The following is a 143,551-nucleotide window of genomic DNA, read 5'->3' on the forward strand; positions in this document are numbered from 1 at the left end:
ATTTTTAATATTTTGCATGACATTTTAATATTATGCAGGGCATATTTTACTGTTCTGTTTCTTTTGCATGGCAAAATGTAGTATTAACATTTGATTTCAGGGTGTGTTAAAGTAATCTCTATGACATTGAAGACTTGGGCTCTTAATGGGTACATCTTTGGTTGGAGACTTATAATGCCTCCCAAAACTGCCCTCTGCCCTCTGTTTGATAGCTCAGTGTGACAGATTTCAATGTCATTGCCACAGTGACATGGCAGCCCAGCTCCCCTCTTACTTTTTGGCTGCATTTGTGTCTTTATCTGCAGCAGATCTTTAAACACCTTGCTAGGTGCATTCAAAGACTTCCATGGATTCAAAGATCATTTTCATTTTGTACAGCTAAATTGTCTCTATTTCTTGGGTTATTTTTAAATAGTATTTTTTTTCAATTTTAAATAGTAATTTAGTAATTACAACAGTAATTTACTTAGAAATCTACTCAGCAAGTTCTTTGATTTTTTCTAGATTTTGGAAAACAAAAACTGATGGCTGTCTTTCCTCATTAACCTATCATTTACAGACACTTTGATATTAAGTTTCTCATGCTGAACATATGTTATAGTGATCCGAATACTTTAGTGCAAATAAAAGTGAAAAACCACTTAAGACATTTGATTTCCTCACTTTCCATACTCAGTCTAATTAATTTTCTGTTTTAAATGGCAAAGCCCGTGAGGTTCTGATCTTGAGATGTTGTACATTCACCCATCTACCCTATCTAAGTGAATTGGACAGGCCTTATCACCCCAAAAACGTGAAGCAAAGACAATGCCTTCATTTCAGTTGAGCAGAAATGGTCTAACAGTATAAAATGAAATAGCTCCTGAATGTCAAACTTCTTTCTCAATAAAGCTTCCCAGATAAATTTTATTAGAAATGCCTTACTGCAAACGTGATCTGAATATGAGAGTGGTTCACAATCAAAATCCGTGGTTCAAAACTGGAAAGTGTCTTGCTGGCACTGATTTCTACAGAAATCTGATCTTTACTATGAGTGGTACAGAAAAAGAGCTGTGTGCTTATGGAGATTGCAATGAAGTGGGCGTCCTGTGCAGAGACACCCCACTAAACTCAGTCTTAAACCCTTCTGAGTGCCTTGTAGGACTCACTCCAGTAATTCACCAATCTATTGAATTTTTGTTGTTGAATAGATTGTTGAAACCCATTGACCAAAACCACAGTGATATATTTTCTTCCTGGTTAAATATCCACGATGATAAACACAGGCCTGAAAATACTTAAGATGTTTGCCAGTTATATTCCAGGCTCTGCACACTAGTAAATGTGTTTCATGAAATGTCACTAAATTCATAAAATTTTCACAAAACCTACAAAGAATGCTACAAAGAATAATAAAATTATTTTGCTAGAATTTTAAAACAACATGCATAAAGTTCCCTTTCCAGATACTGAAAAGAAAATATCACAAGAGCTGTCTGGCTATAACTATGCCATTGCATAAGTGCATTAATATGATACAGTCACAGTATTTTGTTTGCTATTCCCAAGAGGCAAATTACACAGTGATAGGCTGCTAAAACTTTAGCAGCAGTAGCTGAGAAGACAAGAAGCACAAATGTCAAAACAGGAAAAATATACCAGACACAGTTCGGTTTTTCAGAGTCAAATTCTTACTCATTTGCATTATGAAAATGTGTAACACCATAAATATTCCCAAATCAATCAAGTAATTCCAAATTTATATCACTGTAAATGACAGCACAATTCGACCTCCAGAAATTGTGCATTTTACTGAAGGAAAAGGATTAAGTATTTATTATGAGCTGTCTTCTGATGTTTATAATAAGTCACAGTTTGTCATCGCTGCAAGATGAAACTACATACTTCTCAAAGCTCAGTTTATGGCTCTGTAAGGGAACAGGATTTTTAGAATGTTTTTTCTAGAATATGCAAAATCTGAACAATTCTCTTATAACTATCTGCTGGCTCTACAAGAATAATATCTTGAGGCAGTAAGGAAAACTGAGCTTTATTAAAAATTTCATCAAAGAGATGAGTAGTAGGCTTGAAAAAAAAAAAAAGAGGGGCTTAAGACACAATATGGCACTGCATTATGCTTTGGAACCTACAAAGATATAAACTTTTGTAAGGGGTTTTGACTTCATAAGTGCTGAATGCTTCAATGCAAAGTCAAATGCTGCTGAATGTTTTCGGAAATATGATCATATTTTGTTCTTCAAAGAGCATTTTATGAAACAGATCTAAGCTTATACTCCTGTTACTCCATCTACTTTTTTGAAATATGTGTGAAGTTGGGGAACATGGAGGAAAACAAAAACGCTGGTTGAAATACTGATCCCTGAAAGACCTGAGATACCTGAATTGAATTGCTCAAAAGAGATTTGAAATGGGATCTGTTACCTTCAATGTCTTTGACAAGGAGGAGGCTAATCCTTAGGCAAAGAAGCTGCCGTTAATAATGGTTAAAAATAATTCCATTACTTAATCCCCAACTGTGAAATGAATGGGTATTTCTAGTCGAGTTATTAAGGGGTGTAACTGAACCTCACAAGAAAACTTCTATCCCCAAAAACATTCTTGTTTGTGTCAAACTAGTCCTTTGCCCAAAGGGCTTTTCCTGAGGAACAGGGATTGGCCTACATAAGTGAACAAATTTCAGCTGCTGTTTTTGCCATATTCATGGTAAGCAAATAGTTCTCTTTCTCCAGAGCTGTTGGTTTTGAGAAAAATATCCTTCATGATTTCATTAAAAAAACCTCTATGTAAATGTTATTTGAAACATTAACCTTTCTACTGTAAACAGTGTAGAAAGTTGCTCCTTATAAAAAACTCTTCCCTTCTTAGACATCTTTCCATTCTTCATCAGAATGTAGATTTGACTGAGAAATTGTAATGCTAATTTAGTTCTTCATAATTATGACTATTAGGTTTTAAATAATTCATGTTTCCTCCCCACTGGATTACATACTTCAAAAAGTAAGCCTTGCTAAAATTACATGCTCTTGGATCTGGTAGCTTACAGAACTTGCTCATAATGCATATGAGACTATGGTCCACTTTCTTGAGAACGATTTTTAAAGTATTCTATAAAATTCACTGCTGTGATTCAGATCCTTGAGGGAGCAAGAGGCATAATTGGTTCTCATTTCAGCTTTTCACTTGCATAATTTAACTGACTCCTTTGTCCCCCAAGTAAAATGAAGGTGCTCTTCTAGCTGAGCTGGGGTATAGCTCAGCACTGGAAGCAACTGCTAGAAAACTAATGCAGTAGGATACAAATGAAAATGTTACAAAGGGACAATGGCAGCTGACAAACGGCACAAACAGAGGATTGTAAGGTAAGTCCACACATCAGACTTTGACAGACTTTGATAGTGTGTGGCATAGCAGCACTGAACTCTATAACCATGCTAAATGAAGGATAAGTCCAAGGATACAGTCAAAATTATGCTTGTCTGCCTTTTCTCCAGACATCCCTTAAATGTATTCTTTCAGCAGTTACAACAGCATTCTCCCACACAAGATTTGTGTCTCATGTGTCCATACAAGTGTCTCAATGCTGCCAGGAATGCCTCACATTAGGGATTCACAGGCTCTCCTAAGTAGTTTGTGAAACACCAAGCGAAGAGGAGCGTGAAGACTGCAAATCACTCAGACATGTCAAGTGTCACACATTGCACTCACTGCCAAATCATGCTGGTAGCAGAGCACCATGGCCTCTCTTCTCTTCTCTTGCATCCCAACTGATGGGCATCATTGGTCCCCCAAAGTTTGGCTTCTCATACACTGGATCATAAAAAAAATAAAAGCAAGTCATACTTATGATTACTTTGGAAACTGCTCTTGTGGAACAACAGAAACACAGCCCAGTTTAACACATACATTTTAATTAGATTTTACAAGCATTTAAGATAATTTTGTTCCCTAAAGAACAGAGTCTATGTCCTCCTTAAGGTAAAGCTGCAGATCCATTCCTGGCTATCTGTGAGACATGAGTGGGTCTCCTTTATTACCTGTACTCCACATTTAATTATTGTTAACTTTTCATGGAAGTTTAAAGAGCTCTGTGAGCACTGAGAATGCAAAAATATACATAAGGATATCTGTTAACAATGCTAATTAATATTAAATATGATCATTAAAATTAACTAGTCATTTGTGATATGTTCTCACAAAATGACAGTCCTCAAAATTTGGCTCTCATTTACTATTTCATGTTTGTGTCAGAGCATGATGATACTGATTATTTTGGGTTACTTCAATTACCTCATTCTGGATCTGCAGATCTTACACCCTCACACATCTTCAGTTCAAAGTGTGCTTGTGTATCTGCACACAGCCATTAAATAGGTTGTCTTTTGCATCTCTTCTAAAGCCTACTTCCAGTGAAAGTCTGGGAACATTCATTATAAAAATGCAGACTGCATTTCTCTTAATTCAATTAAAGGTAACATCATTATAGATTGTCTCGGATAAACAGAATTTACTCATCAGCTGGCTTCACAAAAGGCTCATAATTTTTGTATTACTTTTGAAATTAACTCCTTGCATGCTCAAAGAATACAGAGACCCATTTATCTTCAAAAAGCACTTCCCTTTGATCTGAGCTTCTGTCATTCCTACCTTCATGGATAAAAAAAGATGATAGATCTTAGTATGAAGCTCACAAGTACTTTAGAAATCTAGTACTCAAAATGAAAAATGCAGAGATATTATTCTGTAACATTCAGGAGTGGAGGAATGCTCCTAATACGGGTTCAGTATTTGCCCAGGGTGGCGAATCCTGTCTGAACACCTCTGGAAGTGTCAGCTTCTCTCCAGCAAAGCTCTCCCTAGGCCAGCTGGCTACTTACCTTGTGAAATGTACTAGCTCAGCAGAGCTGAGGCTGATCTGCTCTAATTCCCTCTCTCTGGAGCTCTTCTTTCCCACCAGAGGGCATACACTGTGAGCACACAACTGCCTTCAGAGGAATTTAAAATATATATTGTGTACTAGATAAATGAACTGACTTGAATGCCAAGTTTTTGTACTCAATTCCATTCAATGGGGCTGTTAATTCATCCTGTTGCTCACTGGATAAATTATACCATTTGCTACAAAAGCAGTTGGTTTAGCATACTTTTGTTTGACTTTGCAGAGTGCTGGATGCGTAGCGCTTTTGAATAAGGCCATTCATTTATTTAGCTACTGAGCTAACTGGTAGTACTGTGCTGGTATTCACCCACATCTCTGGATACCATGGAAATAGTTGCTGCCTGGGTTCTAGGCATGCCTAAAATTTTAATGTAAATAGGAGTCATTAAAACTATTTTTAAAAATGTGCCCACAGTGGTAATTTAAGTGGATTGTATGGGACTAGGTGCGGGTATGAGGATGGCTGTGAGGAGGGGAGGCAGCAGCACAGCAAGCTGTAAGGTGGCAGATGTCCTGAAGATAACTGCGGCCCGTAAAACAGCCCGATTATGGCACGTTTTGAAATTTTCATTTTCCTGAATTGTAGCAATACAAGCAGGGCAGAGAGAGGGTAGGAAGAGGAAGCAGAGGGAAAGAAACTACGTTTCCCGGCGTGCCGCTGCGGCCTCGGGGCGGTGCGGGAGGAGGGAAGGGCAGGGAGCAGCTGTGGGAGACATAACATGGGCGCCTGAGGCCGGGGCGGAGGCCGGGGTGGGCTGAGCGCGGGGCCGGCCGGGGGTGCGGGGCGAGGCCGGTCCGAAGGGCTGGGCGGGCTGTCCTGGCCCCGCCGGAGGGGAGGGTGCAGGGGCGGGGGCCGAGGCCGAGAACGGGGCTGGAGCTGAGTACGGCCCGGCACCTCCCGGCACTGCTCCTGGGCAGGCGGCGGAGGCGGAGGCGCTCAGCTGAGCCTGCCTCGCCGGACGCGGCTCGGCAGCCGAGCAGGAGGCTGTGAGGGGCCGGAGCCATGGCCGAGACCGGCTCTCTGCACGCCACCAGGTTCGAGGCGGCCGTGAAGGTGATCCAGAGCCTGCCCAAAAATGGTGAGTGTGGCGGGGGGGTTCCGGCGGCAGCCGCGCCATCGGGGCCGGGCGGGCACCGGGAGCCGGCAGGGCCCGGCGAGCGGCGCGGCGAGGCCGAGGCCGAGGGGGAATCAGGGCAGCGGGGCCGCCCCGGCAGCGGCTGGAGAACCGCTGGAAAGCTCGGCATTAGTGCTGTTCCCCGCCTCTCGGGGGAAGCGCCGGCTCGGGGGCCTTTCGAGCCCTGCCAGGAGCTCCTCAGTGGGGCGCCTGGACCAGGGGATCTGTCAGCTCCCCGCGATTTCAGCCTCCCTGAAATCCTGAAGTTACTTTAACAAAGCTGTTACCGTGAGTTCCCCTCTGCTGAAAGAGTTAATAAAATGAAAAAAAAAAAAAAAGAACGTATCTTTTTGATAAGAGTTATGATAATAATTTTTTTAAAAAAAATTTAATTACATACATCACTAATTCAGATGTAAAGTAAAATCGGATATTTTTGAGGTTCTGAGGTAAAGGTCACTGTAAGCTTCTAATGATTAGAACTCAACCTCAAGCTACTTGATTTAGTGGACTGGTTATGAATCTTCCCTGCCAGCTGTTAGAGTTTCATATTTACATTTTTTTACCTCTACAAAAGTGTGTTCCACGAAGAAGAAAACACCGAATCAGGAGGTACGGTGAAACTGTTAATGAAAGTGTTGTCAAATACCTAAAGTAAACAAAAACACTGCAGAAGGCTGTGTTTTGGATTAATTGTGCTTGTTTGGTTATTCTTTTGAGTTCTGGAGACTCTCAGTAAGTTATTATTTGTTAACAGTAAAGTGACTTGCATGATACTTTGTTTATTGAGAGCTAAACCTGTCCCTTTAAACTGAGTGAAAGGACATTGACTTTATGTTACTTATTAGCTTTTTTTTATTCTAATTGTGGAGTCTGACCTTAGCAGCAGTAAAGGTTATAATCCATTAAACTCTATCTGAAACTTGCTGTTTGTACAGTAAATATTTTCAGTGGCGCTGGTTCTCGGTAGATGAGATGAAGATGGTCTCTGTTCTCTGTTGACTTACATTGTACTGCTGTGAATGAGGCTGTAACAGGCTGCAGGCTTTTTTCTCACAGAATCATTAAACTTGTAAAATATTCTTGATGACAATTTAATTGTATTTTAAAATGCTTTCACTAGGTTCATTCCAGCCAACGAATGAAATGATGCTCAAGTTCTATAGCTTTTATAAGCAAGCAACCCAAGGACCCTGTAACATTCCTCGACCTGGATTTTGGGATCCAATCGGTAGATACAAATGGTAACTTTTCATGAGTTGTTGTTTTGGGGATTTTTTTTTTTTTTGCTTGGAGTGGAGATGTTTAGAAGAGTAGCACTTTGAGAAAGAAACTCTGTGAACTCTTTCTTTTTTAAATAAAAATAACATTTACAACCTTTGTTACTTGAATTAGTTTTCTGTTGTATTCCAACTTTCTAACTCAGATAATTTATAACTTCTCAGATTGCAGGTGGAAATGTTCCCTTGGATTATGCAGGTGGGCAGGTTTTTCTTGGTCATGGTACCTTATGGTACCTCTGTAGTGTTTATCCCATGTTGTAAAATTAAGTTTTAGGTGCTCTGAAGAATGAGTGATGTGGATGAGTGTCTGGAGTTTTTCCTTCTTGAGTTTTCATGTGTGATGTGAGCCTGAAGTAAATAAGTGCTCAGTGGCAACCACTGATACAGCTTTGAGCTCTTGGGGAGGTTGGGTTTATGTCTTTCTGGTTTGTCTGCTCAGTGGCAGGGCTTCCCACTATCTGTGTTTGCCTTGGCCTGGGATTCTGATTCACCAAATTGCTAAGTTCTCCTTGAAAAGCCAATGTGAATGTTTTGCTTATAATATTTTAACGATGATTTGTCCTGAAGAAAAAATATTATTGCTGTCTTTGGGGCCATGGTGGTCTTGGGAATTTGTGAAATGATTCCTAGGACTTTTTCTTTCCTTCCTTGCTTCCTTCCTTGCTTCCTTCCTTGCTTCCTTCCTTGCTTCCTTCCTTGCTTCCTTCCTTGCTTCCTTCCTTGCTTCCTTCCTTGCTTCCTTCCTTGCTTCCTTCCTTGCTTCCTTCCTTGCTTCCTTCCTTGCTTCCTTCCTTGCTTCCTTCCTTGCTTCCTTCCTTGCTTCCTTCCTTGCTTCCTTCCGCTTCCTTCCTCCCTGGCTGTAACTGGAATGTGAGCCACTAACCTTGGTGGTTTTCTGTGAGTGGGACAAATACTCTGGAATGTCAAATCATGTGCAAGACTGAGGAAATGTTTTATTGCAGTCCATGTTCTGACAGCTTCCTTGTGCAATACTGATAAATTTGGTTAGAGTTTTCTGTTTGAAGCATTGGAGAGGGGAAGATTTTATTTAGGTCATAAGTAGCTGCTGTGGTAACTATTTGCCTGCTAGACTGATGTGTCTTTCCCCAGTCGCTAAACTCAAAAAGGACAGATTTTTCTTGTAGCTTTTTTTACCTCAGTGACAGCTGAGGTGTCTGGGCCTGTTTGTTTTATGCAGCAGAGGATCTCAAACTCAATTTAGTCAAAAGGGTAATGTGTGTGTCTTGTATCTGGGCTTATTTTCAACTTACTGGTACAAAGTCATAGGTAGTCAGTGAGGAACTCTTCAGTCCCCAGTCTGTTAAGTTTGTTGCTTCTTCTTCCACTGTGTGATTATTCTAGCAAATTATATATTTATACTTAAAGAATAATGTGAATCATTCTTGCGTTTTACTTGTATCAGAGAAACTTCGGACATTACATAACTGACCTACTTAGGGCCAAGTTGAAAAAAATCCAGTACGCCCTGAAGATACTGAAGGTATATGCGACTTTCTTTCCTAGGGATGCTTGGAGTGCCTTGGGAAACATGTCCAAAGAAGAAGCCATGATAGCCTATGTTGATGAAATGAAAAAGGTATGTTTACTAATGAAGGAATTTTCTAGAACTAATGTTCCAGAAATAGAGGAATGTGAGGTGGGTCTTGCTGACTACTCCTGCTGAAGCTCCAAATGACTTATCCCCTAAGTGAACTGTTACATTTCAGTACTGTGCTGTTTGCCCTGTTGGGAGAAGAAAATGACAAAGTTCCTTTAAAAGCTACAGAATTTGTGTTGTTTTCAGAGAAACATGAGAGCTCTAGATGATATGAAGCTTAAATGACAGAGATAAAGAAAGTGAAATATTGAAATCATGGTAAAGGGGACATTAAGGAAAAAAAAACATACCACACTGCCTCAGTTCTTAGAGCCAAGAGAGGTAAGTGATCCCTATCCTTGAAAAGAAACTAAAACAACTTTCCAGAAGGACTAGGGGAAAAGGTCTCACTCATGACTAGAGACACGAATATAATCAAATACATAAACTTAATAATTTTTGATTTTTCAGGAAGAACTCAGCAAACTGAATTTTCTGTACTTGTTACAAAAATATTCCATTAATATTATAGTTTCAGTGAAACTATTTAGCATTGAGTCATGTGCTCTGTTTTCAAATAGATGTGTAACTTGTAGACAGTCACAGCTACCATATTAAGCAGGAATTGCAGCATTAACTAAAGTAAACAGAGTTAAAAGTTTCATGTCTTAACTAACCCTTTTCACTGCAAATTTAGAGAACTTTTTCAGTTTAAAGATTACTTGCTGTCAATCTGAATAAAAGTATAATTGTAATCTATTATTATATTGAGGTTTGAGTCAAGGGGAAATGTTCTATTCCAAATACACTGGCTTTTTTATTAGGCCACTATCTTGGCATCAAACTCTGAATCTGTTTAATGTGTGATACAATAAAAATTTTTACTAGGCAAGGAGCTGGAGTCTGATTTATGGTTCTTTTTCCTGTCTGTAGTTTTGGTAGTTTAGTTCCTGCTGCTATTACTGTATCTCCTCTAAAATGAAAAAAAAATAAGCAGCTCCGTAAACTACAGCAGGCCAAATACTGTTTGTTTGTTTGTTTGATTAAAAATCCCACTAAATTTTAATAATTCCTTTGAATGTGTGCCACAAGGTTTAGTGCTTGGATTCAATATTGTGTTGATATTTCAGTAGATTACCTTATGCTTTTTTTTAGTGCAGTAACTGGTTCAGTAAGGACACTAAAACCAAGTGAAATTGCAATGTTTGTTCTGAAACAACTCTAGTAAAGCCTCCTGTGAGGAAGTCTGGTTCATTGATCCTAATGAACCACAAATATTCTTGTTCTGTGAGGATTACGTGTAGGGATTGGAGAGCAAATGACTTCTGCCTTGCTCAGGTTTGAAACCAGGGAATCTGTTTACCCTGCTTTGGTGCTGTTTCAGCTCTCACATTTGGAATACTAGCTTCAGCTTTTCCATCCCAATTGATTCTACTTGCAGTGTCAATGGAAGTGCATTTCAGATGGATCCACTGGGTTGTTCTATCAGCACATACTGCACTAATCCTCATGGACTTAGTGGGCAGGCTGCTGCTGCTGTGTAGGTATCCATGTCTGAGGGGGCAAAAACCCACTTGTATGCTGATATCCCAGGACTGTGTTTAAGGGTGTGTAGGATTGCTATATTCCCCCAGCCCTTGGGCATTGCCTGGCATTTGCACATAGTATTTGGGCTATACATGCATCAGATGACCCTGTCACAAAATTACAAATTCGTTTCAGGTTTTTTTTCCCTCCTTAATGGGGTAATCTTGAAAATTACAGTTGAGGAATGTGAGGTTATGATATACTGGTGAGAGATGACTTATTTTTAGTTATGAATTATTTACACTGAACAGATCATAGAAGTGGCAATGAAACTGCAGGTTGATAGAATTGTTGTCTCTTGGTATCCTTGACTGGTTGTATCCTTGCAAGTGTTGACTTTCTAGGTGTTAGCCTGCCTGGAGCTCCCGCTCCATGAAATAACGCTGCAGCTTTTGCTCTTATTGCTTGCTGGCATGCTTGGTGCCTTTGAGCAGCATGTTCTGTGCCAGTGCGTACCTTCATCTGTTGCTTTCTTGGTGCCCTTCAGGAGGAGGAGTTGCACTGTAGCTGTTAGTTTGCTTTAGCCTGTGGTTTTTTTCTATAGCTATTGCCACTTTTAGATTATGGTAACTAAAAAAGTAGAGGATGAAAGAGGAACAAGGCTATTGGCAAAAAGCTTGTTTGAAAGGACTTAAACTAGAGTGAGACAATAATACCATGTGCTTTTAAAATAGCATCCAATTGTTGAATCTCTTCTTTTTAATTTATTTTAGATTTAAGATTTGCATTCCTATCATATATTCAAAAGTTTATTTTTTGTAACTTAAAATGAAGAAATGCTCCAAATGACTTCAAGAGCAGAACTTGATTCTAGTTTGTTCTTCTTCTAAGTTTTTGTGCTGTCTCAGTTTTGCTGTATTGTGTCCATTTTTTGTTTGGGCTTAGAAGGACCTAGTAGAGCACTTCTGATCTGCTCCTTATGTTCCATTGAAGTGGCAGGGTTTGACAATACAAGGAATCCTCCAAGACAAAAAAAGTATTTCCGTTTTATTTTCTCTGCAGAAAGACTTGTCTATAAAATAATTGGCTAACAACAGCCTGTTGAACTTTGAGATGGTTTAGTTCGTAATTGCAGAAAAAATGGGTTCCAAGGTCCACTAATAAATACTGTGACATGGCTGTGTTTTACTGTTGGCAAATGCATTAGCTCTCTCATCTTGTCTTCACCTGAAAAAAATATAAGATTTTTTGTTCAGTAATTTAGTTTTATGTTGTTTCCCTGTAATTAAAAAAAAGTAAAAAAAAATCAGAACAAGTTTAGTGACTTAGTGAAATGTTACTGAGTTTTACAATGGCCAGCAGTTTCTAAAATCAGTGGAAATGAATGAATGAATCATTGAAATGCTGTCTCATAAGATGCTTCATGTTTTGGACTTGTGCAGATTCTTGAGAGTATGCCAATGACGGACAAAGTTGAAGAGTTACTACAAGTAATAGGCCCATTCTATGAAATAGTAGAAGATAAAAAGAACAGAGGATCTGACCTAACATCAGGTTCGGACAAATAACTTTCTTTGTACTACTAATAATCATAACTCAGTGATTTTGTGGGCTTGTTTTCTGTAAATGATGTAAAAGCTAAATGTTGCATCTCTCTGTTCATTCTCTTTACCATATGGCAGTTCGAATGGAGAAAGTCTCTAAGTATTTGGAAGGTAGGAATAATTAATTATGTGTAAATCCATCATATCCATTGTTTTGGTGCTTTAAGAACTTCCTGCTAACACTTGTGACTCCTGGGCTTGCCACCTCATTAGGCTGGGTTTTGTTTTATTTGACTTTTGAGGTGATTAGGTCCAGCTGCATGTTTAGTCCTTGTCTACAAGCTTTTTGAGCTGCTGAAGGAAGCCTGAAGAAAGGAGGATATTTAAAACAAAACAGTTCTCCTAACCAAATATAGTTTGTACCTTTCCATTAAGAAAATGAACAACTGATGTATACTGATATATTCTGATGAAGGTGTGGATTGTCAAACTGAATACAGTTCTGGTAATCCAGCTCTGTCATCTAATCTAAAATTAAAAAAATCCAACCAAACAATAAACCTCATGATTTTTAAATCATGGCTTCTCTAATAAATACAAGTTTTCTGAGGCTTAAGTTCATGAAGGGAATATTTAAACATTTTAAATTACTGACAGGTGGCAAACCTAGTGGTGTCACAGCTGCATAAAAAGTGTGTTGATTTTTATTTAGCAGTGCCATTGTGAGAATGTTTTGATCATACCAGTTACTATGTTACAGGTAATGTGTTCATAAGGCTGTTGTGTAAGTCTTACAGTTGTTTAAATCTGGCTTAAAATGACATTTGAAAACTGAAATGCAACAGGGCAAAACTTGAAACTGTTTTTAAAAGCTAAATCCATTGCACAAATAAATTGGTTAATGTCTTTAAGAAGTATGAGTCAACTGGTGAAGTTGGCTTTTGTATGTGGCTTTTTTCCCTACCTTAAAGGAATGTGGTTTTATTATCAAGCCTCCGAGAAACAGAAATAATTTTTCATTGTTTTTGGGGAAAAGTAGTGGTAGAACTTTTTACATGACTGTCGCTAAAGGACATGAAATGATTCACACGAACGCCTCTCAGTGTTAGAACAGGAAAAGAAACACTTTATTCTCTGACTCCAATATTTATAGATTCTCAACAATGACCAGGGATTGGATAATTAAGTTAACACCTTCCCAAGCACACTGGTCATGCGAAACGTCCATCAAAAGATGTTTCTTAGAAGGACTATAAACTTATGTTTATAGAACTTTCATGGGAAAGTAACTAAAAATGTGAAAACATATCAGAAGGCTTTAGGTTTCAGGGCCATTTTGAAAGCGGGTGTGACTTTTTTCTCAACTGTAGTTGTGTATACTTCATGTGTGGGATGCAATAGGCTTGCCTGACAGCTGGATTTATGGGCAGGTAAGAGTATCAGTAGATTCAGGTCAGCGATCTGTATAATAAGGATTTACTTAGACTTGGTGTCTGTGGCACAGGGCCAGAAGCCACTGCATTAAAAAATGACTTGCATAGATACACAGAGAATCATGGAAGTTAAATTGTACCTGTTGCATAACAAATCTAGCATACTTGTTTTTTAAAGAGGCAGTTTAAACATAAGGCAGTGTAAGTTAAACAGAATAGCAGATTTCAGCTTTACCTTGTTCTGTTATTGTTGCAATAATTCTGGTGATATGTCATCATTCATACTGCTTACAGGTGCAACACCTGATTATGCCACAATAATTAGGACAGAATTTTCACAAAGTCCCTGGTATGTTACAACTTTACCATTGCATTTAAGGTTTTTAATCCCTTTCTGTGATGCTCTAACCACTTCCCTGATTAAAAGTGAAGCTGAAAATAATTATTGTTGTTTACAGTACAGATATAAAAATATTTCACAGAACTATAGAAGCATGATTACCTTCAGTCTTTCAGATACACACTAAAGAATAGAACCAACGTGCCTGTGTCTGAGGTGATGTAGACACTGGTGACAACTCTGCTAAAAATTGACACATCGTTATGTTTTGATTGTGTGAGTTTATCCAGTCTTGTTTATTTCCTCACCCCCAAACCCCTACAGTCTGTAAGTTCTGTTGTGGAAAGTATGTTTTTCAGGGACAGGCAGTGTGTACATGCTGAAAATTGGGACCCTTCTCTTGACTACCTTGCTTCATATTGTACCTCCATCTTCTGGTCCATACTGTTTTGAGTTTGCCTTACATTCTTCCATCAAACTTTAATCTGCATGCAGATCATTATCTAATTGTTTAAGAATTGTATGCCACTGCCTCAAAATCAAGTTTCTTGAATTAGTGGAAGAGAATTATCTGTAAGCGAAGTGAACATCAGTTATGGCTTATGTATTGTCTTTAGCAAATTGGCCTCGACAGAAAAGTACAGCCTTTTATGATTGCATTTTTAGTCTGTGGTTTCTTTGAAAATGTTGAATACAAACCATTGAAATAGTACCTTTCTGAATCAATAGAGCCTGTGGCTCCTTAATAAAGAACACAGAAGTCTGACATGCCAGCATTGAAATAAATGACTCGTAACATCTACTCAAAAACGAGGACAAACTTACTGGATCTGTGGGTTACAAATATCCAGACATTAATGTGTTGGTAAAGAAAGAAAAATAGAGAATTCACTCATATAGGCTGAGGAAATCTAAGAGTTTTTTTAAAAGCATGTAACCTGGTGGTTTGGAAAAGGTCACCTTGCAGCTGTGTGAGAAGCCTGACTTCTCTGGAAAGCTATGTCAGTAGTCTCTTTCTGACAGGTATGAAGTGCTTCTTTACAGACAAAGTCATTGACAAATTATTTTTGAGTACATGAAATACTTGACATCAAAGAAGAAAGTGGGCTCTTAGCTGATACAGCACTGCAGAAGGGAAGGCTCTTGTTTGTAGCTGCTGGAAGAGTAGAGGGACACATAAAGTGGGTGGGTGCCTTAGAAGAGCATCATTTTAACTTTTTTTGCACTTGCTAGTAAATGCACAAGAAATCTGATGTCTAAGTCAATGTTAAAAAGGCAAGGAAGCTTCCAAACACCATTGCTCAGTAAATGTGAATTTTTTAAAATGGGCATTCAAAGTTTTCTTGTTGTGTAATAGCTGAAGAAGCCAAAGGTAAACTAGGATTGGCACCCTAATGATCTGATACAGGGTGGAAAATATTGAGACTTTCAGAACCAATTCATGCTTCAGAATGTTTCCCTGAGAATGTTTGTGGATGTTTTCTTTTTTTAGAATGAGGGTAAATCCAAAGGGAGGTAAGGAAACCCCTCTTTGATGGGCTCCCACACTAAGTTAAGGTATTTGAACAAATAAGCAAAGTGTCTGGAAATTGTTTGCAAGTTGTTCAGTAGAATATTTCTGCATAGTCTTTCTGCTTTGTGATAAGGCATTTAATCTGTTCTAAAATCTTACCAAATAAAGATGACCCTTTGCCTGCATGCTGAGTAGTAGTGGTGTTAGTAAACCTTTGTGAAAACTAAGTGTTGCCTCCAGGAACAAGAAGTTAGGTACTGCAGAGGCTGTAGGAAGTTTCAGCATTATAATACTCTTAAACCTTGGCTTCCTAAGGGGCATTTCTCTCCCAAAAGCTTTTCTCCCAGCTGTGTTGCAGTTGCACCAGATGAAGGTCTGTTAAAGCAAGATGCTGTGTAGTGCTAGGGGCAGTGCTGATGGCAGCACAGGCAGACACAGCTGTTTAACAATTTACTTGGTGTCTTCTTGCTTTGGATATGGGAGCTAGGTTTAAAAGACAATACTCACTGAGGTCTGTGTGCTTTCAGAACAGGCAAATACATGTAGACATTAGGATTTCAAAGGCAGTAGTTAGTACAGGACATAGATCAGCTTTGAAAAAAGTGAGCCTGTTCCTAATTACTATTTTTCAGGTAGAAATACTTTTCTTACTCTTAAAATACAATATATTTTCCAACTGTGTTTCTTTAGGCTGCATATGACTAATTTATCTTTTCAAATAGTTTTGTTTTCTCAAAGATCTTCTCAGGTTGTTTTCAACATCTTTGGTTTCTAATGGGTTATTTGGTGGCTTTTTCTGATCGTGTGTGAGCCTTTGCTCTGAAACACCCTCTGTTTGCTTCACAAGCTCACTTTTTCAAGGCTGTTTGACTTCAAAGATACTTCCTTAACAGATTTCCTTCCACCTTTCTTCACTAGGAATTTTACAGAACTCAATGTTGGTGAATCTTCTTACCATCTTATGAATCTTCATTCATAAGAAGGGGGAAAAGAGCTAAAATTTGTGTTGCTCTAAAATGAAATGCATTATTAGGTTCTATCAGTGGCCGCACCACAATGAGGAGTAGTATTGAGGTAGGAGGAGCTGCTGGGTGTGTGGGTGAGTGAGATTTTTGAAATCACATCCTTTAAACTTTTCTCCCCTTCTAGTTTCCAATTATAAATTAACAGGTATAATCAAGGTTACAAATGATATTCAGAAAGGCGAGTGTGAAACTATACAAATATTTTTTGTTAAAATCTTAGTAGTTTAGCCTTCAAAAGGGTCTAGAACATTCTCTCCAGCATTTGCTGCAGGATGGGATTATCATAGAAGATTAAGGGCTGGGCCAGCAAGTGCCAATCAGTGGAGAGTCTCAGTGAGATATGGAATCAGTGTCTCAACAAGCCATGGCTTGTCCTGTTGCAATCTATACCTGCTTCAGGCTTTACACACCAAATCTCAGCCTCCTTTGTGACTTGAGTTCAAGCTGATGGCTTTATGTCAGTGATATCTAACAGTGCTGGAAATCAGGGCAGAGCATCAGTGTAGCTCTAAGCCTGAGTATTTCAACAGCTCCCCTCTCATACAGAATGATCAGAAAATATATTGCCACAGGGTGAGCAGCAAAGTATCCAAATATGAAATGTAAGATTGAAAATTGTTTCTTTCTAAGTGGAGGGAGCTATGAGAAGTTTTCGTCCATGGAAAGAAAAGCCTGTCAGTATTGTGATTCATGCTGGGTTGAGTCAACAGTAACAGTTTTGGTGCATAATTGTTTGTTGAACTTGTCTGGCTGGAGGAAAAAAATCCAAGATTTCCCTGCAAAAGGGAAAGTAAATGTCAAAAACTCTTCAGGTTTCATAATTTTTAAGTTGTACCCACTTGCTATAAAATTCTGGTGTCATATTTTAGCTGTCTTACTGTAGTTAAGATCTTGTGATTAAAGAACTGGAATCTGTATTTCTCAGAGCTCTGTTCTATGAAGACAAGCTACAAAGAAGCAGTGGATAGATGTGTGGGGGACTGGAAAAGGACAGATGTAGGTAGTCATATCTTGATTGCTTGTCAAAAAAGTGCCCAGTGGACACAGACTGGTATATCATGTTTAACTTTTTATGGAAAATATAATTAATTATAGCCTTTAAGATGCATTGGAAAAGCCATTTGTTTTACCTCTAGGGCTGTGTTTGATATGGGCTTTGTAAAAGGCAGTTCAGATGGTAGGCTTGGAGCAGATGGGAGGAGAATATGGCCTTAACATTTTTTCATTTTTGTTTTTTTCTGGTACAGGGCAAAACAGTTTTTGATTCAGGCTACAATGTGCAACTCAGCTATGTGGCCCTGTGTTGTTTTCAAACATAATTCAGTTTTCTTTATAGGGTTCTGAGCTCACTATACTCACATTTTGTATTTTCTGGGACAAAACTCAAGAGTGTAATAATGCTCCTTCCTAGTTGCCATGCAAACTGAAAGTTCCAATGATGACTTTATTTGTTCTGCACAGAAAAGAGCTTAGCAAGTTTTGCTCCTCCCAAAGGGAAGTAGTACCAAGCTTGGGGACATCCTGGATCCTGGAATGACATTACTATGCTTTCAAGTTACAACATCTAAGAAGCAGCTGTTCTTCATGTTCATTCTCACATGTTGGCTGAGGTGCTGACAAAAAGCTGGCAAAGCCTGGATCCATTGGTCTTGCTGCACACACACCTGTAACCAAGCTGTGTGTGCTTGGTGGCCCTGGACATCTGGGGGCCTTTGTGGAACTACCTGCCAGTGTTGGGAATGCCTGGGGAGCAGCTGCTGTTCTGCCTGGGCTCCTCTGTGCCAGGAAATCCCAGGCACGTTGTCTCTACTGCAGAAGGCTGAGGAGCATCAGGGAAGAGGGAAATGTATCCAAGTCAACCCCAAAACTTGATATCCTTATTTATATGGCACATATTCTGAAAATCCTTGGGAAAAGGTACTGGTGATATGGATGGAGATAAGAAACTCCTTAGATGCTGAAAAGTGTAAAAGTCTGGGATGACTAGCCAGTAATCCTAAATACTGTACTTGCAAGTGTTTATAAATGCCTGAGAAGTTGCTGTTTTCTGTGTTTGTTCTTATCCACAGACTATTGTTTTAATGTTTTTAATGGTAAATAAAGATGTGAGTATTGTTGATTAAATTATTTTATTAAATACAGAGGCATCTCTTGGAGTGTAACAACTTGAAAAGCACATAAATAGAGAGAGGAATGCTGACAAAACAAGGCTGTAGTCTTTTGGAGTATATTAAAAAAAAATAAAAATGAGGAGAGGCTTTTTCTGTTATAGTAAAGTTTAGGAAGACTAAACCACAAAAAAAAAGGAAAACTATATAGAGGAAGATATGTCTGCTCCAATATGTGTGCTTAGGGTGTACATTTTTCAGAGAACTTGCACTTAATGCACTTAAATTTAAAAGAAATAAAACCATGGTAGTTAAAGTAATGATTTTTAATTTTTCAGTCTGTATTTCTGCCAGACTTCTAAAATCTCTTTTTATTTATGATGACTGCTTGTTTGAGTAGTGTAGAACAGATGTTACAGAGCAGGCTGGGCCCTCAGAAATTTTCATTTTTTGTAGTCCTATATTAAAAAGAATGCAAGGAAGGGAGGGAATAGAAACTCTTATTCTAGCTGAAGAGCTTATTGCTCCCAGATGCTTGCATGTACCCCTCGTGTCTCGTGCAGTCACTCCTTGCAGTATTTTGGGACATCAATTTCAAAATGAGGTGGGGATTTGTGTAACCAAGTGTATTGGAAACAGCAGAACAGGGTTGCACAAACTTGGAATTGAAGCAGGGAGCCTACTTGGATCAGTAACAAGCATGAAACATCAAGGGGTGATGGCTAGAAAATAATTACAGTTACCTGATGATGACAACAATTTTGTATAGCATATAGACTCCTTGATACTTAACATAAACACAGGTGTGTAGGGAGATCCCTACACAAGGTGATACAAGTATAGGTCATGGAAATAATCTAGTGATTAAGATGTTGAGCAGATAATAAAGTTATGGTATTACATGAAATGTTTTCCTGATCATTGGTATTTTCAAAGCAGGTGAGAGGCTGTAGAACTTGTGTGAGAATGATACTGTGGTGTACTGGGCTAACCATCAGTACAGCTCCAGCAGTGCATGTTAATTTTGTATAAGAATTACATGCCTGTTCATAAAACACAAATACAAGGCATTTGAGAAAAACCTGCTAGGTAAGGTTCTCTTTGTAAAATGACCTTCAAGCTGGGGCAGATCTACAGAGGCATTTATTTAAGCTCTGTACTTTCATCTGGGTGAGAAAAAAAGCCTCGAAATATGGAGAGTTAAAAATCACATACTTCTGAGAAACTTAGCCCCATTATACAGGTCATTGAGGAGAATTGTAGTGCTGCCTTTAAAGAAATATATTTAGAATGGCTTTTAAGAAATCCCTTAACGGAACTGATACTAGAAAATAAATATCCAGTGAAAGCTTGTAGAGAAGCTGCATGTCTGTTCTTCACATCCTTCCCATCTTGCTTTTTTTTTTTTTGTCTTTTTTATTTTAAAAATTGTCACAAATCTCAGTTTGATGTTGTATGTAGTGAGATGAAAATAATAAAGATAAATTAATAAAATTTTAAAAATAAAGATAAATTAATAATAAATAATAATAAGAGTAATTCTGTAGTATCTAATGTAGGGCAACAGTGAAAGCTACTAACATTTTGCATGAAATAAAGGGGTGAGGGGTGGCTGGGTGGGATTAGCACAAACCAAGTAAGATTTTAAAAGCTTCCTTAACTTGTGTCATTCACATTGAGAATATACAGTCCTCAGGGAGCAGCCATTAACCTACTAGAAGGGGATGTAGAAGTCACTGCTAGTTGGCTTTGCTTAGTCTTTAAACCTGTCATCCCCAGGATTAAAGTGATGATTGACCATTATGTCTGGTTCCTTAGCAGATACTCAGAGCAATGAGAATGGCAGCCAGCCTTGGATTTACCATGGAGTAAAAGCAATTGGGGATGGACCTGATAAGAATAGAAGTGTAAGGGTTCTGAGGAAAAGCACACAATTAGGCCTGGAATTTTGGGTACAAACTCTGTACGGGGTTATGTTCATAGAGTCTGCATCAAAGCAATGCCTCTTTATGGTCTTTGGGAGCACTGTTGCTAAGAATGACATTGTGGAAGAAATACGATCCTGATGGATTTCAGTTATTCAGGTGTCTTATGATGTGATACCATGAATCTGTAACTGTTGACACGTTCTCTCAGTTCCTCCTCTTAATTTAAATGTATGTGATATATCACTTAGAAGTTTCCCCAAATGAATAATCTCCTTACTGCAAATACGTGAAGAAAGAACATACTTGAATGTTCAAAAACATTCCTGTCAAAAAGAAAAGAAGTAAATCTTGGGAAAAACCTTATGGCATAGCTGGGGCTTTTTGCAGTATCTTTGGTAGGGTGAGGAACGTTACAGTTCTAATTCACCTTCACAGCTCAATGGTCTTGTCCTGGTCTTGTTTTTCCTGTTTACTCCCACGGCTGGGTAGGACACATGGATGATTGTGTCCCCACCTCCTTGTTGTTAGAGGGAAGGGTTATGTGTGCCTTACAGTGCCGATGGGGCTGTGTCTGTGCCTGATGCTTATGCTGTGAGGACATAGCTGCTGCCTTATCCTTCTTATGCTGCTGCTTCTCAGAAAAATATCTTGAGAACTGGGATTCACAATGCATGAAACACACTTGTGAGAAAAAGAATGGGACTATGTTGGGATTTCTCTTTTGTGAAGCAAATTTCCATGCAAATAAGTAGCGTTCTTCTATGAGGAGAAAATGAGCAGGTGCTTATATTCTTGTAGTGTACAAGACAGACGATTGTTTTTCCAATTCTCATTTTACAAAAAAGTAGGGTTTTTTTTAATCTTCAGATAAGAGATGGATTAAATCAATCCAAAGCAGTGATGTAGGGTGCCCATAGAAACATTACCTTGCAGTAAAACTAAGGTGAACTTAGTATTTAGCATACTCATTGTTACTATACAATATTTTACCTTTTTTTATTTTTTTGAAGTGCTATGGATAAGCTTGGAAACTAGAGAAATGTGGGAAGGCTCTTCATTGGAAGGTTAAAGTAGAAAAAAGCCTTAGCTTTAAATTACCATGCAGCAGATAAAGTAGTGAAGCTGGTTTGGCAACTCCAGTATAACTGGATATTATTTTGCTGTTTAATGTTAAGCCTAAATGTGAGAATAAATCTTTCAGAGTTCTGACAAGGGAACGTAGAAATTATGCAAATGAAATGCTGTGGTGACAATTGAAAGTCAGATTTCAGCCTTGGAGCCAACATGTAAACTGTGCAAGTGTCTCAGAAACTGTCCCTTCTTTGTACCTTTGTACTCTGTCCTAACATAAGAGGCTTAAATGATCATCAAGATGTATTTGACCATAACTTTTTTTACAAAAGGTGGTAGAATTGTCCTTTATATACTTCATATTTTTAAAGAATCTTTATCTTTCAGTTTTTTGTACATTTACAGTAAATTGTGATCTTGGGAGTAATCCAAGGTGTGGAAAACAAGGTTTTGGTAGTTACTTTGTCTATTTCAGTATTTTATTTTATTTTTTAAATATTTATGACAAAAATGCTCAGTGTATATATTCATTTCATCAACTTTTTCACTGAAATCAGAGAATTTATTTCCATTTGTCATTTGTTAGGTAAAGATCTGTATAAACATGAGTCTTCTTACCATACTTTGCATCTGCCTAAATTACAGCAGATGTATGGAATATTGTATTTGCCTTATTCAGAGTTCTGCTGTTCACATAACTGAATATAATGTTTCAAGATTTGCTTTTGAACTGTGAGCAGGTTTAAAAGAACATGGCCACATCAGTCCCAGCTGCAGCTGTAACCTAGATACAGTGATAGGCTTGGTCTGAGACTCCTTCTGAAAGTGGCTGCAGTCTCTTCCCTGGGGGCTGCCTCAGAGTCATTGAGGATATCTGCACCAGCAGTCAGGCACTCAAGTGATGGGCCACAAAAGAGAAACATTAAACCAATTAATAAAGACCTTACAGAAGTAAGCTGTCATTATTTGGTACATCTTCTAATATGGACATACTTTTGTAGAACGGTGACTGATAGTTTTGGGGGTGGTAGTGGTGGTGTAGGTTTGTTTCCTTTAAAATACATCTTTTTTTTCTTTTCTTTTTTTCTTAGACCTTAGTAATGTTATGAATTCCACTCCAAATATGAAAGCTGTAAATGGAAAAGCTGAAAGCAGTGATAGTGGAGCAGAATCAGAAGAAGAAGGGCTTCGTGAAGAGGAAGAAAAAGAACTGCAGATAAATGGAAAGGGTAAATTGGACTGTTGTGTCTGCCACCTAAGTGACAGAAAATACCAAAGTATCATGAATGGTGTACTTTTTCAAGGGAAAAATTATGCAAATACATGTGAATGCATATGTGAAAAATGTCTGTACAAATTTGCAAGCTATGCCATGATTTTTGACTTGCCTAGCAAGTTCTGTCGAAAGGTTATCTAAATATTTATACCCTTCGTTGTTTTGGGTTTTGTTGCCAGTGATTTTTTTTTAGACGTATGAATGGCTACATGGCCTGTAAGAGTAGAATTGAAAACTACTTTTTTTTCTTCAGGGAAAATAAAACAGAACTTTTAGTGAGATTTATTTAGAGGGCCCATAAAGAACTTGATGCTGAAATAACAGCATCTAGTGAAAACCAAATGAAATTACATATTTAGAATTCTATACAGATGTCCTCCAAGGACATTAGGATTATTATTTCGTTTAGAAGAGACACCTATTTCAGATTTACTTACTTATGTTTTAAGTATCTGCTTTTTATGCTTTTTACAAGAACAGAACAATCCATGCAAATGGGAATACAGAGCATTTACATGTTTTGTTCTGCAGATACATTATATGCACAGTCCATTAGCAAGCTAGCTGCTTGAAGAAATATGGTTGGAGCTATTAGGTATAGAGCTTTCTCTTTGCAAAGTTTTCTTTTCTTTTACAGATTATAAGAATGTGAAACCCGAATCAGCAGCTGCTAAGGATTTGGAAGGTATTGTTAGTAATGGCTGTTGCAAGGACAGCTTTATCCCAGATATGCAGAATGGCATCCAGACCAAATCTGCATTGAATGGCTTGAACCCGGAGGAAGAAACAAATGAAATAGAGCCAAGCCTGGAAATAGCTCCTAACACTGCTCACCAAGGTATTGTTCTTCCAAAACTATGTTTTCATTTGCATATGTTTTTCATGGAAAATACTCTTTTCTTAAAAGCTTAGTTAGATTCAGCAGTGGTGTCTTTCAGTTGCAGAAATCTGAAGACAGAATAATAGAACAAATTAATTCCAGTTAAAAATAAGGTTTTCTTTTAGTATATCCTACAGAAAGAGAGATTAAGAGAGACAGAGAGGCCTAAACCCACAGAAATAGAAGAGTTTTCTTGTAATATCACTATGCTACCTATGCAAATACTACTTGCCTTTAAAAGTGAATTTGTAGTAAAACAAAAATCACTTATATCTGGTTTATCATTCTGAAAAGCTGAACATTTTATAAATACTAGTTTGTTGAAACTGGGATCTGAATATATACTTTTAATACTAACATAACTTCAGGCAAAACTGCTTTGTACTTAGGAAAGAGAGGGTAATGAAAAAGGCAAAATTTATAATGCAAGAATGGCAAGATGAAGTATAGTTTTCCCACTAGTCAAGGTTTTCTATAATTCCTAAATGAACATAACATCTTTATTCAGAATCTAAGTTTAGGATGACAGTTGTAGATAGAAGGGTCACAAATTGATGCTCACATATACATTTTAACTCATTGCTCTAGTCTTTGCCAGGGTTGGCTCAACTGGCTCACATTTACAAAGCATGTGTGCTATCCCTCTTTCCCTGCAGGTGCAAGTGAAGAGAATACTGAAGAGATCTCAGCAGCTCAGCACTTAACCAGTGATTCAGACAGTGAAGTTTATTGTGACTCTATGGAGCAACTTGGACTAGAAGAGGTAGGGGTTTAGTATTCCTGGGTGTATTTTGAAGCTGGTATGCTGCTTACTTTTTAATAGGTTCCTCTCAATCAAGTGAACATGGACATGCAGAGGTGAATGACATGGTTCATGCATGCTGTCCTTCTCTTTGAACTACAGGGGTTTGTTCCTTTCATTGTCAGCATTTTACAACTTGGTTACTGCTGGTCTAAAAGCCTTGAAGCCCTCGGAGAATTTATGTGATGAGAAGGCTTCAAAAACAACAGTACAAAGAAACAATTATCAGAAAAGGAAAAACAGTATAAAGAAACAAAGGTCTGTGTCCACAGATTAATGTAGGGTCTCATAACATGTAGGGACCAGAATTTAGCTATTTTTAAGAAATGTGAAGTATCTTTGTAACAATTCACTTTTTTCTTGCTTTTTTTCTGATCTGGTAACTTCTGCATTTGTTTTTTAGAATAAATAAAGAATGAGTGTTAGCAGGTAGCCTGTAGGCCAGTGCCTGCAAGTGGCCTAGGTCTAAAGAAGTGGGGGATTACAAGGATTTCTGTGTTCCTTTGTATTCTCTTCAGACATAATGTACACCTTTGACTTTCCTGTAAAAGGTGAGAACCAGCCGTGCTGCCATAGTTTTATCTGGATTTGCGCTCCTGCTGATTACTACCCATAAATGTAGTCTTTGTTGGCTTTCTGGCCTAGACCTCCTTCAGAGGCCCAGGTTAAGTGTGGGCTTTGTAGGTTGTACTCAGACACCTTGTTTCCTGATTCTGGAGAGAAATGTGTGAATGGTGCCTGGCATCAGAAAAGCCATTAAGCACTCGAATATTGCATCATTCTCTTGTCCACCTCTTTCCTGAGTATGTAGGGAATTCATTTTAACAAATCAAAATTCTCCCCAGTAATGAAGCATGTTGGGAAACGTAATTTGATAGAAGTGCTGCAAGCTGTCTTATCTAGCTGATTACCCAATCTTGTATATCATTCAAGCTTGTTTGAGATTCTCTGATTGAAGTGGGTGGATAATATGTCAGTTTCCCAACCTGCATGAGGAAAGTTCTAGTTTTGCACAAAGTAACAAACATTTAGGTATTTGTAAATAAATACACAAGTAGAACTACAAGTGAATCAGTTAAAGCTAGAAGAGGTTCACCTAAAGAAAGAAATACAGCTAATTCTTGGAAAAGATGTAGCCAGCACTCTTGCCCTTCAGTTCTGCTAATCCAGCACTACTATTTGACAAATTTGGGCAGCAGTTTCCATTTCTCTGCCCCTCATTTGGGTTTTTTGGGCTTGTCCATGAAGTTCTTTTTCAACTAACTGAGGTCCCCAGTCTGCTTCAGCATATCCTTGTGCAAGGGCATGTCCTTGCCCTGTGCCAGGGGCTGCTTGAACCATCCACCAAGGCAGTCCCAGTGCAGAACCTGAACAGCACTTGGATCATCCTTTTTTACTGTCTTCCTGCAGTACCACTAATTGAGTGAGAAGTTAATAGAATACTCTGCCTTTCCTTTGTTTAGTGTGAGGTGCAGGTGCAGCCAAGCTGTCTGGAGCAGGCTGATGCTAAGGTGTGTGCTCTTTGCTGAGTGCAAACACTGCTTACCCAAAGCTGCTGACAGCATGGGCCTTCTGACCGTGGCTCCCAAATTCAAGGGAAGAGGCCACTTCACTGTCTAGGAAGCAAAGGCAGTTTTAGAGGGGAAAACTGAATGGTTTTAGACCTTAATGTTCTATTTTAGTAATTATTGACTATTAGTGTATGCTGGAAATGTCTAAAGAAATTCCTGTGGTATCACTGTTGTGAGATTTGCCTGAAATGCCTTCTCAGTCTGGAAATGACATTTAGACAATAGTAAGTATATTCTACAGGGAAACAACTGCTTCCCTTAAAAGTCTTAATTCTGGGCAAAGTATTTCCTTAATGTGAAAGTAAAGATGATATTTTTTCCTTTTTAATTTTTAATTGTCATATTTTACAGAATTTAATTACTTGCTAATATTAATTTGTAGCCCTTGGAGATCATCACATCAGCTAAAGGATCTTTAAAGCATTCATCCCATTTCTTGGATGTAGATCACAGTCTTCTGTTAGAAAATACGGATTTTCCAAGGCACACATGCGTGACTTATGGGAATCTCCAGCCTGGAAATACTGGAGAGGGAGCAGCTGAAGAACAAGGTGAAGTCAAATGTGGAGGAGAAGATGGCAAAGCCAGTAATGGGGGTCCTCACAAGGAGAAAAAAGGTGGAGAAAAAGCAGATTTCTACAGTGTCAGAAGAGGGAGAGGTACTGTGACCCTGCATTTGTGTTCCACACTCTCCTCACTGCCATAAATTACTGGTGTCTGAGAAGCACCTGTCAGCACTGTCCAGTGGGACAGTCATGTGTGTAGTGCTTCTGCTCTTCACAATAAAAATACATAACAAAATGCCTTTTACAGTGGGTAACTTATACTCCAGCTGCTGCTTATTGCACTTGGGTTTTCAGAAATGTAATCCTCAAAACCAGTCTGTGCCTGAGAGGAGTTTCTTTAGAAGTTACATACTTTTTGTTAAATACATATGCATTTGTATCTCTGTGGTGGTTTATTTAAAACCATGGAATGCCATGGAAAGATATCAGTGACATATTGTTTTGTATATAATTATAATGTTAGCCACACCTTTGAGTGATTCTGATACTATCCATTATGATTCTTAAAACTTAATGAATCATGTAATAGCCCAGATGTTCAGTTTATGTTGGACCTCTGTGCTTTTTAATTCCATTATACTTCTAATACTGTCACCTATGAGCAACACCATATTCCAGTGGTATGATCTGTAAAGTCAAGGATAAAATCAGTTTTTCTTGTACAAACCAAAAAAAGGCAGAAAGTATTTTATTTATATATAGCATGCCTTTTATAGCACCTGTAAGTAATCAGATGGAAAAACTAAAAAGAAAATCCAAATAAAACATTTATGTTGAAAACTATTACAGAGAACATACTATAGTTAACTATTTTCTTCTCTCTCTTGTTTTATTGGTTTGCTACTTATGGGCAGAAACATGACAGGCTAGTGGTAGCTGTATCTAGTTTTCAACTAATTATCTTTTCTTATCACTGTATTCCAGTGGTCTTTGTTTTCCAGCTGGAGACTTTGCCAAACTTAAAGCACATACTAAGACAGATCTTAATTTTTACTAGGGCAGAATTTACTGCTGAACTTGACTGGTTGTGTATTGATAGCTTTTTCTAAATGTTCTTGCAGTTCTAGGAATCTGAATGATACTGTCGCACTAAGGCTGTAGGGAAACATCTCAGATGACATTTCAGTGACCCCCCAGTGCTGCTGAACTGTCTGAATATAGCCTGTGAGGAGTACCACACTCCTGGGTGAAAACTGAGGGAGAAAAGTGAACTATTTAACATTTTCAGTACAGCTGTAGCCCATTCTGTCTTTTGTGTTTCTGCTTTTCCTCCCTCACAACAGGGCATAGACTTCAGCCTTTAGGAGACGGTTCCCAGGGTGGCCAGATGGGCAGTGGAGGGGACGGCGAGCGCTGGGGCTCTGACAGAGGCCCCCGGGGAAGCCTCAATGAGCAGATTGCAGTGGTGCTGATGCGGCTACAGGAGGACATGCAGAATGTCCTGCAGAGGCTGCATATGCTGGAGGCTGTTGCAGCATCACAGGTAGTATTCTTTGGAATTATTTGATTACCTTTTATTAAATGTCCTTGGATATCTTTTTGCTTTGTCAGATGAAAATTTTTGACAATATTTTCTTAAACTGTAAAGACATTTCAGTTACATTCTGTCATTGAGTCCAACTTAATATTTCCTACTGGTACCTACTCTCAGGAGCACAATTCAGAGCTCTGTTACATGTAAGCAAAACCATGCATTTTTGACCTAGATATTAACTATATGTTATTTCACTGATTTCTGATCTTAGCCATAGTTATTGATACACATTACACGGGCTCTATATGGAGATTCCACAGTTAATGTTAGTAGTGCATGATCCCACATAATTCAAAGCATTTTTAAAGAAAGTGAGAAATTACCTTAAATCTTTCAGATGGTAAATGTTCACAGGCAGAACTTCAGATTCCATTTTTCAGTTATCAAAATACTTGATTGTTCATAGCTTTCTTTCCTCGTGAAGTAATCCAGCTTTATTGGAATTGTACATCGTGTCCTCACCCAGCCAGTAGAACTCTTAAGCAAGTGTAGATATTATTGATGCAGTGTTTCTTTGTCCTTCTGTTTCAATAGAACATGCTGTGAATATAGTTGAACCAGCAACCTGAAAATGTTTGGTTTTGTTTGACTTGCTGATATATTTTGATCTGCATGATAATGAGCAAGCAGTATCCTATGGGAAGCACATACTCCAAATCTAAGGCAGCCACAGAAAAGCATTTATTAAAACTGTAATTTTGCTGCATCACAGATATTCAAGAATATAATGTCTTGCTAAATACAGATTGATTTTTTATCTTTGCATGAGCAATATAAGAAGTAGTAGAAGATTCTTCCCCAACAGTTCACGCTGTGCTTGCTGTCCTTACCTAAGAAGAAACAGAAGTTTTTGTTTCGTGCTTACATAAATTAAGACCTAGAAAACCAGCTGCTTTGCTTTTGTGGAAGAATCACAGTAGTGTATGGGAATAGTCTTGAAAAGATTCTGGTATTTCCATTTTCAGGATTGCCTAGAAGATGTGGAACAGAGCCTTCTCTTTTCTTTGTGGTGTTAGACATGCCTGTAGCTGTAGCCCAGAGCAAACTAAAACAGTGGTTTTGACCTTAGTATAGACTGGTGCTGAGACATGCAAGCAGGCAAATTAAGCTGCTGCAATTTCTGCTCTGGGTTGAAACTGGGACTAGACCAGAGCTGAGAAAGTTGCAATGACAAGTTGATCAGGAGAGCCTTCAAAAACTATAAAGAGGTCCAGTAAGTGTCATTGATTCATTTTCTAAGACACAGAGAAGTGATAAAATTACTATAAAGAATAGTGGAAACATGAGAGGTAACTTAGCAGCTATGTGGGGTCACATGGGGGTGGTTCTGTGCAATAAATTGTGATATATACAGATTGCAAAGCCATCACAAGATGAGAAATCTCATATTCTTGTTTTGTGAAGAAGAAATATTTTAATTGCAGTTTCCTTTTTTATACTTACCAGCCTTTGTTTGTATTTAAAGGCAAAATCTGCAACATTACAGTCAAATTACCAGCCCGCCTCCTCTGTCAAGGTAAAATACTGCTTTTATAATGTGTAAAAAGTGTGAACTGTGAAAAAAGATGAATTTGAATATTTTATCTCTAGCTCTTGGTATGTGCTTTTTGTATTGTCTCTCCTTGACTAGGAGATAAAAAATAATCTGTCTGAGGAAATTACTTGATAGATTAATTTTTTTTTCTGGTCTTACTATCAGTTTCTTTGGTACTGTAGCATTTGAAGTGATGAGAAGTTGGTATTCAATATGTGCACACAGATTGGCTGACTGGAATTTTTTTCTGTTTTCCTTAGAAACCATCGTGGTGGCCCTTTGACATTTCTCCTGGTGTTTTAGCTTTTGCTATTGTATGGCCATTTATTGCCCAGTGGTTGGTACATGTGTATCACCAAAGAAAGCGAAGGTAAAGATATGCATTCAATAGAATACATACACTGTGTGTCACCTGTTTAAACCAAGAAGTAATATTATCATGTTATTTAGACAGGACAGAAAATTCTTTGCCTTAAAAGTTTGTCAGTATGAGAAGGCATTGGTTAATTTGACTTTATATGTAGTATACTTTATATGTGGCAATTTATGTTAAACCTATGAAATGTGATGCAGGATAAGTAATTTCCAGCATACACAAGTGGGTGAGGCTGGATAGCTTGGAAGCATCTCCATAACATTCTTTGATCCTCTCACTCCTTATATTCTCTTGAGTTATTTTCACTGCTTCTAGACTTCCTAGTCCCATTGTGCCATGAGAACTTTTTTTTCCTATCACATCCTTTGTAGAGTGCCATCTGTCACTTATATTTAACACCTCTAGCACCACTATATTTTTGTAACATCTACCTTGACTTCCTTCAGCTGAAGGACAGCTGTACTCTGATCTTCCATCTTCTCTGCTCTCTGTGCATCAGAAGATCAAATGAGTGTTCTCTAGTTACTGTCTTACTTCAGCCTCACACCTGATTATGTTAGCTTAGTATGCTCTTGGCTTTTATATTTTTTCCCTCTGTCAGACTGCAGAGAGTTTGCATGTGTATGGATCTTAGGAGAATTATCTGAATTTGCTCTAGCTTTTTAATGTTTGCTAGTTTTCACAGTATAGTTTTCTTTCTTCTGGTAAATCAAAGAAACACAGAGTGGTTAAGGTTGAAGGAAGGCTCTGCAGGTCATCTGGTCCAACATCCTTGCTCAGCCAGGGATGCTTAGAAGCCCAGGAGTATGTACAGGCAGCTTTTGATTATATCCCAGCAGGGAAGCTCCACCACCTCTCTGGGCAACCTGTGCCAGTGTTTCTCTGTCCTCAGAAATGCTCCAGTCCTTTAATCATTTTTGTGGCCCTTTGTTGGACTCTCTCTAGTTTGTCCGTGACTCTCATGTAGCCAGAAGCAGACAGAGCACTCCAGGTTTGGCCTCTCCAGTGCTGAACAGAGAGGATCACCTCATTCACCCTGTTTGAAGGGACAATGCAGAAAGGGATAATGTTGGAAGGGAAGCATGTAACACCACTGGCCTTTGTTGCAAAGGCACATTGCTGGCTCATGTTCAGCATGGAGTCCACCAGGATGCCCAGATCCTTTTCTGCCAAGCTGCCTCCCAGCTGGTACATACTGATGCCTGGAGTCTTTCTCCAAACAGTGCCAGACTAAGCACTTCGCCTTCCATAAAGTTCCTGTCAGCCCATTTTTCCAGCCACCTGTAGTCCCTCTGGATGGCAGCACCACCCTCTGGCATATCAGCCACTCCCAGTTTTGTGTAACCTGTACCTTTGCTGAGGCTGCATTCTGCCCTGCCATCCAGGCCATTGCTAAAGGTGTTAAACAGGATTGGCCCCAGTAGGGCCCCCTGGCATTCACTAATTACTGGCCTTCAGTTACACTCCTGTTACTGATCATCGTGTTTGGGCCCAGCCCATGGCTTTGTAAACAATACAGCATCCACAAAGGCTGCAAATCTGCCAGGGAGCTCACCTGGCTCAGAACTGTCAGCAGCAGCTTTGGTGTTGCTGCACTGTCTGATGAAACCAGAGATTGCAGTACTGAGACTTTCAGGCAGTTATGCACATTTTGCTCATTCTTTGCACTAGCAGATAGAAATTTCCCGTTGTCAGCAAGGACAAAGTTGGGGTGTTTTAAATCAAAACGATTTTTTTAGTATTTTACTTAAAGCTTCTATGAATTTCAGTGTTCTGCTAATTGTTCTTGCATGGTTATGTTCTCTTCCTCTCTCTGAACAGTGTGCTGTTCTTGAAAATCTTTTTGATCATCTATTCTGACCTCTGTAGCACCCTCAATCCAGCCACAGGTTCAGACAGAAATCAGTTTTTAGAAAAGCACCCTTTCCAGCAATTTTTCTAGTATATTGTCCTAGTGATTCAGTGCTTCAATGAATGAACACATGATACATTACTTTTAGTTTGGATTTGTCTAGCTTCAGTTTGCATCCACTGGATTTTCCTCTATGCAGTTGACAAAGAGCCTGTGATGTGTTTTCCATGGTTACTTTTTTGCTATCCCCAGGTCATCTCATAATCTCTTGCTTAAACAAAACAAATGGAACAACTGGAATCTCATTTTAAATTTGTTTTCCAGTCTTAGAATGATTCTTGTGGCTCACTGCCAAATGCTTCAGTTTTTCAACATTCTTTTTGAGTTTTGAACACCAGGATTTGTACCAGTGGTAATTACCAGTGTCAGTGTGAAACAGAGATAGCATAGCCGCATATTTTGTTTACTCATTCATGTATTGTTTTGAGATGAACTTAAATAACAGAAACAACTAAAGAATTTTCAGTGTTCTTGAGCTTTTCTGTTTCTGAGGAAGTCTACTCGTAGGCAGAATTTAAGGACTGTGTTTCTGCAGAATGTTTCTATCTGGAGTTCTTCTCCTTTAACAACATGTAGGAAGATGATCAAGTACACTTAGTGAGAAAATGGAATTGCAAAACGAGTCCTTTTCTCTTGTCCCATGGCCAGTCTCAGCTTGTCCTCTGTTAAGGTGTGTGAGCTCTTAGGCAATAGCTGTTCACAGCGCCTACATTGACCCTGTCTGTGTACTTTTAGTTTTAAGTTACATTAACTGTCCCTGCAGAAACTACACGTCTTTGCTACCACACAAAGTTCTCATGCTGCAGCTGTGGAGCCATGACTTCTAAACTCTTCTGCACAGTGTGGCAAATTCCATGTAACTGGTGGAGGGACAGTCTTCTGTAACCAAGAGCTTTGTGTTTTGTTCTTGTCCCTGGGCAGGGGTAGCTCAGCTCCATCCAGCACCTGTCCCCTGTACCTTTATGGGGAACTTAATGCTGAAATCCGGGTACTCATACTGAAGCCTTCACCGAGAAGGCTTGAAAACCTGAATCCTAAGGGCCCTAAACCCAGATAGAAATATATTTTCATAATAATAAAAATTTTCTAGATTCAGCTCATGATTTTAGAACCCTCTAATTTTATGTTTTATGGAAACATGGGGAAAACAGCTCTTGAACTGTTGCTCTGCTGAGCCAGCATACCACTGGCACAGAGTCAGGGATTTTCCTGAGGAATTCCATCTACAGTTCCAAATTCTTAGTGAATTTTTTACTCATTGGTGTAAGAGGGCAAATTTTCAAGTATCTTGAAGCCCTGTTGTGTTTTATTGGAATGGAAACCTTTCACATATAACCTTAACTGATATGTTTGTTTATATAAATGAAAAATCATCTCATAAGTGAATTAAACATTAAACTAATATATTTCTTTCCTCTTCTAGAAAACTGAACTGAGAACTCATTACTATGCTTAAGGACTCCTAGGAGAAGAAGACAGCCCTGGAAAGCAAAGGAAGTCTGAATTCTCATAGAATCTCAGAATTTGAGATGATCTTCCTTATGTTACAGTAATATTTTGTACTACCTTTGAGCTAAACGTTTAAGGACTAATATTATTGAAACTTGAATGAATCACAGCTCCTAGGTTACAAATAAATTTAATAATTCCATCCTCAAAACCATATGAACAATAATTATTTTGGAATGTGCTTGTGGATGGGCCTTCAGTAATTACTGGCCTTGCTGATGTCAGTTGATGAAGAGAATAACATCTCTGTAAAAGAGTAAGTGAAAAATATGTAAACCCTTCACTTTAACAGTGAAATAATTTTACAATCTCAAGATCCCTGCCTGTTTTTTCCACGGTGTTACATATTAGCAAGTGAAAGCTCAAAAAATGTATAAATTCAATACATTGTAAGCTGTTGGAAAGATACAATATAGCTCTGAGGAATTCAACTTGTTATTTTTGCTGCTAAACTAGTGTGGGGCAATTTCCATATAAATTGGTCAGAAATGAAGTTGAATCCTTCATTTATCCTGTAAAATTGTAAAGAAGATTTGGGAATTTGTATATAACCTGAAAGTTAGAGCCATTAATAACATGGGGCCTGTCAAATACAAATTTGGAAACAGTGTGTGGTACAAGGGATCCATGTGAAGAGGCTGCACCTTATCTTTTTAACTTTCATAACTGTATTCTTGTTGAAAACAGCTTATTTTAACTGAAATGCATAGTTTAGGCACAAGGTGCTTTAAAATGAGATGAAAACTAGCTCAGTAAGTCTAGCTCTAAGCTTTTAAAAAGCTCAGTGCACTGTAAGTTTTTTGTTGGCAGTTAATGTTAAATTAAGATTTAATCTGTTGTGGATTTTTCCCAAGTCACATCATGAAACATATCAATTCTGGTATGTCTCTCTTATCCTTCTACTTCCTCTCAGAAAAAAATCTTCTCAGCTAATTTTGGAGCTGATTATTTTTCTTTTCCCCACAGAATATTTATTAACCCATATACAGAGGTACAACCTCATGAAGTTTGCTTGACAAAACCATGCTTTAAACCTGATTTTAAAATAAATTAATATATAAGCTGTCTAAATCTATGGAAAATAATAAACTAAAATGAGATTTGACAGAAATCTTACAGTTTGCTATGAAGAATTATATCACAACATAATCCATGGTTAAGGTCTGAATCTTCAGAAATTTCACCATTATTGATGTGCTTTCATTTTCCACCAGGACTACATCCTACAAATAATTTTAAAGGAAAGTTTTTTTTGGTCCTTCCTGAAAATCTTTTATAGTTTGGAAAACATTTTTCATATAAGCTGTACAGTATAAAAATATAATCACAGAATTTAATGTTGGTTTTACCAGAGAAATTTTAATCTTGATTTTTAGTTACGTGCAGATTTTTTTTTAGTTACTTTTCCCCTCTTCTGATTTTCTTATTGTAAAGCTGAACTAAAAAATAAAATTGCTGTAACCTCTTTGAAGACTGCTATAACAAGCAGATGGTTTCATGTGCCAGCGATGAGTTTTGGCATGAGATGTACTGAAAACTCAGGTTTGAAAAAGCTTATCCTGGACGGGAAGTTCTGCTGGGACCTGAAGCCATTGTGCCCGAGTTTAAAATCCCTGAAGTGATTGATTTCTTATCAAAAGGGATAGAAATCATACAGGAAGGACACTCAAGCTTGAAGGTCACATGAAAACCCCAGCCTCCTGAAGCAGCATGTCTTCTGCCAGGACAAACCACCCTGGAGTGCCTCCCACAGCTCAGAACCGTGTCACCTGTAGGGGTTGAGCTCTTAGAGATGGGACAGACATTCCCAAAGGTTAATTGTTAACCTACCCCTGAAATAAATGTAGGCTTGTACTATCCTTGTTATTTATTCATATTTCAATAAATCAATCCCTTAATATTTTGTATTTTATCTTGAACTTAATATTTACTAAATGCTGTACATCAGAGGCTGTGACTGCCACAAGAGGCTGCTGGCTGTATCATGAAGAATCAGTCACAACCTGAAAACTGTAATACAAAACAACATCACTCAAGTAACAATTCACTTGTAACTCAGAACTGGGCCTATCTCAAACTCACCATAGTTTGAACAGGTTCCTAGTTGGCAGCTATTTCAGTTTAAAGGTAAAGAAAACTGGTTGTTTTAGTTTTTTTATCATTTGCCCAGGTGGAAAGAGATACAGCTTTGACGTGAGGCAGTAGCATAAGGTAGGTGGAACTCAGACCTGGAATACAGAGTTTGAGCCTGTGCTCTCTGCAGGAGGGCTGGGAGCCAAATCAGTTCTGCACAGCACTGGAAAGAGCCAGCCCCAGCCCCAAACTGCACTTTTGAAGCAAACATCAAGCTTGTTTCCTGCAGCGAATCAAGCTTCACCTGAAAGGCAGAAGCTTGCTCTGTATCAAACCAGATTAGACATTCCACCCCTCAGAGCTGCTCAGCTGAAAGCACGGAAGCAGAGCCAGGTCTAAGTGTGTGCATGGTGCAGCTGTTCCATCCTCAGGGCTGTTTCTTGTTCTGGTGCTGTGGCAGCACAGCAAGTGCTGAGGAGATGGAGCCACCATCCTTTCTTGCCTCATTCTAGTTATGCAGAGGAGGAGACTCACGCCTTACAGGAGTTACAGACCTGCTCAGGCCTTCGCTCTTCTGCCATTCAGTACACAAATGTACTACAGGTACTAAAGCTTACAGGCACAGGGCTCACAAGTTAAGAACTAACTGAAGGGCATACACACCTACACTGAAACTAGTAGGTATTTCCTTATTTAAAATCACTGCCTTTGCTGAGGTAGTGGGAAGCACTCAGGGTTTCTTCATGTAAAAATCAATCTGCCACACTCCCAGCCGGGCAAAAGTAACACAGTAAAAGAAAAACAATATGCAGAAGCAATAGCACAGCTGTACTATTTTATTTTATATATTTACACAAATGTAAAGTAAATTTTTGAAGTATGAATTTTAAAGTAAGTGCAAAGTGAACTTTTGGAGAATGGAGTAGAGATGAAAAGAATTTTATTGCCAGAGTAACCATGGGTAAACCTGACCATGCTGAAACTGGAACCTCTGAGCTCAACAACACATGGCAGCACTTCAGCACCTCAGCCCCCAGGCACCTAAGGGCTGGGAATAACTGTCCAAGATTGCTGCTTCTGTGCATCAAAGTGCAACACTGATCTCTCCAGTAGTTCTCAGATGGACTGTGCTAATGGCTGATCAACTGTCTCCCAAGACAACCTGGAAGCCTACAGAGTTTATATGTACTATGCACATAAAGAAAGTTTAGGCCTTCAGGAAGCCCCGTGTAACAGCTGGAGCACTTGCCAAGTGGTATTCCACAGCTTCTAAGGATCAGAAACTTTTGCCAGCCTACAAAATTTGTAGATCATTACTAATGAGAAGAAACACTAAATCTCTTCCAGCTACTACATTATACATTTTAAACTTTTACCTGTAGTATCTCTCACTTGTTCAAGCAACAAGTGGGACAAAACAAATGGGAATGAGTTGATAAGGAATTCCATCTTGAACAATAAAGCCACTATTCACCTTTTTACAAAAAAGCCCCACAAACCAAAAACACCCCACAACAAACAAAACTACATCACAAATCTCAACAATCAATATCTGACATTCAATTCCATGTTTGCTATGACCAGGATAAATGCAAGATAATAAAGAGAACAGGGTACTGAAGTATTTTCAGGGCTAATTGTGTGAAATTTAAATTTTGGACAGCAGTGTAGTGATAACTTTATATCAAACATTAAGATTTGTCAATTGGCCTATTTACTGTTCTACAGATTCTATGCTTTTGTACTGCATTAATCAACTGGTAGAAACCCCACAATTTTCTTTTAGGATAAGGTTTTTATAGAAGCTTACTTGACCCTTGTAGATGATTAAGAACTATTACAAGGGGTTAGAAAAGATTATACCATTGCAAGGATTTTCTTCCACCTTGATGGGAATGTGTTATACTGCCAAATGGGAACAGGTGTAACCATTTGTAAAGCACTGAAGACAAAAACCTGTTGTGTTCAGTTTATATTATTTCTTCAACATGTAATCATAGTTAATTCTTGTAAGACTTGCTTTCTTAAACTAAAGTACTAGAAATGGAAGAATAAATTGCATAAACTACCAGTGATTAAGGTATCTTCTTACCCCAGTTTATATATTTTAACATGAAAACCACTGTAGAACTTTTCATGACTTTCAGAGAATGTTGTCTATGAATACTGCTTCAGTAGTGCTTTAATTTGTTTTCCATCATGCAACAATTCCAGTGAGACTGAACAATTTTAGAAGTTTTCTGAAACTGCGGTCCTTAGCAAAGGGAGTGAGATTCACTGTATGCTTTGCAACTTGCCAAGATTCTGTTTCACAAATTTGAGTTATCACACCAAGAGCTGGAATTGGTCATTCTGAGCTCTTCAGGCCTTTCTAGGAAACTTCCTTTTTCTTCACCATTCCCATTCCTTTCTCAGCAACCTGAGAGGACAGCCTGGCAGACACTATTTGCTCAGAATTCCATCAATAAATCTTGTCTTCCGAGAAGCAGGGTAATGAAGGGACAACTCACTACCGCTACAGAAAGAATCACTTCATGAAACCAAAAGGCACTTGGCAAAAATCACTGGCAAAATGCTTGGCTTCTGGCACATGGCCCTTGGCTGACAACACCATCTAGCACAAATGATCTTTATCTAACATGTATTAACCTAAAAAATTAAAATCTTTAAGTTAGCGATACCTATGCAAGAAAAATACTGAAGATTATTTAAACAGGATTATCTACCAATAAACCTCTAAAACGCAGCAGACACAAGTTTTGTATTGGATTTAAAGATAAATTTAAATATACTTCCCCCTAATTCAGGTTTATACAGAATATACATTTCTATCTTATATTCTAGTCAAAATCTAAGCTCTGGCTGTGGGTTTACAGTCTGTTAGCCTACAATATATTATGGTCTTTAATATTTGTCAGCTTCAGTATGAATAGTACGTGTTAGAAAACAAAAAAATCACCTGTCACTTTTCATCTGACACAAGTGAGTACACACACACTGGCCATTTTCTTTATAAAGCCAGTAACTGCTAAAATGTATGTTCAGTCCAGCTTCCTACAGCCCAAGTGGTTACAACTCAGCAACTTGAGCAGAGCATTAACAGACTTGCCCCAAGTATCCTCTCCTTGTCCCGTTTCTCTAAGACACGATAATAACCAGAGGAACTCCTGCCAATCTCATGTGCCACTTCTAGCTGAATTAACTTGGAACACCATTGTCTCTTCTCATCCCTTCTTGGCAATAAGACAAACAGGAGACAAGACATTTCAATGCTGCATTAATATTTCAATTTTCCACCTTGAATAGAAATGACCAGTTTTACACAGTAGATATATATTCACAATGGTCAGAAAGGCCTGCTCTCAAACCAGTTTGCCGCCACACTGAACCACCAATATGTAAGTTATTAATTAGATACAATTACAATTCCTTTATATCCTTTCCCCATTATGTTTAGCTGGGAAATAACTCCACACTTCCTAAATGGAATAATTCATTGCTATTAAAAAGCCCCAAGAGTTATTAGCTCCAAGAAATGCAATGCTCTGGCCTCTTAGTAAGGTGCAGCGAGATAAAAAGTAGCACAAAGGCACTTGATACCAGTTTCATACAGTAGTTTCACTTTAGCATAAAGGAACCTATAATAAAAATAGACTGGTAACTTGAAACACACTAAATTCAGCAAGGAAACTTAGTCAAGATCAAACCAGGGTTACAAGACAATCTGTAAGTGTGCAAAACTATGGAGAATGTTCACTTATCTTGATGCTATAAGCTAAATCCAGACACAGTCAGGTGCTGAGCATTGTTTCTAGCTTCAAAGTAAGAGGTGTCAGTCTCATCATCCGGCTGAGGTATAAATGGCATGGTTTGATTTTGGAGATTATCCCAGTCCACCCCGTGAAAGAGTGGGTGATGCTTGAGTTCTGAAACAGAAGTTCACATAAGCATTATCAACTTCCTTATGTCCAAGCCCCACAGTCACTTTGTTCCACCATCTACGACTGCCAGTAGATTTGCTCTATGTTCCTTTTTAGAAGTTCATGAAAGTGCAAACTGAAATTGGGCTTTGATTACCCCCAACATTAGTAGGATCAAACTGTTGTGGCAGGATGAATAGCTGCCACCCCCATCCAGGGAGCCTGTTCCACGCAGTTTCACTGAGCCAAAAGCAACTTTAAAGCTGCTCTTACCCAGAGAGATTTAATTTAGAGAAGCACAGTGCTACAATGTACCTGGGATTTCCCAGTACAAGAGGCTTCATCCTGTAGCAACAAAAGGGAGAGCACAAATTTTGGAGAGGGGAGGGAAGATGATGGTGAAGGAAACTTAGGTACAAGAAGAAAAACTTAATGAAAACTACTCATCCAACTTCACTTCAGCAGACTATAAACTGGACAAAGAGGCCAGATACAGTTTTAAGTCTTAACAAAAAATGAATTTTGAAGAAGCAGATAGGAAGAAACCATTATGTCATCTATTTTAAAATTCTGCCCTTGACAGGCAATTGGATTTCACTCTAAAATCCAGAAATAAAGACAATAACTTGTGTTTAACTAAAACACCTTCAAATGGCTTTTTGGGAAATATCAAACCCATAGGATTTTCTGTTGACATAATAATCTTCATTCATAATCTTGTGCCTTCTCTATTTTAATTTGGCTTTATTTCAGCTTCTAGCATTTAGTCTCTTTATGTGTAAGCATTTCCATAGTAATTTCCTTCTCCAGTGATTTGTTGAGCAGTTCTCATAAGATTTCTTTCTCTATTTCTGAAATATCTCACTCTAAATTTCTTTCCATTATCAACCATTTTTAATAAAACATAGTCATTGTTAACAATAGCAAATGTTTAAGCCCCTCTAAAAGGGAAAAAAAAAGTACTTTATTCAGCATATATTGTCCAATTTTGTAATCTCCTATGCAATCAGCAAAGACAGGCTGAAAGAAAAAGCTACTCTCTCTCAATTAACTGCTTGTTGTAAAAGGCTTCTCTCCCAAACTATCATCCTCTAATCAAGGTTCCCAATGTCATGTAGGTTAAAAATTCCAAATACCCATTAGATAAGAGAGAACTTTGGCACATCAGATGTCAAACACTAAAAATGCGTAGCAGAACAGCAGTAAAGCAAAACAGAAGTTCAATTAAAAAACTAAAAACCAACAAAACAACCCAGCCTCAGAATTACCTTGTTCAGAAAGGAAAAATCCCACAAGAAATACAGATAATACCACAACTTCTTAAGTGCTGCAGTACTATACATGGAACCTAGTGAGGTATTGAAGTTTATTAGTCTAAGTTTCAGGAGGAGGAGATCACCACTTAAAAATCTGGAATTAGTTGCAAAGAACTATTTTAATACTAACCCTTCAGTCCAGCTCTCTTAGTAGTGTCAATTGTTAGAAGAATACCTATTGCATTCTGGGCATTTTCAGACAGCTTTTCTTCACCCTCAGGCCAGGGAATATCTACAGACAAAGGTACAATTAAGTTGGTAACTCAAACTATAAAACAAATACTGGAAATATATACTTACCCTGATTATTGAAACAGATTACCTCTTTTCAAAATATTTTGGAAGACCTGTGTTGGTGTTTCGTCATTAAAAGGTGGAATTCCGGTTAGAAACTCAAACAGACAAACTCCAAGGGCCCACCAGTCTACAGCAGAACCTGGTAAAACAAATCCGCATCATTACACCTACATGAATGATACTTGCAAAGACTTAAAAATTAGCAAAAACTGAAGGGTGTTTAAATTCTGCAAGTTTCTGGAAAACTATGATGAGACAAGTTGTATTTAATATTCATGCAGATTAAAAATATATAAAAATATCTTTTAAAGCCACTTTGCTCCTTAATTCATTATAGGTAACACTGGGGTTTACTGACAAAACCAAGGGGGCTCTTAGTAACAATCTAATTATCAACTCCCATCACAGAGAACCCAGGAGTTGACTTCTCCAAGAGATTGTCTTGTGATAAGAAATAGATGCCTCATGACTAGAGCCTGGATGAGTGCTCCATGTTGCCACCTGTGCCCTTCTCTCAGTTATTTTAAAAGTCTCCAAAACTTTAGGCTACTGAACTTTATTTTTGTTATGGTAAACATCATGAAGACAGCTTGCATAAATGAGCCAGCGCACATGAAGCTGGCATTGCCTTCCATTACACTGAATTGACTGGGGCAATGTGTAGCTAGTTATCTGCTTTGTTATTCAATAGTTCTAGTTTTCCACATTCCAGGGTTTTGTCTTTTTGCCAATCTCTCCTGTTAATCTACATAGAAACCAGCAGGCAAAGCAATCCCAGACACCACTGCATGCATTCTAAGCTTTCTGCATCTTCAAGACATGCCCACTCTACTGTATAAAGAAAAGATGCCACGATTGCTGTCAAAAAAAAAAAAAACTTCAAAAGATAATTAATCTAATTGTTCTTGTTTTTTTGGCATAAAAAAGAACCTAAGATGCTTCCAAGCAAATGAATGTTTTGAGCCATTCCACAAAGACTGTTAAGTTTAGAAATGCTAAAACCCAAAGTGTTTAACCAGTAATCTAATGCACTTTTAGCAACTCCTAACAGCGGTAAGAGTGCCCCACCAAGCTAAGCACATCAAAGCAGTGAGTTCATATCCACTGTTGTTAGAGTACCTGATGTTCAGTAAAATACTCCCAGCTCCAGTCAAAGTCTAATAAGATCACAACCTGAGCAATGTCATAACCAGGTTTCAGCAGCAATTTTTTCCACACAAAGTTTAACTAAAATTAGATTAACTCCTACCACATCCCTGTGAAACAGGACCCAGGGACAGCATGAAGCAGTGCCACGGGAGGTTTAGGTGGGATATTAAAAGCTTTTTCACCCAGAGGATGGCTGGGCACTAGAACAGGCTCCCCAGGGAAGTGGTCACAGCACCAAGCCTGGCAAGGAAAGCATTTGGACAACTCTCCCAGGCACATGGTGTGACTCTTGGGGCTGTCCTGCACCAGGAGAGGAGCTGGACTCAATAGTCCTTGTAGGTCCCTTCCAACTTGGGATGTTCTATGATTCTGTGATTTGAAGTAAGAAGCAGTAACACCAGGTCTTGAGCATCTGAACCTCCTTCACCCACAGGCAAAGTAAATCAGATTGAGTGCAATAAAGTGAAATAAAGTGAAAGGCAGCAATGAGAAAAAGTATCTCTGGCTTTACCTCCTGATACACAATTTAAGAATACTGATTTTCCTTCTGAAGTACATGTTTACATGTGTGATTTCCTATAGCTTAGTCACACTGTTATGACGTTTCCTGATTTTATGAGCATCACACTTCTTTATGTGGAGGCATATTGGACATGTCTTTCTATAAAGAAACACTGTTCACCCAAATAATGTTCTCAGAAACTGTGATCTGGTTATACTTTGACTGTTCACTTATGCTGGACACTTCACTCCTGCACAGAATATAGAAAACTCACCAGAGATCAGAGTCCCTGCATATGAAAAGACAATGAAGTAAAAATATTACAATTATTGTCAAAAAAACAAACAAATACAAACACTGAATATCAAGTATGATTCTCAGAAGGCATGGGAATGAATTTTTTTTTTCTAAGGTAGTATTCCACAATAAAGAAAGATGGCAATGTTAAATCTAAGTTAGAAACAAAAATAAAATAGTTTTGTAATATGATTAATTTAGGATTAACTACATTTACAAGCAGCTCAACACACAAAAAATTCAACGGGGAAAAATTTGAAGTTCCCAAAACCCTAGCTTTGCTGAAGGTATTGCAAGATTTGTAATTTCCTGACACAAACTCCAGACTCTCCAAGTTTTCACTGAAGTCCTGAAAACTCAGTAACCACAAAGAAATCACCTTGTGACCAAATTTCATATTGTCTAATTAGCACGAATTACATTTACAAAATATTATTCAGTTTTAACATCTGCCAGATAACCAGGAATCCTAAATGGAAGTGCAAAACAACAACTACATACGTTTAGTATTTTCAGTTTTTACCATTAAATTGTTAAATCTCTTCATAGGGTTTTAGTTAATTTATATTAGCAGAATTTTTTTGTTTCACAGGACAGTAATCACTACCTCTCAATTAAGGTCTCTCTCTCATGTAATTTTTCCAAGACTTGCAGCTCTACAAAACAGTAGTATGCTTTTGAGATGGAAATAAAATGCAATTAAGCATCAATAACTGTATTAGAGATTGATACATGGCATTTAATTTTTGTTAATGCTTCTTGCAAGTTAGCAGAATACTATTTCATACTTTTTGTTAATCTCAGCAGATCTCAGAATCCGAGACAAAAGAATTTTTGCTCTTCAAAGTTATGATATTTTAGTATAGTATTTTGAAAAGAAACAAACCCAAAAAAACCAACCTCCAAAAATTTGTCAACTATTACTGCACCCTTATACAGAAAATCCTGTCAGATATCTGAAGTGTTTCACAAGGTCATGCAACTCAATAAATTATTTTAAGGCAACTTCATAAAATTGTCTGGTTTCACATAACACTTTAATATCAATAAACACAGAAGACATTCTAAAAATAATTGGAGGCTTAAGCCTTTTAGTCTAAAATTTCACTAAATTCCCCCTTTCCCAAAGAATCTTTAGAGGCACTCAGGATGACCAAGTTGCTACTCCTAAGCAACATACAAGTCTCAGGTTGCCAAAGCAGTTTCCAATGCTGACTGGCAAGCAAGACTGTGATGGACAGCCAAAACTTGTGCTTATGAGAAAGCAGCAAATGAATGGAAGGAGCAGCTGAAGTAAACACAGCCATCCATGATGACAAAAGCTTAGCACTAGCTATTTTTGAAGAATTCCCAATCTTCTTGCTTGAAGGGTTTACAGTTCTACAGATATTTAGAAATGTAAAGATGTCACTTTTCAGGTACTGGCAGATGGCTGGTTTGTCTTACCATGAGGCTGTGTCAAAAGCAGCTCAGGTGCCAGGTAGTCTGGAGTCCCCAGGATGCGTTCACCTTCTACGGGGGCAGCTCCTCTTCGAACACTCTTTGGAGTCCTGTACGGTGTGCCAGCATCCCCTCGATGAGGGGTCTGAAAAGATGAGACAAGGATTTCAGATGTCAAATAAAACCAGCTCAGAAATTCCCATCTCCACGTTTAGTCATGGATACTGATACTTAAGTTCAAGTCAAGAACAAGTCACAAAACAGTCCCTGAAAAGCACATGTGAAATGTGCTTCCACTGCTTTATCTCAACAGTCTTGAAGCACAAAGACGTCTACTCTTTGAGAAATTTTTCCCCAAGTTCTTCCTTCAGTGTCACATCCAGCAGCTATCACAGTTTATGTCTCTGTAATAGACTTGTAACTGACATTTGACAGAATACATTACACCATCACTTTTACCAGGATTAAAAAAAAGCAAGTAGCAGGTACAGTGGCAGTTACCAGCAGCTGAAGAGCACTCATAGACCGTTTTGGTGTATCATTTGGCACGATAATAACTGCACTAGGAGCAGAATGAGACAAAATAGCACAGGATTTTAAAATCAGTTCACTGTAACAGGAAAGATTTCTCAGAGATGGGCAGTCAATGCATGTTGAGCCAAAAGCAAAACAATGAACATAAAGCTACTGCTAAATTCTTACAGAAATTGTAATTTTGGCCACACAAGTGCAGAAGGGAAACTCTGCCAACAAAGATAATTTTGACAGTCTATCTCAACTTACTTGAGTTTTTCCTAAATTTACCACTAAAATAATTTCAGATCCCTAATGTCCAATGCATGCACAAAGTCTCAATCTATCAAAGCCTCCTTACGTACCTGATAGATGTGATATGGTCTTCCTTTCTGTAATGGAGTGATAGCTGTTGGGTAAGAGCCACTGCAAGCGGGTGAAAGATCCGTTATGTCTAAGGAAGTCATGCTGCATGGCTCAGATATATTGGATATATTGATTGGACTATTATAACTCCGAAAAACAACAGCATTTTTTTTTAAGAGACTCAGTGCTTCCATCATCTTTTCTGAAGGAGAAGATACTGGGTCAAGGTAAGTCTCTTCCATGTGTTTCTGGTCATTATCCTTTTTCTGATGTAATGGCTTGCAGTCCTGGACTGTATGTGCCTCCTCTCCATTCTGTGAGACACATTGGGACTCTGGTGATGTTATTAGCACACCTTCAGATTTTGGTTCCTCAAAGGAAAGGTCTTTAACACTTCTGTCCAAATCTAAAAGCTGTTTTTCTAGATGGCTTTCTGTAACAGACACTTCAGGAAGTAAGTCAGAATCTGCACTGAAGACACCTAAAGGTTTTTCATCATCAGTGCCTAAAAAACTTGAGTTCAGGTACTCCTTTTCATCATCCTTTCCACAGTCTGCATCCAGATCACACATAAGATTTTTAGCTACAGTTGGAGTAAGCGATCTTTCTACAGTTTCCTGGTTACTAATAAAACTCCTAACTTCTTCCTTGCTTTTACAGGTGTCAGATAGGCATCCATCATTACAAAGCATTAAGGACTGAATTTCTGTTGTCAAACCTGTCCCTTTGTTTGTTGGAAATTCTGAGATCTGACAGCCACGTTTATATTCTGCATTGCTTTTTTTAACATAGTTAAGTTCCTGACAAGGACTAGTGTCAACTGATTCAAAGCTTCTTTTTACACCTGGCTTTTCAAACATTTCTTCTTCGACAGGCTCATTCTGCCTTGAAAGTGATTGTTGTAGTCTGGAAGTCTCTGCTGTTTTGTAAGTCATGTCTCTTTTATTTACACAGACTTTTTCTTTCCAAATCTTATTTTCAGAAATACACTTTCTTACTACACCTTTCACATCCAGAGCGCTCACAGGAGTATCTGTTATACTCAAATGCCCACTTTCCAACTTCTCCCTACTGCCAGAATCATTGCTGGCAATGGGAGAAATGGCAGATTCAAGTTCTTCTTTCTTTAAAACTTCAGTACCTTTGCTGTTTGGCAACGTAACATTTGAAAGGAGAGCTGACCCACTGGTACTGGTTTTGCATGTTGCAGAACGAGGTTCATCTTCACTTTGCTGCAAAAAAGCACATTAGGTTTTGAGTATCAAGAAGAAATATGATTACAACAGTATAGTATGTATATTTCAATATACAACAGTACATTGAAATACTTTATTACAACCTCCATAATGAAATGCAGTTTTGAAAGTGTTACTCATTCTAACTACTGCTAGTGAAAAATCATACTCCAAAATACAAAAAAAATCAACACCAAATTAAGGATAACTTGATAATTTGACTTTTTTTAAGAACATAAAATAAGCTTGCTAGAATACAATACAAAATGTCATATTTTTAAACATCAAAGGATGAAAAAATAGAGCAAGAAGCTGTATTTGTGATTTTATTTTAAGAATTTTTTATTTTAAGAATTTTTAAGTTTTTAAGAAGTTTTCAGTTTCCAAGAAAGTCCAAAGGAAAGAACCCCATTATAGTACCCTGTGGTATATTACACATCAGAGGTGACAAAAGGAAAATCTGAAATTACTAATGTTTTGATAACACAATACTGAAACCAAGGCCTAAGGAACAGATAGATACAGAACAATAAATTGTTTTAAATGTAAGCTGTTCTCTATGCTCTAAATAGGAATCATGGCAACGAACTATATAGCGTAGCAGCATTTATTTTTTAGCTTTGTGCAGAATTTCATTAACACATTAAAATAGGATAAAATATTATCAAATATAATTATTTGTGTTAGGTTAGTTGATACAAAACACTTCAGTAATAAAAGCCTTAAACTTTGCAGTTTAATAGCTAGTAGAAGTTTGAAGTGGATTTTGTTGTTTTCCCAAGTTCTGTCTTTCAAAGAAATTCTTTCACCTGCAATGCTGAGCAAAAAAAGCTATAGGGCTAAGGTCAGCTTCCAAAAAACCACTGCTCCCAGCAGTGCCCACCTTGTGTAGCATAGGGCTAAAACAGTGATGGTCAGTGAAGCCTTCTCTTTCAGTCCTTTGCTGCAGGCTCAATAGGATTTGCTTCTCCTGTTATATTACACAGGACTAATATTTGTTTGAAGAAAAAGGTTATATTGGTTTGATCCAAAATCCTACTCAACACAAATTACAGGCCCTGCTCCTTCTACTGTAGGAAAGCTTCTCAACACTTGAAATAACTGAGGCAAGTAAGTAAGTAGAAGACATTTGCAACACTCTATACACAAGTACAAACTAATTTTAATTTAGAGTGGGAAGATGAAACAGTCCTGACCTCTACATCTTTCCCCCATCTGGGGCTGCTACAGTTTTCTGATTCCACACTGGACAGGTTTGTGTGAGACTGACTACTGAGGCTGGAGGTACCAAACATGTTTCTTGACTGAAGCAGAGTAGGAGTTAAACTCCTCGCTGGCATCACAGGTGTTAATTGAGAATTATCCAGATCTTAAGAGAAAAAAAATTCAAATGTTGATACAAACAGGCAACATATACTGACTGACTTCACACTATGCTAAGCTTTCACATCAAAGGAAGCTAAGGAAAGCTATGCATGACAACAATTTCTCTTGTCATATTTCCTGCATAGTTGATTCAAGCATTTTTTTAATTAGGAACTTGCAAAGAATGTAAAAGCAGTACAAACATTAGCAGCATAGTTGCCTTCTTTCTTGTTTCAGGTGAGAAATGAGAAAGCAGAAAGATAAGACAATTTAAATGAAGACATATATTGCTATATTCAACAATTTTCAGTGAAAGTATGTCAAGACCTGACACTATTTCCATAAAATGTTAAAGGGTGATTTTGAATTCAGGGGTCATGATTTGAAAAAAGCCAATCAAACAAAACCACTCAGAAGATGACATAAGTAGAGTAGGTGAAAGCATGCCAGATGTAAAGCACTGGAAGAGTGGTGGAAAGCAAGACACCAATAGGATCACACCTTTTATGAAATGGGTCCAAACTATTCATATAAAATTAAAAGATCAGAACCTTACAGCCAGAGTATTCCTCAGCAGAAGGCCTGGTATACTCACGTGTTTTGAATAACTTAGTTGAAAGAGGGGTATTTCCCTTTTGGGCCATAGGGACAGGAGAAACCACTCCATGCAGACTGTCAGATGATGGACTTGATTTTTGCCCTGGCACTTTCATTCCTACAGGGGGAGTATGCTAACAAGCAGAAAGAAGCATAGTTAAAAGTTAATAGAGTCTGAACAAATTGTCAGTCCAGGACTGAGAGTGTAACTTCACCCATTCTTTATGATGTTTGTGTGGGTTTGGCCATGCAAAAAGTCAGCAATTCAAAATACAGTCCAAGGTAATCACATCAGAATGTCAAAGTCATCTAAACATACCGTAAGTCAGTCTACAAGCTGGGAGAAGAGATGCAAGAATAGCCTTATCATGCCAACTATTGAATTTAAGATAGTAAATAAACTAAAAGGATTAAGTACTTCAAATACAGTGAAAATTACTTACAAAGCCCAGAGAACTGATAAGAGACAACAACTGTCCTGGAGTACGTGAGTAGTCCTGTTTTGGCTTTGCCATTGATGGGGTAGTAAGGATATCTATCATATTTATCTCTACAGAAGAAAAAAAACCAAAATCAAATAGGTCGGGTTTTCATTTTGATATTAAACAAAGGCAAAGTTGTAGACATTTACTTAAGTTTCATGAAAAGGAAGAAAAGGAAAGAAAAAATTTAGCCACGTACTCAACAAACATACAAATGAAGCCACCAAGACCAACTGAAGACTTACCTGTACATTCTTATTTAACACAAGGTGTTTTTTCTTGTACATCCATACATTTATATGTACAGAAGTTGTAGAAGTCAAATTCCTTTTCCAACATACTAGGCTAAAAGCACTACATTTTCTAATTTGATATCAGCTTTGGTTTTTAGGCAGCAGTTCCATCTTATGGCTTGTGGACAGGATACTAAATTTGATTCCAAACCTGCCATCTCTCCAAAAAATCTCAAAAAAGCTACACAAGAATTTTTAATAGGTGAAAATACAACCTTAGGTACTTTTTTTGCTCACTAGCAGTAAGTAGTTTTAAAGCTTATATATAACGTTCAACTAGACACAATAATCTGTCCCATTAGAATATCAGTTAAAGCAGTACATCATAAAAAATACAGAAAACCTACAATTTTCCTTTATATTCTTAAAAGCATGAATCAGACTCCATAGACAACTCTGAATTTCTACATTCCTTCAACTGTATAAAAAGGATGTGCTCTCCAGCAGCTGTCTCAAAAAACCTGAACTGGTGCTGTGCAGAATAAGTTTGGATGATCTGGCTAAGAAGGCACAAACCAGGTCAGAAATTGGCTATTCACCCTAATATCTGCAGCCTGTGCCAGACAGTCAAGGCTATTCAGCTATGATTTCTCCTTGAAAAGAGAACATTCACATGCCAAAGCACTAATCTAATCCTCTGTTATGGACTTAGCATCTCCCCTTATCCCTCAAATTAATGTCTGGAATGTCCCAGATAATTTATTGGAAATTAATTTACATAGGACTGAGATACATAAACTGAAGGGTAGAAGTAGTCAGAGAAACGGGAACAAGTCAGAATTATTCATTCACCCTTTGAAATCTCCTAGCAGACTTCAGAAAACTTGGAAATCCATATCCCTCCAAAGAAAGGGCTCCAGATCATATTTCATACAACCATCATATTCATAGTCCCAAAGAATAAATATTTTACCTTCTGAAGTGCAATGCAAAGAGCAGTCCCCTTACTAGGATGTAGCTAATCAGTACTTACCTATCAGAAACCAGGTATCACTACAACTTTTGCACTTATTTAACTAAAAGGTGCCCTTTACAGGAATGTGAAATATTCAAGAATATGGAAATGTGATGCAAAAATACATTTTAATACAAACAAAAGGATAGAAACAACTCTTACCTCTATTCAGAGTAACTCTGGAAAGCCCAAAGTCTGTCAACTTTATATGTCCCTGATTAGAAATAAGCATATTGTCTGGCTTCAAATCCCTGAAAATATTAATATAGCTGAAGTCAGCAAAAAGAGCACTGAACAACATGAAGAAAGTTAACTGACCAGAAACACTCAATACAAAACATTGATTAGAGCTGTTTAACAGTAACATCTCTTAGCCAAGAGAAGATTCCATGAGGAACACACTAAAATAACTAAATATATTTAGCATTAAATATGGCACAAACATCTCAGGCTTTGTAAAAATCAGCATGTAAGTCAAGAGTTGCATAGTTTGAGCTTCAGCAGGCTTAACAAGCATCCTTCAAAAGTACCACCATCATAACATTCACTAATGTGCAGCTCCTAGAGGTGACAAGCAAACCTCTAGTGAGATTCCATGTGTGCTCTCTGCAGCACTGCTGAGTGCAAAAAGAACTCTCACTATGGGGGAGCATCAGGGCACTCATTGTCCCTTTGCCCTACAGGTCCATGTGTACAGTTCCCAGAGGGTTCCTGAACCATCACAGCTGCTAATACAGCACTGGACTGGGAAAGAGCTGGCAGGGGAAAGCAGTGTGGGTTTGTGTGCTCAGCACACACAGACAGATTTGATTTTAGCCATTGTTTTGTGACATTGCCACAGTGCACATGTGAACAAAGAGCTTCCGGGAGCTCCAGCAAATGAAATGCCTGTGGCAGCTGCCACAATGAAATGGTGATGGTTATGTGTTAGAGTGAAAAAATAAAAAACCCAAACTATCAATACTTATTTGTAAGAAAAAAAAATTCACCTGTGGATTATTCCATGTCTATGAAGATAGTCAAGAGCCAATGCTGCTTCCGAAATATACTTAACAGCCATTTCTTCATCAAAATATCCATAAATATGGAGAAGAGATTTGACATCTCCACCAATAAGGTACTCCATCACCTGTCATTCAAGTATTTTAAATTTTAAATTTAAAACACAATTCAAAATTGCAAGTAAAATACAAAATAACTTTCACCCCTAGAAAAAAATTATTTAAAGGAGCAGAAGCAGATAGAAGTACCTTTGTGCAAAACCTCATTTCCCACACAATACTTTTCACTTGGATAAAATAATTAAAGCTCCATGTAACAGCAGACATGAAACATTTTCATTAAATTTAATGTAGACCATTTGCTTATTTTATTTGCCTAGATTACTTTTAGAAGCTAATTAGAAAGTTGACTAAAGCTTTTGAGAGTCAACTGTAGAAAATTTTCTATAAGTGTTATGTATTTCTATATTGAATATTATGCATTTTAACATACATTTATATTCATATATTAATCTATATTTGGCTTAATATTGTATATTTCTATAGTATAGAAAATGAAGTGCAAAGCACTCCTGTGAAACTCATGGCCTGAAGCCAAAGACCACTTGATCCATACAAATCAAAGTATCTCAATACTTTATCTTGCAATCATTTATACACAATATTAAATTCAGACCCGAGCTTTGTGAATTAAGTACAAACTGTCAAAAATGCAAACAGTGAGAGTTATTAATTTTTTACACATTTAAGACACATGAAAAAGAGTGAAAAAAATTATACACACCCAATAAACCATTGTGCAGACACATTATGATGGCCCACGTCATATTTAAAATAGAATAGAAGTCAGCAGGGCTTCTGAAACTCACTCTTTGATTTCAAGAATGCATTTATGGGGTTTTGGTCAGGAAATCTCACCAGTACTTACATTCCAAAACACAATATTCTTCTGCATATAAACAAATATATACACTCACACATGATTCTAGCATCTCCTTTACAAATCCTTCACCCCAAAGTCTTATACTCCATGTAGCAGTCCAGAGATTCCAGAAAAAGAAGCCTTTGTTTACATGCAGAATGCATTGTAGGAGTACATAGCAACCTTGTTTGTTTCATCAAGCTGTTCCCTGTGTGTGCTTACAGCAATCCACACAAATTGTGCCAGACCCTTTGCAGACAGTGTGAATCCTTATGTGGAGACAGTATATAAAAACATACACAAGTCCTGCTGCGCTCCACAGTGCTCCATGTGGACCAGCATTTAGTTTTGCCACTCAGTTATCATCTTGTCATGCAGGCCAACAACCATAACAAAATTGGAGCACCGGCAATAAGTAAAATAGATTTCCTTTAAGTGAGCCATGGATATCTTCCAGTCACTTGGCTTCTGCTTGAATAGAATGATTTCTTGTTTTCCTTAAGATTACTACATCTTTCTAAGACAGAGTAGATATTAGAAAAGCTTCTCCTGTAACAGAAGGGAACATGGGTGGAAAGAGTCCAAAGACACCAGAAGAAGAGAAATATTTTACTTGTTCAACCATTTTGAGAAAGATGCAAAAGTGACTCAGGAATACCATGGAAAAAATGTTTTGAGATATCACTACAGTTCACATTCAATTTCCATGACTGCCATAAAACGCCACAGCCATTTTTTTACTCACTAAATAGATGTTGTTTGCTGACTGAAGTGAGTAGTATAAGTGCACAATGAACGGACTTTTACTGAGAGCCAATGCATCCCTCTCTGCCTGCACTTGGTGAACCATATTTTTGTTAATCATGTCTGCTTTTTTCATCACCTGAAAAACAAAACAGAGCACAAAAAATGATTTAACCTCAAAATGCTCATAATAAAACCGTGTAGAGACATATAGCTCTGCAGAGCAACACCTGTTTTGCATGACTGCTTTTATGGTTTTTTGTGTACTACGTGGCTTATTATAATCCTATAAATGACAAAGATAAGTTTGCACAAATAATCGGTAAAGTTCTTACTAACGACAAGCTTAGATTTTAGTCCTTTGTGTAACAACATAGAAAACGCAATTGTTTTTGTTTTTTTTTTTTTAAACACTCAGCAAGAACGTTTTTTATAATTCATTCCCGTCTTGTCTCTCAGAGGCGGTGCTTTAGCCCCCCGGCAGGCGCAGCAGCCGAGAGGGCCCAGTTACAGCAGCTGTTTACAAACGAGAAGCCAACAGTGCCGCGGCCATTGGTCACGTATTTTGTTATTTCCCCTTATTTAAAGTACTCATAAAAGCAGCTGTCGTTATCAGAGGTCCCCGGACCGAACCCTCCAGGACCCCAGCGAGGTGCGAGCAGGGCACGGCCGTGCGGACAGCGCGTCCCAGGGCACCGGCTGTGCCCGAGCAGCGGCCGCTCCCCGGGGACCCAGGGCTTATACCGGGGCCCCGCCTCCCCGTCCCCTCGGGACTCCCCTTTCCCGCTGCTCGGCAGCGCAGGCGGCAACGCCGCGACCCCGGCGACGCCTCACCTTCACGGCATAGAGCCGGCCCGCCTTGCGGCCCAGGTACACCTTCCCGAAGGCACCGCGGCTGATGGGCTTCACGATGGTGAACTCCTCGATGGAGGGGGGCCGGGGGACCTCGACGCGCGTCGGGCCGGCGGCTGTGGCGGCGCTGGGGCCGGCAGCATCGCCCCGCTCCCCCCCGGGCCGCTCGGGTGCCATGACGCGCCCGCCCCGAGCCCGCCGCGATTCAAAGCGGTCCCGCCCCGCTCGCGTCTTCACCAACGGCAGCGCGAGCTCTCGCGAGACCCCCCGCGGCGGCGGCGGGAGGCGCCGGCCATGGCGCCGCTGGCCGAGAATAGGGAATGGCGCCCGCTCCTGTCCTGTGCTGCCCTCGGAACGTGCCCGTGACAAACCACCGCACCTCCGAGCTGGCTGATCGCTGCTTGGCTCTAGGTTGTAGCTTGCTCTGAGCAGGTACTGTCTCCCCATTCCCATGGGAGGCTTGAAGATGCAGGAATTGAACAGAGCTTGGTGTGAGACATCACGGAACTGGAAGATAAAATTTGCTTAGAAAGAAGCAACGACTTTGTGTCCACATTATGATTTTCTCATATGCTTCACTCACATCTAAGTTCAAAATACATTTGGACAACACTCGAGCACATGGTGTGATTGTTGTGGTGTCCTTTGCAGGCACTCGATGGCCCTGGATGGTCCCTTCCAACTCATGGACATTCTATTTTTCTATAATTTTCTCTCACTTGCATACTTGATAGCTCCAAGATCTGCATGCAAACGGCAGGGCCAGGAGGGCTTGTTGCCAGAGAACATTCCCTGTCCAGATCTCACTACTGCCGTTCATCTCTCACTTTGGGCTAGTGATGACTGCTCCCTGGGCGGGTCTATACTGATCAGCAGTTAAATTCCCATCCCACCAATTCTTGGTTGCTTCATCTGATATTTATTTTAGGCAACGTTGTTCCGCAATTTGTTTCCTTATTTTGGGTATCTCCATGGCTACATTCAGCCTCCCTCTTGTGACAGCAGGGGCAGGGACGGCGTTTACAGGATACTCTGACCTGGCTGCCATCCTGTTCCCAGAGCACAGGCCTTCTGTTTACACTGCACAGCCCTCAGTGTTTACCAGCTTTACTGCTCTCAGCTGTGTTCTAGGTCACTTTTTTAACCCTTGCCTTACTGCTTTTATGTTGGTTTCACATATACATTGCTGTTCCTGTTTCATTCACAATGATCATAATTGTTCTGTTGCAGTCTGTGCATCAGCACAGTTCTGTGCAAGAGCTATCGCTGCAGAGGTTCGGTGCACAACAGTGGGTCTCCTTTCACACAGCAGATTAATCATTAGGCCCTTGTTTTGCTTCAAAATACATCACTTAAAATCTGACCCTACTCAGGGAGCCCTTGCTTGTTACTTGTGAAGGAGAGCTGCTATCCCACAGATCCTAGCAATATGTACAATTTAATGAGAACATGCAGAAACCATGCTTTTAATTACATTTTAATTAATTAATCCTTGGCTGTGTTTGTCATTTAACTCTGCAACGTTAGTTTAGGTGTGTCTCACTGGCTGCAATGCCTGTGGAAAAACCCAGCTGAAAGAAGTGGGGGGGCTTGCTTCTTGTGCTGGCACCCTGAGCAGACTTCAGGTTATGCCAGCACTGATAGTGCATCAGGAACATGTATTCCGCTACAGCCTGAGCTCACTGGAGAGAGTGTAACACCTTCTCTCCCTTCCCTCAAGACAGCATGAGCTGTTGTACAGCTATGTGGAAAACTGCTTCATGGAGTGATCTAGGCAAACATTCATCACCTTTTAGGATTTTTTGCTGTTGTCAGGTGAGTTTTCTGCCAAATCAGCAAGCTGAGCTATATGACTTTGATCATGAGAGCGCTAGTTGAAAACAGGAGAGATGTACACAAAGGCAAGGGGAGGCAGCAGTGGGGCTGTGCTCACCCAGAGCAGTGTAAATTGGTGTGGGGCAGCACTTTCAGCAAAGAACAGTGGTCAGGTGAAAGAAATAAAACTCTAATAAAACCCCCAAAAATTTGCTTTATGGACCTGTAGATAAATGACACCTGCAGCCCTTCCCTTATCCACTGATATAGTTACCCCATCAAAGAAGGCCACTAGGTTGGTTGGAGAGGATTTTCCCTTGGTGACGCTGTGCTGTCTTGAATCACCTCCCTATCCTCCATTGCTTTAGAAACACACACTTGGCTCAACTTTTGTTTTAAGGAAAAGCAAAGACAATCTCAAGACAAGTCTGGACAAGAGCCACCAGGAGTGAAGTCAGGACTGAGCTGGGGAAAGGTAATTCTGGCAGTGGGAGACCTTGACCACCAACTCATTGACCACCTACCCAAAACGAACCCCAGACTCAAACTGAAGGAAGAACTGCACCTACAGACTGATTAGCATGAGAAGCGATATCTATAGCTAACAAATACGGGGTTGAAGTCGAATTAACAAATGACTTATGTAATTTGTAGCCAATAAATGTTGATGTCGTTGTTAAAATGTATAGTGTCAAGTTTTATGATAGGTAAGCCACCCTTTCGTGGATCACCACCTATGTCCCTACTTTGTGCAAACTAGAATAAAAATTAGAAATACCTCGCCTGGGTGTATGAATTGGCGCTGCGCGCCGGTTAACGAGCCCGCGTTCCGGACAACACCCAGAGGCGATGACACCGAGCAGGGGCAGGCCCCTCTGGCAGCTGCACCACCACCGGCTGAGAGCGAGTCCCCCGCGGGGCCCTGCCCGGCCACCCCCGGCCCCGGCTGCTCCCCTCTTCCTCCTCGGCCTCGGGGCGGCGGCCGCGTGGGGGGGCGGCGGCGGCCCGGAAGCTCTTTGGGCTCCCGCCGCTTCCGGGGCGGCTCGGCCCGGTCGGCGCGGCCGCGGGGCGGACATTTCCCGGAGCGGAGCCGCGGGGCCTCCTCAGCCGCCGGCGGCCACAGCAGGCGGGCTCCTGCGGCTGGCCTGGGAGGCGGAAGAGACGCCTGCGGCCGCCGCCGGTCCCGCCGGGAGGATGTTTTCCTTTTCTACCGTGCAGCCCCAGGTGAGGGGCTGGCGGGGCGCTCCGGCCCGGTGCGCTGCGCGGTTCGCCGCGCCCCGGGCCCGCTCTCCGGCGGGGGCTCGTTCCCCGTCCGGGCGGAGGCGCTCGGAGGGCCCGGGGGTTGCGGCAGGAGGAACCGAGTTCCTGCCTGCCACGTTCCCGGGGCTTTGGGCGTCAGCGGGGCCGCAACGGGGAGAGGAGCGGGTGGGGGCTACGGCGGTGTAGGGTCCGCATAGGGGAAAAGGATACGTAAATGGGGGAGAGAGGAAGGGACTGTAAAAGCTTGGAAAGAGTAAAAGCGTTCTGAAACGACGAAATAACCTTAGATGGCGCATTTTAGTGTCTGTTTTTGTAGCAGAAGGAAGGGGTGGTGACGTGTGTTACTACAGTTAAACTATGCTGTTAATTTTAACGGGTTATTGTGAAAGCCAAAAGGAAATGGCTTAGAAGGGTTAGTGGAGGGAAAACCGTCGGTGATTTGTTTCACAGAACAGTCCGAATGCAATCGGGAAGGCATCGTTAGTTAGACAATGAGTCTGGTGGGATTGGTGAGTTTTATGGGTTTTGATCTGAACCAGTGGTTTTTGTTTTATTTTTAAGCTTATTATTACTGTGTTATAGTCTGATTCTAGAATGGGATTTGATTGTTCTTTCCACATGGGGAAATGTGTTTAAAGCTTCAACCAGAGTAGTGAAATGGAACAATTTTTAAGTTTCTAGTAACATGTCATTTCACCAGAGCGAGAAATACAGTTGGAAAGTTTGGTTAGTGGTTGGGATGTTTGCTTTCACCTCTAGAAGCTTTATGGTTTTACCACAAGCTCTGAGTCTAGTTACAACTTTGGGCAATTAATTATGAGGCAGTTTTTATGTCCCACAGCATTTTCTCTTTTGATCTTCTGTCTAGTCAACACAAAGGTGGTAGTCGTCCTTGCAGAAGGATGTTCATAGGCATGCCCAATTATGCTTCAATCAGGGATCATTCCAGCAGCCAAGGTTTTGTCCCAGCTCCTTCCTAGTGACGTGTACTGAGTGGGGAGGTTTGGAAATGCTGGGGTTATTTATCCCATATGTTCACAAGAGATGTAGTCATGTGTTAAGAGGAGGAGCCCTGCTACGTGGTGCACCTGGGCTTTTGTATTGGTTCATGAGGTGGAATGAATGCTGCTGAACTGCAGATTTGACTGTGTGCTTTCATTTTGATCCTTAAACTGAAAGTGTGATCCCAAGGGAAAAACGTAAAGGCAACGTTTAGAAATAGCTTATAATAACGGAAGAAAAAGTATAGATAATTCGAGTTATGGAAGTATTGCTTTAGAGATCTGTCATACATGCTTAGACTTTCTCTTTTTTCCCTTTAAAGAAGGTATCAGCTAACACTGGTTTTGAAGATCTTACAGTTTATAATGAAGTCCTCAGTTAAAAAGCAGTGAACAAGATATGCAATTATAAGTTAGAGTTTGGAGCAGAAGTATGTTTAATTAGTTTAAACAAGCTTAAGTCTTTATCTAATTTTTTTCCAGGCTACTGTTCCTCTGAGTCACCTTATCAATGCCTTTCATTCACCAAAAAGCTCCACAACTTCTGCCAGCAAAGCATCCATACAGCCTGTCCAGAGGGACACCTCTCCAGAGCATGATCCTCAGAAGAGTGAGGTACAAAAAACCTTTTGAAAAAGTGATGGTTTAACTGATGTTAAATCTGAATAATACCAGTTTAAGTGGGTGTAATATATGTCTGGTCTATAAAATAATATAATGTGACTAAACAAAACAGGGTGTTAACATATAGAGTGTATCTTTGTGGCAGAACTGCAGTCAATCAAAGTATTTTGCCAGTAAGGATTCTACAAAAAGACAGTATTTAATTTAGAAAAAGGAGCTGGTACTTGTCTCAGTAGTACTTTGCAAATGAGAAAGATATTTGTTTTCATTTCCAATTTAATGGTTCTTTCTGTAAAAGCAGCAGTAAGTTTTCTGTTAATAGACCCTATATTTTCATTCTGAGTTCTAGCAAAGTTTGTTTCATTATTACTTGTGAGAAAATGGACACTGTAACTTAAGGTGTGTTGAAGGTTTTGAGAGATTAAATGGCATATTTTCATGTTTGGTTTTATTTTTCTGTTAAAATAGCTTTCATTATCATTGGGTATTTCTTGCTTTTGACATTGAAAATTAAAACAGAGTGCCAAGTAGTATTAGATATTACCACTTCTCTTTCAACTAATTTCTTACAACCAAGCACTTTTTTTGTGAGGAAAAACATGGAATCCCTCAGTAACTGCAGAACTGTGGAAAATAGCATGGGTTGTCCAGCTCACCACTGTGTTGTAATTCTGTTCTTGGGTTTTTGTGGTTTTTTTTGGTTTGGTTAGTTTTTTTTCTTCAGTCTATATTTGCTTCTGCTGCTAGTGCTTTTCCTCAGGTAATCTTACGTGAATTTTGAACATTTATTTCTATTTTTCAGTCTGTATTTAAAAATCTAAGAGATCTGGGATTGTCTGATTTGAAAGCTAACCAGTTCAGAGAGTTGGTGAACAGGCTACTTCCTGGCTTCTGTACAGAAAGCAAAGTCTCCTCACAGTGGCACACGTCGTACGTCTCGGCTCAGTCCTTCTTTGAAAATAAGCATGGTATGTTTGAGTGAAGTGTTTATGAGAGTTGGTGGAAGTTAAGTTATAAAGGTGAATAGAGTTATTCTTTAGTTTAATCTCTTGTGCTGTCAATACTTTGTAATTAAACATATTTAATACAAATAGCATTAATCTATTTTTTATTGTATATAGCTTGTCTCTGTAAACTTGGGAAATTTAGAAAATTCAACAAATCATTCCTTCAGATTTCAAGTTAATTGCTGTTAAACTTTTCTGAACTCAGCTGTAGTACAAGGCACTTCACTTAATGATGAGCCTGAGCTGTGACTTCTCCCACCAGTTTGTTTCACCAAGACATTAGATTTTGCTAATCTACTTATGTCACAGACATCTCCATTTTATATTTTTATCAATTTTTTGCTTGAAGCAATGTTATGAAAAGATATTAATTAGAAAGGAATTCAAGGTGGCAGACTGTTAACACTCCATGTAGAGTATTTAATTGCTGAAATAAACAAGAGTAGTTCTTTGCAGGTGAAGATATTTTGTTGGAATTAGTCTAAAATGAAGGAAGTAAGAACATTGCAGATGCTTAATAATGTATTAGAAAAGGAAGTATATAGCTGGCATTTGAGATACTGCCTATATAGTACTGCAGTAGAGAGGAGTGTTAAGAATAATACTGCAGGGCTGCTGTTAGAGAAAAAATATTAAACTGCCAAAAAAATATCTCAGTGACCATTGCCTGAAAGCAAACAAATACTTGGAAATGCTTCAAAGTTTTGATAATGTTCTGGTAATTTCTTTCATTAAAGATATCTGGAGTACTGTAGTAAAATAGAATTAATATTTAAAAAACTAAAAAGACAAACTGTTCAAGAAGTAATGTTGAGTTGCCATTTAAAATAGGGTGTATTTTTACTTTGTTGTATCTTTTTGCAGGTTTTGTGGATGTTTTCAGTGCTTTACGCTCATCTTGTTTGTACAGGCAACATCCTAATCCCCTCCAAAATTTCTGTTCAGATGTTCGGTGTTGGCCAGGTATAAAGCACTAAACTACACTGGTTTTAATCTGTGTAGAATTTGTCTAGTCTGGAAAAGTATTTTTGCATTTGTTGTAGAGGCGTCACTCAGGAAATAACAGTAAGCTTCCAGGAGGAACTTACATTGATATTAACACTTTAAATCATGAAGTTATCTTTGTACTTGAGTAGTGTGATTCTAGAATTTAGTAAGCACCATGTTGTTCTAAGATGTCAGTATTTGTGGATCATAAACTTGAAAGACCACAGACAAACTGACTATTTTTAAATCAATAAGTATGTTGAATTAAATATGTTGAATTCAGTACTCATCCAGTTGAATTTTCTGAGGGGTTTGGTGACCAGCAGCATTAGTGAAAACATAATCAACAGTTCAGGAAGTTCAGGTATTGTCCTAAATTCAGTTCTTCTGTTGCTACTTCTAGATATATCTAGAGGTTTTGTATCCTGTAGTGAAGTGCTGACAACATGGAGATAGCCCAGTGATGGGTCACAAGAAAGGGTGCAGATTTTTAAGCATTTTATATGGGGAGGAAGCTGAAGGATCTGAGGTTTTAGTTAGCAGAATAAAAAGCAAGAAGTGATCCAGCTGCTATTGGAGCCATATCAGTTACCCTTCTCACATACACCTCAAAGAAGAGGCAACAATCACATGTAAAAGCAAATTAAAACCTGTTTGAAAATTTTCACATTGAGAATGGCCAAGTTCTGAAACAGATTGTCTGGAGAAGTTTGGTTATCTTAGTCCTTGGAGATTTTCAAAACTGAGCTGAACAAGGTCCAGAACTACCTGATTAAATGTTAGACCTTTCTTGAGCAGGGCTCAAGGGTCAGCTGCAGAAGTTCTTTTTATCCAGTACTGTTCTAGAATAAAAAAGAAAAAAGCTTAAGAAAAAAGCTTAGTGAAACTGATCTAATTGACTGGCATTGATGTTTATTTTAAAACACAGTAGTGAAATGAGAAAAATATTCTTTGCTTGTGGTAAAATGTCCATCACAAGGTTTCTGATGTGGTAGGAGATGACGTTAGAGTGCCATAAGCTCGCTGTGATTAAATGGTCTCATTTCTTTCGTCACTTCCAAAGTTAACAGCACACTGAAGCCATTACAGATTTCCTCAGGGCACCTGATCAGCAGAGCTCACAAGGCATTATTCCCATCTTGCTGGATTTGCTTCTGAATGTTTCATGTTTGTCAGCCTGCCTGAATTTAATTGCCTGAATGTCTCCTCTTCCCTGAGTAGGCCAATTAGATATAATTTACAACATGAACCCTGATTATTTTAACATGAAATTTTAAGTGAAACAGAAGTTTGCTTGCAAGGGCAGACTACAAATAGGGTTTGTGATCACATAACTATCCATTTACAGTACGGTGGATATGTTGGGAAGATTATATTCCATATTCTTTCATATAATAGTTTCTGAATTTTCTTAAGACCTTTTTTTTGTAGTGGTAATAATGATTAGGTTTTAATTTCTGTTTATTCTTACTATGTAAAGTTTACATACAGACACGGAACTTTAAGACTCTGAGATCAAGAGCAAGACGTCTGCAGTCAACATCTGATCAATTCACAGAAACAAAAAGTTCACTTTCTTCAATTTTGAAGGTAAATATGAGTAACATGAAGTTGTTTTGGGCTTACTCAAGCCATCTCTTTCTCTTGAACAAACCTTCAAAATGTTCGTGTTTTCTCTCACTAGTATGAAAAAACTTCTTAATTGTAAAACTTGAGCTAATGGCAATGTATTGTTTTTTCTTACCAATGCATATATTTGCTTCACATATCCCCAATACTGAGATTATTTGAATTTTTAGGAGAACGGTTTCAGCATATAACTATGATTTTAACTCTAGAAATTAAACTCTTCATATTCTGTTTCTAAAACAGAATATAAACTAAAAATAGCTTCAAGTCAAAGGATTTATTTCTTTAAGCAGAAATACAGTTAGTTTAACATACAAGAATGTGTGCTTTCAAGTCAGCAGATAATTATTGAAAGCACTAACGAAACCAAGTTAACCTGGGTACTCTTTGCTTCTAATTGGTTGTACAGAAGTCAGGCTAATTAAGGTTTTTCATTTTACTATGTGTGTAAATTGTTTTTGAACTCTTCGCTTCTTGTAGCCATATGTGGTTTATTCCATCTGTGGACTAGGTGTACTGTGGATGAAGATAAACCAGAGCTAGCTCCATGCCGTGCTGCTCTGAAATTTGACAGGGCATATGAGATGTATTTGCTTAAGTTCCATCAAAACAATACTTGCAAAGATACTTTGCAGTTGGAAATAAAGCAAGAAGCTTAAGCTAAAAAGTCCCACTGAATCCAGTGAACAAAGCTGGTTGTGTACAGATCTGTCTTAGGCTGCATTTTCAGTTTGGAACTGGGATCCAGGAGGGCTCCAAAACTGATTTGCTCAGCAAAAATGGGAATGCCTGTGCTCAAACCATGGGGATTCCACACTTGAACTACTGGCCTGTACCTTCTAACCACCCCAACAGCACGTGAATTACATGCTGTTGTAATTTTATTTTTTCCTCTCACCCATGTTAGCCAGATGATAAGTTAAGTGTTTATGAAAGCTTGATGTATACTAACACTGCTTTGGAAAATATTGCAGGGTTTTATCCTGAGAAGGCGACGAATTGATGTTGAAAACTTAGACACACTAATGAAAACAAAAAACATCCCAGAGGCACACCAGGATGCTTTTAAAACTGGTTTTGCAGAAGGCTTTTTGAAAGCACAGGTATTCCTCCAAAAAACACTTGGTAAGTTGTTTTAATTTACATATCTTATCTTTGCAATCAGAAAGAAGTTTATTTTAGCCCGTATTAAATATGTTTTTATTTTCTTTTACAGATTCCTTAAGAAGATCACGTTTGCTTTCTTTCTTTCTCTTCGTTCTTTGCTTTTATCTTGCTATATATTCGTCATTTTTACCTGGGAAAGGTTCCTTTTCTGATGCTGGTTAGTTAATTTTTGTTTTCCACAGTTTCACTTGTGTTGTTTCTTCCAGCAGGTTTAGCATAAATTAAATATATTTTGACATGATGATTTGGTTTTATTAGTACATTGAAAAGTTATTCTAAGAGTTATTTACTGCTTCTGGCTACAGCCTTTCAGATGATAGTGTGACAAAACGTTTATGAAGACAAAAATGTTCTGTATCAGTATAATTACTTTATTTCTCTTGGTTAAGCAGTTGCATGGAACCAGAGAAGTCAGGCTGGTCACCAGTTATGTATTGGACTTTCAGTTTAGATGATGTGTCTAGATCAGCTGTAGGCAAGGTGGTTTGAATTTTCAATCTGTAATCACAGCCTAGTTTATAGCAACTAGGAGCTTGCGTTGTTACATTGCCATCTTGAGAAATCTCTTGGAAACAGTGGAACAATCAAAAGGCTGAGCTCATGTAACTGGAAACATTCAAATTGATGCTTAGTTATCACCTAGGTCTCAAAGTTAGGATATGTATAGAAATATTGAGGGAGAAGTTCTGTCTTTGTGTACATGCTTCTGGATGAAGAGCTTTCTGTACTACATGACTAAAATGCATATCACTGAATTAATTGCAAATATTTTCAAGATTATTTTTGAAACATAAATTTTATTCCTGCTGGACACTTGTAAATGAACACATGCCCTGTCAAAAGGGCAGGTGTAAGGTCAGTGTCTTTCCTGCATGCATTCAGGTGCAGCACTCAGTCTTGTAATGAAATGACATTGTATGTAAATTTGTTGTTCATCATCTGCTGTTTGCTCTTAGTACGCTTTCGAACATCAAGTATCTTTGATGCAGCAGTTGATCCAATCCAGTTGAAAAATGTCACCTTCGAACATGTTAAAGGGGTAAGATCAAAAGTAAAATATGTGCGAGTTCTTTTTTTAAGTAATCGTTATGAGTCTGTCTGATGTTTAACTAATCATTCGGAATGTCTTGCTCTGTTCAAGAAATATCTTTGTATGAACTGAAGCCTTGTATGCATTGGCCACTCCAAGAAGAAGGAAGGTTTTAACCACTCTTTTTCTACTTTGTTTTTGTGGCATTTAATACCTTACAAAAGATGCACTCTCCACATCTTGAATAACATTTTTAAGACTAGAATAATAAATGGCAGGCCATAAATATCAGTGTTTATCTACCTTTTGCAGAAGTTAATTAGTATAAGAAGATAATGCCATTTGTTCCTTTCTCTCTTAGTACCATCTCTTTCAGGCAGTGTTACTGGGACAGGACATATGGAGATTCCCAGAAAGAAGTGGGCATTTCACTTCTTACGGGATGCCTCTAGTTTTTCTGTTCAATTCTTCTTTGACTGTTAGTGGTAGTGGCAAATGGAGGATGTCCCCCTTTCCTTCCCCTTGGACAAATAGAATTAATCTCTTTGTAATTAATGAGACTAATACCTTAATGTAGAATTTTTGATTTTGTATTTATTTCTTTGGGCAGATCTGGTCTTGAACTATTTGGTTGTTACTTCACTGTCACTAAGTTTACTGTTTACTTAGACCCGCAAACAGTTTTAGGATAGGTTGAATTAAATATTGGTATCCACACAAATTCTGTGGTACACTTCAATATTTTTCTGTTTGTATTTTTGATCAATACAAAATTAAGGGCTTAATCTCTAGTGCAAAACTTATGTACAAAAACATGCGCTATTTTATAAATGCTTAGTTATATTTGTGGCATGTTTTTCATGTACAGGTTGAAGAAGCTAAGCAGGAATTGCAAGAAGTTGTAGAATTTCTGAAAAACCCTCACAAATTTACTGTATTAGGAGGTAAACTTCCAAAAGGTAAGAATCATTGTTCAGCAGAAGTGAAAAACCTGTGTAGCCATGGCTGTGAGGCTTGTTCTGTACAGAGTGACTACAGCCTAGTTTCTTACTGTTTCTTCATGTGTTGTGCAAATGAAAATTTTGGGGTTAGACAAAATTTACTGTGCCTTCAGTTACTGAGCTAATAAACAGTAGTACTTTGCCCTGTAAAGCAGGGGGTTTATTAACTGAACTCTTGAAAGGGCTTTATTTCTTCCTTATGGCTTTTAGCACCTTGAATGCTTCCTAACTGCTTTAGGTAGCTCAGAAACAAATGTTTTCATGTAAAAGGATGATTAAGATCATAGTGGAAATCCATGTGAATCTGAAATGTGTAGACCTGAGAAATCTGTTTACTGTTAGTGTTCTGCACTGTTTAAAGACAGTTACTTGGAAGGATTTAATTTAAAAATGAAAGATTCCACAGAAACAGCCAGGAAGATGTCAGTTTGAAGCAAACACTATTAGGGATTCAGCTTCAAAACTCAACAGTGAATCTGCAGAATACTTGAGGCTTCTGTTTTGATGGTCTTACAAGTCCTTGTTGTTGTTTAAATATGGATCAAATTTTATCTAGATTTGTTGCAAGGAAGCTACTTCAGACTGGCAGTAATGAGCAGTACCTGAAATGAGATCTTAACAGCTTTTTGGAGCCAAGTGTACATTATTTCTTTTAATGCGTGGAAGAAACTACTCATATAAGATGACTGCGTGGATGTGGTGGTTTTGTTGGGGTTTTTTTTTGTTTGTTTGTTTGTTTTGTTTTTTAGGCATTTTGTTAGTTGGACCACCTGGTACTGGCAAGACACTTCTTGCACGGGCTGTGGCTGGTGAAGCTGATGTTCCATTTTATTACGCGTCCGGGTCAGAGTTTGATGAGATGTTTGTTGGTGTGGGAGCCAGTCGCATCCGAAGCCTGTTCAGTAAGTTAAATATTCATGGGTTTGAAATCTTTTCACATGCAAGAATAAGTATTCAGTGTTATTTACATGGCTTGATTAGTTACAATTCTGGTTACTGGAAAGCAGTAGTGTATAAGGCTAATGAATAAAGCTTTAGTTGTGTTGGTAAATGTCACAATTCTGTGAGCATCAGTTAACTGTAGAATCTTCCTAACCATCACATGAAATTATAGCTAAACTTATAACTGATTTTACAATGGTCCCAGAGAGAAGTAGTAATTTGAGATGTAATGTTCTATAAACTAAATTGAATACTTGAAGTTGTAACTTTTTTAGTCATACATAAATTGTTGTAAATTTGAATTGTAAATTTCAGATAAAAAAATTGTTAACCTTTTTAATTACTGCCCTCATATTTAATTTTTTTTTTTTTTTTACTCTGAATTAAAGCTTTGTGGTGTTGTGGCATGGTAATAAGCTGAGATTTCGTGTCTCAGACCCATCAACAGGCTCAGAGTAAAGAGCATGATAACAAAACTTTCAAAACTAATGCTTAGATTTATAACTTTCACAAAAGATACTTCCTGTTTTAAGTGTGGAAATATTACTGGGGATGAGAAAATCCAGTTCCCCTCTTAAATGGAAGATTGGTAGAGTCAAATATATACAATGTATGAAGTAGTTTGCATTTGTAGAAAAAAATGTGACTTCACATGGATGTGATGCAAAATATGATACATGTAGTACCTTAAAAATGCATTTCCTTCTGTTGACTGCAGAAGTGTAGATGCCTGACTTGTACATCAATATTATTACATATATGTTAATAATGTTACAGATACACATGGGGGGTGAGATGAATTGCATCCTGGTATGCATGTACTAATTGATGGTCTTCACTTTTATTAATGTGTTTTTGTTTTGTGATTTAATGCCTGTAAACTTGAGTGTGAACCCTTCGCTGTAAAATAACAAGTTCTGTTAAAGGAAGTTAGTGTTGAGACCTGTCACATTTCATACTGTTTTTATTTAATAGGCAAATATTCTCTATCCAAGCCTATAAAATAAACTCTCGTAGGAAGCTCATACAAAATATGACAATTTTGTAGTTTATTTTATTAGTGATTTCTTGTAGCATGACAAAAATAAGCTGTTGAGGAGATACACTTTTGAAATGGCGAGATAAAGAGAATCAAGATTCTATTTTCCTTTTTTTAGGCTAAAAGCAAGACCCTTTTGGTGATGTCTAATAGAACACTTGATATTCCAAGAATAAGAGAAACAGTAGAATCCTAAACTATCTGATACACTGTCTGTTCCTTTGTGTGGTTCAGGGCTCCTTCTGCTATTTTTCTTTTGTCAGGGGAAGCAAAAGCAAATGCACCTTGTGTTATTTTCATTGATGAATTGGACTCTGTTGGTGGGAAGAGAATTGAATCTCCAATGCACCCGTATTCAAGACAGACCATTAATCAGCTCCTTGCTGAAATGGATGGGTAAATATATGGATTCTGAGGGCACAGGAGGTGCTTGACTAATTAGTATTTTGGATATGTGGGTGAATGTTTTCTTCCTGACACCTCTGAAGTTTTGTGTAATTTTTTGTAATGCTTTTTAGGATATATATTTAACATGCTTTTATGGCTATTTTCTAGTACTGCCAACAGTAACGTTAATGGACTTATTGTAAAGAATATAGAAGCTTTTGAGTTGTATTTGCACAATAGCTGCTGTTTATTTTAAATAATTTCTCATTTTTTTTAGCCTGTTTAGTTTAATATATCTATAGGAAGAATCTCAACACTGAGATTAGACCATGTTTTTAACCGGTTGTTGGGTTAAACATGGTCATTTTTGGATCCCATGTTGTTGTGTGAAAGCATGTTTTTGACTGGCAAATGAGGTCAGTAGCAGTAGTTACTGACAAAATTATAAATTCTGTGTCCAGAAAAAAAAAATTCACACCTTTTTTTCCACACAGCTTTAAACCAAATGAAGGTGTTGTTATTATTGGTGCAACAAACTTCCCTGAAGCATTAGACAAGTGAGTATAATGCACTGCTTGTTTTACAGACCATGTAGTAAAAAAACCCCTGCAACAAATCCAAAGTTGCTTGTGATAATCTTCAAGTATTAGAGTGTCGTAGCTGGAGTTTTACAGGTTAAAAAGGATGTGTATTGACCAGTTTTTGGGCATTTAATAGGTTGCAGAGTTAAATACTGAGAAATAATTAATATGTTTCTAAGCATTTGAAATTTCTGTAAAGTTTTCAGCTAAATTGATAAGCTGCTTTCCTTGTTCACAATGCAAAATTTTTAAATGCGTAAAACTCTTTAAAATGAGTTGTCAAGAAATATCTTTCATCTTTTTACAAGCAGATAAGAAAAATATATTCTTTGTATATGTGCATGAGGCATAATCTATATACGTATTTTTAGCAATGGATTTTTGTTCTTTGATATACCTTAGTGAGTTTACTGCAGCATTTTTAAGCCAATGTACTAAACTGTCATTTCCTTTAGTGCTCTAATACGTCCTGGTCGCTTTGATATGCAAGTCACTGTTCCCAAGCCCGATGTAAGAGGTCGCACAGAAATTCTGAAGTGGTACCTTAATAAAATCAAATATGACCCATGTAAGTAAATGTTTTACTATAGTATCTTTTTATGTAACAGTTTTTATATGAGGGATATATATATATATATATATATATATATATATATATATAGTATGAGGGATCAGCCCTCTCATATTTGTCCTGTAGTCCATTGGGAACTGTGGCTTTACTGCATCAATAAAGAACACAAAAATTGTCTTATATGTATTATTTCTCTCTAGTCTCTTAGAGACATAGTGTCTTGAAAATTAGAGACTATGTCTCTAGAGACATAGTGTCTTGAAAATTAGGCTTAATTTCTTCTAAAACTGGTTTATTTTGTTTATTTTATTTGTGGGGTTTTTTTGGTTGTTGTTTTGTTTAATGCATAATTTTTAATAGAATATGATTAGTTTAAAATTTCAGGAGCAATATGGACTCTAATAAACCAAATAGTTTTGTTTTGTTTGCTTTTTCTTCCCCTGCAGCTGTTGATCCAGAAATAATTGCACGAGGCACAGTAGGATTTTCTGGAGCAGAGCTTGAAAATCTTGTAAATCAAGCTGCCTTAAAGGCAGCTGTTGATGGAAAAGATATGGTAACCATGAAAGAACTAGAATTCTCCAAGGACAAAATTCTAATGGGTAGGATTTTATACAAAAGACATACATGTATATTACAAAACACAGAGCTTTTCTTGTACAATGAAGACTTTTACAGGGAAATAGAGAAGTATTTGTGGTGTTATTTTTTGGTTTGTTGTACTGTTGTACTTTTTTTTGTTTGTTGGTTTGTTTTTTTGTTTGGTTTGGTTTTTTTATCGTGGGGGTGGGCGATTTTTTTGTTCGTTTGGATTTTTTTTAACAAATAAAGTTTCCTATTAGTTATTTCTGAATAGAAACATTTTTGACCAGAGAGTGTGTAAAATCTACTGTGGAATACATTCTTTAAAATTTCATACCATTTTTAAAGTTAAAAATGCTACTTGTCATATTTCATTCTGGAGGGAGACACAGGTTTGATTTTTTTATCCTTTCCCTACTTAAGACCAGAAACCTGGAACTTCTGTTTAACTTCTCATGTGGCAGCACAAATCTTAAACATCTTAGACATAACCACTATAAGTCTGGTCTGTTCATGCTTGAGAGAAGAAATGGAATTTTCTCAGATACTTAGACTGCATTTTAAATGTATTACTTTAAAAGCAGCTTGTCTGTAGAATATGTTTGGGTCCATTTTTAGGCATTAAAATCTGACTGGTAAACATTTTGCACTTAAGCGTTAGTTCCCTTTGATCATATGCTGTTCCTCAGCTGCTTTGTGTTTTGTTTGAGTATGTGTGGATTGTGGTGGCCAGCTGTACAGAAAGGTTAATTTAATGTTCCTCTGTTTAAGGACCTGAGCGTAGAAGCGTAGAAATTGATGAGAAGAACAAAACCATCACAGCATACCATGAGTCTGGACATGCAATCATTGCTTATTACACCAAGGATGCCATGCCGATCAACAAAGCCACGATCATGACACGAGGAACAACACTGGGACATGTGAGTGTTTCTTCATCCAGCTTTTTTAGTGTTTTTAAATTGTATTTAGTTTATTTGTATTTATTTATTTAGTTTTATTTTTATGTTGGTTTGGTGGTGTAGAGGAATTTGTAAGGATGCTATTTGCTGTGATTATGTTAATAAATACTGTAGTCTGTTGAAATACTTAGTTATGAGCAATCTCTTGGAAAACCCAAGGTCATCTTTTCTGTGTGATAAAAAGCTTGCTTTCTTAATTTCGTAATAAATTATCGTGCACTAATATAACAGTTCACATGGGAAATATAAGTTTGGTTCTATTGAAATGTTGTGTGCAGTTGAAATAGCACCCAACAGCGAAATTTTGAAGAACATCTAAAGGACTAGCAAGTAGAAGCTAACTGTACTTCTAACACAGACATCCTTTATCAGGTTGTTCTTTGTCCAGTTTGGCTTTTTTAAACTTCATCAGTTACCTGCCTGGTTTTTTGCATAGATATCCATAAGTTTTTCTATTTTGCCTTTATCTACCATGCATTTGAACAGAAAAATATTTCTATTACGTCTCTTCCTGGTGAACATTTTCAAGTTTATGTGTTCAGTTAATGAAAACCATTGGTCTGAATCCTCTGGGCAAGTTGATTTGTACTCAGTCCAGATGTAAGAAATAAGGAGAAATTGATAGAATGGGTTGTTCTGTTTCTTCTGGCAGTAGATGCAAGTTGCTCACATTGATGGGGTGCTCAGGGTCTGAGGAGGCTCTTTCAGTGGTTCAACTGAGGGACCTCCAAGCAATCCTGATGAATGCATATACTAGAAGCAGGCCAGAGCATGCAAAGTGTTACATAAAATCTTTACCTGCTTGAGATATAAACTAGAATATTTGTGAGATTACTTCAGTACTTCTTCAGGTTTTGTTACGTGACCACAGTTCTGTACCTTACAGGTATCTTTGCTCCCAGAAAATGACAGATGGAGTGAAACTAGATCCCAGTTGCTTGCACAGATGGATGTCTGTATGGGAGGAAGAGTAGCAGAGGAGCTCATATTTGGAAGTGACCACATCACAACAGGTCGGCAGATTTGTAGTTAAGAGTTTTTGACCAAGGCTGTGGACTGGCATGTTTAATGTGGTTTCAGTAATATAACTTAGATCTGTTTGCTCTCTAGGTGCTTCCAGTGATTTTGATAATGCTACTAAAATTGCAAAACTGATGGTGACTCGATTTGGAATGAGTGAGAAGGTAGTATCATCAATCCTTTAATATTTATATGGAGCAAAACCAGGTTCTGTTCTGTAGCTAAAGCCTATTTGTCTGTCAGTGATCTCTGAGATTAGGGTAAGTAGTTTTCACAAAATGAGTAAGCCTTATGACCTGGTCTGCTACAGAGAGGTCAACTAGAAAACCTGTATATTTGGCAGTTTAAAAAATTACCTTGCAGGATTTTCACTTCAAAATTGCCTTGAAAATTAGTAATATCTTCAGGAAATAGTTGCAATAAAGCCAGACATTTTGCAATTGAGGATAATTCTGAATCTGGGTGGGCAAAGGGGGTAACAACAGCTAGTTTTCTAGACTTTCTTTAGAAGCTTCTGTAGTCGTGTTGATTGTCCATCAAGTGTTAGTAGTCTAGGCATTTTGTTTTGGTTTTTAAGTAAGAGGGCGCCTAATTAGGATCTGTACTGTGACCTATTGAAACAGAATTCTGCAGTAACTACATGGTTGATGAATAAGCTTCTTGTTTTGCTTCTGCCTAAAGCACTTCATTTGACTCATGATTTCGTTTGTATGCAGAAGCAATAGGTGCTGAAACTCGCAGAGAGTTTTATGTGTATGACTGCAACAGCAGTGGCAAGATAGAGATATTTTTGTTGTTGTTTAGCTTGGTGTTATGACCTACACTGATACGGGGAAAGTCAGCCCTGAAACCCAGTCCGCAATTGAACAGGAAGTGAGGACGCTTCTACGGGTAAGAGCCTCTCCCCCTCCACTCTCATACTTCTGACATGAATTGAACACCTGCTTGCTTGATTAATTCATTTAAGTAATGTGTACTGGTGAAAATACACAAATGGGTGGAAGTATTCCCAAGTATTTAATGTAGCTGCAACTTTGAATCTCTGCATATCAAAACTTGTTGGTGATTGTCATGCACAAGTAGTGTGAATCAAGTTGGTGGCATTGGGCTCTTTAATATACTTTTTAACACTTCTCTTATATTTGGTCAGGATTTGTATTTTTCCAATTCAATTCTCAGGAAAAGTATGGCTACAAATTGTTTTAGATTAGGTATGGATGTTTTATGTTACTTTCACATTTCATAACTCCCAAGACAGATAATTTTGTACAAAATCACAGGAATGGTAGTATCAGATCAAAGTGTTGCCTTCAGTATCCTGTTCCTCACAGTGATCAGTGTCAGATGCTTAGGAAAATTTGTAGCTTTTGATAATCACTGAACTTACTGATCACTGTTATGGTAATCTGACTGAGTTTGGTACAAGCAGGAGAATTACTTATAACATTTAAATGAGTAACACTTTTGCTGTAGTTGTTTTGGAACTCACTTGGCCTTGTGAGAGCTACCAGGGCAGAACTAAACATTACTAAGCTGGTAATGCTGGCAGTGTGCATCTGCTTGCAGCAACTGGTGACTTTCAGTAGCTGGTAGCTTTCAGCTTTCTAAAACTACATAGTATTTTGAGTTTTATAAATATTAAAAAATGCTAGTCTTTGAGGAACAATCTGTGAATGTTGTAGTTTTGCTCATAGTGCAAAAAAAATAATTGTTATAAAAATCAGGGAACTTTTAAATCTACTAAGTCTTTCCAAGTCATATGTAACAATATTAAGGTTTGTCTCAGAATTTTGTTTCTAGCCCTACTTGTGCAAAATACACAGGTGGCATAAAGTGTTTGGTTGTTTTTTATTCATTATGCCAGCTATACTTTAAAGCTTTATGAATTAGGGGCCGTGGTAGCTTTGAAATGTAAAGCACAACTTTAAATGTTTGTCTCAAGCTGAGTTTACCTGGAAGCAGTTTTTACAGTGGAATCTTGCTATTGTTTTTGTTGTAAAGTCTTAAAATCTCCTTATACCTGTTCTTCAAATTAGGACTCCTATGAGCGAGCAAAGAACATCCTGAAGACTCATGCAAAAGAACACAAGAATTTAGCAGAAGCTTTATTGAAATATGAGACTCTGGATGCCAAAGAAATCCAAATTGTTCTAGAGGGGAAAAAACTAGAAGTAAGATGATAACTTCTGGGATATGTAACTGATAATTTGAAGAATGTACATCTAGCAATGCAGTAGTCTTATGCAGCATAGCCTCTTTTTCTCTTCCTGATGTGTGTATGGCATTAATATTAATCTGTCTCTTGTGAGCTTCTGTTACTCATCTATTTGTTGTGTCTCACCAGAATAAGACACAAAATAAAGCAAGTTCCTCATGCTCTGCTCCTTATACTCTTCGCACAAGAAGTTTTTCAGAAGGTTAAATCTCAGGGTTGAATTCAGCATTTTGATTCAATCAAATGTGTTGAAGCTGAGAAGAAAAACATGCGGATACTCTGGTGTGTGTTGGCACAGGTTCCTGGGCCATGCTGCTATCACATTTGAAGTGATACCCCACAATATGTGCACTGGAACATATTTGACAGACTGAGATGTAAAGCAGTAGTATGTTGTGTAGCTATTGCTCATACTCTGAGGTTAGAGACCACTATTAAAGACTTCTTATTTAGAAATGAAACAAAACATCTCAAAGAATGAACAAGCTACATTGTGTGAGCATCATGCTAGACAAAAATGTTAGTGGTCATGTTTCCAGTACTCTTGGGGTTAAAATACATGCATGTATGGCTGGGTGAGAAATTTTATTGCAAAAACAACAGGCTAAATGTTTCTAAGCCTCTTTGGACCATGTTTTGGGCAGAGCCATAGCAGGGATAAGAGAAATACCTGTGACCTCTGATGTGCTGCTGACAAGTTTCTTAAAATTTTTATTACTGCAGTAGACAGGCGACAGTGCTTTGATGACAGTGCTTTTACACTGCTGGAGATTCTGCAGAACTAGTTTCTGTTAATACTGTGTATGGGCGTTCGATAATCTAAAAGGTAATCTCTTTGAAGAGGACAACATTGCTCAGTGAAGAGTAATTCAGAAAATGTTTGAAGCATGTGTTGTTTCAAATAACATTCCCAGTTCTGTTCTATGGTAGAAGTAGGGAAATAAAACTTTTTCTTTCAACCCTTACAGAAATCTCAGGAAATTCTAAGAAAATACAAAAAAGGTTTTGAAAACGAGCAGTTTCCAATCAAGTGGAAGTGATGGCAAGCAATTATATGCTAGTATTCCTCTGATCTCATTGAGCTGTTTTTTAGGAATAACACATCTTGGTCATAATTCTTCTGCACAATCATTCACAGCGTTGTGGTATTACAAGCTTCTGATGCAGAGAGGCATGTATTAACATGTTAATGTTGAGGGTTACCATACATTAAAATAGTTGGGCTGGTGCCAATAAATGTGAATGGATACCTGAAACTAAAAGTAACAGTACTTTAGAGTTTTCTGAGTGTAATGCTTGATTATAACCTAGTTTTTTTTAGTAGGAGCACATTTGGTTTATTTTTTTTTTCCCTTTCAAAACAAGATCAACTTCTTGCCTGTTTTTGTCAGCTTACTATAGTGGCATCCCACTCAGTGTGGGAGAACTTCCAAATGTTATAAAACAGTATAGGAAATATCTAGGCTGACTAGTTACAGTTGTATTTCAGAAATATGCCAACAGAAACAGAAATATACTGCATATTTGGCATCTGTTTTTGGAGTAATAAAGGTTAATTTTAATTATGCACATTGGTTTTCTTCTTACTCACTGTAAAGTGATATAAAATGTAATACCAAGTTCCCTAGAATGTAAATTGAGATGTATAAAACATTTAAAATTGTAAATAAATTCAAGAATTATGGCAAAATTGCACTCTCTCTAAGTAAGATTTCTAGGGAATGTTCTCCCTAGAAATTCACACATTTTTTCAATTGCTGCTTCAGTAGTGGGATATGAAAGTAATCTTTTCCAGCTAAATAGTGTGAATTTGCATTTAGAAAGAGAAGCAAAAAACCATTTTCTTGTTTGAAGTTACTAAAATCTGTATTGAATTATCTTGTTTGGGAGGGTAAGTCCTTGAATTCCAGCTACTCTACTTATTCAGAAACTTCTTGCTACATGCATAGGATAGTGTCAAAACGGAAAAAAAAATAGTGATGTATCATTGAGTCATGAAAGATTATTACAAGATTAGCCATAAAGTTGTAAAGGCTGTCTTTGCTTTCTGGTCAATTTAGTAACACAAGTGTTACTGAAGAGTTTATTGTCACTCCTAGTTGGTTTTGTGTGTGTAACGTGAGGTTTCCAAGAAACTTGCTTGTTGAGGCATTGGATTTGATCACTGATGCTCTTGGGAGCACCTAGGAGCTGAAAGGTCTCCTTTCAAAATTATTGGGCAGAGATAGAAGAGCACTGGATTGGGCTTGTGTGGCAGGGTTTTTGTAGTGAGGAGGCTACATGGGTGGCAACTGGGAGAAGATGCCAGAAGCTTCTCTATATCTAATAGAGACAGACGCCTCTAGGAGAACCTGCTCCTGTCCAAGGCTGAGCCAATCAGCCCCAGTGGTAAAGCCTCTGAGACAACACATGTAATGAAGGGGAAGAAGCTCTGCCCTAAGAGCAGCTGCAGCCAGAGGAGTGAGTATGTGGGAGAAACAGTTCTGCAGACACCAAGGTCAGTGAAGGAGATGTAGCAGGGTTAGAGCGGGAGGAAGGAGTGGCAGAGACAACCTGTGATGAACTGACCACAACCCCAATTCCTGTCCCACCCCCACCCTGCTCTTACCACTTGAGGGGGAGGAGGTAAAGAAAAGTGGAAGTGAAGTTGAAAACAAAGAAAAGGGGTAGCGGAAGAGGTGGTAGTAAGATTTGGTTTTATTTCTGATTTGGTTGGCATAAAACTCATTTTACCCACTCAAAACTGTTTTGCCCATGATGTTAAGTGGTGAGTGATCTCTCCCTGCCTTCATCTCAACCCACAGGCCTTTAGCCATGATTTTCCTGTCCAGCTAAGGAGGGGAGTGGCTTTGGTGGGCTCCTGGTGGCCAGCCAGGGTCAATGCATCACAACCACAAAAGCAGCTTCCAGAAATCAGTCAAAAGGGTGAGAAGAATAACCTCAGTTCCCTTTAAATACTAACAGCCACCTGCTGTTGAAAATGGGGCAGAGCTAAGTACTTAGATAGACTGTTTGCATTTTAAATACCTCTAGTCACAAGCAGGATGGCACATAAAAATAAGAAATTCAGACTTGGACATAATTCTGAATTTTTTGTATTCCTGAGGCTGGCATGCCAGAATTCTACTAGCAAGCTTAATACAAAGCAAATGCAAACTTCCAGTGAAAGTCATGGCCTGCTCCTTCTGGCTCCTTCCTACTCTGTGATGACCTCAGTCAGCTGAAATGTCAGTAGAGTTTTCTAAATCTTAATCCTTTAAACTGGCTGTGAAGTTAGAAAAATCAAGCCATTCCTAGCTTTCTGCTCTATTGATTGGAAACTTTGGCTAGAAGCAAGGAGAGCTATTTTTGCTTCTAAAACATGGCCAAACACCACAATGAGAGGTGAGAGTATATGCTTCAAATAGGCTGCTCACTCTGCTTTCTTCAGATTTCCATTTTTCCAATCCCATGACTCACGTGTTTATTAAGAGGCCTTTCTCTGCCATTGGCCAGTGTGAGAGCATTGTCTGCTCCTTCCACAGCATCATCAGTGCAAAAATGGCTGCATCATTAGCCATTAGAGCACTACTATGAACACTGAGACGTTTAGTGGGAGAAGTGGGGACTAGTGCATGGGGTTGTGCAGTCTAGTGCATTTGTTTTTCCCCAAATCTAGCTTTGTGGCTAGTGCCCTGTCCTGGAAACTTAATGCTGCTAGCTGTAATTCTGATTCAGCATGGGATTTTGGCTACAAGCTGAGGAGCAGATTTGTTCTAAGATTGATATGAGTTTTCAGTCTTTCACTACTCTTTCAGAAACTGTTCTGGAGGAAGGATCTTGCCCTGTTTACTGGGTCTCATGAAATGGGCCAGAAGTCACAGGAAACAGAGGCAGACTGTCACACTTGCTCAGTCAGAAGAAGCCCTCCACAGTAGCAGATTTGGCCTGAATGGTTTAATAAGTCCTTCACCAATTTTTCCATAATTACATCAGTTACCATAATTCACTTTATTTCCAATGGGTCATTCATGATATCAGCAACAAATTATGAATTCACTTCTACCTACTGTGTTGTCCCTATAAGTTAGAAGGCACGTCATATATTCTTAGCTCTTACTCAGTGAAAGCTCCTCTGCTCTATCAACACATCACAGGATGAACAGAATGGAATTTATGGGTTTACAGGACTGATCTGCTTAAACTTGAGTTGCTTTTTCACTTTGTCCCATATCAGGCTGTGATTTTCTCTAGTAAAATCTTGCCCTGTCATACCATGGCACAGCATCTCCCAGGGTGGTTACTCAGGAGGTCCATGCAAGTTCAATAACCTACAGCACATCCCTTTGCAGGGAGTGCAGCCAACAGAAGCCACATGTAAACTTCTTAAAGGGTACCAGATGTTCAACCTTAGCTAGAAAACAGGACACCAAGAAAAGGCTTTGAATAGAAAATGGGAGTCAGCTTGGGGTGAGTCTTCCCCAAGGGTTTCTCATGCTGCATTAGGGACCTAGGACCATGTTGTCTCCTGAAGGCTTACGAGATATCACAGTCTGAGACAGTTCTGACCTCTTGTAATTTTGCTGTAAAACATCCAGCCTTGAGCCTCTTGGGCAAAAATTGTCTTCCAGCTCAGTGTTGGGATGAGTTACAGCACCAAGGCAAACAGGTGAAAATGCAGTATGGTGGAAGCTACTCTTCCCCATTGTGAACGTGTCCTGACAAACATGTAATGTAGTCTGTTAAGCTGATGCATTGGTCAGTACTTTTAATAACTTTAATACATTCAGTAAACATAAAAAAATATTTAACAACATTAAGATGACACAAAAATGAGAAATGCAAATGCAATCTCTAAGTTTTAATTTTTCTGTTATTTTTCTTGCCTGGCTTTTCTGAAGCTTTTCCTTCCCTGTTGTGTTTATTATTTTTGTCTTTCATTTTCTTCATGTCTTATATTCCCTGACAGTCATTACAATTGAATCTACATATAATAAATATAAATTATAACACATTAAACTTAGTCACAAACAACTATTATAATTTCTCAAGCTCAAGTTTTTTAGTTTTGATACTGGGAGATCTGCCAAAGTTTCCAAAAAGTGTTAAAAACACTGGAATAAAAACAAGACCATGAAGAGCCCCAAACAAAATAACAAGGAACATGATCTTGAAGAATGTCCTGAAGATGTAGGTGTTTGCTGCAGCCAGGACAACTACTCCTAATATTGTAGAAACTGCACCTTGTAGTACCGGGTAACCTAGCAGGGACAGAGCTTCAATTGCCCTTTTATTGGCTGATGACTCTCCACTTGTAACAAAGGCATAAGAAATATGAGCAGAAAAGTCTACTGAAAAACCAATACAAATGACCAGGTTGATCATGGATATGGAATCAAGATTGACATCCCAGAACGTCATGAAACCAGCAACACCAACTATAACAGAGGCTATAGCAAAAGTCACCCACAAGCAGCACAGCGGGTTGGGAATGAGCAGAAGGGAGACAACGAGCATCGCCCCGGCAGCAACAACAACGTTCTGAACAGTGTTCTGCACTATTACCAGGTACTGGTCATAGTAGATGAAGGCTGGGTGATACACCTTCAGTGGAATGCTGCACTGCTTGGCTACCTCTCTTAACTGATTGAGGAGATTCTTCTCATCCACGGCTGATGTCACATTCACTGTCTGGATGAAGAAACGTGAAGCTTCTATTTCATCCTGAGTCTTGTCTATGTCCCACTCAAAACTGGGAAGAATTCTGAACAGTATAGTTAAGTTATTTAAGAAGTCAGTCTTACTGTTTATATTTATCAATTTGGTTTTTTTGGCAAGTTCTGTGTATGCCCGCAGCCATGACTCTGAGTGGTTTTTATCTACATAGGAAATGTTCTCTAAGTTCTGTGCACAGCTCTCAATGCCAAGACGCACCGACTCATTCCAGTAATCTACACCCTCAGTAATGACAACCATGACCCTGGGTCCATATGCCGAGAAGTATTTATCATTATCATCATAATATGGAATAATGTAGGAGTCATCATTTGCCAGATTTCGGAGATCGATGCCTTCCCTGATCTGAGTACACCCATAAACGCTGCCACCCAAATATGCTCCGTACAGCAACACGATGAGCAGCTTGATCCATTTATTTGTAACAAAAGGGCCATAATACTTTTTAAAGAATACACTCATTGGATGCTCCCCTTCTGGCTGAGATGGCTGCCTAGAACAGCTGCCGATACAGCAAGCATTGTACAAGCAGGAGTTCTCAGCCTGATCTTTACCTACATCCACACGCATACAAGTCAGCCAGTGTCGGTTCCCTTGCTCCCTTTTGTGATTTAACACCAGAATTGCCCCAAAGAAGGTCATGGTATATACATAGCAGAAGACAAAAGCTGTACCCGTATAGAGGCAAAAAGACCTCACGGATGGAAAAGCAGTCCAGGTGCCAATGAAGAAGGCCAAAACATCCGTGAGAGTGGTGATGGTCACAGAAAGTGCTGCCTCTGCGTAAGTCTCAGTCAGCAGAGATTTAACATTGGATTTCTCTTTTTTCCTTGAACTTTGTTCCCAGGAAGCAATCATGATGAACATGTCATCAACGCCAACCCCTGCAAGAGGAGACACTGTTAACGCTGCACTGCAAATGGCAGCTTCCAACACCCAACAAAACAACATCAATCACATTTCATTCTGCATAAAATTTTGAAAAAGGAAGCTTTACTACTAGCAATGCTCTAGTGCTGATGCAAGTTACAAGAGAATGAGGAAAACAGATCCTTTGTGTGTAGCTGAATGTATTGTCTTTCAGCACATTCCTGGTGACCTGGTGGTTTGTTGTTCCCTCACTGACTGCTGAAGGACTGAGCACACCTACTGCATCTCTGACAAGTGTCTGGTAGCTGATGTCCACATGTCCCCTGATGCAGATGACACAGATTTCAAAGCATCACATATTCTGATGCTCAACTATTCTTATCACTAGAAGCATCCCCCATTATCTCAGGAATCTCTTCTTCAGCACTGCAGCAACTTTGACCAGTAATTTCTTGTTCTGCCTTCAGAAAGGAGGAAGAGCAGTTGCTACCACATGGGAAGAATGATTCCAGTGGCTTACTTTTTTAATGCTCTTTGCCCTCCACTTCTCTCCAGTTTATCTTCCAGCACTTATTCACAATTTATTATCCATTTTTGCTCACATTTATACTAATGCACTCACAAATATTACCTGCCAGGTCCCTGGGAAAACCTGCTGGGAAGACTGGATCTTCCTGGATCTTTTTGCTAAGATGCTACAGTAAGTGAGCTGATGTTCAAAAACGGAGAGCCAATGGGCTTCTCTCACCTCTGCTAACTCCCAAGATTATTATCTCACACCTTTCAGTATTTTGCCATGTTGTTAAGAGCTCTTGTGTTCACTAAAAATTACACAAAAGGGAAAGCAAGACTGTGTGAATAGCGGAGTGAGATTTAGCCAAGCACAGAAGAGATTAAATCATTACCTGCTACCTGAACAGGCAATTGCCAGTAAACATGCAAAGATTAATTAAGCAGCATGTCCAAAGACACTATTGGATGGCACTGAGCCTGGCTGCTTCAAAAAGCAAGCAGCCTTCAAAAAAACCCTCTGATGTACTGAGAATTTATTTGCTTTAACTCAAGGAAAATTCTGTATGTTATTTCTGAAGATCTGAAGAGACTGGGCTTAAGCCCTTTCCCATACAAAAGGGGCTTTTTGATAGTCGGAGCCACTGCAATTGATGAGCAAACAAAAGTAAATTAAAAATTCATTGGAATTATGCAGGAAACAAAGAAACAATGCCTGCCCTAAGGAGCATTTGTATTGGACAGTTTAGGATGATGCACAGCCTCTGTCAACCTGGGAGCTCCATTTGTTTTCCTCAGCATGAGACCAAGCCCAAGAAAACATCAGATTAATGTATCATATAGGAGACCAGAAAGGATTTAAAAAGCAATGACTTGTTTGCAGCAACATTCTCTAACAGTATTTGGAAAGTTCAGCACTGGCTGTTAAGTAGTCTGTGAAACAAGGAGGCAAAGATACCAACTTCCTTTGGTATTTGGGGGGAGCTGCTTTCACAAATGGTGCATCACTTCCGTTGCACAGCTGAATGAGACTGGTTAGTACACAGATGTTATATAGCAGAGGATTAATCATCCTGGCTACATTTCCAGGAACACTAGAATGCCAGAAGTACTACCCTTACCACTCTCTCATTTACAGTCTTCCTGCTGTAGCAGTAGATTTAGATCAGGCTTCTCCTCTGGAAAAAGCTGCCCTTGCAGTAGAGCCCATCTCCAGTCCCACTGTGAGCTGAGCTGAGGGGCTTGCCCACCTGTAGGTGCTCTGAGGGGGCTGCACCTCGGTATCTCCTCCCTCACTTCAGGAGAAAATGTTGTATTATCTGACATTCACATCATAAAAGACTGACATTGTTTTAACTTCACTCTGGTCTTTGTATCTGAATACAACTCACATTTTCTACTTACCCAGAATCAGGAACGGTGCATTTGCTACAGTGACCACAAACGGCACTCCACAGAGGAGCATCAATCCAAAGCTGCTTAATACAGCTAAGCCAGAAGAAAGCACTCCACAGCTTGCAAGCCAGATATTATTTCTTATACAGCTCAGTCTGAAAATATTTCAAGGAATATTTTAGTTATATTTCACCAAGTGTTTAGCATGACAAGTACACAGATACCAGTGATACCCTCTCTCAGAATAACTCCTGATGAAAGCTGCTAGGAGAGTTCCCAGGTGTCAGCATTACACAAAATTAATTTCTCCAGGAGGTTGTGGGAACTGACAGTGGTCAAATAAGAGATTTTCAGACTTCAGGCACTAGCTTGAGCCTGTGGGAAAGTCAAATACACAACTTTCTCACTCTGGCCTGGGAAATCATAAGGAGGAATCCAAACAATCCTTGGAAGGTGAAAAACTGTTAGCAGGTGGTGTCTTTCTAACTTGTTATTTACTTGGAAACAATGGTCAAGAGGTGTTGTTCTAAATGACCAATCATATTCATTGTACCAAAGTGGTGTATAAAAAGAATATGTTTCTAATAAACCTTCACTGTCATGCCCTCTAATGAAGGCTTGGAGTCTCATATCATTATATTGCTGTCCCAAATCGTAAAGATAGGAGGCATTATACACATTATTACCACTGTCCAATATTACAAATACATTGTTAATTCCAAACAATTACACTGTTCGGAAGAGTAAAGATGTGTACTGATCTTTGCATCAATAACAAGAGATGATGGCAACATAAGGATACATAAACTCTACCTGTGAGGCTAGACTCTGGGTGACCCAAAAAAAGGTGAATTTCTAGAATGTCTTTGATTTTACCCGAGTCCCTGCCATGGCATATGAGTGGAAGCACCCTTCAGGCAGTACGTGCCGTGTAGAGAAACTTTCTCATCAGGCAGGTTGGCTACCAGCCTTTGAGGGCTGGCTCAAGCATTCCACAATAAATGCTCTAACAGGTATGATGCTTGATGCAAGCACTAAACTAGGCTGCTCACCCTGCAAGTACAATTTTCTTTGGAAGTACAGGACACAGACACTGCTGTGGTTCACCTTCCATCAGGACAAAGAAAGGGCAGGTTAAGTTCTCTGTGGACAGCATGTAAAGCCCTGATTCTACTAGCAAGCAAAAGAACTAAGGCTGTACCTAGACTTGTAGGAATCTATGAAGCTACTGCTCATCCACTTGATCCTTAACTAAGTACTGAAAACTTGTTCAAGTTTTCGTCTGCCATCTAAGCAGCTGGGAAATACACATAGAGAGACAATAAAAATCAAAGAAATAAATTTTGCCTCTAAAATGTCACAGAAATTCTGCAGCTTCAAGAATGCCTTCACTTAGCAAGAGCAGAAACCAAGTGAGGGAGGTAAAGAAGAGCAAAGATCACTGCTTGTTGAGCCATAGATTAGAGACATTTTACCTTAGGCAAGAGATGATTGCAAAGTTTATTGTTAAGAAATATGTTATGGAGAAGAGCGGAATCACACTCTTGGCATTTCCTTCAAACTCCTGTTGCCTGGACAGCGAGGTAAAGTAAGTCACCTGCCGTTAAAAGACCAAGGAAAGAAACGATGAAACACTTTTACTCTTCTTCTTGGTCTTTTTGCACACACACAAGCAAGGCCAAACACCAAGCTGGCAGAGGAGCACTGCCCTGGCCCTCGCAGCCAGCCCGCCGTCCTCTGCCACCGTCTCTTTCCCTTTCCTTTTCCCTTTTCCTCTCTCTTTCCGCGAAGGAGCTGCCCGGACATTTCTCTCTCGGCGGCTCCGCACGGCCGTACCCACTCCTGCATTACCTGAATGGAGCCGAGGCGCAGCTCCGCCACTTTGGACGAGATGTCCCGGAGGAAGCTCTCCAGCCACTGCCGGCTGTCCTGCGCCTCGGGGCCGTCCTCCCGCAGGTAATACACCAGCTTCAGGGCCCGCGCCCCGCGCACCCGCCCGCCCTCCGTCTCCACGCCGCCCAGCGCGGTCCCCAGGAAGACGCTGTCGTTGACGGGGAAGCGGAGGCTCCCCGGGGCGGGCGGTCCCGCATCGCCCCGCAGCGACAGCAGCGGGTTGGGGCTGGCGCAGCCGCCTGCGGTGCGGGCGCAAAGCCGCTCGTACTCGGCGTCGTGCACGGTGGCGTTCAGCCGCAGCACCTCTGCCCACGCCGCCGGGTCCAGGACCGAGGACCCGCTCGTCGCCACGGCGATGAGGGCGGCGTAGGCGCCCTCGGTGGGCAGCCGCGGGGCGGAGAAGCGCTCCGAGTCACTGGTGGGGAAGTGCCGCCGCACGAAGTCGCGCTCGGCCTTGGCGGGCCCCCACGTCGGTGTGAACTGCCCCTCGATGTCGTTCGCCTGCCGCTGCGGCAGGAAGAGGAAGCCGGCGCCCAGCCCGCCCGACAGCAGCAGCGGCACCAGCACGAAGGGCCAGGGGCAGGCGGCCACACCGCTCGCCAGCCCTACGAAGAGCCGGCGCAGCGGCCGCTCCAGGCAGTCGGTGCTGCGGCAGGAGCAGCGCCCCGCGGGGTCCCGCGGCCCCGGCATGGGCGAGGCGGGCACGGGCTGCCGGCCGCAGCTGCTGCCGAGGACGCGTCCCACGCCGGGGCCCGCCGGTGCGGTCTGTGCCGGCGCCGGGGGAGAGGAGAGAAAGAAAGAGAGGAGTTCAGAGCAGCGCTCTTCCTGTCAGGACCTCGAACCGCGTTTTTCAGCGAGCGGAACCGCCCCCGCCGTGACTCAGCGGGGATTCCGCCGCCTCCCTGCGAGGCAGCGGGGGCCGGGAGGGCAGAGCAGGCTCCCCTCACCGCGTCCCGCCCCGGCTTCGTGCCCCCTTGCTTTCTGTTTTCCCCCTGGTTCTGGCTCCGCGGGGTCCGGCCCTTTTGCATCGCCCGCCTTGCCGAGCCGCTGTCCGGAGCCCTGCTTTGGCTCCGTGCTGTCCCTGCCGCTTCCCGGCACAACCCCACGCCTGCATTTCATCCTCTAGACGTCATCGGCTTTTTAAGTGTTTTCCCCGAAGCTGCTGCAGTCGCTACTTTACTACTATGCATTATTCTTCTATCTGAAAACAAGACAGACAGTGGTGATGTAAACCTTGCAGTGTTTGCTCTCTCAGCGTACTGGTTTAGGAAACAGAAAGTGACAGCAGAAGAAATAAAAGACTTTGAAACAAGGGTTAGTGATTCCAATTGTCAAGTCACAAGAATATCACCGGTGTGATATGTCAGAGCTTTATGCAGTAGCAGTGATAGAAAGGACCTTTTACAAGTCCAAAAACTATCCTGCAGCCTGGTGTTCCTGACACTGCTGCAAGTGATTTGAGTGGTTTCAGGCTGAGAAGAGCATTAAGTTCAGATGTGACAGTGCTACAGAGGTGTCCAGACAATGTCACTGGCAGGCACTTGTCCTTGCCTTTGAGAGAAGCAACTCCCTTCTCTCCTGTCAGTACTTGCAGAAAAGTTGTAGGTATTTCTTCTCTCACATCTAGGGAAGACAGACTTGACACCTGTGAGTATAAAAGCCAGCCAGGCTCTGAGCAAGGTTATATATCTCCTGCTTCACTCAGCACCTGGGGCAGACTGGATCCTGGTGATTCCCTTTTCTGTGCATAGGTGTTCTGATACAGGTATGTCAGACAGGCACTTAGAAACTATTTCCTGTAGCTCCTAACTTGCTGAAACCTAGGAACTGGCCTGGTGGCAGTAGCTGCCCAGTCAGGATACCCACTGGGCACACTGGGCATAGGGCAGTGCCTTTAGGTTAACTCTGAGGCTTGGGAATCTGCCTTACAGCATGGAAAGATGGCTCCACCAACTCTCAGTTGAGAGTGGCATTCAAGAATGTGAAAAACAATATTCACTTTCCTGGTAAATTTTTAAAGGTTTAATAAAAAAAGGACAATAGGAGACAAAGAAAATAAAGCAAACGGTTAAAATGGCCAGGTGCTTGGCACTCTGCTAAGAGCACACCTGGTGTTTTGAAAACACGCTTTATATACCTTTATATATTGCATCAACTTGATGCATATTCATAGACTTTATATATATTCAAACTTTTCTATTAACTAGCTTACGTTTTCAAGGAACTTTTTAGCATGGCCACTCCTGAGGGAGTCCTTGGGTCCACCTTTTTTAGAGCATGTGTGTTTCTTGGCTTGTGGTTTTAATCCTCTTCTTATCACCTTTTAATTTGGGCCTTGGCTCCCTCTTTCCACAGATGGTGAGTGGTGATAAGCAGCGGGGTCCTCATCCTCTGTTCATTGAATGTTAGCCTAACTAAGCAGACAGTTCAAACATACTATATTGACTATTACAGCAAGGCCATTTTAACATTATACATGTAGTATTCATCTTAATACTTGCAAAAAGCCAATATTATAATATGTATTTATAACAAGTGCATGCCAGTCTTCTCTCAGAATCTGGATGCTTGTCCTTGTTCCCTGGCCTATTCATGCACTTTATCTGAGTTCTAATAAGATAAAATATGCTCCTTGGGGCAGAGCCAGGAGCAGTCATAAGACTTCCAGCAAGCCAAGGTTTCTGGTATTTTTTGGATGAAGGCACAGCCTCTCTCTTTGTCGTTATGTTGCATTTGCTGGAAGTTTCAAAATGAGATTCCAGTGAATTACTCTTTTGGCTTCCTTCCTTCCCTCCTTCCTTCCCTCCCTCCTTCCCTCCCTCCTTCCCTCCCTCCTTCCTTCCCTCCTTCCTTCCCTCCTTCCTCCCCTCCCTTTGCAATTTTTTTGAGGACCCTCTAACTTTTGTAGTTTCTTTCAACCACGAGCATTTACAAATCTTGCCTGCTCCCTTCCCTTTAAGGTGTGACATCGCTTTTCATGGACAGGATGCCGTGGTTAAAGGGGTCCATTTGGGATATCACCCCTGAATTCCAGACAAGTAGTGATGGGAAGAATATAAGGGGTGCCCAACTCCCCCGGGCACAGAATGTGCAATGGAAATCCGAATAGCCCTGAGGCAGGACTTAAATGGATAAATGTGATGTTAAGTGAATAAAAGGTATGGAAGCAGAAAAGTAAAGCAGTTTTATCTGCTATTTTTTGCCCAAAAGGAGAGGTATGCCAACAAACAGGCAGGGGGAGAAATGATTGGATCTCTGCAGGGTTTGGTGAAAGGACTGCAGGATCAGTTAAATGAGAGAGGAAATAGGCTTTAGTAGCAAGTGTTGCTTGCTGCCGAGGGCGATAGTGAGGGCAGGCTGCGGGCTGCTCGCTGCTGAGCGCCCTCAGGAAGAGGAAGAGGAAGAGGAAGAGGAAGAGGAAGAGGAAGAGGAAGAGGAAGAGGAAGAGGAAGAGGAAGAGGAAGAGGAAGAGGAAGAGGAAGAGGAAGAGGACGAGGAAGAGGAAGAGGAAGAGGAAGAGGGGCAGCCGGCAGACGCGCTGCTCGAAGCGCTCCAAGAGGCTGCAGGCACAGGGGCTGCTCGCAGCTCAGCAGGCTCGGGAAAGGGACAGTGAGCTGCAGGCAGAGGCAATGCTTGCGGAGCAAGAAATCCACAATGGAGAAGGAGGAGGGAAGAGGGGATACCTGGGCAGGGGTTGGGTCCAAGGTTTTACCAGAGCAGGAGCTGAAAGGTGCAGCCTGGAGAAGCTGCTGCCAGTGAAGGAACCAGCCCCGTGTGCACTGGTCTCCTGTGCTACACACTGCCTCAGCAAAGGAGCTGAGCATGGCCTGGAGTGAGGGCACTGAGGAGCAAAAGGTCTGGGGAGGGAGGAGAAAGTGTCTGAAGGAAAGCAGGATTTGTCCTGAGAGTTGTTTGGTTTTTTTCAGTCTCCCTTGATACCAGAATCTGTAATTAATAGATTGTTAATTGGCAAATAAATTAATTTCATTGAAATTCCCTGAAGGATGAAACAGCTTTTGCCTGTGACAAAATCTAATGGAAATTTCTCTGGTACAATTTGTAACAGTCCATCTTTGTTCTTTCCCAAGATACCTCTGAGAGCATCCTGGCTGTGTCTTCCCTGTACCTTCCCATAGGATGTCTGAAGACATCAAGATGTTCCCTACCAATGGTCATCTCCAGATGAGACCTAGGTCCTGTGCCATGGTACATTCGGTGCTCCAGAACCCAACCATCATGGTGCCCCTCAGTGGTCTCACTCCAGTGAGCTGGTATCTCTCTTGTGCTGGAGAGCCCTGCCCTGAGCACCATAGTGATGAGGAGGTCTTGAGCTGAATGGAAGAAGATAATCACTTCCCTTGCAGCGCTGGCTAAGCTCTCTCACTGATGCAGCCCCCAGTGTGGTTGGCTGTCACCACCGCAAGGTTGTGTTGTTGACTCATGTTCATACACTGCTAACTCATGCTTAGCTGTCTGGGTTTAAAATAAAACTGTGACGTGTAAATTCTTATGAAATAAGGAAGAAGGGATGTCAACAGACTGAGCGCTTTTTAGTTTCTCAGCTCCGTGAGTATTTATTTCCAAGCATGCATTAATGAAAATCCCTGTCTGCTCTGTGTTTCATAGGTAGAAAATATCTTTGTGATTTCTTAATTCTTTTCTTTTGCTTAATAAATCCCTTTAGCCTAAAGTAATTTCCTTACAAAGCTGCAAAGATACTTTGCAATCATATTATTTGAAATAAAATGCCATGAGATAGCATTTCATATAAGTTTTCCCAATTTTTTGAAAACCTCATTAGGAATTCTAGCTTGTACGTTCTATTGTTTGGAGTGTTTAGTTTACACAGGAGAAATGACCATTTTTCTGTGCTTTATTTCAAGTTATGTTAATACTGTTCTTTAGCTACTTTTCATTTCTTAGCTGTCTGCTTTCATGAAAAAAATAGGAAATCAAAATATCATTATTAATTGTAAAGCAAAATAAATTTCACAGAATAGTTCTTGTTAGAGAACTGCCTAGAGATCTAGTACATTCTGCCCTGCTTAAGGGCCCTCTTGCTCAGGACATTGTCCAGTCCAGTTTTGAACATCTTCAGTGGTGGATCCTTCACAACCTGGAGCAACCTGTTCCAGTACCTGAGAATCCTCACTGTCAAAAGGTCTTGGTTTGTTTCTTACTATGGAGGTAGTATAGAAAAGTTGTAAAATCCGCTGTGAACACCAGTGCAGCTATCAAGAAGTTAAGAACTGAATTTGTCTTGTCTATTTTCACAAAGTCTTTGAGCTCAGTGGTAGACTGTGGTGAAGGGCAACACAACCAAGTCTCAGAAAACACAGTGTGTTTTAATTTCAAAATGCAGACCTGTGTTCTTACATTCTGAAGGGACATTTGTAGTTCCAAGTTCTCAGTCAGAGCATAAATGGCTTATTTCTGACCCTCTCTTTGGAATGCCAGGGCAGAGGGGCATTTCCAAATGCTTCCAGTCTGCCCTTGGAGAGTGCTTTGCAAATTGTGTGAGACACACTGGACATTGGAGTAAAACAAAGTGACATCAAGTAGACTTGTTCATTCATAGTTTGTTCAGTAGGTGTTTATTCATGCTGAGGAGCTGCTTTTCCTTTGCTTTGGGAATGCACAGTGACACTGAAATTGCCATGTGCTGGGTGCTGGCAGGATGAATGCCTCCTCTGCTGCAGGATGAGACTTTGCATTCATTTGATTTTTCCATTTTTGTTTTTGGGAAGAATGAAGATGCTTAAATGTTTTAAATGTCTGGATGATACTGTGGATAGAAACTGTCTATTTCAATTGAACATTATCATGATGAACAGAATTTCAGCTTATCAGTGTAAGATACCAGAAAGGCAAGGTGAGCTGCCAGATTTTATTACGTTAATTCTGGGGAATATTTTTTCCAAGCTGACTTAAGAAAAATTCCTGTCTCCACAGAGATTTCATAATCATGAGTTTTCCCAAGAAGACTGCATAAAACCCTGGAAGGCAATAATCTGATGTAATGTGAACATCATTCTACTGAAGAATCCAATCAACTTTTGTACTTGTACATCCCTATAAAAGGTCCATAACATTTCACTTTCTTAATGTGCATGAATGATTTCCCAACTTGCTTCCATGAGAACTGCAATTTGTCTCTTTAATCAGTTGTTATTACTAGAGTGTGTTATCTTTGTAGTCTGCTTCTTTTTGCATATGTTTATAAGTTTCCTCATAGAATGGTCAGTCATTCAGGAACTGTAAGTGCACATTATTATGAAGAAAAACAGAAAGTAAAACTACAGTGCCTCTCTTTTACTCCTGCTTTGATCAGGTAATGTCTGCTTGAAAATTTTTGGTGGCTTTTATTTTAAACACTACCTTATTTTGTATATTTATGTATCAGAGAATACTGATCTGAATATGTACCGAACTGTGATTCATTAGAGCTCAGAAACACAACAAATATATTGTAGGCGCTAATGTGAGCATTTATTCTGTTACCTGTGGAGGGGATGACCTTTCAAATCCCTCCCCATTTCATTTACTGGAAGGAAATTTTCTTCCCTGACAAGGAAATTTTCTGCCAAACACATAACTATTGTGACCACTGCCCTTTTGCCCCACAGTGTTTCTGTGCCAACAGGATATTAGAGAAGGTGACTCCTTGTCAGGTTAATCCAGTCTCCCCTGGCATATGTTGATTTATTATGGGTGTGTATGTCAGGGTAATATCTTCTTCTGTTGCTGGTGCAAACATGGAAGTCTGCTTGTCTGGCTCTATCTATGCCTATATATTTTTATCAACATGTGGTTTTAAACTTCATTTTGTGAGCCAGAATATTTCCAGAGATGTCAGTACCTGCTTTACATGCAGTATAGCAAAGCCCTATAGAGAATTTCAGCTTCTTGAATGCCTGTCAGCTTGGGAGTATGTTTCTTAGAATGCTGACATGTCACATGGAGACTTCATATCCTTAGAAAAAAACCTTTTTGATCCCTGAGTATTTACAGCCACATTAAATATTAATTCTCAGCAATGAATCAGAGTGCATCCTGATCCCACCTTGGTGTTCCCCTCGTATCTTCGTCTTTCTTCATCCCTTTCTTTTTCCTCACTGGTCAGCTGCTGGAATATGGTCCATGGAAATCACTCCTGTTCAGTTAGAAATGTTCTCAGACTACTAATTGTAAAACACAAATGTAATGCTAGCTGTCTTCCTTTCCCTTTACCTTTCTCAGATAGGAATTATCCTCTAACTGAAAGAGTCTTTTTTCTTTCTTTCTCAGCCATTCCTCATGTTCATTGCATCCACTTGGAGTGGGAGTCCAGTAACTACTTGACTGGTCCACAGCTCTCTTCAGTGCTCCACTGCCTTAGCTGGCCAGATGTTGTGGTGTAACCCTAGCCAGTAACGGAGCACCACACAGCTGCTCGCTCCCTCTGAATTTCAGCTCGGGTTCAGACCTGTCCAGTGCAGCAGCACAAAAACAGCAGGAGCACCCTGGCCACCTGCCAGCCCAAGCACAATGCCATGGCTGTTATCAAGATGTTCCCAGGCACAACTCAATAAGGAGAGAAGCAGCAAAAAGCAGTCACTAACTAGCACCGGGCCCTAACAGGCAGTCAGGAAAGCGAGCCCCATGGCAAGCATAGGTACCCACTCATCACCAGCTAAACAGCACTAACAGATATAAATTCAGTCCAGCACAACCCAGTCAGATCTGTCATTATCTCAAAACCTTCAAGCCCCATGTTGGGCACCAAGCAAGGACTATTGTGGTTTAACCTCACTCAGCAGCTAAACCACAGGCAGCCACTCACTCACTCCCTCACCTGCAGGATTAGGAAAAAGAATTAGAAGGATAAAAGATAGAAAACTCATATTCTGAGATAAAGAAAGTTCAACAAGGAAAGCAAAAACTGTGCAAACAAGCAGAGCAAACCAGGGAATTAATTCACTGCTTCCCATTGGCAGGTAGATGTGTACAGCCATCTCCAGGAGGGCACGGCTCCATCATGTGCAATAGTTACTTGGGAAGAGAAAAGACATCATTCCAAATGTGTTGTGTCTCTCCCACCCCTTCCTCATTTTTCTCCCCAGCTTGATATACTGAGTATGATGTTTTATGGTATGGAATTTCTCTTTGGTCAGTTTGGACCACCTGTCCCAGCTGTGTCTACTGCCAACCTCCCATGCACCCCCAGCTTCCTTGCCAGAGTGACAGTACAAAAAGCAGAAAAGGCCTTGTCTCTGTGTAAGCTCTGTTCAGCAATAACAAAAACATCTCTGTATTATCAACTCTGCTCAGCACAAATCCATTACACAACCCCGTATCAGCCACTGTGAAGACAGTTAACTATCCCAGCCCAAACCAGCACATCAGGTCTCCATAAACTGTTAAAGGCACACACTTAGACACTCATCTCCCATGTAAGTAGATCCTTATACTGTCACCATCTAGAGTGGGTGGGCAGTCCTAGGTAAAGAGGCTTCAGTTTATGTGAGCTAGATTAGTATATAAATCTTCAGTTCACGTGCCTGTCTGACATTTACATGAGGTCTGTTCAGAAGAATAATGTTTCCAAAGAACTTTTCTGTCAGTAAAGCAGAAATTCATCTGTTCAGTTTCTTCTGGCTCTTTCTAAGGCTACAGTGTTACCAAAATAAATTTTTAGGAAGAGCCAAATTTCCACAACATGAGACTAGTGCTGGATTGTTCAATATTCAAATGGAGATTAGTGATCAGTGGTGTCATCAGGCTTCCAAATTGGGATAAGTAGTATTTAATACCTTTATCAATGGCATAGACGGTGGGGTTGGGTGCACCCTCAGCAAATCTGTAGATTACACCAGGGTCAATGGTGCAGTTGACAACCCTGAAGGACAGGATGCCACTCAGAGGGAGCTGCACAAGATTGAGAAGTAGTCCCATGGGAATCTCATGAGGGTCAACAAGGCAAGGTTCTCTGCCTGGGTTGGGACAATCTCTGGTACCAATACAGGCTGGGGGATGAAGGGAATGAGAGCAGCCCTACTGAGACAACTTGGGGATACTTGGTGGATGAGATGATTCTGCCCCTCTGCTTTCCTCTTGTGGGACACTACTGTGACAGTGTAGTCCCCACCCTGTCTTTTTCTGCTTAAGTAATAGCCACCAGTGGTAGTTGTGATGGCTGTGTCTGACTTACAGATAACACCACATTGGCTAAGGGCCCTAAATCTTGCTTGACAGCTAAGGGCAGTTAGTTTTGCTCAACAGGTCAGGGCTAGTTGAGCCTGCAACGATCCAAAATACATTTTTCATGGTATGTAAGTCAATCTGCTTATTCCACGAACAGTGGACAGTCTGAGCCCATTGAGCTACCCTGTATGGGAGGGAATTTCATGCCAGGATCTCCCCTTGAGCAGGGGCACCTCTTAGGTCTACTCTTCATGGCTGAGAGACTTTTACTGTAACAGATTCTTGGTAACTGATTAATAGCATGCTAAATTTTGAAATCATAGCTGAGTGATATAAAGGATTGATTGTACACAGGTTATCCTTGAGGCATAAACCACTGACCTAGTCTGGAACTAAGTCTGCATCCATCTAAATTCCTCTTGGAAAGCAGTTTAGAGAGCAGTAGGTTTTTTCTGAACCTTGTGACTCAATAGGAAAGTGTCCCTGGCAGTTTTGTCTGACTCTGACATTTACGCAGTTAAAAATCAAGTGTACCTTGAATTAAATCTTGTTAAACCACTGTCATATTTACTATCAGACTTCGTTAAATTGCTTGTTTATATTAATAAACACATTGCTACTTCTCTCTTTTGGGAGAAGTGCATCACTTAATCTGTGATACTGTCCTGGAATACTGCGTTCATCTCTGGAGTACTTAGCACAGGAGAGACATGGACCTGTTGGAGGGGGTCCAGAGGAAGGCCACAAAAAAACCCAAAGCAATGAAACAGCTCTTAGAGAGCTGGGATTGTTCAGCCTGCAGAAGAAAAGGCTCCAGGAGGACCTTGTTGTGTCATTTGAGGCTTATTGAGCAAGACTGGGACAGATTTTTTAATAGGGTCTGTAGTAATAGAACAAGGTCTCATTGTTTTAAAATAAAAGAGGGTAGATTCAGAGTAGATATAAGGAAGAAATTTTTTACAATGAGAGGGGTGAAATACAGGAACAGGTTGCCCAGAGGGGTGTTAGGTGCTCCAGCCCTTGAAACATTTAAGAGCAGGTTGGACAGGGCTCTCAGCTACCTGGTTTAGTTGAAGAGATCTCTTCTCATTGTAGGGGGCTTTGACTAGATGACCTTTAAAGGTTCTTTCCAACCCAAACTATTATATTTCAAATCACTTTAAGGTCTCTTGCCTAATGGGAATGGCTTGAGTTAAAAAAAAAAATCAATAAACCTAGGACCAAGAAACCAACCCATTCTTCCTTACTGGGAGGATTGTTAGTTGGTGTGGAACAGAACCTCTTGCAGAGAGGCAGAATTTTTTGGCTCAGCAGAACATTGCTGTTCCTCTTCCAAAGACTCCTGGAAAATCGGTACTTACCTGTCTTCTTTCCTCTGTTTTGTGATTGCTCTCACAGAGAGTTCTTGTCATGCGAGATAAACAAGAGGACATAATCTGGGTAGGGAGTGCCCTGCTCAGGAATAAGCAGGGTAATTAATTATCTGCTTCAGGATAATTGGGTCAAGTGTGCATCTTAGTCTTTTTCATTTGGAGCATAATACCTGTCTCTGAATGGGATCTTCTCTGTGATTTTGAAAGTTCAATGCTTTTGGTTCATTGTTTGTTTTTTGCAGGTTTTTTTTGAGGGTTTTTTTTTGTTGTTTTTTGGGGTTTTTTTTATTTTTTTTTTGTCATTTGAGAAAATATGTGGAAGATGAAGATTAGTTCACGAGTCTTTTTAGGCTAATTTTCTGTGGCATAGGTTGCTGTCAACCTTGTTATCAAGAAATACAATCTCACTTGACACTTTGAAGCTTTTCTACAGCCTTCAGAAGAAATCAACTGTGGATTTATAAGGAAGACTTTAGCCAGAAAGGATAAACTCATTTGGTGGGTAAGACTTTAACACCTTGATGGTGGACACTCACCTAGCTGATAAGCTTACAGACTTCACAGTGAATCCAGAAGCCAAAGGTAGGTGGCTGTAATCCCCTAGTGGGATGAAGAAATGGGAGACTCAGGATGCTGAACAACAAGAAATGCAGAGATTAAGGAGTAGGAAGAAGTTCTACTACCAGTAAAAAAAAAGGAAATGATTACTCTGGGTGGCATAGATTATCCCATGTTTTACAGGCTGCAGATGGGTAATTTAGTGTACCTGGAGTTAAAAAGAAGTGAATAGCAACCAGGTACAGAGGTGACAACTTCTTCAGTAGCCTCTTATTGCCTACAGCCACTGTCCAGGAAGGGTTGAGCATGGTTATGAGTGCCTTTAGCTGAGTGGCTTCATGAGGAGGTTAAAGAGAGTGCCAAGAGGGCAAGCAGAATAGAGCTTGGCTCTGCAACCTAGCAGCTAGGGTACTCATCTGGGGGATGAAAATGACTGATTCTGCTTCTGAATCAAGGCTAAGGGTTTTATCTGAAATTGCTACTGCCTCCACTAGCAAAATAATTCAGTGTAGATGGTTCAAAGCCTTCCTGGTGATTCTGCAGTAATTATGTGTGTAGATAACAGAGAACCTCATTATGGTGAGCAATTTATTAGCTCTGGCAAAAGGCACAATCTTCACAAATCTAAATGAATAGAATGTCATCAGTGCTATGTTTTGAAATAATCTACATGTGTTGGTTGTGCTCTGGGCCTTTTAGACCAGAATGAGCTCACAGGAATGTCTAGTGGGTCTCTGGAATCTCATAGGCTTGCTAGAACAGGATGGTTACTTTTTCAGCGCATAGAAGTTTTGGGCCTGAACAGGATGTCAATGACGTCTTGACAGCTCAGGGATCTTCTAAGTTGAAGACAGAGGTATCTAACCAGTTCATATTCTGGTCTGCTTGATTAAGTTTGGGGGTCTTTTTCTTGGTTTTGTTTTGTTTTTAATTAAATTTGTCTGTTAAGTGCCAAACATTCACTGAAATTCTGAGATAGCTCTTGAAATCTTTATTTGGATATAGTCCATATTGCCTTCCTGTTGACAATGGTAGATGAATATGTTTTGTAAGATGTTTTTAATCAGAGAACAAAAATAATCCTTGTTGGCGTGCGGCATGCAGCACAGAAAATAAAAGGGTCATTGCACGCTGGTCTCTCCACCGCAGTTTCACTTACTTAGTAGCTTTTTTCTACTACCATTACTAATGTGTTTTGCAGCCTCACTTCAACTTTGCAATTTTCACTGAACTCTGTTGACAAGCTTTAAGTTCCTTCTTGAACGGGGGAGTTGAATCAGATGATCTGCGTAGGTCACTTCCAACCCAAACCATTCTGTGATTCTATGAAAACTTGCATTTCCCACAACTTTGTTGACATGCCAATTAATCATGCCTGCAGGGAAACAAGCACACAGGCAGACAGAAGAGTCACCAGGAGTCTTTCTCCTAGTTGTCCCCTGTTTTAGTGATTGTGCTGTAAAGAATTATTAATAAATACTGGAATTGTACCCTGAACTGCAAATGTCTGAGGTGGATCTGAGTTTACTTTGCTAGGAGCCTACAACACATATTACATCTTAGGAATACTTTTGTTAGTGAGAAGTTCTGTTTCTTACTCTGCCCACAGAGTCCCAGAGGTATCTCTACGGTGCAGTGCTTATCTGCATGACAAGTTGTATGTTGACTGCTTTTTTTCACTGTGAGTATGAATGTGTATAATTTGTTTATCTGAGATCCTGCAAGGATTTTCAAATTCCTTTATTTTTAGCAAGGATTATTTAATTCCTTTGACTTTACTTATCTCTCTATTGGCTAACATTAGCCATTTGCACTTCATGACCTGGTATATGTTTGTGAGGTTTGCATGTCTTGTGTGTCAATGTATGTGAAATTTATTAAAATAGTTAAATGTGTTATTGCTGCCTACAAGACTGACAAAGTAACCTGTACATTTGGCCAGCTAGAGGCTCCCTGCAGTAATACCTATATTTATTCAGTATATTCAGTAATACCTGTATATTTAAACAGAGTTATATGGTTGTCTCACCACTTGCAAAAGAGCCTTGTGAATTGCCAGAAGATGCAATTTCTGTGAAAACTTGTTTGCTGTCTAATCCTGTAACAGCCTGCCAATCTGCAAAGGCTGATACATGCTCTCAAGTTGAGGGCTGCTAACAGGTCTGTAGAAACCAGCAAGAAAATCAGCTTTTCTTAAAGGAAAAGTTGATTGGGCTGTTATTTGAGGCCTCAGGCAGAAATTTATCAGCTGTCAAATAGACAGCTTCTGCCTTACTTACAATTGTTTTGGTTGCTGACTAGATTAAAATGTGCACAATTTATTTTTGCATTAAAATTCTTAATTGTTCAATAATTTAATACTGAAGAAAAGTATAAATTATCTCTTCTTGGATATTAAAGGAAGTCAGTGAGGCGTACAGGGGTGGCTATGGTAAGGTGCATCATGGCTGAGTGTAGATCAAAGGGTACAGGGGGTTCCTGGTGCCAGGGACACCCAAGGCAGGGCAGGGAGCTCCTGCCTGCAGCCAGCAGCTCTCGTGAGAGAGGCTTCTGCAGTTCAGGCCTTGCCAGGAGCAACTGTGGGAGGCTGAAGTGGCCCTGGGGAGCAATGTGACCAGGATAGGCAGATGGGGATCAAGAGAGTCCAGTGGTTTGCACAGAAGGGCACGTGGGAAGGGCTGTGCACCCTGCCTGTGGGCCCACAGCCCAGGGAGGTGCTCTAAGTCTCTGCCATAATAGTGGGCACGTGCCTCATACATAAACCCAGTGTTTCTACAGAGAAAGCCTCTGAGATGTTTGAGGCTTCCATGCAGATAGGAATGGCAAGAAAGGAGACTTCAGTAGAAGCAGTAGGTTGCAATGAGTGACCACAGTCTTCTCCTGAAGAAAAGGTAAATCCTTCAAAAGATGTGCACAGGGTGTTGCATCAGCTGGCTGAGTTGCAGCAAACAGTTAAAAGGCTGTGCAGTACTAGAGAGGCTGAGATGGAGATAGATAAGTGACTTGAGAACCACACACCTGTAGCAGACAACACAGAGAATGTGACATCTTTGACCCTTGGTACCCACAAAAGCCTGACTTTGCCTCATTCTCCACCCTCCATCATTGCAACCAAAAACAGATATGAGGCTTGAACTGCCGTAGGCACTCGTGAACAATGTCTGAAGGGAGAAACTGTACCAGCAGCAGGCTGTGGGTGCCACGGAAGGAAGTGACAAGTGCTTATAGTGAGTGGGTGGCACTCTGTTAAGGGGTATTGAGGCACCCATCTGCTGGCCTGGGAACAGGATAGTCTTTCATATCTGTAGCCTACTTGGGAGGGATGGAATCCACCTCTCCGGAAGCAGAAGGGAGATCTTTGGTAGCAGACTGGACAACCTGGTGAGCTTGACTTTAAATGGGAGGACTCTGGGGGTGGGGTACAAAGTGGCAGCACTTATGCCATTGCAAACAACTGAGGAATAAGTCAGGCCAACAGACTAGTGACAAATTTTCCTTATTTGCCTGGTCAGATGGAACCGGAAGGCAGCAACCTGATACCTCAAGTGTGTGTTGATCAGTGCACACGGTTTGAGGAACAAACAGGAGGAACTGGAACTTTCTATATCAGTCAGAAAGTTACGATATCTCAATAATAAGTGAACCATGGTGGGACAACCCACATGACTGAAGAATCACGATAGATGGCAATAGATGTTTCATAAAGACAGGCAGGGATGAAGAGGAAAATGAGTCATGCTGTATCATAAGGAAAACCAGAATATGTAGAGGTCAACTATAGCAATTGAGATTCTAGCTGGACACTGATGTCTAAATGAACATTCTTCACAACAAGGACAACCAGAATAATCTCACCAGGGAAGCGGGATTCCCCAATTTTGACACTTTTAAGATTCAGCTGGACAGGGTGCTGGGCCATCTGGTGCTTTTTCTAAAAAGGATTGCAGCAGATGATCCTTGGGGTCCCTGCCAACCTGGTATTCTATGGTACTATGAAATGCTTGTTTGTATTTACTATAAAGGCTATGCATAGCTCAAGGCTAGTTCTACCTTTTTTTTTTTGTATACCTATTTATGCCCAGATATGTTCCATCTTTAAAAAAAATAACATCTTAAATGTCTAAATGTAAGCCTTGATACCAGATGCAGTTACTCAATAGTGGAATTGCCAGGGGAACTTTTTGAGATAGCTGAATGCAGTGTCATGTATCAAGAACAAAGTGGGGATTTGAAAGGAAGGAGTACTTCCTTCTGAGAAGCTGCAATTCTGAAAAGGAAACTGGGAGTCCTGTTAGATAATAACCTTATTTCACATCTCAGATTAAGTGCGGGGAAAAAGAATTAATGCCATCCCTGCATACATGAAAAGGAATATTGGATAGGTATCGGGAAATTATTGTTCTACTGCATTTGCCAGTGAAAGTGGTTTTATACAACTTTAACTCTCTAAATTGATCTGATCTTCCCACAGCAGGTTTTTCTTGTTGTCTTTGGAGAAGAAGGCTAGATGGTTACCACAGACTATGTGGCTGCGTAGCTCCGGTTAAATGGGGTGAACTCTCTCCCTGTCCCAGCAATGTCCAGAGTTTACACAAGGCATGCAGCTTCCAGACTCACCTCGAGGAAGTTAAGAGAAATCCTCTTGTGCTCCATCCTTTCCTTATCATTCAAATTTTAGGAAAATTTTGCAAACATCTTTACACGATGATGTCATGTCTTCTCTTCTACTTGTTGATCATCAGGAAAGCTGTCCATGCTCAGACTATTAGCGTTGGCACTACACTATCCACAGTTGGTCTGAATGAGGCAGGGCCTGGATATTGTTTCAGGCTTTCAGCAAATGCATGCAGACAGTTTTACATCATTTACTGTCATATAAAAAGCTTTTGCAATTATACACGAGATTACTATAAAAGTGGAAAAAAAATCCAAGAAAAATAATTTAGAGGCCAAAAGCTGCTCTTCCTTTTACTTCTGTTCCTCCTGAGTAGCCCCATAGTTCAGAGCTAATAAAAAGAACTAGGGATTGTCAATTATATTACTCTTTGTGGTGGGATCCTTTTTCTCCCTAAGGGTTAGTACAGCTCCCAACACAGCTGAACCCTGCTGTGCTTGGTGTTGTTAAAACTTCTAAAACAAAAACAACAGTGATAATAAGTGTACTGGAAAACTTCATAGGTGTAAAATGAAATAGGTAAAAACTGCTCCCTTATTCAATGACACATGAATTAATTATTAATTATAATTATATGCAAAGCTAATTTTTGAGATTTGACTGATTGGAAATTGTTTTGCCCAATAGCCAGTGCCTTTTCTTACTATGTTTTCATGATAATGCAGAACGACATTTGTGTCAACCTCCTATCTTGTCGGAGCACTGCTTCAGTGAAGAAATTATATCTAGTGATTTGTGTAGTAATCCTTCTTGTGTCCTGATGGAAATGGGGAACCCACAAGTATTTTAGTCTTAAAATCTACTTGGAATTAAAAAGAATTTAAAATTTTTTTTGTCCATGTTATCTTTGAAAGACATGCAGTCCTACAGATACTTCATGCATGCATGTTTTCTCACCAGAAGACAGTAAAAACTTGATTGAAATAATGAAGACTAATAGCAAATAAATAGCTATTTTCCTATATTGGAGCCTCAGTTGAATGCAATTGTTTGGGGAAATATGCTTATATTTTATTTTCCTTTTTGGAATTATCAGATATAGGTCTGGATAGAGGAAGCCAAAGGTTTTGTTCAGATGTGCCCACTATAATGGCATGGGAGACAAAACAAATGCAGTGCCTCCCATGTGACAGGTCTTTGTCTCCCTTTTCAACTTTTTACTTTTAAATTTAGATTAAATGCATGACAAATCAACATGTAACTTGATGATAAAACAACATGTAATTCAGTTATAAATAGACTGCAACGTTAGTAACAGAATCAATTCATTATTGCAACATTTGCATCCATACTTAGTTCCTATTTCTATTTCTGTCATTTCTTAAAAGGATTGGGAAAGCACTTGGGTTTTATTAATATATTCCAACTGTGATGAGACTAGTGCAAGTCATCAGCACTCAGGCAACACACTGCTAAACTGTAAACAAAAATGTTCAGAACCAATGATGTGAACAGCTCTTTCTTAGTCCTGCACCAGTGTTCACATTGTTCCCATTGTGTTTGGATCACTGATGTTCAGATTCGTTTAACTTACATTGAAATTAATGGCCACAGATGTGCAGGTTTCTTTTCAATACTCTACCAATACCTAACCAAAACCTCAAAATATGGCTTAGCAACCATTGCTTTCAGGTGCTGATTGTGAAATTGTAACAGAGGTTCCACGGTGCAATCCTAGTCCACTTGATGAATCCACAAACTCTTCTGCCAGGGAATGTAAGTGGTACCAGCACTAGTAAGAGCACTCTTTAGAGATGTGTAAACTATGGAGGTTCTCAAGACATTTTCAGACTAGCCATCTTGTTAATAAGCCTCGTAATGATACCAGGGAAGTGGGTTAATTAAGTTAAAAAATCATTAAATAACTCCCAACAGCCTCAGAATTCAGCAAAGTGAGTGAGTGAGATATTCAGCTATGAAATGGAGAGCAGAATTTAAAACTTTTCAGTACAGGTTATGAAGCTACTTGGTGGTAGAATAAGCTGTTTATTCTTAGCGCAATATTTTTTGCTGTCTTTGTGGAAAGAGTTGGGTCCTACCATCAAGGAGAACTTTAACCATAAGAGAATGTAACCCTATGGCAAAGTCAGAAGAGGAGAAAGATCATTTTAGGTAGTTGGGATGAATTTAGATGAGGAAGAGTGAAAAAGGGATCTAGCAGCGACTACTGGACTTGTTCCCTTCAGGGTTTACTTCTGGATATTCCAGTTTGGCTTTTAAGCAGCTGGCAGTTTTTAGCAAGAAAGCTCAATATTGCCTTTCATGTTGTGGTAGACCCAGAAATATTTTAGGACTTTTTGTATTTTGACAAGGCTTTTGTGCTTGTACATTTAAATGGTCATGCTCAGTAAAAGAAATCAGCTGTGAAATCAAACATGAGACTTGGGTTTTAAGTTTATAGAGAGTTCTTCATTTTCACATATGATGCCTTCAACAAATAGTTGGGACTTAAAGGTTGTTTGTATTTATTGATATTAAGAGCAAACCACATTGAGTTGTTATTTTAAAGACAGTCTTTTCAATCATAGTCTTAGGATCATAAAGATTTTATGGGCTATTTCATGGCAAGATATCTCAAATTAACCATCTTTCTAACTGTAAAATGTTAGATAAGACAGAGGTTTTACTACTGTTTTGGTGTGAAAACTTATGACATCAAGAATTTACTACTTCAGGGAATTAGTTTTGAACTTTAGTCAGGCTTACTGACTAATCACATGACTCATTTTCATTTTTCCTTTAAAAGGCGTTACCAATTTAGCGTGCCAGCTTGAAAAAGAAACCACGCAGAATCCTATATAAATTACTTCCACAGACAGCCTATTGCTCCACACCACTGGGATTATATAAGGTAAGAGTTACACAGCTCTAGAGATGACAAAGATATGTTTTATATTATGACTGGAAGGTCCTTAATTTTCAATTACTTGCTATTTAAGTGATAATTTAGGAAAAATCCTTAAAATGTACTTTAGAAATGAAAGAAGTTTGTTGGGCTTTGCAGCTTTAGTTTAGCAGTTACATTAAAATAAGAAATCATAGAATCATAGAAATCATAGACAATTCTGAAAGAATTTAAAGGAAGCAATTCTTGTGTCAATCTTGAATTTACATTATTAGTAAAATAGAATTTACTCCTAGAAAGCCAGATCCTGGTTTCCTAATTTTTGCTAGGTAGCTCTTTTTCTGTATTTTTCTGTTCTTAATGGAACCTAGAAGTAAATTTTTCAAAGTATGAATCTAAGCAGCTACTCTTAATTTCACCTTTCAAAGCAAACCTCCAAGAAATGATAACTCTGAGTGATGTGTGGGGCTGTGAAACAGCCTCCACTCTGCTTCACTATTGTCAGTCAGTGACTGAGAAAGCCTCTTTGGGACCTGCTGTGCTATCCCTGAGATGGGAAACTCTCCCCACTGCCAAGAATCTCCCACAAAACCTTTCTAGAGGAATATTCTCCTCTTTGTGGGTTGTAGGATGTCCAGGAGGGTGGCAGGGCTTAGAGCTGGGCATCAACTGCTTGGTTTCAAGTTTGGCATTCGTGAGTTCTAATTAGTTCAACTAAACTGATTCTCATCTGACAAGTTCTTTTCCCAGAATCAAGGAAAATGAAACCATCTGTCAATTCTCTCCTGAGATATTTAGTTTGATGTCAAAAGGAACTCTTGTCTTTGCCATCTGATTTATTGGAAACTTCTACATTTTTTTTACCAGAGGTTAAACAGTAAACCAGAGTTAAACAGTAAACTAGATTTAAACTGGTAAATCAGGTTAAACAGTAAAACCAGAGGCTAAACAGTAAAATGATGCATGAGATGCATGATGCATGAGAGAATTTGGGGAATTAAACAGGTAATTTACCCTAAAAATAGTGACAAGAGGAAAAACATAGTACAGCTCTGGTCACTTGTGGGCAGTGTCATTTGTCATCACAACCAACAGTAGATCATTCCAGATTAATTAAGTTTTAAACAAATTTGTGTGTTTGTGGAAAGTTCACCTTTTAACCTAGTATTTATCAATGGTAAATGCATAGTTGTTGGACTGGACTGACATGACTCCTGTCTTGTGCAGCCCAGGAGATGGAGATTGAGACTGCAGATGAAGTTGCTGTTGTTGGAATAGGATGCAACTTTCCCGGAGGTAAGCTTGGGGTAAAAGCAAAGCAGGCTGTGAGTGTGAAAAGCAGAGTCTTTTATTTATGTTGAAATGGAGGAAACCAACATGTTTGTCCCTTAGTTGAATTTGCTGTTTTGCTGCTTGTGGATATTTTTGAAAGGTGGTACTGTGGTGGAAACTACTTGGCTTGAATTTGTCTCAGACACACAGACAGGCAGACAGACAGACAGACACAAAAGAAGCTGCAGTGCTGGCTTGGACAGGGCATTGAGCTGCACATGAAACTCATACAAATGACCTGAGTGGGTCTGGGATGATTTGAACTTTCTGTGTGTTCACTGGCTGGGTGATTGTGCATTGTAACAGGACTCTAGAGCCATAGGGACAGGATAGATGAAGGGCTGGACATTCTCATCAGCAATGGCTGTAATATAAACAGGTTGGGTTTTCCTAAAAGAAAGCTTCCTGCTTTATTACAGTACTGACAGTAGATGCAGTGAGATGGTAGGGAAATGGGGAGAGAAAGTGGTTAAGGATTTTGTGGGGTTCCTTTGCTTTCAGACAAACAGTGAGGGGATCAGTCATGCTTTTCCATTTTCCTCTCACCAAAGCATGATCATTTCTTTCTGTTCCAAGTCTATCTGAGCAGCCTAGATTTACATGTGGGAGGTCCTTGTTTTTGATTGCACATTTCTGAGTCTGCATGGGGTGGGGATGTGCATAATTTAATCTGTTTTAAAAATTTTGTACAACAGGAGATGGAATTGACAATTTCTGGAAAGTCCTGGAGGAAGGCAGAAACTGCACTGTAGAAATTCCCCCTGAGAGATTTAATGTCAAGGCGTGGTATGATGCAGATGCTAACAAGCCAGGAAAAATATGTACAACACGAGCTGCTCTTCTCGATGAGTGAGTCTGTTGTCCTGCTGCACCACTGATTTTTGTAGTACTTAGATTATGGGTACAGCTGCTCAGGGGCTGTGACAAGTGTGAAGAGTAGGAAACAACAGTAAAGTCAGCATAGGTGTCTTTTATTTGAATTCCACATTCACCTTAAATCCTCAGGCTGTAGAGCTTCAGTCAAAGGAGAAGTTGACATGAACAGAAGAAATCTTATTGTCTCCTGAGATTGATACTTGTCAGGGTTGAATCATAGGACCCAGAATTAATTTAGTGCTTAGTCCCATGTTAGATATTGAATCCTGGACTGAATCAAGAAATTATAGAAGGCAATATAAATCTGATCTTGGGACACAAGATTACATTTGAACAGGATCTTTTGTAAGCATAGGCCTATTTTGAAGGTGCTTTTAAAGACACACACATACACAGAGAAAGCATTTTGAATGAATTGTAGGAGAGGCACGGGTATCCCTTGAAAATACCTGAGCTGATCCTCTACTTTTTGTGTTCAATTGTAAAGCATTGGTCTGTATTGGCTAAAAACAATGTAGAAAACAGTATTTGTTTATAACTTATTGTCTATGGCCACATTACAGCAGAGGGAGTCTCATTCTGCACATTTCATAGTTTGAGGAATCCAGCTGATAGTAGTGCAATAACTATGAGAATAAAATTGGGTAGGAGTGGGCTCTTAACTCTGAAATGCAGTATTGTTGAAAAGATGACATATTTTGTGGTGGGACATAAAACAACCTGGCTTATAAATATTTTCGTCTGAATTTCATAAATGGGAACTGTGGCTTAAACACCAGTTACTGCTCTGCTTTTCATGAAGTTGCAAAAAATGTTTACTGTGAGTCTAGAAGTAAATGTATCTTATACACGTATGTTGTGTCATATCCTATTCTGGTCTGTGTATTTCAGATTTAATTCATTTGACAACCATCTGTTTGGGATTAATAATATGGAAGCAGAACGTATGGATCCACAACAGAAATTACTGATAGAGTGCACATACAAAGCCCTGGAGGATGCAGGAGTTCCTGTAGAATCTGTCAGTGGCACCAAAACAGGTGTTTTTATTGGTAAGATGAAAATTTTATGGCAAAGTGTGTTTGAACCTCACAAAGATTGGAGGCATCCTTCATAACCTTTCAATATGTTATCTTGAACTGGCTTTAGGCTGGATCTAGACTGGAGATCTAAGGCTACTGTGCTATGGCACTACTGGTTACTTCTGGTAAGAATTACCAGGCTACTCTAGTAGCCTAGCTCCATGGCTATCTGGCAATTGATGTTTACATTAGCCCCTTATCTTCCGGGCTTCTACACAGGCCTACACTTTTTCCCCAGTATACTGTTTTCCAGTATAATTTTGGTTAAGGTGTTCAGGGGATTAACATCCCTTTAAAGCAGCAGAAATCCTCCTGTGGACATTAGAATGGTACCACAGTGCACTTGTCCAACTTCCTTTGTCAGTACCCAAAAAGTTACAGAGGAGATGATCCCACACGCTGTTGAAAGATATTTAAAAGACAATACTAGAGTAACAGCATATTATTGCTGGTGTAATCTATGTCTCTTTAAAAAGGAGTTTTCTGGGGGAGTTTGGTTGATGTACATATAGGGGAAATGCTTTAGATTACCTTTTAGTCTGAGAGATGCTCTTCTTCCACTGGGGGCACTATTCCTTGCTCTCTGAAGAGAGCTACTGCACTTTCCACACGTGCTCATGGACTTGGAGATCCACAATATTTCAAGCATAGTGTTCCCAGAAAGAGCACACAACTGCTCTCACAGGCATAGTAACAGAATAGTAAAGTTCTTTTTTACTACTTCTTACTGGTTGCAAATGTGAAAAACAAAGGTAAATACAAATTACTGGATGTAGTTTGTGCTGTGACCTTTAACTTGGTACATCTGAGGAACTGAAGCTAAGTTCTTGTACATTTATGTCTGAACTACCCTCCTTGCAACTTACTGATAAATATTCTCATAGCTAAACTAAACAAATCCATCTCAAACTAAGATACAGGGGTCTCAGCAGGCTAGAGAGAGCTTAGCTATATCCTACAATGAGCTGAGTCATCATGAACAGCCTGTCATTTCCTGGGAATGCAGGATTTTCAAGTGTTTGGTATGTTTGTATAAGCTGAGTCCAGGGGAATTGCTGTGAGTTTTGCCTTTGACTTGTGATGGAGCAAAGCTTCACAGCAGGAGCACTGATGCCACATTGTTTCATCTTAACACTGAAAACCAAACCACACCATCAGGTTTTGAGCTGTACATACCTATTGTTGGCTTGGGTTAACTTGACGCATATCTGATGTTTTCCAGGTCTCATGAATCGAGACTATGAAATCATAGCCAGCAGAGCACTGAATAAAATAAATCATTATGATGGAACTGGAACAGCAATGAGCATTGCTGCCAACAGGGTCTCTTTCACATTTAATCTGACTGGACCATCTCTGACTGTTGACACTGCGTGTTCATCTTTTCTTTTTGCTCTGCACTACGCCTTGCAAGCCATTAAATCAGGTAATGGGACTGAAGAGGTGCTGGACAATGAAATCAGGATTTCTACTGTTTCTGTCTATCACCTGGGCCATATCAACATGGGTATGTTTCTGTTTGACTCCAGGAGAATGTGAGGCAGCAATCTGTGGTGGGGTAAACTGCATCATTGATCCCTGCACCTTTGTATCTCTCAGTAAAGCAAAAATGATTTCTCCAGAGGGCATAAGTAAACCCTTCTCCAAAAAAGCAGATGGCTATGGAAGAGGAGAAGGCTGTGGTGTTGTTTTCCTCAAACCACTGAAAAAGGTAAGATTGCTTGTGAAGCAGCCTGAAATAAGACTGGTTGCTTGCCTAAATTTTGTGTCTTCAGCTCTAATAATGACTATTCCAGAGAAGTTTCTCCAATTCAAGTTTAAGATTAATGAAGCATTTCTTAAGAATTTGTGCACTTCCCCTAGCATAGGGAAAGGATCTCACATTTAAAAGTTCATCGTCATGTTCTAGTTGTTCTTGGCTTTGTTGTGGTGTTTTGTTGTCTTCTTTAAAGAGAAAGGATGAGTTTATTAAAGATAATTCAACTTTTCATGGAACAGGCAAAGGAAGACTACAGCAAAATCTGGGGTGTGATAAACATGAGTGCAGTCAATCAGAACGGCAGGTCCACAACTCCAATCATGAGACCGTCTCAAAAAGGGCAAGAGGAGTTACTGCGCAGCATTTATGAAAATCATGTTGATCCCTCAGTTCTGCAGTACATTGAAGCCCATGGCACAGGAACTGCTGCTGGAGATCCTACTGAAGCTGAGAGCCTGGGTAATGTCATTACCAAAAACAGGCCTTCCCGAGTTTCCATTCTGAAGATCGGTTCAGTGAAGGGAAATATTGGACACACTGAATCAGCTGCTGGAGCAGCTGGGTTAATCAAAGTGCTCCTGATGATGCATCATGGAAAGATTGTTCCATCCTTGCATTACTCGAAGGAGATGAGCAGCATTGATACAGAAAAATTAAACCTTGCTGTTGCCACAGCTGTGGAGCCCTGGGAAGAGTCCAGTGAGTATGGAAGAGTAGCTGGCATCAACTGCTTTGGATTTGGAGGAACCAATGCTCATGTTGTAGTCAGGCAGGTGAAGCAGCCAGAGCCCCTTCCCGCCTTTAAGAAGCCCCTGGAATTAGTTCTGCTGTCAGCAGCATCCCCTAAGTCCCTTCAGAGGACAATGGCTGATACAGCTGAGCAGCTGAGCACAAGGAACTCCGTAACTCTCCCAAGCCTGGCCTATACATCTGCCTGCAGAAGAAGCCATGCCAACTACAGGTACCGAAAAGCGTTTGTCACAAATTCCCTCCAACACTTGCAGCAAGAGATTAAGTCAGCAGTGAGCATGGAACCTGCCATGTCCAAAGTGAAACCACAGCTGGTGTTTGTGTTCTGTGGCAATGGCGTAACGCTGAAGGAGTTCAGTGAGGCAATGCTGAGCTCAGAGCCAGTGTTCAGAGACAAGTGTAAGGAGATAGAAGACCTTTTTCAGCAGCACACTACCATCAGCCTCCTGCCAGCAAGAAATCATAGCCCAAAGGATTTGTTGAATCCAGAGCTTTCCCAGCCCTTGCTGTTTGCCTTACAGGTTGCTGTAGCTTCCCTCCTGAAGCACTGGGGTATTAATCCCGTTGCTGTTGTTGGCGCCTCACTGGGGGAAGTTGCTGCTGCACATATTGCTGGGTACCTTTCTCTGGCAGATGCAGTCAAAGTGATTTATCACCGGAGCAGGCTGCAGGCAAAGACTGCCAGCGGCAGAATGCTGGTGGTCGGAAACATCCCTGTTGAAGAGATTGCTGAACGCCTGCATCCCTACTCAGGAAAGGTGTGCATTGCTGCTTTCAACAGCCCCATTTCCTGCACCTTGTCTGGGAGTGTAGACGCTGTGGAAGCTGTCCAGAGAGAGTTGGCTGAAGTTTTCAGACAGAGAAACATCTTTCTTCATGTTTTAAATGTTCCAGTTGCATATCACAGTCCCAGCATGGATATGATACTCAGGGAGCTGGAGGAACAGATAGAGCCTTTAGAAAAGCAGAAGGGGGAAATGGAAGTGATTTCAACACTGACTGGAGTGGCTGCATCTGAAAATGACTTTGCTCAGGGGAAATTCTGGGTGCGGCATACTCGTGAGCCTGTTGCTTTCACACAGGCCATCCAAACTGCAGCCAGAGGCAGGGAAAATGTGGTGTTTGTAGAAATAAGTCCTCACCGAGCATTGCAGCGAAGCATAAAAGAAACACTAGGAAAAGACACAAAGGTATTGTCTTCTTTGCAAACAGATGCAGAATATCAGACGCTCCTCACCCTGATAGGAAGTCTGTTTGAACTGGGGTTTAATCCCAGCTGGCAGCACTTTTATAACGGGTATCAAAGTGTTCCTGCAGCCATTCCACGATATCAATTTGATCGCCAAAAACTCATGGGCTGTCTGGATATCCATCAGCAAGCACACCAAAGAGGTGGCAATGCCAGTCATCCTTTGATTTATGGCATAAACACTGACAACATGGAGTTTGGCTGCCTGGTGTCTCAGGACACAACACCATACTTATATGAGCACAAGAACAATGGCGTGGCCTTAGTCCCTGGTGCTTTCTATGTGGAGCTTGGTCTGGCCTCTGTGATGAGCAGCTCAAGACCTAAAGTGCCTCTGAGCACTTGCCAGCTGAGTATCAGCTTTTCTGCGCCATGTGTTCTCACACAGAGTTCCCAAGTGCTGAGCATCAAGCTGAGTCCACAAAAAGCCATGACAACTTTTGAGGTCCTCTCTTCCTCTAATGCAGTTTATGCTGCTGGCCAAGTGGCAAAGGGGCTTGAAGGTGTGGTGGAAGAAAGCAGCATCTCCTTCCAAGCCATCTATCAAAGATGCAGGTCAGTGATTAGTAAAGAGGAGGTTTACGAAGCACTGTCTCAGGTTGGCTTTCAGTATGGCTCCATATTCAGGCAGCTCAGTGATGTTCATTATTGCCAGGAGATAAAGGAAGCTATAACAAGCATAAAGGTGAAGGAGGAGACTGTCAGAGACATGTACAGCTACTGTATCCACCCAGTGCTGCTCGACTGTTTTCTGCAGATGACCGCCGTCTTGACCTCAAGGACACTCCAGTCCAGAGCAGGTTTTCCTTCAGGGATAGGCAGCCTGGTGGTGCTCCGCCCGCTGGAGGAGGAAATGATGATATACATGAGAATGAGCAAATCCACTGGAAACTGCCTTGAGGTCTGTGGATGCTTTGTGGACAAACATGGCTCTGTTTTGGCTGAGCTCAAGCGTGTTGCCATCACTTTTGTGAAGAAAGCATCTTCCAGGGACAATGAGTTCCTGTTTGAAAACATGTGGAAAGAAATCTCTCTTTCACAGACGATTGGACATCTGACGGTTAAGCCCAGAGTTGTAGTGTTTGCAGACAAATTTGGGATAGCTGAGCAGCTTAAAAAATACTTGCATCCTGCTTCAAGATATGTTATGTATGAAGGCTGGGAATGTCTCGTGGAAGACGATTCACAGAATAAAATGAGAGCAGAAGTTGAGGATTATGATGAAATCCTGTTCTTGTGGGGAATTCAAAAGTTAAATGAAGATTTCCCAAGTGAAGCAGTGGATCAGTTGGCAAAGTGCTGTGAAGCCTATCGCCAGGTAGTGGTGGCCCTAAGAGAGAAGACGTGCCGCTGTTCCGTCAGAGTGATCACCTACAGAACAACAGAGAGATATGTGGACCACATTAACTGTGGGTTTGCATTGTATGGCATGACCAGAACTTGTATTGTTGAAGTTCCAGAAGTCACATTTCAGCTGATTGACCTCAGCTCCTCCACTTCACTGGACATCTCAGCCTTAGCAGATGTTCTTGTCAAATACAAAGGTGGGGACTATCCAGAAGTTTGCATCAGCCAGGGAAGAATTTATGTGTCTGAAGTCAGACACACTCCTTTTGTAGATGCAGATTACATCCAACCTGTAAGATCTCTCCAGGACTCACAGCCATTCACTTTGTACACTTCTGATCCATACACAGTGAAGGATTTGTCTGGAGAATTATGCACCAATGCTGCTACTCAGCTTGACAAACAGAGTGTTGAAATTCAAGTAGATAAAATTTGTCTGCATTCAGAAGATTATTTTCCCATTAGTGTTTCTAGCTGCAACTTTGGTAATACACTGTATTGGAACTCACAAGCAGGAGACAAACACAGGCTTCTAGGTCTTGATTTCAGTGGCACCGTCACTGCAACAGGCATTGATGTAAAAAAAGTGAAAGTGGGAGATTATGTGGTTTCATGCTATCCCACTGCTGCATCATCCAGAGTTGAGATTCCAGGAGCAGTTTGTTTCAATGCAAGAAAATTCCCATTCCTCCAGAATGTCCCTTGTGTGTCATACTTCATCATTGCATGGGAAATCTTCACTCAGAGGTTACCCAAGGGGAAACAGGGCAGAACACTGGGTATTATTACTACAGAGCCATCATCAGTTTTGTGCCATGTTCTTTCAGCAGCAGCAGAAGAGATGGGCTGGAGAGCAGTCCTTGCAAAGCCCACTCCTAATGTGTTCCAGTATATCAACCTGTGCAGTGCCCTTCTTATTCTTCCTCCAGTCAACAGACTGTCTCGGGAGGATCTGGCCCACATGTACTTTCTTAAAGATGTGGTGATTGTGTGTGGCAATCAACAGTCTGAATGTATCCAGAATGTCAGTGAAATTGATCATGAAAACATCACCTTTCATATCCTCACTGTTGCCAGCCTTTTCCGGAAAGCACCTCTAAAGGAACTGCAGAAGACTGTACACTCCTGGATCAGTTCCATGGATATGAAACAGTTTAAATATCTCTCAGGTTCTGTTTTTCAGCAGCCTGAGAACTTTGAAGGGCTAAAATCTGTGACGTCCTATTTTACCTGCTCTTCTGTCCCCCTTGCTGTTCTGAGAAGGCAGAAGGACATCAGTGTGCTTTCAGACATCCCGCTGTACGAGCCCCAGAAGCAGCTGTTTAAGCAGAACGCGGTTTATGTAGTAGCTGGGGGGCTCACTGGACTTGGCTTTGAAACAGTGAAATTCATAGCTGAGAATGGAGGAGGGTGCATTGCAATACTCTCCAGGAGAATTCCCAGCAGTGAGAAGCAAAAAGAGATGAAGGCTTTGCAGCAGCAGTACAAAGGGAGCAAAGTGGTGTCTGTGCAGTGTGATGTGGCTTCGACCAGTGATGTTGAGAAAGCTTTCCAGTCCATTGCCAGCACCTTTGTGGGGACTCCAATCAAAGGGGTATTCCAGAGTGCTGTTGCTTTACACGATGGCCACATTGAAGTCCTGAGGCTGGCTGACTTCCACAAAGTCCTGAGCCCAAAAGTAGCAGGAACCCTAAATCTTCACTGGGCTACCAGAGGCCAGGAGCTTGACTACTTTGTGTGCTACTCCTCTGTTACTTCCTTTCTGGGCAATGCCACCCAGACAAACTATGCAGCCGCAAACTCCTTCCTGGATGCCTTCTGCCTCTACAGGAGGAACTGTGGGCTTTCAGGCCAGGCCATTAACTGGGGTGCTTTGAACCTTGGCATTCTGCTCAATCAAAACCACATTCAGAGCATCCTGGCATCCAAGGGCATAGACATTCTGCAAGTGCATGAAATTCAGGACTATCTCAGAAAGACCTTACTTATAAACAACCCACAGCAAGCTGTTGTCAAACTGAATTTTCAAGCTTTGTATCATCATGTTTTTACTCAGATTATTTCTCTCAAAAGTCGCTTTATATCACTTATGTCAGAAGATTTCAGGAACAAGATTGAAACCTCTGAGGAAACTGAAGTCCCAGAGACTGCCTTTCTCAAATCTGAGGACTACATCACCTCACTGTTGAGTGACCTCACAGGAGTGAAAGCAGATGAACTAACCATGAATACACCACTTTCATCTTTGGGCATAGACTCTATGTTAGCTATGACAATTCAGAACCGTGTCTTTCAGGAGCGAAAGGTGGACATACCCCTTGTGAAACTGCTTGATCCTCACACAACTCTGTCAAGTTTAGTGGTAGTTTTAGAAGAAACAAGCAATGCAAATGGAGCACTTGAAAAGAAGAATGCTGTGGCTGAAAGTGCAGAAAATGATACCTTGCCATAGTAATTTTCCCAATTAGGAATTGTGTAACTTTGACAATACTCAGACCCTTTGCAGCATCTAAGAATATGTCTGTCATTGAAGACAGGGTAGAACATCTGGTGATTCTGGATATACTCTTCTGCATTGACCCAGAAACCCCTTTGCCAGGTTCTTCTGACATTATTCTGCTAGCTGTTTTGATTTCAGTCAGTTGTTTGACTTTTTACTTTCAATGTCTTTTACCATAATTTTCAATAGTTTTAGCTGGTAATAAGTAGGTAAATTCCTTCGTATTTTATTGCACATTGCATTTTTTAAACTGTATTCAAGTTTTGATGAAAACTGTATATTTGCACCTCTAAATAGTAAATATATATATAAAGCTGAATAAACTTATCAGCATTTTTGTCATATTCTATTGTTAATATGTAATTAATTTTTAATATTACCAAATGTTTATAAATACAGGCTACTTCTTGAAAGTCTGATGTTGTGAATCTAATGTCTTGCTTATGTCTTCAAAAATATTAACAATTTACCAATTGTTGCCAGTTGTGAAGCATACAGTAAAGCAAGTGTTTTTTATTATGAATTAACCAATTTTTATGAAAGCCCAAATAAAAGAGTAGCAAAATGTTTAAAAAAACCTCCTAAAGTGTATTTTTATCTTATTTGATTTTTTTGTCACTCATCTGCTCTCATCCTTTAAATTTTGTAGCCCCAATACCTGCCCTTCTTTTGTTCCAGTGAGAAAAACAGACTTTTCCACAAAGACACTGAAGGAAACTTTGTTTATAGTCTCTTAACATGGGAATAGGGTATGGTATTATTCCTCCTCTTCTCCATAATTATGCGGAGTTGTTCCTTGCAGATCTGGTAATATTCTCCATTGTGTGGAGTATCCATGGCCTGTGGCGTCCCCCTGAAATAATCTGATCCCCAGGCTGAAAAGTTCCCTTAGTCTCTCTTAGCTCTGGTGCACCAGCCCCAAAGATCTTGGTGGTCTTATGCCAAAAGTACTCAGGCTTATCTATACCTTTCTCACAGTGGAGGACCCAGAGCTGGACCAGGGTTCTCGATGGGGTGTAATGAATCAAAGGTGGTGTACTGGTGGTGCATGTTACACTGGTGTGATGCAGAGCTCCCTGCCCAGCTGCCTGCTGGCTTTCATTGTGTGTGAACTCATGTTCAATCCACTGCCCATCAGGACCCCCCTGTCCTTTCCATCCAGGCTGCTCTGCAGCCAGTCAGTCCCTGGACTGCAAAGCTTCGCTTGTCTCATGTGCAGAACAGGTGCAGGGGGGCTAAGCCATCCCAGGTGCAAAGCCTTGCATTCATCACAGTTGGAAATAATTAACTTTCTGTAAAGCTGTTTGTCCCTCTGAACAGTGGCCTTCCCTTTTGATGTGCCAAGTGCTCTCACCTAACTCGATGTTGGCTAGGCTGTTAATAAAGAGCCTGCAGGATGCTGTTACTGACACACTACCAGATGGACTCGGCACAGCCTGGCTGTCACTAGCTGTGGTGATATCACCTTTTAGGCATGGCAGCCTAGTGAATACTCCACCCAGCTTATAGGTGTCTTTTTCAATCTATCTAGCTTCAGTTTGGCTACAAGGATGCACTGAGACATTGCTCAAAGTCTTTATGGAATCAAGGTGCATAAAAACTCTCTCTCCTCAGTGTTTTCATTCTTCAAGATAATCAGGATAGTCAGCCACCATACCTCTGTGGAAAATCCATGATGGTTATTCCTAACCACTTCTTCATTCATGTCCCTATGGGCAGAGATGCTTGTGACCTTGCCCAGACATTTTGGAGGGAAATAGGGTAATGAAGTGAGGAACAGTTAACTATATACATATACATATACATATACATATGCATATACATATACATATACATGTACACATACACATACACATACACATACACATACACATACACATACATATGCAGAAATGCACAGAGGAGATTTCAAATCCAGAGTGGTTCTGGTGTGGCATAGCCTGATCAACTGCCAAACAAATTACAAAGCAGGGAAGCACATATTCATTGTACTTGTTTTCTGTCCTGTTCCCTGTGCAAAAACACAAGAAACTTGCAGTACTGGTGTCAAGGCCAAAGCAGTAATCTAACAGGGCTGCTTTGCACAGCAGGAGTAGATAAAGGTATGTCAGACAGATGTTAGGTGTATGACAATCTCTCATAGATCTCCATGTTGCACAGTTGTGACTGAACCTATTGATTTCAGCTTTTATACAGACAGCTCTGATTCTGAAAGACTGAAGCACCAACTTTGGCTGGCTGCAGCTCTTTGGTTTTCTCTTGCCAAAGCAATCACTGTTCTGTCAGTACTATGAAATCTCATCTCTTCTGTGTTTTGCTCTTGACTGCTTCTGTGAATCTGCCATAAATGTCCCAAAAGTCAGAATATTTGAACAAAAACAAGATCATTGCCAGCCTCCAGAAATACAGTGAGAAACCTAATCTCAAAAAATGCTCTGGCAAAGGGATTTTCAGCTGCAGCCAGGGCAACTAGAATTAGCAATTTGTAATACAGGGTAAGGCAGCAATGGCAGAGCACTGACTACTCTTTCATTTGTGTCTGATAAATACATAAAACATATGACCAGAAAAATAGCCTGGAAAGTTCAAACAGATGACACAATAACTCAGAGATATGTTTAATGTCCTGAGGGCAGCAACCAGCTGGAGGAGAAGGCAAAGATATCTACAAGAAGCAGAATGGACTGCAAAAACATAGAAACAACCTGCAGTGTTGTAACAGCAGTGAGAAAGTCCTGAGTCCTGTTCTATCCTACTAAACATCATAAATGGAACAGATAAACAGGCCTTTGCAGTTGGCAATGTTTTTCCTAGTACAGCTCAGGGTACCATTTGCCTTCTTGGACCCCAGGGCACACTGCTGGCTCATGGACAACTTGTTGTCCTCCAGGACCCCCAAGTCCCTCTCCACAGAGCTTCTTTGCAGCAGGTTTACCCCCAACCTGTCCTGGTGCAGGGGGTTATTCCTCCTCAAGTGCCAGACCTTGCACTTGCCCTTGTTGAATTTCAGACAGTTCCTCTCTGCCCATCTCTCCAACCTGTCAAGGTCCCTCTGAAGGGCTGCAGAGCCCTCTGGGGTATCGGCCGCTCCTCCCAGCTCTGTGCTGACAGTGAACTTGCTGAGGAGGCCTCTGCCCCTTCATCCAAGCCACTGCTGGGTAAGTTAAACAATGCTGGGCCTGGTATTGAACCCTGGGGGACCCCACTGGTGACAGGCCTCCAGCTACACCCTGTGCCACTGAGTATCACCCTCTGGGATCTGGTGTTCACCCAGTATAGCTTAAATAGGTTTAAAAGGGTTTTTTTCCCTTTATCAGTTGCTGTCAAAATGATTGCAGGGACCTGTACTGCCACTTCCTCCTGAAAAGAATTATGTTCTTCTCAAAGCCTGATTTGTACTTAGATAAATTACTTGTGAAAAAATAAATAAATCTGTATCTGTGTTTAACAGAAGGCTTCTAATGACAATGTTCTTTGTCGTTTGTAGTTAATCTCAGATTGTTAACTACATAGGGTTATTTTTAATAATTCTGTGCCCTCAGTGTCCAAACTCTCAATACTGTTATCAGATGAAGGATCCCATTAACAGGATGCGTATTCAGTAATCAGATAAATATGACTGTGGGACAATAGTTGAAAAATTATTAATTTTTCCAGGCAGAGCCTGAAGTGATATAGCATTTGGACAAACTGCTAAAACACCTGGCTCCCCTTCTCTGAGTACAACCATAAATGCAATTAGTTGGATATGTTCTAAACAGAAGCAGCATAAATACAGAATTAATGGCACAGAGCCCTAATGTTTCTTTGGAAAATGTGCTCACGGATGGACTTTTTACTTAGGCACTTCATCAAAACATCCTCCTATTGCATAACAGGACCTTGCAGGCTGAATTAATAAATGCATTATCCTGCAAGTAAACCAGTGTCTGTTTCTGGTTTCACCTGGATCATAAAACACCTGATAACATCCATGTTGGCCTGAGACGTGTTCTGCACCTGGATCAGGGGCCACAGCCAGCCTGTGGCAGTACTACAGCACAGCAGTGGCCAAAGCTCTGCCAGGGCTGGCTGTGGCCATGGCCTTGCACTGTGCCTCTGGGAGCCTCTTCCCCATGGTCCCAGCTGAACTGCCTTGGCCCCAAGCCCAAGCAGCCAAGCCCCAGGATCTCATGAAGCCAACATGTGTTTTCTTCTTCAGACAACACTCCAGAGAAATAGGCATTCAGTTGATAGTGGGAATGTTACTGATAACAGCTTCTTTCAGTCATACCTTACAAGTACATCAAACACTGACTATGACTGTAAAGTAAAAATGCTGTATCCTAGATGGACCCATGTAAATGTTTTACTTAATGTAGTCAACAGATTAAGACATATATTACTCAACATGCTGTTCCTATGGTGCTGGTGGAATGTAATCCTGACTCTGCCACTTAGTGTTTGTACCTGTGAGCTCAGAGCCAGTTATAAGAAATGGCAACATTAATAACAAAACAAGACATATATTTTGCAGGATCCTTGGAAAGCTACAGCAAAATTACTCAGACACACTAGGCTGTTTGGATGATGAAGTGACTGGAGCACCTCACATATAAGAAAAGCTGAGGCAGATGGGAATATTCAGGAGAGAAGGCTCAGGGGGATCCTACTAGTGTATATAAATACATGTGGGAAGTGCAAAGGGGGCAGAGTCAGGCTTCATTGGTGCCCAGTGACAAAGCCAGAGGAAACAGGCGCAGTCTGAAACATAAGAGGTTCCCTCTGAACACCAGAAAATTATTTTTTATTGGGAGGATAACCAAGCACTAGCCAGGTTGCCTGGGGAAGTTATGGAGTCTCCATCCTTGAAGGTATTCAAAAGCCCTTTAGACATGGTCCTGGCAACAGGTTCTATGTGTTCTGGCTTGAGCAGGGAGTTAGTTCAGATGGCTTCTGGAGATCTGTCCCAAGCTGCTGTGATTGTGTGAAATCCATTGGCAGATGGATTTGATCATCTCCATAAGTTCAATACTTGGGTAATGTGTGACACTGCCACATCAAATAGACCCTTGCGGGAAAAAAGAACAAAACAAATTAATTCAGAAGCCTGTGACTGATCTCCCTCTTCCCCCTTTATATCCCTTTTGACCACCCTTCATGCTCTAAGGGAAGATCAACCCCCCACTTTTGAAAGAAGTGCCCCGAGAGACAAATTTAATGATATTTATGTATTAGTAAGGCAATTCCACAAATCCAAGAGTATTTTTGAAGTATTTTTGTTTAAAATCAGACCATCATATTCAATTTGACATCTAAGACATAATTTTTATACTTTTAAGAAAGCGTTTTCTATTGCAAACTTAAATCCCACTTAAATCAATAAAACACAAAACATAATTTCCATGCATGCTGTCATTACCTGTGACTTTATATGCTACCTCGAATTCATTAGGAGATGACAGTCTTATCTATTGCTTCATGTAAAGACCCTCTTCAGTTAGTCTCTTCAGGTCAGACCAAATCATTCTAGATTAGTCGAGGGTGGGAACAGTGCTTTGAGAATAGCTGACACATCTCACAGAGCAGACAGGCTGCTTGTTTCAGCTGCAGTGTTAGTTTTGACTAACTGGACAACAGCATGTGACCCTGCAAGAAAGAAGCTGACCCATTCTCCTATTATTTTCACGGATGGTTTTAGCAGAGTTACATCTTCAATGCAGTTAGCCACAGACACTCCATGCACACAGACACAATGAAAAAAGAAATCTTTTCCAAGATAAAACCATTCAATAGATTTGAATGAGGCCTAATGACTCCCCTCTCCAAAATACCTGCTTAACCACTGGCAGCAGGAGGAATCCAGGACAGCTGGCTCACATAGTGCTCTCTTGGAGACAGCCAAACTGATTTTGTTGGATATTCACAGAAATTCAACCTGCAAAATCATGGATGGAAAATCTGTAGCCTTCTGGCCTGCCTATGCTTGGCAGAAGTCTGTGCAACTGGACAGGAGGCTGAATATAGAAAATGTCAGACAAAATTCATTATGGTGTTACTCCAGTCTAGATGTATCAGCTCCCAGCAGAGGAGTAGCCTTGTCCATGCTTGTGACACGGATGACAGCTGATGGAACCGCTTGAGCGGCAGTACTGGCTCAGAAAGACACACATCTTCCATGTGAGAGTAAAGGAAGATTTCATTCAGATGGTGGGTTTCTTTTCAAGACTCATAACAGGAAGAACAGGCTTCTGCGCAGAAATGCAATTTTTTGTCATGATACCATTTATTGCCAAACCGTTAAGAAATTCAGAGAGCGTAATGTTTCATATTGACATAATGTACCTTTACTGTGACTATGTGTTTACTATGTTCACATAGGTGAACTGCAGAGAAAAAAGTTGGTTATTCTGCTTTTTAAGTAATAAAGCCACTAGGTGATGGAACTGATAATTTCTGGCAACAGACAAAACTAATAGATGGAAATAGTATTGGAAAGATCTACTATCAAAACATAGTGTACACAGCAGAAAATGTGCGTGAAGTGAGCTGTCTTCCTGTTGAGTAGGTATGTTACTGCAATCTGAAACTTCAAATCAGATTTTTAGCATGGAAACTATAATACTGCTCTCCATGAAGTAAATGACATTGTTTTCCATGAGCTGTGGAAGCCTGCCCCAGTGAGCATACAGACAGTCATTCCTTAGGCTTCCAGGAATTTAACCCTTGTTTTGTCTTGTAAATCTTGGCTTTTCTTCTAGGAAAGCCATGGGAAACAGTGGTGATGACTGGATTTCATGTCACATTTAATTACCTGAACAGTTTGCATGTTTCCTCATCTATTTTATTGTGATTTCTGGATTAACAGTTCTTCACCTCTCAGATGTTATTTGATAAACCCCTTTGTTACCAGGGCAGATGGGCACAGGGCAATGTTACCTGTGGCTTCACCTCCTGTGCTGGCTGCTGGGGCTAGATGTGGCTATGGGACAATGTGGAATCCAATTTGTGGCCAGGATGGCATTGAACAAACTCAGCAGAATGTACCTGCTTCTTTGGAAACAGCTTAAATCCACATGTTACTTACTTGCTCATGCTGCAATATTTTTCCAGATCAAGAACCCACCTTCTAAGCAGCACCACAGTTGCTGTGTTAGCATTGCTTTCAGGGAGATCTGTTTGACAAAAGAGTTTTCAAGATAGGACTTACCTGTATGTGAAATATAATTTTGCTAAAAATTCTTCTTCCAAATAATTTCAATGAATAAGGACTCGAATTGCATTAGATGTTATTTAAACAAAAATCTGTTTAAAGTTTGCTGCCTGAAGTTGCATTACAGCAAATATAAGCCTCTACTAAACCGGTTAGACCTGCTGAAGGAACAAGATTTTTACTTACAGCTAACAGTGTGAGTGTAAACTCCCAGGGACAGCTCCTAAGGTATAAAAACACAAGAGATGGTCTGTGATTAGCAAGAAGGTATCTTTTTGCAGCAGCACAATGGTGAATAAAATAGCCCAGACCTTCAAATACCAGGTTATGTTTTTCAGAAGGGAATTTCTGAGGTAATGATGAGATCTTTGTTAGATGGTGTTCAGACCAGAAATAAGAAAGCAACAATTCCCAGTGTTCTCTGGTGGGAGGGAGGAAAATACTGTAGAAGTCATATATTCCTCTCAGTTAGCAGAAAGACATTTGAAATTTGTGACATGGGGACAGAAGATACAGATTCAAGTATTTTGGGGGTCATAAAGGCCGTAGTTTCAGGGTGAGAGAGTGATGTTTGTTACAACTTGAGACATGTATCCCCGCAGGTATAGAGAAGGAACTAAAATACGTGGAAACACTAGAGTTACTGAACACTAGATTTAACATGGTAGGAACAGCTTTGATAGTTCTTGTTGACATTTATGAATTAACATTATGGCTGCATTTCATAGATTATATGCTATAAATACTAGTGTGGCAAATTAGAACAGTCCATACTCTGTCTGCAAACCCTGCTCAGTTTCAAGACTCCATTTAGTCCATTTACCAAGTTGATAATTGATCTATTGAGCAATCTTCAAAAGCGCTTACTCCGAAGACTGACTAGGTTAAAAATCAACTGGGGTTAATTAAATCTTCTTCAAAGGATGTTTACATCACATCAGGGAAGAGATTATTCAATATCTGTGGTCCTTGAATGCACGCACATTCAGGGTTATGAAGAAGTTAAACTACCTGATTTCAGCATCTTTATGCAAGCAAGAAGAAGCTGGTGGGTTTGGAAAAATATGGGGCTGAGGTGGGATAGGTTTAGGGGAAACAAAGCCTCAAATAGCTTATGAAAATATAGACTGGTCCTCCCAGTAGGGGAAACCTGGAATTATTTCTCTTTTCTCAAAATATAAACCACAGTTGAGCAGCTGAAAGTGAGAAATCAATTGCTATCTCTGGACTTGCCAAGTTACCTGCCCATAGAAATGCTGGGTTTGCTGGTGCTTTTCAGAAACATTTGGTTTTAGCACTGTCATGGCTTAAGTCCAGCTGGCCACAAACTACAAGGTAGCCACTTGCTAAATTCCCCCCTCCTCCTTCCCCTGGTGGGATAAGAGGCAGAAAAAAGTAAAACTCGTGAGTAGAGATAAGAACATTTTAGTGATTGAAATGAAGTATATTAATAGTAATAGTAATCATAACAATAATGAAATATAATAAATACATAAATATACTATAAATAAAATATAATTAATATTAATAGTAATATTAATATAATTGTAATAGTAATGAAAAGGGAGAGAGAGAAAGGAATAAAACCCAACAAAAACAAGTCATACTTAATACAATTCCTCACCACCCACTGATCCATCCCATCTCCAAGCAGCAATTGGCAGCTCCAGGCCAATCCCCCCAGTTTATATATGGAGCATGATGATCCAGGATATGGAACAACCCTTTGATTATTTTAGATCAGCTCTTCTGGCCATGCTCCCTCCCAGCTTCTTGTGCACCTGCTAGCTGGCAGAGCATGGAAAATGGAAAAGTCCTTGACTTAGAGTAAGAACAAGAAGGAACAAAGAAATCATCTGTTTGTTATTAACTTTATTCTTATACTACATCCAAAACACAGCATTGTACTAGCTAGTAAGAAGAAAATTAACCCATAAATATCTCAGCTGAAACCAGAACAAGCATGCAAAAAAGAGAAATGTTTGTCCTTATCTTTTAGACATCCAAGTTGTGCTTCACAGCTTGAATACCCTACTAGAAACCAAGGAAAAAATAATACTGAATTTCAACCAACAGAAGTGGATTCAACACTGCCTGGGATTGCTGCTTCTTCTTCAGAGGCCACTGAGCAATGCACAAAAAACTTGATGCTGCATTGTTTTTAGGCAAGCAATAGCACAGAATTAGGATAAAACCCCAAGTGTTTATAGAAACATATCCTCAAAGAGAGGCCAAGTGGTATGTAGACACTGGTACACTAACACTGGATATCACAAACAACACTGGATATCAAAAACCCATTTGATTTGGGATGTACGACAGACTGGCAGCCCCTTTGTGCATCATTTGAAATTTACCTGAATCATTTCTCTGGGTGTCCCAGTGCCCATTCCACAGTACCTATTTGATCACAAAAAATCCATGGCCTGTCTGGATATTTCTGCTGCTGAGAAGTTCTGAACCTGGAATTGTCAAAGGCTCTTTCATTGCCAGGCCTGGACAGGGGCAAAAATACAAAAGCTGACCTGACATTTTTCTGAACTTAAATCCATTACTATATTTGTCAAATAAAGAGAAAGGTCAGGTGCAGGACATCTTTCATGGTTTAATCCCAGCTGGCAACTCAGCCACACACAGCCACTCACTCACTCCCCAGGAGATGAGGAGGTGAATTGGAAGGGCAAAAGTCACAAAACTTGTGGGTTGAGATAAAGACAGTTTAACAGATAAAGGCAAAAGCTGCATGCACAAGCAAAGAAAAATCAGCGATGAAATCACTACTTCCCATTGCAGGCAGGTGTTCAGCCAGGACAGCAGGGCTCTATCATGCGTGTAATGTTGACTTGGGAAGACAGAAACCATCATCCTTTCCTTCTTTCCTTCTTCTTCCCCCAGTTTTGTGTCCTGAGCATGACACTGTATGATGTGGGATATCCCATGGGCTGGCTATGGTTGGCTGTCCTGTCCCAGGGTTGTGTCCCCTCCCAACTCCTTGTGCACCCCCAGCCTCCTCCCTGGTGGGGTGATGAGCAGAAAAGGCCTTGACACTGTGTAAGCACTGCTCAGCCACAGCTAAAACATCCCTCACTTATCAACAGTTTCCAGCACAAATCCAAAACACAGCCCCATACCAGCCACTGTGAACAAATTTATCCCAGATGAAACATCACAAGCTCCAAGCATTAAATTAAAATTAATAAAATTGCTTTTATGGAACAAAGAAGAAACATTAAAATTTTGACTACTGCCACTAATTGTAGCATCACCTACATTTGTCTCTTGAAAATTTTACTTTTCCCTGCAGTTTTTTCAGTGTTCACATAACATGCAGCAAAGCTGAAAGCAGTGGGAGTATCATTTCTCTGTCAGTGCAATGAGCTGTGAGCTGTATCTTCGTATTTGGGGCATTTCTGAGGAAGGGTGGGACAAGGAAGTGGGTTTTGCTTGCATCAAGCTTCTCCATTCTTTTCGGTGGGGAGCTCCCAGTCCCAGAGCCATTTCTCAGCCTCGTGTCTGTGAGAACTTCCCAAGGCTGACACCCCTGTGCTGTGCAGCTGGACAGGGCCAAGTGCAGCAGGAAGCCCTCTGGCCATCGTGCCCCATCTCCAGGGCTGGGTTCAGTGCCTTGTTTCCACTGACCACAGGAGGTCCCTGCAGTACTGCAGTGGCTTAAAGGCTTTGAAACCTCAAAGTCTTCAATTCTAGCCCCCTGAGTACCCTCAATCTCACCCTGTACCCCAGCTCTCCTCAGGTGTTCCTCCTTTCGCACTGGGAGCTGATCAATGCGCTGCAGGAGACAGATACCACATGAAGCATATTTCAGCATGCAAGTTCATTTCCCTTCTCGGCCAGGCCATGCTGGGTGAGCTGTCCCTGCCACATTCCCCCCGTGGCTCCGGCCATACCCTGACACTTCTGCACCTCTCCCTTGCACCAGCACCGGGCCGGGAGCCTGTCAGCTGGACAGGAGGATGATGAGATGCCAGCTCCAGGAAACAGAGTTCCTGAAAAATTTCAGTAGCCAACAGCCTGCTTGGTTTCTCTTTTCCCCTTTTTTCTTTCCATAGGGCTCATTTGCTGTTTTTAATTGCCATGTTTATTTGTTGATGAAGCCTTGGCAGCACTTTATCTGCTGCCTCAAGTTTGTGGTAACAGTCATGACCGCAGCAGCCAGATGAAAAGTGAATACTGAAATGCTTGGGTCAAAAATGTCAAAACCAGGGATGTAAAAACAATATTGGAACCTGAAAAAGAATTACAACTATGAAACCTCTTAGGGAAAGCAGTTAGCTCTGGACAGAGTGTAGGAAGCTGGAGAGATTTGTTTAAGGATTTTTATTTCTGTCCACCATATTGATCAAACTCAAAGAAACATGCTAAGAGATAATCCAAGGCAGGATGTAGTCTCCCAAAACCTTTCTTGGCAAACACTTGTTTAGCCTGATCCTTGAAATATTCCAGCAATGACAATTCCACAGCACCCTTAAGTAACTTGCTTCAGTGCTTTGTTACACTTAAAGAAAGCTTTTCCTGATGCATTGTACTGCTTCTCAATACTTCCCTCTTTGCTGTATTTCTGTCTGTTCTAATAGAATATTTTGTGTCTTTCTTTATGTGTCTCTTTTGAAGGGCTGAAGATCTTTGGGTTTCTTATAACTTTGAGGTAACTTGGTTTGTTTCATTTATCACTTGATCATGACTCAGCTCCAAAATATGTTTCTATTTTCCAAAATGATTTCACTGATGTACATTCATTATGAAACTACTCAGCATATTTTTAAAGCTGCTCACTGATAAAAATATTCTCCTATGAACTAGAAGCAGCTGTCTGTGTACCGCATTGATAAAATTATTACAGTAAAAATTATCATGTAAGAATTGACCTTGGCTGTTACACAGTCTACACATGCTTTCACTTTCCCCTACTGATTTTCCTGATATTAGTTATAAATTCAGAACTGGGTTAGTGTTTTGGCAAAATATTCAGAGCTTTCCGACTTGGCCAACTAATGAGCAGCAAAACAAGATGTTCATCCTGATATTTCAAAGAGATAGCAAATACACTTACTCTACAATTAGCAAAACCAACAGAAATCAGTATTTTTTAACTGTAGAGTAGACAAAAAAAAAAAAAATAAAGGGAGAGGACCTGTCTTCTTTTACCCAATGACAAGGTGAATTTTTTAGAATATCTTCATTTTCTGAAAAGCAGAGCAAAACACTCCCTTTGGCAATACATGAGAAAAAGAGAGACCAGTGGTTCTCTTCCCTGCAGTCAGCTCAAAAAGTAAAACAAAGACATGCATGGAAAACTTCTAAATACCCTACTTTCTGATGGTCATGTAAATACTTGAAATTTGCTTTTGGTGAGGACAGAAGTCTAGTTTCAGATAGAAAGAGGAGTGCATCATGACCTTAGATGTACAATTAATGGCTTTGATTCTTCTGCTTTGAAGGAAAGGACCTAAATCACTGCCAAGTTAAACTGAAATCAGAGGACTTTCCACATCAGTTCATCAAGGAATCAACATACTGCTGTCTGCTAGAGGCTGCTGGGTCCAGCACAGGGAGGAAACATCCATTTTTTTCTAATTCTTCAGGCTTTAAAATGACTCTGTAAGCAACATTTTTAACCAGTTGCTACTTAAAATTTTCATCACATAAACCTATGGGTTGAGTATTCTTCTGGCTTCTTGTTATTGTCAGTCCTAATCCTGCCATATTGTTAGGGGCTCTGCTGTTATTAAGCACACTGCCAATACCTCTCAAAAGCTACAACTCTCAGCTTTCCAAACACAGTGGTAAATTTTTAAGTAATGTTTTCAGTCATGCCAAAATGACTTGGGCTCTAAGCCAGAAACGACTTAGAGATGTATGTTTGTATTGGCAAAAACATTTATTCCTTCATTCAGCCTCACTGAGTGTCTGCCTGTGCTTCTACATGCCAAAGGGCAAGAGACAAGAAAATACATCCTTGCAAAAGCTTTCAGTTCATCCTTCTTTTAGCGTGCTGCTGAGTTACTTTGCATACATGGGGGTAGTCAAGCAGCTAGTGAATAGTGTTAGAAATACACATATCCGTCTCTCCCTGACAGGAACACTCAATTCCTTGTGAGATTTACAGTGAGAAGAGTAAATGTTTTGGGACAATGACTTCTGGCTTTTCCCTGCCTAGTTCCTGGTGCCTAAGTAATTTATTTGCAGAGCAGATCTCTCAAAGCTGACAGATCCTGATCGTACAAAGCCGATGACATAAATGCACTTTCCTGCCAGCTAAGGAGATATTTCTCAGATAATCCAGTCTACTGGCAGGACAGTGTCAAGAATTGTCTCCCAAAGGCATTCTAGTGGATTTGGTGCAGGAGCCTGCCTGAGCTCCAGATGGCAGCTGAAATAGGGAAAATCAGCACCATCAGAGCCACACTGTGAGTTAACAGCCACACAGAGCTGGTGCCCCAGGGCTGACACAGAGAGGTTCAGCTGGATGCAGGGTGGGTGAACAGCAGCCAAAGAAAGAGCTCAGCTTCATTCCCATTCCATGCCACAGTGCCTGAAGTCCCCCCAGTATGCTCCTACTCTAGGAAAGCAAGGTACATGGAGATTGTTAATAAAGGTGCAAAAAATAGTCTTCTGATGCTCTCTTGAGCTATTTTCCAAGAGTAACTGGATCTGTTTTCCTCCACAGCTGCACATACTTCAGTGCAAGTTTATGCATGAACATTCACTTAGGAGTAAGAATTTCCTATCTTGACTTAATTAAAGTTACTTTAAAAAAATAAATCTCCTTAAATGAAGCCAAGGGTCTTTTTATTTTTTGTCCTCATGTAGCTTTGTACCAGGGTTGCTGGAAGCATAAATTAGACCAGATGTAGTCAGTTCAGTACCAGTGTGTGTGATGAGGAAATGCTCCTGCGAACTGATCATCCGAGGATTTTGCAGTACATTTCTCATCAGCAGTCACAAGCAGCAAAACACTTCAAGGCCTAAGCCACAGTAGCATGGTTGGATGACAGAATCCATAAACAGCTTGCAATGCCCTGTGATTAAAATAGAAAATGGCTAGTTTAACTTCAGGCACAAATCTCTCCACAGGACTTGACCCAAATTCACAGGAGTTTTTTCCTGGGATCAGGGAGAATTCATAGTTTGGGCTCTGGTTATGGCAATGCCTGGCTTCTTGCCTTTACATTTAATCAGAAAATAATTATAAAATCATGTTGATGATGCTTACAGAGTACCTGTAAAGACACATCAAGTAATTCTGTATTATTGGTATTCTGCTCTCTCTGCCACCTACTCCTGTTGGCAGACAGCTGTTATTTCCCAGCCCATGGGCTGCTCATCCTTTTACACAGAAAAAAGACATTTCATCTCTTAGTCTAAAGACAGCAAAAATTCTGGAGGAATGCAGCAACTAATATTTAGTAATCTACTAGGAGCAGTTTTTCTTTGCTGGTCTCCAAAGGAAAGAGAGCTTGTTACCCGGGAGAAGAGGCTGCTCCGCAGGTGCTGCACCCTCCTCTCAGGCAGCTGTAGGAAGCGATAAGGTCCCCAGGAGCCTCCTTTTCTCCAGGCTAAACCCCTCATCAGCTCCGTCAGCTGTTTCTCACCAGGTTTGTGCTCCAAACCCTGCCCCACCCTCGTTGCCCTTCTCTGGACATGAAAATACTGTATATAATTATCCTGTATATAGAGCCCTTTAACAGTGAGTTTGTCCATTCCAAGACGGAAGGCTCTTTCCGACAACATCCCCTGAATCCGTGCTCGCCGTCCCGGAGCAATCACCCGGGCGCATCCCGGGTGTAATCCAGGCTCAATCCCGGCACATTCCGGGCTCAATCCCGGCACATTCCGGGCGCAATCCCGGCACATTCCGGGCGCAATCCCGGCACATTCCGGGCGCAATCCCGGCACATTCCGGGCTCAATCCCGGCACATTCCGGGCTCAATCCGGCACATTCCGGGCTCAATCCCGGAGCTCCCGCGGGGCAGGCGGGAGCACTGCAGTACCGGCAGCGCGCGGCAGGGGGCGCGCGGGGGCCGCGGTCCGAGCCCGGCATTCCCAGCTCCGATCCCGGCGGGAAGCGGCGGCCGGGAGGGGCCGGGAGAGTCCGGGGAGGGGCCGGGGAGGGGTCGGGAGGGGCCGGGGAGAGGCCGGGGAGAGGCCGGGGAGGGCCGGGAGGGGTCGGGAGGGGCCGGGGAGGGGTCGGGAGGGGCCGGGAGGGACCGGGGAGGGGCCGGGGAGGGGTCGGGGAGGGGCCGGGGAGAGGCCGGGGAGGGGCCGGGAGGGGCCGCCGGGGAGGGGTCAGGAGGGGCCGGGGAGGGGTCGGGAGGGGCCGGGGAGGGGTCGGGAGGGGCCGGGAGGGGTCGGGAGGGGCCGGGCAGCAGCGCGGGCACGGAGGAGGCCGCTCGTTCGGTCATAATCACTGCTGATGGAGCTGGGAGCATGTTTTGCTGCAGCTCAGCAGACCTGTCAGCTCTACGTTGGGCTTGGTGATCTTAGAGGTCTCTTCCAGGCGGAATTATTCCGTGATTCTGCAGCACTGGAAGCCGGAGTGGCTGTTTCAAGGGCTGTATCACACCTGCCATACTGAGGGTGGATCTGGGGGAAAAAAGCTGGGCCCTGAGGAACCAGCTATGGCTGGTTAAAAGGTCAGCAGGGATTTTTTGCTTGCCAAGGGTGGTATAAAACCTTGAGCATCCTGTTGTGAAGCTCTTGCTCAGGCATTGTGGAAAGTGCTTGGTTAATGTAAACCACATATTTTTACTGATTTATTTTAAATGTGCTATAATTTAATAGTTAAGAGCCTCTTTAGTGATGACATGAGGGAATGGATGATAGCACACATATATTAGGAAGAATACTGTAATAGCTGTGAAGGAATTATGAGGACCCTGCTTAGGGGAAGGGCTTAGCTTGTGGCTTGTGTTCCTTGCCTTCCTTGCCTTCCTTGCCTTCCTTGCCTTCCTTGCCTTCCTTGCCTTCCTTGCCTTCCTTGCCTTCCTTGCCTTCCTTGCCTTCCTTGCCTTCCTTGCCTTCCTTCCCATCCTTCCCATCCTTGCCTTCCTTGCCTTCCTTGCCTTCCTTGCCTTCCTTGCCTTCCTTGCCTTCCTTGCCTTCCTTGCCTTCCTTCCCATCCTTCCCATCCTTCCCTTCCATTAAAAATGGAAAATCTAAGATGAAATCTAAAGCTTCTAGCTTACAAGTGAGAGGTAAAAATGTGTCAGTCTTCAAAGTAATACTATTCTACATGGCAACCAGCAATATTTTCCATTCCTGTTTTTCTTTTCAAATGTTTTTTTCTGGTGCTGTTGAACTTCTTGCCCTCTTGAATGCTTTGTTTTCTGATACTAGAAGTACTGCAGGCTCATCCTTCTTGAAAGGGGCTATTTATTCAGTAAAGCTTTTGTCAGACCACTTATATAACTTCAAAACCAATTCCCAGTGCTTTCCTTTTGCTGCCTCTTTGTGAGAAGTATATGGATTCTTGGACTGAATGGATATTATATAAATACCATACACTGTACAGCCCTATCAACATCAATTGCCGCAGTTGGGTTGCTGACGCTGTACAGACGCAGAAGGGAAATGGTCTTGAAAAATAGGATACATGGGATTTTTCCAGGACAGTGTTTAGAAAGAGCTGCCTTGTGAGATCTCCAGACAGCAGCACGACAAATATGCAGGCGGGCTACATGAAATAGCACAGCAGCAAATGTGAATCTCTCCCTTTTTTACTGGATTGTTGCTTGCTGCAATCATCACCATGCCTAAGTGAAGAACAGAAAAATGTATTGCATTATTAAGCTGATGGCTGATAGAGAAAAGTGGTTTCATTCCAAGGCACAGATGGGAAGCACATATTGTCCTGAATTTGTCTGCTTTTCCCTTAGAGAATAACAAGTATTTAGCATTATACATCCCCTGGGTATCGGTGGTGAACCATGAGTGTTAGACACATATAACATTTCAAAGCAGTTGTACCGCTGGCACAGTTACAAACACACTTGATTAAACCATCCTACGCTATGAAAAGAGGTTTAAAACAACAGATTCAGGGTCAGCTTTTCTTCTTGGCATAGACCTGCTCAGAAGGCTTCAAGCAGGTCAATTTACAGGCTTCTGAGAGAGCTGAAGTGGTGAAATGGACTGTGTTGTTGAATGATTAAATTATATTTAATTGTTAAATTGTTTTTGCTCTTCCCTCTTTCTTTATCCTAGTACTAAGCAGTGGGGTTTGCATTATTCATACAAACTAGTAGGGAGACTTTGCAATACAGAAGTACTGACATTATTCCAAGAGGCAATATTAATGCAGAGATTATTCCATGCTCTTCCCACTAAGGATGACGGCACCAGCACCATCAAATAAGTCATACATGGCCCATTGATGGAAAAAATACTCTTTTTTCATTAATAGAACCTGGCAGGAGGAAAGACAAGACTCAGCCCACAATCTGCTGTCTTGAGGTTGCCATTGACAAAACAACTTACCAAAATATTTTCAGGCATTTGATGAGGATCCAGTGTCGGATGGATTGAAAAAGGAAATGACAGGAAGATTGTGAAGATTTTTGGGACAGACCTGCAAAGTGAAAATGTCTTTTCCAGATCTTTCCAACATTCCTCAAGTTGGCCAAAAAAGGGAAGGCATTTTGCATCTAAAGGCTATTTTAGTAGAGAATCCAGAAAGTGCTACTGGGAGAAAAAAAACTTACCTTTGAAAACATCCTGGCTATCAAAGGAAAGAATTAGACTGTTGCTGGACTATTATATTATTTAAAATATAAAGGATACTATTGAAAGGGGTATTGGAGATGATGGATTATACCTATTTGCTACATAGGGGTAAAATAGATGCATAGTACTACAGTTTCTAGTGTGCCTCGCTTTTATTTCTACTGATTTATTGGCAGGATGCCTGTAAAAATAATGGAAAATGAAACAAAGCAGTCAGTTAGTTAAAAAACGATAGCATTAATACTATTAATCTGTTCAAAAGCCGTATTTTTATTTTAAATAATATTAGTCACTTTTTAAATAGGGTATTGTATGGTGTGTCTGAGGTCAGAGCAGGTACATAGTGTTTGCATAACTCACAGGGTACAAAGATTTCTCTGCTATTTCTGGATGCTCAGAGCACCAGTGAACCAAAGCTGTGTATTTATAATGCACATTTTCTTCTTGAAATTCATGTGTATCTCTGATTATAATTCCTACAAATTACTTGCATGTCTCTGTACAGTTTAAAGTCATGTGTCAGAGTTGTCTTTTTGACAAAGTGATTTGCAGAAAATAAAAATATACTGAGCCCTTTTATCTTAAATCTTTTCCTCCTAGAAGAAATGGATCTGAGTAGAAGAATACTAACTGTTCATATGAAAAACTGGAAAATGTATAAGAGGAAAAAATAGATGAACTGCTAACAACTGCAATCTAAATCTTTTGGACTCTAATTCTGAGAACTAAGAGAGTGTGTGTTCTGCTAATGAGGTATCTTCACTGATGGAGAAGAAACAGCCTGAAAATGTACAAGAATTTACAGGTTACAGTCTAAAAATAATTTACCAGAAAAACAACTTTTGAAAAGTGCCATTTTCAAAGTCTGTTTTTACAATGAAGGATACAAAATTACTCATCAAGTGCTTAATCACACTTCTATAGTTTCTTGGCTGCTTTCTAATATGAGTATTACCATCCAGACTGATTTAGTTGGCCTCTTCCCTTGATGGCTTAAATGATTTACTATCCATCCTTCTTAGAAAAAAGGCTCCAGGAATATTTGTTCCAGTCTCTAGGACATACCTGCTCTAAAGAAGGCATTGGGTTTACTTGGGCTTTTTTTTGGGCATTGTTTTTGTGGTGTTCATTTTTTTTGGGGGGGGGGGGGGGGGTGTGTGTTTGTTTGCATGTTTGTTTTTGTGTGATTGTTTTTTTTGTTGGTTTTGGTTTTTTAGTTGTTTTTCTTTTGTTGTGTTGGTTTGACTTTTGGTTGTGGTGTTTTTGTTATTGGTTTTTTGGGTTTTTTTTTGTTTTTGTTTTTTGGAGTTTTTTTGTGAGGGGAGGAGGAGGTTTGGATAATTTTTTTTGCCTTCTTATCCTTTGGATGAAACTGCTGAAAAAAACCCACCTACAGTTTGTGAGATGGGTGTTGCACATACCATTTGGACCAGTTCAAATACTAGACACATACTAACTCTTGCTGAATACTGAGTATCCTCTTGCATCAGGGAAGATGAGAGTAAAGAGATTGAGTAAATTTATCAACTTTTGTAGCAGATAGTAGGTCAGTGATAGCTGAGACAGGGAGAGCATGAATTTGGTAGGCTATCATATTTTTTTGAGAAACAAGTGCAACAAACTTACACATTTTCAGAAGCAACTCTATTGTCTCTTCTTCTTCTTCTTCTTCTATGTCTCTTCAGCCATCCTTTGGTAAGTTTATTTAACATTACAGAGTTCAAGAGACTTGAACTCAGTCTATCAGGTTAAAGTTTAAGTAGTCCCTTCATTTTTCACTTCAAAGTGCCTGCTTTTCCCTGACTGAAAAGCCTCCTGGTTTGCTCCAGGCCACCCTACCAATACCTGTGCAGTGGGAGCCACCAGGCAGTCTGAGCTCAGGTGACCATGTCCTGGGGAGGGGATTTCACTCCCTCGTGCTGGAGGGATTTCTGCTTTACTCTCACTCTTGGTTTGTGGTGCAGAGCCTTTGGTTTTAGTCCTCTTCTTCCCTTAAGTGGAGCAGGAACTGTGAGGAACAGAGGGAGGGGGGAAGATTTCTTTAACTGAATCATTGTTTTGTATTGACAATAGCAGCATAATAACACCTGAGAGGAAAGGATTTTGAGTACCAGAGCTTTATATCACATGTGTGCACCTGCCATCCTGATCTCAAGCAGACTTCAATTCCCTAGAGACTGTGGGCTGTTGCCCTGCTCCAAATCACCCCATTCTGCCTGCTTTGCTTTTAACAGTCTCTCACCTGCTTACAGCATGTCCCTGTAATTTGCTGTGCTCATCAATTTGGTGGGCTCTTTCTGCTGTGTTCACAAGAAAATCTGTTTCAGTGAGTTCAGCAGGGGCTTAAGGGTAAAACACTCAAGTGAATACCCTTCCTATCAGTAGTCCTGTGGATTTGCTGTCTTCAGCCACTGTCATGTCCTGTTCATTCTTCAGGGTGCTGTTACTCTAAATCAACAGAGTTATACAGAAATACACCAGCAACAGGCCCACAGCCATATGCAATCCAGAAAATAGCAGAGAGCAGCTGTGAAACAGGAAGAGCTGGTAGTGCTAACCTGAAGCTACTGGGTCATTCTTTTGTCATTCTGTGACTTGAGAAATGAACTAACTGAAAAACAACTCCTTTGGGCTGAATTTTGTGGTTTTCATAATTAAGACTTTTCTGTTTAATGGGAGTTTTGACTTAGGAGCCCAATCCCACATCTTTACTTTTTTAGAGAGAGAGTGAAATTGAATGTTGAAACAGAAGCAGACAGGTAGGCATAATGTTGGATTTTCTCCTCTAGACTCTGCTTTCCTGACTAATATGTTTGTATTTAGTTATGTAGATATAACATATGTGTAAGTAAATATAGAAATAATCTGTTATTCTGTACAATTTAAGTAAATCCATTGTTTTGTCTTTTTTATCTTTTTTTCATGTATTAGAGATGCTCAAAATTAGACAGCTGGAAAGCTAATCTGTTTTATGTTTTGTGTGTGTAACATAGGAGAGCCAAAGGCTATACCAGTTATTCCATTTGCACACACCAGTGTTTGCAGAATATAGCCATAACATTTTCTTTCATCACTGTAATATATTTTGCATGCACACTGTTTGATAGCAGCAGCAGAATACACTGCCTTTGTAACCAAGGGACATTACATACAGCCTCTATGTAGGGAGAATAGGCAGAATTAATCCAAGTTACTGTGTGACTGGAAAAATCTCTAGAGAACAATCTTAGGCAATGCCACGGGTGATGTGATAGATTGGGCTCCACCAACAGAGCAGACTAAATGAGCATCCCAGTTCTATACTGAGAGGCCTTCTCTGAGGAAGGCACTCACTGTATTTTAGATAAGACATAAAACTGAGATGCTCACTGCTTGTGGTCATCAGACATCACCACTTTTGTGGTGTCAACAGTAATACTGTGGCCAAAAGCCACACCTGTCATTGCCTTCCACCCAACCAAACCCTCCAGCTGTTTCAGTGCTGTATGTGACCCTTCTTGATTTCCAACTCTCAGCTCGCATGCAGCTACTGTGCTCCTTCTTGGGATGAGACCTCTAACTCTTGGGGCTACTGTAAAACATTTAAAATTTCATCCTTCAGCATCCTCTGAAAGAAGGAGATATAGAAAGCCAGAAGAAGTACATTAATGTATATGTATTTAAAAGGTTGTTTCATAACTCCAGAGGTGAATACCTCTCATAACTGGCAGCAGTTTAAATCTTGAGCAGAACTTTGCAGGAAACTCACAGTTGTGATACAAGCAAATTTTCTGGAACTCTAAGAAGGGAAAGTGTCAGATTCTGCACCTGGGATGGGGCAGCCCTGGTTGTGTGTAGAGAATGGGCAATGAGAGGCTGGAGAGCAGTGCCATGGAAAGGGACCTGGGGGTCCTGCTCCATGGCAAGTTGCACATGAGCCAGCAGTGCCCTGGCAGCCAGGAGGGCCAGCCCTGTCCTGGGGGACACCAAGCAGAGCTGGGCAAGGGAGGGGATTGTCCTGCTCTGCTCTGCTCTGAGTTGGGACAGCCTCACCCTGAGGCCTGTGTGCAGTTTTGGGTGCACAATATAAAAAGACATTGAGCTCTCAGAGGGTGTCCAAGGAAAGCCCCGAGGATGGTGAAGGGTCTGGAGGGTAAGCTGTATGAGGAGTCACTGAGGTCACTTGGTCTGTTCAGCCTGGATGAGACCGAGGGGAGACCTCACTGTGACCTTCAACATCCTCTAGAGGGGAAGCAGAGGGTCAGGTACTGATCTCTTCACTCTCGTAACCAGTGACAGGACATGAGGGAAAGGCACGAAGCTGAGTCAGGAGAGGTTTAGGTTGCATATCTGGAAAAGTTTCTTCACCCAGAGGGTTGCTGGGCACTGGAACAGGCTCCCCAGGGCACTGGGATAGGCTCCCCAGCACCAAGCTTGACAGAGTTCCAGAAGTCTTTGGACAATGCTTTCAGGCACATGGTGTGATTCTTGGGGTGTCCTGCAGAGAGCCAGGAGCTGGACTTGGTGATCCTGATGGGTCCCTTCCAACTCAGGATATCCTATGATTCTCTGAAGTTTTACCTATCAGGTAACTGATACTCGGGGGAAAGCTATTTTGTTCTGCAGGTAGATAGGGCTACTATTAATTTCTCCTTCCCTTTTCAGTCTCCAATTATTTGCCTTTTCTAGTTATTTATTTGTAATGGAAATAAACATGGAGTAGATTTCTTTGCAAGAAGTAGCAACCCTTAGCAGCAATTACTTGGTTGGAAACTTAGATGGATACTTAGGAACTTTGTTTAAGTGGAATCCAGGATGGAAGACATCCAGGAAAATCTATTCGCGGCTCAGATTGTACTGAATAGTGTTAGAAGATTTAAGTCTCTCCAGAGATGCTTAAATCTCAACTAGATTCGACAACTGCAGCATCTGCTGCAGCTCTTGTTAAAATAAAATAAAAGAATAAAATAAGATAAAAGTCAAAGTTAAGATACTAATAAGCCATGTGAAAGTGCAGTAACAATACTCAATGAAAGGTGAAACTAGCAGCATGGAATCTAGAGAAGGAGATGTAACTGAAATCATATCAGTAATAAATTTTACCAGTGTCAGTCACTAGGCAAAGATTTTCAAATAGCAGGTCCCTGTACAGGTGCATGGGGTATTGGCAACAGAATAAGAAAAGTTCGGCTGTGACTCAATTTCACTGGAAAGGAGAGAAAGTTATTGATATAATGAACACAGTGAAAACAGTTATGTTTCAAGACTGTCATTCAATTTTTTTGTGCATCTGGAACATATTTTTCTTGGAACACAGGTAAAGATAAATCCTCATTTGAAGTCCAAGGAGCTCAACAAAATTCTTTAAATTGACTTCAGTTGGTTTTTCACCACATCTGTGACTTGTACACCATGTAAGCAGAAGTCATAAATGAGAATCAGATAAATACTTGTGCCCTGCACTGTTGTGGGCACCATTGCTGTCATTCTGGATGGGAGAGCAGAAACATTTCTTTCAAGTATTTTGCTTTCTTGCAATGTTCCTGATGCAGTGGTCACAATACCAACACCAGAACCTTATAAACAGCAAGAAACAATAGGGCTCTGGAGGGATGTAACCCTACCAGAGATAGCCCACCCATTTAATTTAAAGATGGCTCATTTGCTAATCTGGAGCCAGAGAGCCCAATGCCAGACATTAATAAACCCTCAATGCCCATCATCAGGAGGCTGCCACAGGGACTTAAAATACCAATTTCAGGAGCTCAGAGGTTTCATGGTATTTTCCGCTATAGTTTTACCTTGTTCAGCAGAGCTTAGGTTTCTTTTAGGCTATCCATGAGTAGGCACTGACCCAGTATTTATCCTTTAATGAGGAACAGAAGCATTAAATGCTCTAAAGTTTTCCAATAAAGATGCAAGCCATTACTGAAATTCACTCATTTTATCCTAATAACATTGCATTTCCTGCCAATAACTTAAAATATGCTGTTATTCTGCCTGAAAAGAAAAAAGGTCTTAACTCTAAAATAAGACTCTGGAAATGATATAATATAAACATGTGCTGACATTAATTACTGTAATATTTATGTATAAAACAGATGGTAGTGCTTTCAAAAACGTGTGAGCAATGATCAGAATGAATTCATTAGGCATTTACACCGCTGTCATGTACTCACATAGGTGTTGCCTTGGACCCTGCTATATGCTAAGGGGCTCTTTCTTTTTAAGTGAGGTTTTACCAAACAGATGGAAAACATTATTAACTACTGTTTTCCTTTCTTGTCAAAGATGTTTTGTCTAATCATCACTATAATTACACATCCACATTGTAGTAAATCATGCTGTATAAACATTGGAACAGAGTGGATTATTAGGGTGAAATGCAAAGTATTCCAGACATTAAAACAAAACAAACACGGACTGGGCTGTGCTGAATAATAACAATTTTCAACATTGAGGACAGACAAAACATAATCTAACAGCTTTGGCTTTTCTTTCTTCCATTTATGTCCCATTATTCTACATACAGTGCATCCTGGGTGCTTTCAAGTGCCTCCCTCCCCTTACTTTGTGTGAATATTTAAACGAAGAGACATTTCCCTTTATACAGCAATTTCCTTCCAAGTCTTTGCGGCACTGTTTTCTTCTTTCCATTTAATATATAACCACAAAAGCACTCAGGAAGAAAGTGAACAACAATGGAATCGGAGGGCCCTTTGTTTCCTGAGATAGTCACCAAATTTCCATTCTAAATGAAACAAGTGTGTTTGATGAGAGTAACCAACTACTGCAGGACCAGAGCTGCAGTACTCAACTTTTCCATCTGCAGTGTCAGGTTCAGAATCACAAAATATCAGCACAAAAACTGCCTTTCTGTCAGTATTGAGTGCACTCAAGGTCTGCCACAACCCCTCTTTGGGTCACAGACACCGCTTGGGAGTGGCTGGCCCAGGTGCTGGTTCGGTGCTTTTCTCACCACGTGGCTGTACTTGGCCCTACCTGGCCCTATTTGGCCAAGCAGTGAGTGCAGTGGGGATGGATTTGATGCCACATCTCTGGTGTAGGTGCCAGTATTTGTGCTAGTCATTCTCTGAAGTCAGTGTAAAGGAAAGGGCTTTTATGGCATTGGATTAATTGACTGTCCAGGCAGGGCAAATTCTGCTCTGGTGCCCACTTGTTTCTGCTTCAAGTTCATCTGAACTTCTAGGATTTAAAAGGTCCTGCTTGAAACTAATATATTCCTATAATCTCAAAGGTTTTTGAGTGTTGCCTTACAGTGTCAGAAAATCGAGTTATTCTTCTATAGACATCCCAAAAAGCATCTATTCAATTGTTACAGACAAAATTCCAATTCCATCAGAGACTGGAAGAACATTTATTGCATCTTACATTTGGTTCCCACTTGGAAAACAACAAATACCCTGTCACTGCATACAACTCCAGGACAATTTTCACATCTTCTTTTCTAAGAGTCAGACTGCATCAACAGTTCCCCTAACTTATTTAAATGTTATTGCACCAGCTGTTTCTTGCAAGTTCAAAAATTTATGATAGCTATAAGAGCTATGGACAGATACTAAAATACACAAAGGTTTAATTTGGTTTAGATCTTTTCTTCATAGTGGTACACCCAAAATAGAATTGTGGAGTGTCCTGCTATTTCTGAAAAGACACCATGGCCTGCTGTAGAACTAGCAGATTACCAGTGATACTGGTTAAATGAAGTTATAGGGGAGCTGAAATAATAAGTTTGAAAGACAGATATAAGTAGTTCCTATGAAAAGCGGATTAACTATGTTTAATGATAAAAGAAAGTCTGTCTGTACAGAATTGATTCAATAGCCTGATCCCTTGGTCTTCTCTGGTTTCATATCAAAAACTATTTAAAGGATAAACATGTTGGTGTATTTTTTAAAAAAACCAAAATGGTTTAATTTTCCTTTGTGTATCAATGCTGCTTTTATTACTATTTAAAAAATAATTAAGCAGTACAAAACAATTTTGTCCTGTTGCACATCAATATATTTTTATCTACAAACATTTCCATAGAATGTTCCAAGTTCATCATGCCTTAGATTTTATCAACAACATTCTCTTTTTTGTAATTCCAAATATTGTCTGAGGGTACAGAGCTGGCTACTTCTACAAGCTACAAAGTCTGCAAGAAATTTGGAATGTTAGGGCTTGATTAGTATCTGCTACAATCAAAAACTCATGCAAATTGTTGCTGCATCAAAACAGGTTGATAATGCGTAAATCTCTTATATCTTTCCAGAGATGCTTTATTTTACAACTTCTTTGGTGCATACCTCAAAAAACAACTTTCTCAGCTCTCCTAGGTGGGTGGTAGAGGATTTATTCAGCTTAGTTTTGCTGTGTTGAATGACCCTGCAGTCCTACTATGCCATTAGCTGGCAAGGCAGTAGGTGTTTAATGGTGCTTTTTCAAAGCACATTAAGGCCACCACAACTTTCCTGGCTCAGGAGATACATTTCCAGCTGCTGCTTCACCCTGCCAGTACTGGGCAAGGACTGCCCATGTGTTCACCCTCTGTGTCCAACACTGCACCAAGGTATGATCACAGAATCACACAGAATATTCTGAGTTGGAAGGGGCACAGAAGGATCACTGAGGTGAGGCTGACCAGATGACAGCTTCCACTTAAATGCTGGTGCATGGTTAGGATCAGTCTGTTTGCAGTGGCACTCGTAGGGCTGTGTGTATCAGAGCACACTCGAACCTTTCAGTAAGCTGTTAAGTACTGCCAGGCCTCTTATCTCTACCGACAGCAATGCAGGGGCCTGGCACATTGTGCCTTCTGGAAAAAGTGGATATTCAGGATGTCTTTGTGAAGAACCACGGAAGTCATGAATGGAAAGGCTACACAAATCCGTGCCACATGAGGGCTCCCTCATGCTAAGAGAAAGACAAGACAAAATCAGACCTCTGGCTGCTGTGAAGCCACCTGTTTGCATTGGAACAGGCTGGAGAATTTGCAGAATCATCCTCATGTCACATTTTAAAGCTGACATCAGTGAGCTGTCAAAGATGCCAAGGGCACTGGGACAGACTGGTAACAGCAGGAACTCATTCCTTATCAGAACATCTTTGACACAAAGTTTACAGGAGAAAGCAAAATCCCTAACCCCTCAGCTGGGCACTCTGATGGGGAAGCCTCCTCTGGTAAGAACAGTTTGTGTATCCCATACTGGAGCATATAGTCTGTAGACCCTTCTGGAGAACACATCTAGTAGCAATTTTCCTGATTTTGTGGGAAAAGGATTTCTAGAATGCTTCTAGACTTTTTTATTAATTTGATCTTAAGAGCTGATGATATATGATGGTAAATATTATAATATAATATATTATAATATATGAATGCTGTTTATGTCAAAACATTGGTGGTTTTTTTTGGTGATACCTGGATGTTGATGTTTTGAGCAGATTTGAGCCATTAAATAGCCTTTCCAATGTTGAAAGTATATAATGGAGGTATCACTTTAAAAAGGGCTGTGAAAATGCTGTTGGGCTTTTCCTTTCCACAGATTTCTCCTCATTTCTCTCAGTCAGCTGTCAGCCATAGTGAACTTTTACCACCAAAACGTAGCTGGGGAGGTGGATCAAAGGAGACTGCAGGAAGGAGCAGTTTGGGACACTGCTACTCAAAGAAAGCAAAAGCCTTCAATCACCCAGACATGTGTTCCTTTCTCCGTTTGTCATGGATGACATGGCACATATATTCCTCTTCTCTACAGTGCACCAACTTCAATAATATTACTTTATAATGAAAATATATTAAGGGTTGTGGTAATGAGACATTTTCAGCTTGCTTGTTTAATAGCTGGACTAGTGTCCAACTCAACAGAGAAGGACAGGGAACTGAGTGTAGAAAGCCTTATCCTCAAATAATCTTACAGATGACATCTGTGGCTCAAGCAAATGTAGGAAAGAAAGGGGACATATTGAGCAAGGTCTTGGGACTCACGAGGATACAAACAGCCTTGACTGAAAACATGCACAGCCAGCACCTTCCTACATTCATGGCACTTGCTTTATAGCCTGCAGAGTGTAGGTGCTGAGATCAGCTTCTTCCCACACAGATTATGAAGTTTGGAGAACAGAGACTCCTAGGGACAGGCCTTTGAATTTCCAGTCCTACAAAAGGTCTTACGCCTTGTCATTTGTCTTTTTGAGTTTCCAAACAGACAGCAAGAAGGAAAACCTAGAGTAAAAGTACTCAGTGTACACACCCCAAATTGGCTAGTTCCTTTCTGTTGGGAGAAGAACCTGGCAAAGTTTATCTGCTAACCAGAATTATCTGAGCAATGAGGTGGCCCCAGCAGTGGGTGCTGCAGAGATGAATTTGGCATGCACTGCAGCAGAGTGCCAGTGCTTCACTGTCATCAGCCATGCTGCCAGGTCAGCAGCAGAGCCCTTTGCTGCCAGATGAGGACCTCAAAAGTAGGATTACTGAAAAGGCAAGTGAACTAAAAACTATTTCCATACTAGTGTCCAGTCAGTGTGCACTTTCCTGGTATTTTCATTACTATTTTTCTACTATTCCCACTATTGATGCGGGATGGACAAGTACCACTGAAAAAACATTACAAACCTCAAACCAGGTAGGTTTGTTCTATTTGCAAAACTTTTGGCAGATTGTCAAATACATTGCCAGAAACTGACAGCTCCAAGAGTATTTTCTTCGTGCTGGCCAGCAAGAGATCAAGAGCAATACTAATTATCAAAGCAAGCAGAGATCATAGGAGAGCAGTAAAACAAAGGAAAATATGAGTTTCACCTGTCATTCCTGTTGATTCTGGATGGTTTCTGTTAGTAATTCCATAATGCATTATGAATTTCCATGAGGCAGAGGGCCCAGTATGAGTATAAAGAACGTTTGGAATTTCTGCCCATAGGGCTGAATGCTTAATAAAGAGAAAAGATTTGATGTATGGAAATACAGGCTGAGATTGCAGCAGGGGACAATTAGCCATCTGGACTCTGGCATTACAGGTTTTCTGGCAAGCCCCAATGCAGTGCAGATAAGTGTTACCTCCACAAGGGAGCAGAAAGGTCCTGTGGCTGCTCCAGTAGCCTCTTCAGCTGCTGTTTAGTAACTCTTTAGCATCACTAAATTGACTCCAAGCTCCTGCCAGTGTGAAACCAGGCACATGTCGTGGCAAATGAGTTCAGAGGTTATCTGTGCTTATACTGTGAGCATGCCACGTCTGCAGGAGTCTACCTCCATTTGCAGACAAAAGGAGATGAGCTGCATTACACAGGGTTATGCTTACAGAGCTGCACTTCAGTATTGCACCAGTGTGTCATGATGCACTGCAGAGACACTGATTTTTCCCAGATGCCAGCCAGTGGGAGAACTGCAGGGACAAGGACACAGTCAGGGAGAAGAAAGATTTCTTATTGCCCCTCAGCAGCCTCCTCCAACCTCCTGTGCTCAGCATGAAGTTGAGAACAAAAGGTGAAAGACTCTTAAATGCTTCTCTGCTGGAAGGACACTTGTCAGGAGATGGGTTTTTTGCCAGGGCTGAGAGGAAGCAACCAGGAAAGAAGTTTCTAGACAGCAATTATAACACAATCCCAAAGTGCAAACTTTAGACAGCTCAGTTTAGGTCATAGGAAACAATTTATGAACCTATCATGTTCTGTTTTTCACTAGACTGAATGCTTAGTATACAGACAGTCCATGGTCAGGTTTCTTCACCAATGCACGTATACACACCCCTTGCTGCGAGGGAAGGGGATGTGCCAGGCAGACGGGTTTCAAATGCGGCACGTAAAACAAAAAATCACGTAAAACAAAAAATAAAGGCTGATACTGTTTATACAGTGAAAGGTTCACAAACTAGGACTAAAAATCACATTTTTAAAAGACAGGGTAGAAAAAAACTACATTACAATGCTTTTCATAAGAGGATGTAGCACAGACTTTACAGAATAACGAGAAAAAGCTCATGTATTTTCACTGAAATATCTTGTGTTGCATTTAATCTGCAAGGAAACTAAAAGAACTATGGAAAAAAACTTACTCATTGCTTACTAAGAATTTATATACAGGTCATGTCTCATCTCAGACATCTTATTTGTGTCATGATCAACATGATTGTTGAAACAGCTTTGGAAGAAATGCAAAGTCTGAAAGCTCTAAAAACAATAAATAAAACATGACACTACCAGAAGATGATAA

General features: G+C 40.3%; 5 protein-coding genes across 11 annotated transcripts; 3 read left to right on the forward strand and 2 right to left on the reverse strand.

Moving 5' to 3' along the window:
* Window positions 1–5,732: 5,732 nt before the first annotated feature.
* On the forward strand, window positions 5,733–35,283 carry ACBD5 (acyl-CoA binding domain containing 5). 2 transcript variants are annotated; one of them, XM_088051561.1, is made up of 13 exons: window positions 5,733–6,015; window positions 7,175–7,295; window positions 8,859–8,931; window positions 11,901–12,012; window positions 12,141–12,173; window positions 22,512–22,649; window positions 23,334–23,534; window positions 24,233–24,339; window positions 26,332–26,608; window positions 27,799–27,998; window positions 29,515–29,565; window positions 29,844–29,953; window positions 33,295–35,283. In XM_088051561.1, exons 1-13 carry the CDS (start codon window positions 5,940–5,942, stop codon window positions 33,305–33,307), a joined length of 1,512 nt encoding a protein of 503 aa, XP_087907687.1. In that variant the 5' UTR covers window positions 5,733–5,939; the 3' UTR covers window positions 33,308–35,283. The 2 variants fall into 2 exon arrangements, with proteins under 2 accessions (XP_087907687.1, XP_014104210.1); XM_014248735.2 differs by lacking the exon at window positions 12,141–12,173 and having other exon boundaries at window positions 5,736–6,015.
* A 991-nt stretch (window positions 35,284–36,274) lies between these two features.
* On the reverse strand, window positions 36,275–56,464 carry MASTL (microtubule associated serine/threonine kinase like). 6 transcript variants are annotated; one of them, XM_088051538.1, is made up of 14 exons: window positions 56,293–56,464; window positions 54,079–54,206; window positions 52,849–52,986; window positions 51,170–51,309; window positions 50,343–50,431; window positions 48,894–49,000; window positions 48,449–48,584; window positions 47,685–47,857; window positions 45,253–46,485; window positions 44,381–44,519; window positions 42,912–42,926; window positions 41,012–41,125; window positions 40,820–40,921; window positions 36,275–39,379 (listed from the first exon to the last, which is right to left on the reverse strand). In XM_088051538.1, the coding sequence occupies exons 3-14, from the start codon at window positions 52,981–52,983 to the stop codon at window positions 39,222–39,224; spliced, it is 2,541 nt and encodes an 846-aa protein (XP_087907664.1). In that variant the 5' UTR covers window positions 52,984–52,986; window positions 54,079–54,206; window positions 56,293–56,464; the 3' UTR covers window positions 36,275–39,221. The 6 variants fall into 6 exon arrangements, with proteins under 6 accessions (XP_087907664.1, XP_087907666.1, XP_087907654.1 ...); XM_088051540.1 differs by lacking the exon at window positions 56,293–56,464 and having other exon boundaries at window positions 54,079–54,492; XM_088051528.1 differs by lacking the exons at window positions 54,079–54,206; window positions 56,293–56,464 and adding an exon at window positions 53,682–53,888.
* A 92-nt stretch (window positions 56,465–56,556) lies between these two features.
* On the forward strand, window positions 56,557–75,088 carry YME1L1 (YME1 like 1 ATPase). Its single transcript, XM_005518714.3, has 19 exons — window positions 56,557–56,738; window positions 58,259–58,390; window positions 59,202–59,367; window positions 60,271–60,369; window positions 61,874–61,983; window positions 62,997–63,147; window positions 63,239–63,346; window positions 64,146–64,228; window positions 65,088–65,178; window positions 65,970–66,122; window positions 67,465–67,597; window positions 68,083–68,145; window positions 68,625–68,737; window positions 69,187–69,342; window positions 70,094–70,245; window positions 71,171–71,297; window positions 71,395–71,468; window positions 72,109–72,195; window positions 73,341–75,088. Exons 1-19 carry the CDS (start codon window positions 56,709–56,711, stop codon window positions 73,482–73,484), a joined length of 2,172 nt encoding a protein of 723 aa, XP_005518771.1. The 5' UTR covers window positions 56,557–56,708; the 3' UTR covers window positions 73,485–75,088.
* Window positions 75,089–78,261: 3,173 nt separating this feature from the next.
* Window positions 78,262–84,668, reverse strand: PTCHD3 (patched domain containing 3). Its single transcript, XM_088057025.1, has 4 exons — window positions 83,861–84,668; window positions 83,485–83,606; window positions 82,019–82,164; window positions 78,262–80,118 (listed from the first exon to the last, which is right to left on the reverse strand). The coding sequence occupies exons 1-4, from the start codon at window positions 84,590–84,592 to the stop codon at window positions 78,536–78,538; spliced, it is 2,583 nt and encodes an 860-aa protein (XP_087913151.1). The 5' UTR covers window positions 84,593–84,668; the 3' UTR covers window positions 78,262–78,535.
* A 19,099-nt stretch (window positions 84,669–103,767) lies between these two features.
* Window positions 103,768–113,626, forward strand: LOC102103479 (uncharacterized). The gene is made up of 6 exons (XM_005519103.2): window positions 103,768–103,832; window positions 104,564–104,717; window positions 105,636–105,796; window positions 107,049–107,252; window positions 107,356–107,537; window positions 107,825–113,626. The coding sequence occupies exons 1-6, from the start codon at window positions 103,772–103,774 to the stop codon at window positions 113,381–113,383; spliced, it is 6,321 nt and encodes a 2,106-aa protein (XP_005519160.2). The 5' UTR covers window positions 103,768–103,771; the 3' UTR covers window positions 113,384–113,626.
* Window positions 113,627–143,551: the final 29,925 nt, after the last annotated feature.

The sequence above is a fragment of the Pseudopodoces humilis genome, chromosome 1, assembly GCF_049639895.1.
Source record: "Pseudopodoces humilis isolate 2021_Gansu_Grassland_sample_001 chromosome 1, ASM4963989v1, whole genome shotgun sequence".
Lineage (NCBI taxonomy): Eukaryota > Metazoa > Chordata > Aves > Passeriformes > Paridae > Pseudopodoces > Pseudopodoces humilis.

Coding starts and splice junctions, on each gene's coding strand:
- LOC102103479 (XM_005519103.2), top strand. CDS start 103,772: ATGGAGATTGAGACTGCAGATGAAGTTGCTGTTGTTGGAATAGGATGC. Junction 105,797..107,048: donor CAAAACAGGTGTTTTTATTG/GTAAGATGAAAA, acceptor GATGTTTTCCAG/GTCTCATGAATCGAGACTAT. Junction 107,538..107,824: donor TCCTCAAACCACTGAAAAAG/GTAAGATTGCTT, acceptor TTCATGGAACAG/GCAAAGGAAGACTACAGCAA.
- MASTL (XM_088051528.1), bottom strand. CDS start 53,876: ATGGCACCCGAGCGGCCCGGGGGGGAGCGGGGCGATGCTGCCGGCCCC. Junction 46,486..47,684: donor GATGGGGGAAAGATGTAGAG/GTCAGGACTGTT, acceptor GCTTTTTTGCAG/CAAAGTGAAGATGAACCTCG. Junction 44,520..45,252: donor GACCATATCACATCTATCAG/GTACGTAAGGAG, acceptor TCATCTTTTCAG/ACCCCTCATCGAGGGGATGC.
- PTCHD3 (XM_088057025.1), bottom strand. CDS start 84,592: ATGCCGGGGCCGCGGGACCCCGCGGGGCGCTGCTCCTGCCGCAGCACC. Junction 82,165..83,484: donor GCAATCATCTCTTGCCTAAG/GTAAAATGTCTC, acceptor AAATATTTTCAG/ACTGAGCTGTATAAGAAATA. Junction 80,119..82,018: donor TGCACCGTTCCTGATTCTGG/GTAAGTAGAAAA, acceptor CTCCTCTTGCAG/GGGTTGGCGTTGATGACATG.
- YME1L1 (XM_005518714.3), top strand. CDS start 56,709: ATGTTTTCCTTTTCTACCGTGCAGCCCCAG. Junction 64,229..65,087: donor CCTTCGAACATGTTAAAGGG/GTAAGATCAAAA, acceptor TTTCATGTACAG/GTTGAAGAAGCTAAGCAGGA. Junction 72,196..73,340: donor AAGTGAGGACGCTTCTACGG/GTAAGAGCCTCT, acceptor TCTTCAAATTAG/GACTCCTATGAGCGAGCAAA.
- ACBD5 (XM_088051561.1), top strand. CDS start 5,940: ATGGCCGAGACCGGCTCTCTGCACGCCACCAGGTTCGAGGCGGCCGTG. Junction 6,016..7,174: donor CCAGAGCCTGCCCAAAAATG/GTGAGTGTGGCG, acceptor TGCTTTCACTAG/GTTCATTCCAGCCAACGAAT. Junction 12,013..12,140: donor AGGATCTGACCTAACATCAG/GTTCGGACAAAT, acceptor ACCATATGGCAG/TTCGAATGGAGAAAGTCTCT.